The sequence below is a fragment of the Petromyzon marinus genome, chromosome 72 (assembly GCF_048934315.1).
Source record: "Petromyzon marinus isolate PM22_M1 ecotype Great Lakes invasive population chromosome 72, UKy_Petmar_22M1.pri1.0, whole genome shotgun sequence".
NCBI lineage: Eukaryota > Metazoa > Chordata > Hyperoartia > Petromyzontiformes > Petromyzontidae > Petromyzon > Petromyzon marinus.
In genome coordinates this window covers 5,019,361-5,147,923 of record NC_133738.1, presented here as the reverse complement: position 1 = coordinate 5,147,923, position 128,563 = coordinate 5,019,361, and the positions used below count along the sequence as shown (strand labels likewise).

The following is a 128,563-nucleotide window of genomic DNA, read 5'->3' as shown; positions in this document are numbered from 1 at the left end:
CATAGATTTCTTTTTCCTTTCTTTCGTGACAAACAATATAGATTTTTTTAATAATGAATAAAACCCGTAAGCCAGAAACACGAAAAACCAGATGTCGGTCATAAACAGACCATTAAAAAATAAAGAAATAATAAAACTCTCGAGGCGAGGATGTTAGCAGCTATCTGCGAAGATCTCCAGATGAACAAGAGTTTGATGTGCCCTAAGGGAGGTCACGCAGAGGGAAGCCCTCCGCAAGCCAGAAACGAGGACGCCCACGGGTTAAACCATATATATATTTTCCTCTGTCATTAAAACAACGGTTCAAAATTAAAATGCAATAACAAGAATAAGCTAAAGTTAGCGGTCCTCGCGCTCACTCCAATTAAGACCAGGCCACCAGATACATCAGTGAATTATTATCCAATAATTAATTCGCTATCAAATGATTTTCACCTTTAATACTTTTACTGTTAAAACAAAGCTTGGAGCAGGAATACCGAGTCACATCAAAGGTTATCGAGAAGGAATGAGACAACGAGCAAACTTGCGAAAGAGTTTAAACAATATTCCAAGCAACCCCGACCACCTTTGTCTCTCTCACAGCGCGGAGAAGCAGGAATTACACCTTATCACAAGGGGCCATCTGGAAAAGCCAGCCGGGTTTGATGAGGAGACACACCCACCCCACACACGGCAACCAGGCAAAGAAAGTTTTAAAGGAAATTGCAATATAATATTAATAATAACAACGTGTTAACCTTACACGACATTCCATTATAGAACCTTACAGAACCAAGGGATATGGATTCCAACAATCAAGAAATGGACCTCTTAAACTCAGGATGATAATTATTTTTCTTTTAATAATTCCATCATAACAATTCGAACCTCGGTAAAACCGAGAGGTGTCGGGAGGACGTAGTTACAAACACGAGTCTTGGCGAACATGGGACCAAATGGTATTTGAGAAATATAAGTCGAAAGAATAAAGAGGTGCTCCCGACCACCTTTGTCTCTCCCGAAGAGCGCGAGAGAGGAATTTCACGCCAGGGCAACCAGATCGTTATCGCGGGGACCATCTGCCACACACGGAACTTAGTAATAGCCCCCACCCCACCCTGCACACGGGCAGCAAAAGAGCGAGCGAGCTTTAAGTTAAACTGTCACACATTTATAAACGCACAAAGTGACGAAAATTAATAAACTAAGTAAGAGCCAAGGTAACGGGGTGGATTAGGCTGGTAGAATGTGGAGTCGAAATGATATTTGCAAAGTATAGAGAGATGGGAAGATCCCGACCACCTTTGTCTTTCCCTGCAGCACGTGATAAAATGCATATGCTCGGAAGAGCATCTTCACTTGGAAATAAATCAAATACTATGAATCACAAGCAGGATCATAACTGTGTATGATAAGATACCAACTGTGATGTGAAATGTTAAACTTAAAAAAAATCTTAACCATTTCTTTGTGCGTCGGAACGCGTACGGAAAAGGGGGGGGGGGGGGGGAACCCGCCCCTCTCTCTGGGTGGAGGGATTAGACAACCAGACGCCACCAAGATGAATCGAGGTGTCTGTTGTCTTGATGTTTATGGCTTGAGGAAAGACCCGAACAGGACCGTGTCATAAATGACACACACACAAACATACACATTGACACACGAACCCCCCCCACCACCGACACACGAACCCCCCCCCCACCGACATACGATCAGATCAAAGATAGCTCCGCCTCGTGAGGGGGAGCCGAGAAGGAGAGAGATTTTTGGCATAAAAAGGAGCCGTTTCAGCATTGAAATCAACTCATCAGCCCTCGGGGCCAACTCATCAGCCCTCGGGGCCAACTCATCAGCCCTCGGGGGCAGCTCAACAGAAGAAGACTCATCTCAACTCAGCTCAACAGAAGAAGACTCATCTCTACTCATCTCAGCAGAAGACCCGCTCAACTCATCTCAGCAGAAGACCAGCCATCACCGACGCCGGAGACGTCTCTACAACTCGCCGAATTGGCGAGTGTCGCCGATTGGCGACCCGCTGCCGCTGTTAGCGGCCAGCGCCACCACGAGCGAATCGTGAGCTGCAATCTACAACCGCCGACGACGGAGCACCAGCGCGCCGCTGCGGGCGTGCTTCTAACGCCGTCTACCAGACGGTCATCTCAGCTACAACAACGCATCTACTCGTTCACCAACGTCCGTCGAGTCCGAACCAACTACTGAAAGAAGAATCAACTGATACGTATGATACACTGCCCCCCACTACACGACAAACCAGACGTCTGCTTGACGCAAAGAATCGATTCCGAACATTGGCCTACTCTTTCACCACTCATACCATTCAACACACACACACACGGGTCATTAACAAAGCCTAAAAACCTCAAGGCATTGAACCATCCGTGATTGTGGAAACATCGCAACGACCGAGTGAATAATCCATCGTTTTTAAGAGTGTTCATAATTTTTCTCTGTAATATTGTGCTGGGGCTGTACTTCTAACCGCATAAATTACCAACTGACCCATTAACAAGGATTAATTCTTGACACCTCACCACGGAGCGCCGCTCGCGGGGATAGAGAGCGTGTTCAACCGGTTCCCTGTCAGGGGTCTGGCCACAATTAATTAAAAGATTGGCCCGAGATAAGGATATCAAAAGGAAACATCGCCACCCATTGAGTCGCGTTGAGAAGTTGATTAGAAATACTTGAGTCGTTCGTTAATATTTGTCTTTCTGCATAATCTTGCTGGTATCCACGAATGAAATAACGAATTGAAACGCATATTTGTGCCTTCGAGAATAATACTGGTTGGAGTGCCCTGTCAACGAGTAGCGTTGCATAATAATCAGTCATCCTATGGTGAACAACGTGACAATAATTGCATTAAGGGCCGCGCATGATCAATGACCGAATGCTGTGTTGTGTGACAACTCAAGTAACGAAGCATTGTGGCCATCGAGTGGTGTTGATAAGGCAATTCGAAGTATTTCAGTCGAACGCTTTAACTTCATAATCGTTATGAATCAATGAACGAACATCAACGTGGTACTGTGCTGACGATTTCAAGCATAATAACTTCGCATATCAGAATGTATTAAGGATTGGATACGAATCAAAGACCAAGTGCCGTGTTGTGTAACAATTCAAGCATACGAGTTTGCACATTATAAAGTTAAGGTTTGATAGAATAGTTCGCATGTTTTTAATCTCTCTCTCTCAACAACCGATCGATTGCGTTACGCGTCGGGAATTAACCACAGGTGCCGCTATCGAGGTGAAACAACGCAATCGTGATGGTATCATGTTAACGCTGTGTTGAAATTCCAAAATCCCGAGATTGAGTTTTCATATTATCCAAAAATTAAAGTTAGCTAGAAATAAAATTGATTAAAGCAGAAGGTTTGTGTGTGATTCTTCCTGAAATTCTGCATAATATTGTTCTGCGTATGAGATCTGAATCCTGGGGACCTATCATAAGCACACTATCACCACACATAATCCATAACACACATAATTCGTAATGTTCAATCGAGAGTAATCGTATCCTTATCGATAATACGGAATTAAAGAGCAGATTCGAATCGACTCTCTCTCATTCACGCTCACAACGCCTGCGTCACTGCATACGATTAATTGCGTTATTCCAATTCATAACACAATCCTCGTCACCGAGGCTCGACCTGATAATCCATAACGACCTGCATTATCATAACCACGCCCACTCGCATAAATTAATACGATTATCTCTCGAATCAGCATAATTTATGCGCATAATTAGACTGATTAACATAATTTCGGATAAATTATGCAAATCTCAAATTTCATTTAATTTTCATTATTTTCATCAATTTTCATAACACCTATATATACAACAACGCGACACAGAGACCCATAAACTCATCAAGCATAGACCCATAGACTCACCACACATAGTCCTATAGTCACACCACACAAAGACCCATAGACTCATCAAGCAGAGACCTATAGCCTCACCACACAGAGAACTGTAGACTCATCACACAGAGACTTTTCGACTCAATACGCAGATACCCATAGACTCATCACACACAGATCCATATACTCATCACACAGACCCCGGCTAATATTTAAGATCTGTTTCGAGAAGTGAGTTGGCGTGACATCGATGGGAGTGGCATAACTCTGATGGGAAGAGAAGTGAACTAATATAATACAGTGCCTGCGGGTTGGCTTTCAAAGGTTTGTGTGTATGTTTAACTTTTGCAACGTATGTACCTGTAATGGCCTCGAGGGTGTCACCATTGTGTAGCGACATTGCCGAGTGAGGAGTAGTACTCTAAGGGCGGAGCCCAGGTGTAACTGGGAGAGAGGTCGCGTGAGGAAGTGACCCCGAGGTGAACGCGAGACGTACGTGACCGAACGGGAGGGGCAGAGGGAGCCCCAGTTGGGGGTTAGAAGATCACGTGACGGAGACCCAGAGTCCCCACGAGGGTTCTGGAAGGGGGGCGTGGCCAAGGGCGGAGCCCGGCCATGCCAGAGCAGTTATAAGCGGGGTCCCGAGAGGGATCTCGGCGGTTCAACTCTGGGAATGAAGTCGCCCATAAACTCATCTTATAGAGACTTAATTGACTCATAGCCTTCAATGGCCTGAGCTTCACGTTTGCATTCCGGAACCACAGAAATAATTGATGCAATCGGCAAATGTATTTGGTGAAGGACCGGATGAAAACATTGACATCGTCTATGTATATTAGGCATGTAAACCATTGTAGGACTGCTCAGGCCAACTAAAGTTTGAGCTGGAACATTGCTGATGGAATCTGAAGGGCCATACAATGGCATACAGTGAAGGAAAAAATTATTTGATCCCCTATTGATATTGTACGTTTGCCCACTACAAAGAAATGATCAGTATATAATTTTAATGGTAGGTTTATTTGAACAGTGAGAGACAGAATAACAACAACAAAATCCAGAAAAACGCATGTCAAAAATGTTATAAATTGATTTGCATTTTAATGAGGGAAATAAGTATTTGACCCCTGTGCAAAACATGACTTAGTACTTGGTGGCAAAACCCTTGTTGGCAATCACAGAGGTCAGACGTTTCTTGTAGTTGGCCACCAGGTTTGCACACATCTCAGGAGGGATTTTGTCCCACTCCTCTTTGAAGATCTTCTCCAAGTCATTAATGTTTCGAGGCTGACGTTTGGCAACTCGAAACTTCAGCTTCCTCCACAGATTTCCTATTGGTTTAAGGTCCGGAGACTAGCTGGGCAACTCCAGGACCTTAATGTGCTTCTTCTTGAGCCACTCCTTTGTTGCCTTGACCGTGTGTTTTCGGTTATTGTCATGCTGGAATACCCATCTACGATCCATTTTCAATGCCCTGGCTGAGGGAAGCAGGTTCGCATGTCAAAAATGTTATAAATTGATTTGCATTTTAATGAGGGAAATAAGTATTTGACCCCCTCTCAATCAGAAAGATTTCTGGCTCCAAGGTGTCTTTTATACTGGTAACGAGCTGGGATTAGTAGCACACACTTAAAGGGAGTGCTCCTAATCTCAGCTTGTAACCTGTATAAAATACACCTGTCCACAGAAGCAATCAATCAGATTCCAAACTCTCCACCATGGCCAAGACCAAAGAGCTCTCCAAGGATGTCAGGGACAAGATTGTAGACCTACACAAGGCTGGAATGGGCTACAAGACCATTGCCAAGTAGCTTGGTGAGAAGGTGACAATAGTTGGTGCGATTATTCGCAAATGGAAGAAACACAAAATAACTGTCAATCTCCCTCGGCCTGGGGCTCCATTCAAGATCTCACCTCGTGGAGTTGCAATGAGCATGAGAACGGTGAGGAATCAGCCCAGAACTACACGGGATGATCTTGTCAATGATCTCAAGGCAGCTGGGACCATAGTCACCAAGAAAACAATTGGTAACACACTACGCCGTGAAGGACTGAAATCCTGCAGCGCCCACAAGGTCCCCCTGCTCAAGAAAGCACATATACATGCCCGTCTGAAGTTTGCCATTGAACATCTGAATGATTCAGAGGACAACTGGGTGAAAGTGTTGTGGTCATATGATAACTAAATGCAGCTCTTTGGCATCAACTCAACTCGGCGTGTTTGGAGGAGGAGGAATGCTGCCTATGACCCCAAGAACACCAACCCCACCGCCAAACATGGAGGTGGAAACATTATGCTTTGGGGGTGTTTTCTGCTAAGGGGACAGGACAACTTCACCGCATCAAAGGGACGATGGACGGGGTCATGTACCGTCAAATCTTGGGTGAGAACCTCCTTCCCTCAGCCAGGGCATTGAAAATGGGTCGTGGATGAGTATTCCAGCATGACAATGACCAAAAACACACGGCCAAGGCAACAAAGGAGTGGCTCAAGAAGAAGCACATTAAGGTCCTGGAGTGGCCTAGCCAGGCTCCAGACCATAATCCCATAGAAAAGCTGTGGAGGGAGCTGAAGGTTCAATTTGCCAAACGTCAGCCTCGAAACCTTAATGACTTGGAGAAGATCTTCAAAGAGGAGTGGGGCAAACTCCCTCCTGAGATGTGTGCAAACCTGGTGGCCAACTACAAGAAACATCTGACCTCTGTGATTGCCAACAAGGGTTTTGCCACCAAGTACTAAGTCATGTTTTGCAAAGGGGTCAAATACTTATTTCCCTCATTAAAATGCAAATCAATTTATAAAATTTTTAACATTCATTTTTCTGGATTTTGTTGTTGTTATTCTGTCTCTCACTGTTCAAATAAACTTACCGTTAAAGTTATAGACTGCTCATTTCTTTGTCAGTGGGCAAACGTACAAAATCAGCAGGGGATCAAATACTTTTTTCCCTCACTGTACATGACTAATATACCAGGCAATACATACCGCGTGCTGAAGAATCTTTCTCCCGCCAATGCATCAAGCTAGTAATCTTTACACTGTAGGGGAAGCGCGTCAGCAAGCGTAATGGTGCTGAGGCAGTGGAAGTCTACGCAGAATCTCAGTGACTCGTCTGACTTTTTTGACTAGGACCACCGGAACCTGCCATGGACTTGACGAAGGGGAAATGATGTCGGCCCTCAGCATCTCCTGCACCACTTGCTGCTTGTGCCCTTTTTCTATTGGGCTCATCCCATATTTGTTTTGGTGCAGGGGAGCGGCACCCCCCGTGCTGATGTTGTGCTGCAGCAGATGTGTGCGTCCCCGACTGAACACGTCGGAGAACTCGTGGACCAATGAGTGCAGCCAGTGGGCGGCAAATCTGGCCATGGCTCCGCCAGCTGGTCCATCCACGCGTCGTCCCCTCTGTCATCGGACTTGCCAACACTTCCCACGAGCTCTGGCCCTGTCCCGGGGACTCCCATTGACAAGGGACTGACGTGGGTCAGAACCGTTCCCGCCCGCATTGTCGGTTGCCCTGTCCGAGGTGTTCAGCGCTTGAATGAACAGATGCTGATACCCCTGGACAATCGTCTTGGCCCCCACCAGTGCTCTGGAGACACCAGGACGGGTGAGTCCGGCTGGGACCGTCACGATGGGGGACCGATATCGCAGCGGTCTCAGCATCTGGGCTGCCGTGGGAATGGAGACAGACTCACTGACCAGAGCCTTCAGGAAATGTAGATGCGTTCCCTGGACTTGCATCCGCACGTTGTCCAGATCGATCTTCATCGGCATTTGGCCCAGATAGTCCGTCGCCAACAGGCGTGGCACTGGCAGCGTTGTGGAGACAAGGATGGGTTCTGCTACCGACAACTGCCAAATCTGTATAGGGGCCTCAGCCTTGCCGAGGAAGCTCATACTCCCTTCGTTGGCCACGACGAATGTGGTCTTGGACCCCCCATTGTGATGTGAGTTGGGCCCCCCATTGTGTTGAAGGGTGGGCCTTCCATTGTAGTGCGGGTTGATCCCCCCATGTGTTGTGGGGTGGGCCCCCCATGTGGTGTGGTGTGGGCCCCCCATGTGGTGTGGTGTGGGCCCCTCATGTGACGAGGGGTGGGCCCCCTTAACGCAACCTCGTGATCCGACTCCACCCCGATCCCCGATGCCACCCGCAGCGATGGCTTCGACTCAGCTGGTGGAGGTCCTTCCTGAGCTGCTGCGTAGACAGCACGCAGGCGGCGGTTCAGGCCCGGCGGTTTGTATCGCTGGCCCTGGTAGCGCCGTGGTAATGGGCTGACTGCTCCCTCCCACGGTGCCCAGCACCTGGCCCACCGGTCGCGAACAACCCATGACCTGTTTACGGGCCTGCAGGATCCGGGCGGCCCACAGTGAGATGCCCTCGTCGGGCGTCACCACCGGCATAACAACGCCCGCACGGCAAGCGTAGGCTACGAGGTGCTCGACCACGAGGTTCTCGACCGCCTCGTCGGCCAGGCGAGGTAAGGCCCTCCTTGCCAACACCAGCAGCGCATCCCATGTAGGCTAGAGTTTAACTCTCTGGCCCCCCACTGGCGGGCCTGAAACCGCCTGAGTAGATTTCCCTCAAAGCCTGTAGCGTGGTCTTGCTGCACGCGAGAAGGGAGGTGTAAGTGGCGAGCACATCATCATCCAGAACGGATGGCAGCGCTCGAAGCGCCACTTCGTCCGACCATTCGAGGCAGTCGTTTTATTTGTATTTTTGTAAGTGATTTGTTTACCTTTTCTATACTTTGCACTCCTATTGTGTGCGTATTGTTTGTTGTTGTTGTTGTTGTAACGATCTGACCACCAATCCCCGATTGGATGTCTGTGAAAAACACATTTAACGCTCATCAAATATCCTCCTCCAAGCTAAATAAAGCATCTGATTCTGAGTGATTTCCATCAGAGGTTACAAGGGGCGTCATTGGCGAACTTTCGTCACACAATAGTTGTGAAAAAAACACGCAAAATTACCAACTCGAGCAAGATTAATTTAATTTTAAAAAGTACAAATACTTAAAAGTCGCCCGTCTTCCAAGCAACATACTGCATGCATTTTGTTTGACAATTGTGTGTTGAGTGAGAGATCATAGAACTACAGGTTTATACATTGTAATCAGGCACAGGCGATATCCCTCGATCCACGAACGTTTCGGTTTACGAAGTTTCGCGCGAACGCGATTTACAAATGACAGACGCTTTTTTTTTCCTGTAAAACTAAATCATCCATTTAATACAAGCTTTACTACCCGTCTTCGCCCGGGACTTGAATTTGTGTCTACGATTAATTTCATAGTCCCTTCTATTTCACTGATAAACCCTGAAAAAAGTTGATGTTTGCAAGAAAGAAAAAAAGCCGAAACAATTCAATTGAACTAAATCGGATGTTTTTCACTCGAGGAAATTCATCCTTAAGCCACTTATACGTAAGGTCGTTTTAGGCAACTCGGGGAATGATGTGGTGAGCTGAAAGTCGCGTTCCCTTTGACATTCCAGACAGCATGAGCTGTGCAAATTTCATGACGTCAGAGCTCAGCGTTCGAGACTTTTTGCTGCTTCAGACAAACAGATGCATTATCTGGGGGGGGGGGGCGGGGGGGGGGCGCGTGACGTCAGCAGGTACACTGCGTTGACGCTGCCGCATGCGGGTGACATCACAGATGTGACGTTAATGCTCACTTGCCTTGCAAAATATATCCATTATTGCGCCTCCCCCCCAAAAAAACCCAACACAAAAGTCTATTTTTTATACTTTTCAATTGTGTACATTCTGGAAGCTACCGACATGCGAAATTTTAAGTTTGTTGCACGTTGGGAAGTATGCTAAACATTTCGAACAGTCACATTCGCAAATTTCCCTTTAATAGAGATTTTAACCAGGTGTAAGTCACCACTAATGAGCTGGTGTAGCTCTTTCAGAAGCGATCTGGGCCATCACATACGATGGCAGCACAACCAAGTATCATGATATCATTATTATCGTCATCACGTAGAAATGTCTAGCAGCAGGCAAATAGCCCTGAATGCGTAGTGATGTTGATTCTAAATGTGAAGATGAAAAATCGGAGGAACACAGAGAGATTGACACGCAAACTACAAAGACAGCAGCACGCAATGTCAGGATGGGGATCGAACTCACGACCTCCTGTATACCAGGCGAGGAAGTTATCAGCTCCCTAGCCACTGTGGTACAATCAACTAAATCGAATTTCTGCGTAATAGAATTTCCTACGGCAGTCGCCCATCTAACGAGAATGCCACCGGGGAGACTACATCATCGAAAATCTGCGACAAAGAGCTTCGTAGGTCATCAGATTTCCTCCCCCTCCCGTCTAAATAAAGATTCCGATCCGCGACAGTATTATGGTGTCCCTATACAGTGCAACGGTAACATCTCCACATCACCCTCTCCAGTCATTCCAACATACATATTAGTTATTTCAAATGTATTATTATTCAATCGTTTTAATATTCACGTTCAATAATAATGTTATTACACGTTTTTTGCACCCTGAAAAGTGACAAAGGTGTGTTGAAAATGTTTTTTTCGAGTTGTAATGACTGTCCGATACGCTTCCCCGAAGTTTTAGTATTAAACCAAACGGGTAAAGCCGTTGCGAATGACAAATTTAGTTATGCTCGTGAGTCTGTTTTTTAGATGTTTGAGAAACGAATGCCATTCGGTAAATCGAGCAGTACCTTGTACATGCCATTGATAAGGGTCATGCAAATCTGCTACCCCACCCACCACCTCCACCCTTGAGTATAGGACTTCCTTTCACCCCCCAATCATCCGCAAACTCTCTGAACACCCTCCGTGACCTGTTCCAAATCAAGGTTAAAGACCTTTCCATTCTCTTCTGCCATGCAGGATCCACTGTCTGGCTCTCGATAAATGATGATATATCATTCACGACTTGGGTATCTGCGTAATGAGTCTATGGATCGCTATGTGGTGAGTCTGTAGGTTTCTGCGTGACGAGTCTACTTGTCTCTGTGTATGTTCACACGTACATTGAACTTCTTTAGCAGCGTAACGCAACAATCTTGACGATTTTAACGTTGCACAGCTCCACTGGTGCAAGCGTCGTGAGACGACCGAGTGGAAGGGCAAAAGCGATTGGACAGAACCCAGGCACATGTGGGTGGGGGTGGGGGGTGCGGCTGTGACGTCACGACCTACACCAGAGCCCTGCTGACCACGGCGCTGATGGCCACGCCCAGCAGGGCCAGGGTCACGTGAGCTGCGCCCACCGGGCGAGGGGCGGCGTTGAAATTGCAGCCGTTGGTCTGGCAGCACAAGATCGTCACGCGACCGTTGAAGTCGTATATATTTATGGCTTTGCATTCTTCAAAGTTCATGCACTTCTTGGTGAGGAGGTAGGCTGGACAGAAGAGAAAGCACGCCGGTCTCATTGTGAGTAAAAATATTTCATTACAAACACGTGAAAAATATTTTTTATTTGTTATTTTACCAGGTGCAAGCCCCACTGAGCTGCAATATAGCCCTTTTTCATAAGTGACCTGTATGTGTGTGTTGAAATTCTTACGTGACATATGTAGCCAACCGTGCTAATCTGTAGGTAGAGTCTCTGATTGGGATGCAGAAACCCATGAACTAATCACTTAAATAAACCCACTGACTCATCTTACACAGACCCCATAGACTAAAATTTGATTGAAAACTTTCGTGACTGCGGGAATTCATTTTCTTTGGTTCTTTCGGTAAAGTCACGTAGATATAAAACAACAAAATAAAAAAAATAAACTCACGACGTTTCGATCGCAACACAAGCGGTCGACATCACGCGGAGAGAAAAGTGGGGCAAGCCTCCAACTGCAACTGTTTATAAAGGCTTGAAATGGGCATAGCCCAAGTGGCAGAAGGAGTGGTGACAAGTGCTGCAGGGCAGCATGAATGGACCAGCTAAAGTTGTGCGTGGGCAGGGCACAAGAGTCATGGCGCAGCATGAACGAATGAGCTAGTGCTGAGCAGCTTGGCGCTCAGCAGCATGGGCAGGCCAGCCAATGCTAATTTTCTCTCCGCCTGATGATGACCGCTTGTGTTGCGATCGAAACGTTTGTAAGTTTTTAACTTTTTTTATTTTGTCGTTTTCTATCTACGTGATTTTACCGAAATAATGAAAGAATATGAACCCCATAGACTCATTACACACAGAGACCCATAGACTTATCACACACAAAGACCCATAGACACACTCTAAAGAGACCCATAAACTCACGACAAAGAGACCCATAGACTCACCACACAGAGACCCATAGACTCACCACACATAGACCCATAGACTCATCACACACAGAGACCCATAGACTCGCCACACACAGAGACCCCATAGACTCATCACACACAGAGAGACCCAAAGACTGGCCACACTAGAGACCCGATAGACTCAAAACACAGTGAGGGCAGACGCGCGTCTTGCGAGTGGATCATGCGCCTGGGAGTCACTGCTGAACGCAAGGGGTCCACCCCCAACCCGCGCTGTGCATGAATAAGCAATGCGCTTACTGGAGCCCTGTTGGATGGTTATTGTCGCGCAGGCATCATGCGAGTTTCCGGAACACTGAATGGCACCGCCCTCATTGCACACCGTATTGTTGATGTTCGTGCGGCATGAGTAGCATTTGATGCTGTGCCCTGTATATTCACAGACGCAAGACACAAGAACAATACCCATCATCATGATCATCATGGCAATCGACCATCATCCCGGCAGACAATCATCATTATCATCACGGCAGACGATCATCCTCATCATCATCATCAAGGCAGACCATCATCATCATCATGGTAGACCATCATCATCACCACGGCAAACAGTCATCATCGTAACAGCAGACGATCATCATCACGGCAGACGATCATCACGGCAAATCTTCATCATCACAGCAGACGATTATCATCAAGGCAGACAATCATCACCATCATCATAACGGCTGACGATCACCATCATTATCATCATCACGGCAGACGATTTTTATCATCATCACGGCAGACGATTTTTATCATCATCACGGCAGACGATCATCATCATAACGCTGCTGCACGACGAATCCGGGCGACCCGAGTTTGATTCCCGCTGCAAAGTATTATTTGTATTTTGATTTAATGTGCTGATCTCAAAGGTGCATTGAAAAATGTGATACTCCGACTGATGCTCCTGTTGTTTCTGGAGTGACTCATGCAGCCAGCTGTGGCTCCAGGGTTTGGTGTTACATGTTATTTATGTAGTTTATTGTCAAAAATTTGGTCACAGTTCCTATGATCACTGTTACATTGCATTTTTGGCTTTATTTTGGTGATTTCGAAAAGTTTTTTGGTTTGGCCATGTTTTTGTTTATATACTACGGAGTTAGACTGATGGCCTTAATCTAAGTTTTCTTGTTGTTGTTTGACTTGCATCCCACTGGGATTTTTGCACACAGCGTTGGTGTACGGTGCTATTTCAGGAATATTTTGATGTTTTTTCCTAGATTTTCTGTTTGCACATGCACAAAGTCACTTTAAGATGTTTTCTTCTTCATGTTTTTGTTTGTTGCGGTTGCACCCAATTCAAGAGCCGAATGGCTCACAGGGCTATACCAAATAAATGAAACTAAAACTATGAAACTAAACCACGGGTGGCGATCATCTGAAGCGGTACCCTGGGGCCTCCTCCCACGAGGTCTACTCGTCCTCAAATGGGTACCTAGTGCAGTGGTGGTGTGTAGTAAACATCGCCACTGGGGAGACAAAGGTGGCCGGGCGTGGTGTTGGCCACCCACCACCTCACTGAGCTACACACGTGTAGTGTTGTGAATACAGCCACAGTGCCGGAGGAGCGCCGGGTGCCCCGATTGGACGAGCAATAGGGCACGTTACCGGAAGCGGTGCATTTACTGGACGAACTCAGGTCACGTGACCGGAAGCAGTGTCCGATTGGGCGAGCTAAGGGCACGTGACCGGAAGCGGGCATCGATTGGAGGAGTCAAGGGCACGTGATCTGAAGCGGGTTTCTCGATTGGAAGAGTTAAGGGCACGTGGCCAGAAGCGGGGGGTGGGGGGGGGGGCGCCGTCCTTGATACTGCAAGGGGCGGGGCCGGAGCCAAGGGATAAAGGGGGCGTGCGTTCGGGGATTCGGGGCTCGTTCGGGGATCAAGCGAGTTAACAGAGACCCACGTAGTGAGCAGTCTAGAACAAGTTAGCCAACAGAACCCATAGTTCATTTCCATTTATTTCCATAGTTCCATTTACTTGGTATTGCCCTGTGAACCATTCGGCTCTTGAATCGAGTGCAACCGCAACAAACAAAAACAAAAACACGAACAAGAAAAACATCTTAAAGTGACTATGTGACTGTGAAAACAGAAAATCCAGGAAAAAAACATCAAAATATTCCTGAAAAAGCACCGTACACCAACGCTGTGTGCAAAAATCCCAGTGGGATGCAAGTCAAACAACAACAACCACAAGACAACAAAGATTAAGGCCATCAGTCTAACTCCGTACTACAATAAACAAAAACCCGGTGTACAGTTAATTGTTTAATAAACACGTTGCCTCCTTATAACGGTGTGTGTGCCTTAGTCAACGTACACGACACACGTAGCCTCAGTGGCGCCTTACCCCTGGCACAATTAAAGTAGTGAGTGAAGTGAGTTAGTTAATATGACAAAATGTAAAAATAAAAACGCACCGAGAAACCACGAAGTAGTCGAGACGGAACAATTGATGATTTTTTCAACGCTTCAACTTGCAGTCTTTAACGAAAAGAGAAGTCCTAAACTTAATTTCAAGAGGTAATGCGAGCGTGTATACGCAGAACCAAACAAGTCCAACACAGCGTGAACCGAAACTAAACACCCCGAAAAATGTAAACATCAAATAACTCTGTCGATATTGGAGATACTGCGGCAACGTCGATGTCAATTTTATGCGTTTGATTTACTATATAGTTGAAACTAATATTTATTGGGTACTTTCTGTTTCTGATATAATGACGAGTCCGGTCATGTACAGCAGTAGGCATCGTCAGGGTCCGGGATCGAACCCACGTACTCCTGTATACAAGTCAAAGTAGTTAACATCTCCACAGGGAGAGAGAGACACACACACAGAGACTCCAAATATAGCAGCAGGCATTGTCAGGGTCCGGGATCGAACCCACGTACTCCTGTATACAAGTCAAAGTAGTTAACATCTCCACAGGGAGAGAGAGAGACACACACACACAGACTCCAAATATAGCAGCAGGCATTGTCAGGGTCCGGGATCGAACCCATGCACATCCTGTACACCAGACGAGGTAGTTAACATCTCTATATATATCGCAGTATCGGCGTTGCTTTGGTGTCGTTGCAACAACAAACAACTCGCCACGCAGAAGTTGTCTCACCTTCGCTCACGAACAGCAACGCCACGAGGAGTAGACCCGGCAAGTGGGAAGTCATGGTTAGAGTCGTGGAGCCTGGCGTTGTGGCGCTTTTGGGATGGAAAGTCGGTGAGTTGAGAGAGACAGAGTTACAGAGTCATAGAGAGAGAGATACTGTATATCCCTGGAGCGGTGACTGCGTCTGCGTAGTTAACTGGGAGAATTTATAAGCGCCAGAGATTAATGAGATCGCGGAAGACACTCCTACAAACTCATTAGCATGCCACTTACAAACATTTGGAGGTGATATGCAAATATATATATGTCGGAGCTCGTTGCTCAATAGCCGCAAACTTGTCTGGCACACGAAGTGGGGTGTGGTGGGTGCGGTGGGTGGGTGGGTGGCCAGCGCCACCCGCTCACGGCCGCCTTTGTCTCTCCCCACTGCAATCATATACACCCACGAACACCTGCATGCACACACACCTGTACATATACACTCACACCTGCATGCAAACATACCTGTACATATACACAAACCTATAAATATACCCACACAACTGCATGTAAACACACACCTGCATTTGCACACACCTGTAAATACACACCTGCATATACACGCGAAACACACAAACATACATATACACACTTACACCTGCATGTACACACACCTGCATATACACTCACACATGCATGTTCATACACGTGTACACACATACAAACACACGCAAACACACTTGTACACACACACGTACATACACACAAGCACCTGTATGTACACACACCTGCATATTCTCACACTTGCATGTACGCACACACGTGCATATATGCACAATCATACCTGTACATATCCACACACAAAGACAAATACAAAGATGCCCCATAGCCTTAACATAATGGAGGAGAAAGTGCTGTTAGCGAGCACCTATGAATGCCGGGACGGTACACGAGGGGGTGGGTAGACAGCACCACGCCCGAGCGCCTTTATCTCCCCTGTCGCGAAGTTTACACACTCATTTGAGCCTGAGTCGTCCTAGGGGAGGCCCAGGACCGATTCAGATAATCGTCACTGGTGTTGGCCGTGAGCAGGAATCGAGCCCGGGTCGCCAGGTTCATAGCGCACACACTTATACCTGCATAGACACACACCTACGTATACACTTATACCTGAATAAACACACACGCCTGCACATACACACACAAACACATGCATATACCCACAAACACCTGCATATACAAACACACCTGCATGTACACACACCTGTTAATACACACGTACCTGCATATACACACTCACACTTACATGTACACACACACACACCTGCATATACACGCAAAACACACCTACGTATACAACAGCCGCCATTCGCCACTAAGTGGCGGTGATGTCACCAAGATGCTTGTGCCAGGCTATGTGCACTTTGAGACCACGTGAAGTGTCGAACGCCCGCTGGCAGGAGGTCACAGGGCAGACCCAGGTGCCACGGGTCGACTGACTGAGATGACTGGCTGATGCACCACCTGTGCCCCCTACTATGTCAACCTGCTGTGCTTTAGCCACCCGGCGCTCCGCTCGTTGTTGTGAGCGTCGATCCTCTGCACTCCGTTGTTGTTGGAGGGCGACTGCCTCCAACTGCCCTTAGCATCCTTCACGAGCGCCTCCACAGAGGCCATCTTGACACCGCTGGTACCAGTCATCGGCAAGTCCACTCAGTTCCACATCCTCCTGTACCACATCATTCCATCTCTTTTCTAGCCCATACCATGGCCGTTTAGCCCCCTCGATCCAGCCGAACAAAAGCTCTTTGGGCATGCGGTAATTGGGCATGCAGGCTACATGGCCCAGCCAACGCAGCCTTGCCTGCCGGACGAGCTCACCGATGGGACTTTGTCCAGGAGGAGTTTGAGGTTCTGCTACTGAAACTGGAGTGTGCCACTAAGAGTTGGGGCCTTGCCGTCAGCCCCACCAAAACGAAGCACCTTCCTGGGTATTTTGTACCATCGGGCACTCCACCCCACAACTCCCAATCGGTGATGGGGCATTTGTGGAGAGAGTGGAGAGTTTCCCATACCTGGGCAGTGTGCTCATGACCGGCTCCAGTTTAACAGCAGAGGTCTCACTTCGAATCAGTCGAGCGGCAATATCTTTTATTCGGTTGCGTAACGCTGCGTGAAAGTGTGGTGCCGTCACAGCGGAGCCGCTCCCTCGGAGCCGTGCCCACCGCCGTGACGCCGCCGTCGGGGAGTGACTGCGCCAACGCTGCGTGCCCCTTCACCGCCCCCCACATGAATGCACGCACACCCCACGTAGAGCCGGGAGGGAAACTCACCTGGCCGACAGGTTTTTATCCAGAAGCCCCTAATGGGATCAAGCTTCATGGTTTCCTGCGGCCGGGAAATTGGGCGATCTACCCCCGAGGCTGACATGCACCGCGGCGCCGTGACCTGATATTAAAGTCGCGTGGTCACGGCAGGGGCCGTTGAGCCACCGCGAGTGGAACCACACACACACAAACACGAGTCAGTGGGCTGATAGCGGGAAGAACGGAGAGCGGACGTCCAAGGAACCACCGCGGTGACGTCACCAGAGTAGGATCCGAGCATCAAAAGGGCGGGAAAATCCAGGCCTCTGATTGGACAGGAGGCCAAGGGGGTAAAACAACGGAATGCCTTTGTTATAGGTAGGATAAAAGGAGGTAGATTTCCGGTAGTAAGGTTAGAGTCTTTCAAGTCATCGAAGTCAGCGGAGTGTTGGAGCCGGCCGTTCGAATCATCCGTGTGACGAGCTTCAACGCAGCCAGGCACAATCCTCCACGGAGACGACCCACAGCATTGCCCTTTCTACAGCCTCCGGCGCCTCAGATTGGAAGTCAGCATAAGTAAGGGAGAGGTGAGTTTGGGTTAATTAATCAGAGGGTAGAAAGTGAAACGCTAGGCAGAATAAATTGAGTCCAGGATCCCCGAAGGATAGGCCAGTCAGGGTCTGCTGACTCACACAAACACACGTAGTTTAGCGGGTTATTCGCGGGGAATAAAACCATCAGTAGAGGATAAAAATGTGTCGTGTGGTCACTGTGAGTGTGGAAAGGGGGGTGGAGTGATTTATGTTCCTGTGCATACGCGGCTGTTTACGGCGAATAGGAGAGTGTAGCATCTGGTGTTTGCGCACACGCGTGGCTGTTTAAACACTCTTTAAATCGGGGCGGAGTGACTCCCTCCAATCAGTGGCGTGCGCACGGCGGACCCCCCTGCCCTCTAACCCCTAACCCCAAGTTCCTCGCGTGTGATTGGTGCACGGGAAGCGCCTAGTGTTCGCGTGCACGCGCGGCTGTTTAGACGGCCTTTAAATCGGCTCAGAGGCGTCCCCGCCAATCGGCGACGAACGCACGGTGGGCGCCCCTGCCCTCTGACCCCCTGACCCCAAGTCCCTCGCGTTGCGATTGGTGTACGGAGTCGGGCAGGTAGCGGCGTCGGTTTTGTTAGCGCCTGGGTACGTAGAGCGTGCGTACGAACGGATCCCGGGGGCCAAGCGCCGGCTGCGGAGTCACACGTCGGCGACGCTGTACCCTTCCGTTCGCGCACGGGGCGGAGTTTTTGCTTCGCCAGCGCGCCCACCGCAGCACGCCCACTACTATGCCCGCGTAGCGCGTCGTGAACGTAAAGCCATCGGCCCTACCGATTGAGACATGCCTACGCGGGCAGCAGCAAAGGCGGGAGCACAGGGGGGGGGGGGGGGCGAGGAGTTGGGAGTCGGTAGCCCGAACCCGACAGAGCAGTCGGGGAGTAGTAGTGAGAATGAAACAGAGGAGGCGAGGGGCAGCAGCCCCCGCAAAAGCTACCTGGTCTGTTGCTCCGCCACGAATCTTCGGGTCTTCTCGACCACAGTCATTCCCTCCCTAAATATACACACACACACACTCACACCTGCATGTACACACACCTGCATATACACACTTACATGTAAACACACCTGTACATAAACACGCACACACACATGTATATACACATACTTGTCGGCCTGAAGGGGTAATTGCGGTTATGGGCATGTTACGTAATGTCTAATTATGAGTTGGGCGTATCTGGGGTAAAGGTGAAAGGCGGAGTCAGTTCTGGAAGGGGCGTGGATGGAGGCGGGGCTTGGCCGCGCCGGGGCAGCATATAAGGGGCACCAAACCAGAGGTTGGGTGCTGCTCTTCGTCGTCCGGCCACTTGTCCGATCTTCTGCAATGGCTCTCATCATCCCCGTCACTGCGCCAGTCGGACAGCTGTGTAGTTGGACGCCGACGATGGGGTTGTGTAGAAGGGTCGGCTATGTGTAGCTACGTAGAAATATTACATGGATGTATCGCCCATTGTTGTGCTTAAAGTGTGAGAATAAATAAGATGCCTTTTACACGACGTGTCTCATAATGTCGCTTACTACACATATAAACACACACCTGCATATGCACACACTCACACCTGCATGTATACACACCTGTACATACACACACCTGTACATATCCACACATCTGCATTCACACAAACCTGCATACACACACTCACACCTGTATGTATACACATACCTATACATACACCTTTACATACACACCTGGACGTACACATACCTACATATACACACACCTGAATGTACACACACTCACACCTGCATGTACGTAAACCAGCATACACACACACTCACACCTGCATTTACACACCTGCATATATTCGCACCTGCATATACACACTCACACCTATATGAACATACATACATACAAAGATCAAAGATCCCCCATATAGCCTAAACAGACTGTAGGGGCAAGTGCTGTTAGCGAGCACCTATGAAGGCCGGAACGGTACACGAAGGGGTGGGTGGCCAGCACCACGCCCGACCGCCTTTGTCCCCTAGTGGCAATGTTTTTATCCACCGCACCAGGTACTCATTTGAGGCTGAGTCGACCTAGGGGCGGCCCGGGACCGGTTCAGATAATCGTCACTGGTGTTGGCCGTGAGCGGAATCGAACCCGGGTCGCCAGGTTCATAGCGCAGCGCGCTAACCGCTACACTACCGCTCCCCATGAGTGAGTGCCCGCCGTTGGATGAGGTTACTAAAGGCCGTGGCAATCTGGTTGACCCGGGAGGACACGTGACCAGTTACGTCTATAAAGAGGGCCTAAGTGGGGGTTAGGGTTGGTCACGTGGTTGAGATCCAGATCCTTCTCGAGAATTCTGGAAGGTGGTCGTGGCCAAGGGCGGAGCCAGTCACCCCGCAGAGAACATAAGCCGGGTCCCAAAGGGACCAGGGTTATTGTTCATCCTGGAAGAAACCTTCGTCTATATTCTCCGTTCAACGAGCTTCCAACACGTGGACCTGGACTCAAGCTGTGGTCCTGGTCCGTAGTAGCAGTTACGTTGTAATTAGTGTAGTTAGCCTGGTGGTCACCACCATAGGTTGTTATTCTCTTAAGGGGAAAATTACTCCGTGTGTTAGAGTTGAATAAATGTGTTGCCTCCAAGTCTACGTCTGCGACTATGTTTAACTCCCTACATATACACTCAGACCTGCACGTACACACACACCTGTACATACACACACACCTGCACATATACAAACATAAAGGCAATTACAAAGATCCCCATATAGCCTTGACCGACTCTAGGGGCAAGTGATGTTATCGAGCGCCTATGAAGGCTAGAACGGCATGCGAGAGGGTGGGTTGCCAAAACCACACCCGGCTGCCTTTGTCTCCCCAGTAGCAATGTTTATACATCGCTCCAGGTCCTCATTTGAGGCTGAGTCGACCTAGAGAAGACACAGTACCGGTTTAGATAATTCTCGCATGTGTTGGCCGTGAGAGGGAATCCAATCCAGGAAGCCTGGTTTGTAGCACAGTTTAGTGCTAACTATTGCTCAACCGCCACACACACACACAGACCCATAGACACCACACAGAGACCCATAATATCTCCACGGAGAGAGAGACACATACTCCAAATATACAGCAGGAATCGTCAGGGTCGGGATTGATTGAACCCACGACCTCCTGCATACCGGGCGAGGTAGTTAACATCTCCACGGGGAGAGAGACGCAGACTCCAAATATGCAGCAGGTGGAAGGGTCCGGGATCAAATCCACGAGCACCTGCTCTTACACCTCTCTTCCTGCTGCTACCTTAAAGACTTCTTCCCTAAGCTGTCTGAGGCAAAGGTAAAAGCTGATGTCTTTGTCGGACCACAGAAAAAGAAGATCCTGGAGTGCAATGAATTCCCCAAGTTCACTCGCAAGGAGAAAGTGGCTTGGAACAGCTTTGACGCAGTGGTTCGTGGCTTCCTGGGAAACCACAAGGTCGAAAACTACGTGAAGCTGGTTCTTCACTTTGGTGAAGAACTGCAGCACAATGGGCTGAAGGATGTCCTTCAAAGTCCATATCCTTGATGCTCATCTTGATAAATTCAAGGAGAACATGAAAGTGTACTTGGAGGAGTAAGGCGAGCGCTTCCACCAGGATATACTGGACTTTGAACGCCGATACAAAGGACAGGATAACGAGGACATGATGCGAAACTACATTTCAGGGCAGATTCGTGAAAGTGATTTACAGTATAATCGTAAATTTTGAAAAACTACTCACTTCTAAATCTTTTGTAGTCATTTGTGCATTACTTTACTATAAGTACATTTTGATTTTGATTCATATGTTGTTTTTGTTTGATTTTACGTGAATTAAATACACAAATTCGCCTGTTTTCTCATTGAAAATAGGTAAATTTCAAAATATCACTTTCCTGGTCACAAAAGCAAAGTTTGTGGGAAATAATAGCCATTTTCTATACTTTATAGACATAAGCCATTACGAAATAACACTTACTACCCAGGATTTTTTTTTTCATAGTGTCATCATCCAGAACGGATGGCGGCACTCGTAACGCCTCTTCGTCCGACCAATCGACTCAGTAGTTTTATTCGAATTATTGTAAGTGATTTGTTTACCTTTCCTATACTTTGCACTCATATCGCGTGTGTATTGTGTGTATTGTTGTTGTTGTTGTAAGGATCTGACCCCGGTGCCCCGACTGGACATCTGTGAAAAACACATTTGTAGCTCATCAAATTTCCTCCTTCAACCTTAATAAATAATCTGATTCTGACTGATTTCCACCACTGGTTTACAAGGGGCGTCGTTGGGGAATTTTCGTCACACACCACTGTGAAATGACAATGTTGCCAACCTGAGCAAGATTAATTTAATTTTAAAAAGTAAAAACAATTAAAAGTCGGCCATCTTCCAAGAAACACACTGCATGCATTTTGTTTAACAATTGTGTGTTGTGTGGGAGATCATAGAACGATAGGAATAAGCATTGTAATCAGGTACAGGCGATTTCCCTCGATTCAACGTTTCGGTTTATGCGAAGTTTCGCTTGAACGCGATTTACAAATGACAGACGCTTTTTTTGTTTTTCGTGTAAAAATAAACCATTCATTTAATACAAGCTTTACTACCCGTCTTCGCCCGGGACTTGAATTCTTGTCTAGGATTAATTTCATATTCCCTTCTATTTCACTGAAAAACCCTGAAAAAAGTTGATGCTTGCAAGAAAGAAAAAAAGCCAAAACAATTCAATTTAACTAAATCGGATGTTTTTCGAGTAAAACTAAACCATTTATTTATTGTAACCAGGTGTAAGGCCCCACGACTAAGCTGGTGTAGCTCTCTTTCAGAAGCGACCTTGGCCATCACAAACAATGACAGCTCAAACCACGTGGCAAGATGTCATCAACATCATCATCACGTGGAAATGTCTAGCAGCAGGCAAATAACCCTGAATGCGTGGTGACTTTGATTCTAAATGTGAAGATGAAACATCGGAGGACCACGGAGAGATAGAGACACGCAAACTCCAAATACAGCAGCAGGCATCATCAGGGTGGGGATCGAACTCGCGACCTCCTGTAGACCAGGCGAGGAAGTTATCAGCTCCCTAGCCACTGTGGCGCAATCAACCAAATCGAATTTCTGCGTAATCGAATTTCCTTCGGCACTCGCCCATCGAACGAGAAAGCCACCCGGAAGGCTACGTCATTGGACATCTGTGACAAAGAGCTTCGTATGTCATCAGATTTCCTCCGCCTCCTGTCTAAATACAGATTCCGATCCGCGACAGTATTATGGTGTCCCTATACAGTGCAACTGTAACGTCTCCACATCACCCTCTCCAGTCATTCCATCATGCAGCAATTTGTTTTTATAGTTCTTTCAAGTGTATTATTATTTATTCCGTTTAATATTCACGTTCTTCAATAATGTTATTACACTTTTTTTGCACCCTCAAATGTGACAAAGGTGTATTGCAATTTTCTTTTCGAGTTGGAATTATTTGTTTTTTGTCAACGTGACACTTTTTTTTTGCTGATTGGCCGTGTCGGGTGGTGGAGGGTTACGCCACATTTATAAATAAACGCGATCTAACCCAAAAACCTTTATTATGAATAATATTGGTCGCGGAAGCCTACGTGTTAAACTGAGTTGGAATAACTGTCCGATACACACCCCCGAATTTTTTATATTAAACCAAACGCGTAAAGCCATTGCGAATTACAAATTTAGTTTCACGCACGTGAGTCTGTTTTTAGATGTTAGAGAAACGCATCCCATTCGATAAATCGAGCGGTACCTTGAACATGCCATTGGTCAGGTTCACGCAAAACTGCTACCCCAAACACCACCCCACCCAATAGTAGATTACTTCCTTTCACCCCCCCCCCAATCATCTCCAAACTCTCTGAACACCCTCCGTGACCTGTTCCAACTCCAGGTTAAAGATCTTTCCATTATCTTCTGCCTTACGGGATCCACTGCCTGTTTCTCTATAAATGATGGAATATCATTCCTCACTTTGGTATCTGCGTGACGAGTCCATGGGTCTCTGTGTGATGAGTCTATGGGTCTCTATGTGGTGAGCCTATGGCTCTCTGTGTAACGAGTCTACTTGTCTCTATGTTATGGACATACGTACGTTGCATTTTTTTTAGCAGCGTAACACAACAATCAAGACGATTTCAGCGTTGCACAGCTCCACTGGTGGAAGCGTCGTGAGACAACCGAATTGAAGTTTAAAAGTGATTGGATCAACCCAGGCACGTGGGGGGGGGGGGGTGGAGTGCGGCTGTGACGTCACGACCTACACCAGAGCCCTGCTGACCACGACGCTGGTGGCCACGCCCAGCAGGGCCAGGGTCACGTGAGCTGCGCCCGGCGGTCGAGGAGGGGCGGCGTTGACGTTGCAGCCGTCGCCCTGGCAGCACGTGGTGCTCAGCGTGGCTCCGCTGTAGGTTGCGTCGAATGCTTTGAGGGTGTCGCAATAGACCTTGGTCATGCACTGCTTGGTGACGGCGTAGGCTGGGTGGAAGAGAAAGCACGCGGGTCTCATTGTAAGTAACAAAAACAAAAATTATTAAAAATACGTAAAAAAATATATATTTGTAATTGTTATTTTACCACGTGAAAGTCCCCGCTGAGCTGTCATGTAGCCCTTTTTCAGAAGTGACCTGTACGTAGTCTTGGTTCTTTCGGTAAAGTCACCACGTAGAAGGGAAACAATGAAATGATAATAATATAAAACAATACGATTCTCACGACGTTTTTTTTTCAAATTTTCTTGCTGCGTTTTTCCACACCTGATGACGATTGCTGCTTTGTGTTGCAGTCGAAACGTCGTGAGAATTTTATTGTTTTATATTTGTATTATTGTATTGTTTCCCTTCTACGTGACTTTACCGAAAGAACCAAGAATATGAATCCCTGCAGTCACGAAAGCTTTAAATCTAAATTTGACTCTTTACGTGTTTGTTGAACTTATTTCGTGCAGTATGCAGCCAACCGTGCTAAGCTGTGCGTGTCTATAAGTGTGTTATGGGTGATTGTGGGACTCTTTGTATGTATGTGTGTGTATGTTTAACTTCTTTTGCACCATACATAGCCCACCATCCTAATTTCAGGTGCGTGGGGAAGGAAAACAAACTAAAGCACAACAATCAATTTTAAGAAATGAGGATGTCAACCGAGATAATGATTTCAAAGTGCAAAGCTCCTCGTGGCTTCCTAATATTGGAAGGAAGAGCGTTCCAGACGGCCGCAGAAGCAGCGCATCCGAAAGCGCCGTGCGATGATGCAGTGGCCACCTTTGTTCGACAGCCAGTCAAAAATACGCTACCACAAACGGTGGCTGATATCGTCACCATTATCATCGCGTTAAAATATAAAGCAGCAGCAGAATGCTCCGAACGCCGTGACGTCAATTCAAAAATTTGAAAGGAGAAAAATCGGATGACCCCAGAGAAATATCAACACATTGGGGAAGAGTCTCCGATTGGGATGCAGAAACCCATTTACTCATCACGTAAATAAACCAATAGACTCATCACACACAGAGACCCATATAAGCATCATACACATAGACCAATAGTCTCACCACGCAGAGAACCCACAGACTCACCACACAGAGACCCATTGATTCCCCACTCATAGACCCCATAGACTCATCACACACAGAGACCCATAGACTCATAAAACACAGAGACACCTAGAATCATCACACACACATAGACCCATAGAAGCATCACACACATGGACCCATTGACTTATCACACGCAGAAACCCATAGACTCATCACACACAGAGAGACCCATATACGCATCATACACAGAGACCCATAGACTCCCCACACATAGACCCCATAGACTCATCGTGCACATAGATCCATAGACTCATTACTCACAGAGACCCATATAATCAACACACAAATACCCATAGACTCTTCACCGCACAGAGACCCCATAGACTCGCAACACTGAGACTCCATAAACTCAACACACAGAGACCCCATAGACTCATCACACACGGAGACCCATAGACTCGCCACACAGAGACTTCATAAACTCAACGCACAGAGACCCCATAGACTCATCACCACACAGAGACCCTATAGACTCATCACCACACAGAGACCCATAGACTCACCACACAGAGACCCCATAGACTCATAACACTGAGACTCCATAAACTCAACACACAGAGATCCATAGACTCACCACACAGAGACCCATAGACTCATCACCACACAGAGACCCCATAGACTCACCACACAGAGACTCCATAAACTCAACACACAGAGACCCCATAGACTCATCACCACACAGAGACCCAATAGACTCATCACCACACAGAGACCCCATAGACTCAAAACACAGTGAGGGCAGACGCTCGTCTGGTAGTCCCTGCTGAACGCCAGGGGTTCGCCCCCAACCCGCACTTTGCGAGAATAAGCGACGCGCTTACTGGAGCCTTTGTAGACGAGGATTGTCGCGCAGGTGTTGCTCAGTTCATCGGGACACGTGATGAGACACACAGAGAGACCCATATACGCATCATACACAGAGACCCATAGACTCCCCACACATAGACCCCATAGACTCATCGTGCACATAGATCCATAGACTCATTACTCACAGAGACCCATATAATCAACACACAAATACCCATAGACTCTTCACCGCACAGAGACCCCATAGACTCGCAACACTGAGACTCCATAAACTCAACACACAGAGACCCCATAGACTCATCACACACGGAGACCCATAGACTCGCCACACAGAGACTTCATAAACTCAACGCACAGAGACCCCATAGACTCATCACCACACAGAGACCCTATAGACTCATCACCACACAGAGACCCATAGACTCACCACACAGAGACCCCATAGACTCATAACACTGAGACTCCATAAACTCAACACACAGAGATCCATAGACTCACCACACAGAGACCCATAGACTCATCACCACACAGAGACCCCATAGACTCACCACACAGAGACTCCATAAACTCAACACACAGAGACCCCATAGACTCATCACCACACAGAGACCCAATAGACTCATCACCACACAGAGACCCCATAGACTCAAAACACAGTGAGGGCAGACGCTCGTCTGGTAGTCCCTGCTGAACGCCAGGGGTTCGCCCCCAACCCGCACTTTGCGAGAATAAGCGACGCGCTTACTGGAGCCTTTGTAGACGAGGATTGTCGCGCAGGTGTTGCTCAGTTCATCGGGACACGTGATGAGGCCGCCCTCGTTGCACTCCGTTTTGTTGATGGTCGGTGGGCAACTGTAGCATTTGAGGCTGTGCACTGTATATCCACAGAATCAAGACACAAGAACAACACCGATCATCATTGTCATCACAGCAGGCAATCAGCATCATCACGGCAGACGATCATCATCATCATCACGGCAGACTATCATCATCACGATAGACGATCACCATCATCATCATCACGACAGACGAACGCCATCATCATCACGGCAGACGAACACCATCATCATCATCACGGCAGACGATCACCATCATCGCCATCAGCACCACCACCACCATCATCATCATCACGCTGCTGCTGCACTACGAACGGGGCGACCCGAGTTTGATTCCCTCTCACGGCTACCAACACCACAGGTGGCGATCATCTGAAGCGGTACCCTGGGGCCTCCTCCCACGAGGTCCACTCGTCCTCAAATGGGTACCTGGTGCAGTGGTGGTGTGGAGGAAACATCGCCACTGGGAAGACAAAGGTGGCCGGGCGTGGTGCTGGCCACCAACCACCTCGTGTTTCTTTGCCGGCCTTCGTAGGCGCTGCTACTCGCTAATAGCGCTTGCCTCAACAGTCTGTTCAGGCTAAACGGGGAATGTTTGTCTTTGTACGGGGTGTGTGCAAGGTTTGTGTAGGAGGCTCGTGAAGGACGCCACCAATTTGGCAGATGGAGGCAGTCGCCCATCCAACAACAACGGAGGGCAGGTCGAGCGACTCTCACTACGACGAGCGGAGCGCCGGGCGGATAAAACGCAGCGAGTTGGCACAGTTGGGGGGAACAGGTGGTGCATCTGCACAGTCATCTCAGTCGGTCAACCCATGTCACCTGCGGGGTCTGTCCCGTGACCTCTCCCTGAACCTAGCCTTGCAAAGCATTCACCCCTCTGGCACCTGCAGGGTCTGTCCCCGTGACCTCCTCCTCATGCACCTAGCCTGGCACAGTAGTCAACCTATGGCTCCTGCAGGGGCCGTCCGTGACCTCCCCCTGCACCGAACCTGGCACAGTAGTCAACCAATGGCACCTGCAGGGTCTGTGCGGTGACATCCAGATGCACCTAGCCTGGCACAGAAGTCAAGCTATGGCACCTGCAGGGTCTGTCCTGTGACCTCCACTTGCACCTAGCCTGGCCCAGCAGTCAGCTCACGGCACCTGCTGGGTCTGACCCGAGACCTCCAGTCAGCGAGCCTTCGACACTTCACATGATAGCCTCAAAGTGCACCTAGCCTGGTACAGGCCGCCGTCACCGCCACTTAGTGGCATTTTCGAACACATTTTCGCAACTCGCCGCCTGATGAACCTGCTGATTGTTGTTGCTGTTGTAGTTGTGGCTGTTTTGGTTGTTGTGGTTGTTGGGGTGGTTAATAAAGACCGCTTGTGTTGCAATCGAAACGTCGTGTGTTTTTTTTGCTTTTATTATTTTCAATTTATTATTTATATTTTATTATTTTTACTTCATCTTTTTAATTATTATTTTTTTTCTTTCCGATCGATGTCACGCCAACTCACTTCTCGGAACAAACCTTAAATATCAGCCGGGGTCTGTGTGATGCGTATATAGGCCTCTGTGTGATGAGTATTTGGATCTGTGTGATGAGTCTACGTGTCTCTTTGTGGTGAGTCTATGAGTCTCTGTGTGATGAGTCCAAGGCCGTAGCCATGGCATCAACATTGGGGGGGGGGGGACCAAATCTTCCAGGAGCCCGAATCGTCGTGATTTATTTTATTTTATACCTACGTGACTTTTCCGAAAGAACCAAAGAGTATGAATTCCTGCAGTCACGAAAGTTTTAAGTGGAAAAGAAAAGCCAACTTAATTTAAAAAGGGAATGCGAGCGTGCAAACGCAGCACCAAACACGTCCAACACTCCGTATAGGGCTTTAACGATTTGCGGGAAAATATCTAATCGCGATTTTTCTGACAGGTGTATTGCGATTTGATTTGCGATGAAACATTTTTTAAGTCAAGCTTCAATGTTCACTGTGTAATAGATTTAAAACATGTGATGGAGCATTACCACATCATACCATCAAAATATGAACTGCTCTATTCATTCTAATGCAAGGATGAGAACGTAAAAGATATGAATTGCTTTCAACATGTTTTTAATTAAAACTAATTTGAAATAGAAAAATTTAACAGAGAACAACTGCTAAGTTAAATAAATAAAGTTATAATAATAAAAACTAAAAACTATTCCAATTAGAAAGTAATAGGACTTTTAAATCGCAAAAAAATCGCAGCCTTTGCGATTTGCTAATCGCATTGTTTCAAATTGCGATTTCGATTTGAAATCAATTAATCGTTCAGTCGGAGTACAGAAACTAAACACCCCAAAACATTAAAACGTCGAATAGCTGCGAGGCTATTGGAAATACTGCGGTAACATCGATGTAAATTATACGCGCTAGATTTGCTATGTAGTTGTTACTTGTTGTGGATATTTAATGGGTACTTTCTATTCTCTTTGGTTCTTTCGGTAAAGTCACGTAGGTATAAAATAAAATAAATCACGACGTTTCGGGCGCAACACAAGCGTCCGTCATCAGGTGGGAAAGCATGATCTGTTGCTGAGGCAGCTGCTGAGGCAGTCTCAGCAGCCTCAGCAGCCTCAGTCTGCCCCAGTAGCAGACCATGCTTTCCCACCTGATGAAGGAAGCTTGTGTTGCGCCCAAAATGTCGTGATTTATTTGATACCTACGTGACTTCACCGAAAGAACCAAAGAGTATAGCAAGTACCCAATAAATATCCACAATAAGTAACAACTGTAAGTAAATCTAACGCGTATTATTTATATCGATGTTACCTTAGTATTTCTAATAGCGACATAGCTATTCGACGCTTTAATGTTTTGGGGTGTTTAGTTTCGGTACTCGGGCTGAACGATTAACCGATTTCAAATCGAAATCGCAATTTGAAATGACTGCCTGTCATGTACAACAGCAGGCATCGTCAGGGTCCGGGATCGAACCCATGCCCTCCTGTATACCAGGCGAGGTAGTTAACATCTCTATATATCGCAGTATGCTTTGCTGTTGTTGCAACAACAAACAACCCGCCATGCAGAAGTTGTCTCACCTCCGCTCACGAACAGCAACGCCACGAGGAGCAGACCAGGCAGGTGGCAAGTCATGGTTAGAGTCGTGGAGCCAGGCGTTGTGGAGCTTTGGGATGGAAAGTCGGCGAGTGGAGATAGACAGATTAACAAGAGTCAGAGTGAGAGAGAGATATCGCTGGATTGGTGACTGCGTCTGCGTGGTGAACTGTGTGATTTTATAAGCCCCAGAGACCAATGAGATCGGGGTAGACACTCCTACAAACATATTTGCACATAACGTAAAAATCGTAGCGGGTGATGTGCAAATATATTTGTCGGAGGTCGTTGCTCAACATCAGCAAATGTGGCTGGCACGCTAACTGGGATGGGTTGCATGGTAACAAACGCATCTACATGTACACACACTCACACCTGAATGGACACAAACACCTGCATATATATACACACACAGACCTGCATAGACACACACTGAAACCTGCAAGAACACACACACCTGCATATACACACACCTGTACATACATACACACACCTCTTCATACACACAAACCTGAATATACACACACCTGAATATAAACACACACACACCTGCATGTACACACACACTTGCATAAACACTCACACCTGCATGTACACACACACACACCTGCATGTACCCACACACCTGCATGTACATACATAGACATCTGCATGAACACACACTTGCATATACTCTCACACTTGTAAGTACACACACCTGTACCTATACATTCAGACCTGTACATACGCACACACAAACCTCTACATATGCACACACCTGTACATATACACACACCCGTACATATACAATTATAAAGACAAATATGAAGATCCCCCGTATAGCCTTGACAGACTCTCGGGGCAAGTGACATTATCGAGGACCGATGAAGGCCGGAACGGCACGCAAGGGTTTGGTTGTCCAACACCACGCCCGGCTGCTTTTGTCTCCCCAGTGGCGATATTTATACATCGCTACTGGTCCTCATTTGAGGCTGAGTCGACCTAGGGGGTGCCCATTACCGGTTTAGATAATTGCCACTGGTGTTGGCCGTGAACGGGAAACCAAATCGGGAAGCCTGGTTCGTAGCACAGTGTAGTGCTAACTATTGCTCTATGGCTACACACATACAGACCCATAGACTCACCACGCAGACACCCATAACATCTCCACGGGGAGCATAATCCAAATGTACAGCAGGAATCGTCAGGGTCCGGGATCGAACCCCTACAGATTGTGAGCCGTGAGACACCGTTATGAGTACCATCGACAATCGAGCTGTGGATAGACCACGGCTGATTTCAAGTTCTTCTCTTCCCACCCAACTCCCTCTTAGGTGCCCCAAGTCTTCCAAGGCGATATTGGGGACTTTGATCTTTTTTTCTTTATCAGCCCGGTTTCTATTCCCTACACCGGCCTCCTATTCATGTCAAATTCCCTCTAATGCTATTTTTTAGAAACGTATTTTTTTCGTGCTCAGTTCTGTTCTCCTTCCACCCGCATCTGCGATTCGCATGGTTGGCTACTTATGGCGGCAAAGAAGTTCAGCATACGCACAAACATAGAGACCCGTAGACTCATCACACAGAGACCCGTAGGCTCACCACACAGAGACCTGTAGACTCATCACATAGAGACCCGCAGACTCATCACATAGAGACCTGTAGACTCGCACACAAATATATTTGTCAATGCTCGTTGCTCAACATCTGCAAATGTGGCTGGCACGCTAACTGGGGTGGGTTGCATGGTAACAAACGCATCTACATGTACACACACTCACACCTGAATGGACACAAACACCTGCACATACACACACCTGCATACACACACTCACACATACATGTAAACATATACCTGTACATTCACACACCTTTACATATACACACACACAAACCTGTACATACACATACCTACATATACTCACACCTAAATGTACACACACTGACACCTGCACGTAGGCACACCTCTATATAAACCCACACCTGCATTTACACACACACCTGCATATATATATACACACAGACCTGCATAAACACAAACTGAAACCACCTGCAAGAACACACACACCTGCACATACACACACACCTGTACATACATACACACACCTATTCATACACACAAACCTGAATATACACACACACCTGAATATAAACACACACACCTGCATGTACACACACACTTACATAAACACTCACACCTGCATGTACATACACACCTGCATATGCACACACTCACACCTGCATGTACACATACACACCTGCATGTACACACACACACACCTGCATGTACCCACAAACCTGCATGTACATACATAGACATCTGCATGAACACACACTTGCATATACTCTCACACTTGTAAGTACACACACCTGTACCTATACATTCAGACCTGTACATACACACACCCAAACCTCTACATATACACACACCTGTACATATACACACACCTGTACATACACACACACACACACCCATACATATACAATTATAAAGACAACTATAAAGATCCCCCGTATAGCTTTGACAGACTCTCGGGGCAAGTGACATTATCGAGAACCGATGAAGGCCGGAACGGCACGCAAGGGTTTGGTTGTCCAACACCACTCCCGGCTGCCTTTGTCTCCCCAGTGGCGATATTTATACATCGCTACTGGTCCTCATTTGAGGCTGAGTCGACCTAGGGGATGCCCATTACCGGTTTAGATAATTGCCACTGGTGTTGGCCGTGAGCGGGAATCCAAATCGGGACGCCTGGTTCGTAGCGCAGTGTAGCGCTAACTATTGATCTACGTCTACACACACACAGACCCATAGACTCACAAACGCAGACACCCATAACATCTCCACGGGGAGCATGATCCAAATGTACAGCAGGAAGCGTCAGGGTCCGGGATCGAACCCCTACAGATTGTGAGTCCTGAGAGACCGTGATGAGTACCATCGACAATCGAGCTGTGGATAGACCACGGCTGATTTCAAGTTCTTCTCTTCCCACCCAACTCCCTCTTAGGTGCCCCAAGTCTGCTAAGGCGATACCGGGGACGTTGATCTTTATTCTTTATCAGCCCGGTTTCTATTCCCTACACCGGCCTCCTATTCATGTCAAATTCCCTCTAATGCTATTTTTTAGAAACGTATTTTTTAGTGCTCAGTTCTGTTCTCCTTCCACCCGCATCTGCTATTCGCATGGTTGGCTACTTATGGCGGCAAAGAAGTTCAGCATACGCACATACATAGAGACCCGTAGACTCATCACACAGAGACCCGTAGGCTCACCACACAGAGACCTGTAGACTCATCACATAGAGACCCGCAGACTCATCACATAGAAACCTGTAGACTCGCACACAGAGACCCATAGCCTCATCACACAGAGACCCATAGGCTCATCACACAGAGACCTGTAGACTCATTACATAGAAACGCGTAGACTCATCACACAGAGACCTGTAGGCTCATCACACAAATACCCATAGACTCATCCAAAGCCCCGCCTCCAATATTCACATATGCTCAAAATGTCTTCCCCAATATATTGCTATAAAAATGTTTCTTAATCCTTATAATTGCTATGCTATGTAAATAAAAAGAACTATTTGATAAACCTTGGCCACAATATCTGGACTTGTCTTCGTATAACAATACATAGATTTCTGTTTATATGATTGTGGTTATAATCTTGATTTGAAGATGTCGTGACTGCAGGAATCCATACCCTTTTGTTCTTTCGGAAAAGTCACGTAGGTATAAAATAAAATAAATCACGACGATTCGGGCGCCTGGAAGATTTGGTCCCCCCCCCCAATGTTGACTCCATGGCTACGGCCTTGGACTCATCACACAGACACTCATAGACTCACCACAAAGAGCCACGTAGACTCATCACACAGATCCATATGCTCATCACACAGATGCCTATATACGCATCACACAGACCCCGGCTGATATTTAAGGTCTGTTCCGAGAAGTTAGTTGGCGTGACATCGATCGGAGTGGCATAGCTCTGATGGGAAGTAAAGTGAACTAATATGAAACCATGCCTGCGTGTTAGCTTTGTGACTTTGTGTGTAAGTTGAACTTTTGCAACGCGTATGTTGAACTTTCGCAAGGTCCCTAGTGTGTATGTATCTACCCATAAACTCACAACATAAAGACTCATAATGCAGAGACCAATTGACTCACCACACAGAGACCCATACCCTCAACACACAGAAACCCGTAGACTCACCACACCGAGACCCATAGACTCATCACACAGAGACACATAGACACGCTGTTGTATACGGCCCTTTTTCCGCAATTAATATCCATAAGAATATTTACGGATGCATACACATAGATTTCTTTTTCCTTTCTTTCGTGACAAACAATATATATATTTTTAATAATGAATAAAACCCGTAAGCCAGAAACACGAAAAACCAGATGTCGGTCATAAACAGACCATTAAAAAATAAAGAAATAATAAAACTCTCGAGGCGAGGATGTTAGCAGCTATCTGCGAAGATCTCCAGATGAACAAGAGTTTGATGTGCCCTAAGGGAGGTCACGCAGAGGGAAGCCCTCCGCAAGCCAGAAACGAGGACGCCCACGGGTTAAACCATATATATATTTTCCTCTGTCATTAAAACAACGGTTCAAAATTAAAATGCAATAACAAGAATAAGCTAAAGTTAGCGGTCCTCGCGCTCACTCCAATTAAGACCAGGCCACCAGATACATCAGTGAATTATTATCCAATAATTAATTCGCTATCAAATGATTTTCACCTTTAATACTTTTACTGTTAAAACAAAGCTTGGAGCAGGAATACCGAGTCACATCAAAGGTTATCGAGAAGGAATGAGACAACGAGCAAACTTGCGAAAGAGTTTAAACAATATTCCAAGCAACCCCGACCACCTTTGTCTCTCTCACAGCGCGGAGAAGCAGGAATTACACCTTATCACAAGGGGCCATCTGGAAAAGCCAGCCGGGTTTGATGAGGAGACACACCCACCCCACACACGGCAACCAGGCAAAGAAAGTTTTAAAGGAAATTGCAATATAATATTAATAATAACAACGTGTTAACCTTACACGACATTCCATTATAGAACCTTACAGAACCAAGGGATATGGATTCCAACAATCAAGAAATGGACCTCTTAAACTCAGGATGATAATTATTTTTCTTTTAATAATTCCATCATAACAATTCGAACCTCGGTAAAACCGAGAGGTGTCGGGAGGACGTAGTTACAAACACGAGTCTTGGCGAACATGGGACCAAATGGTATTTGAGAAATATAAGTCGAAAGAATAAAGAGGTGCTCCCGACCACCTTTGTCTCTCCCGAAGAGCGCGAGAGAGGAATTTCACGCCAGGGCAACCAGATCGTTATCGCGGGGACCATCTGCCACACACGGAACTTAGTAATAGCCCCCACCCCACCCTGCACACGGGCAGCAAAAGAGCGAGCGAGCTTTAAGTTAAACTGTCACACATTTATAAACGCACAAAGTGACGAAAATTAATAAACTAAGTAAGAGCCAAGGTAACGGGGTGGATTAGGCTGGTAGAATGTGGAGTCGAAATGATATTTGCAAAGTATAGAGAGATGGGAAGATCCCGACCACCTTTGTCTTTCCCTGCAGCACGTGATAAAATGCATACGCTCGGAAGAGCATCTTCACTTGGAAATAAATCAAATACTATGAATCACAAGCAGGATCATAACTGTGTATGATAAGATACCAACTGTGATGTGAAATGTTAAACTTAAAAAAAATCTTAACCATTTCTTTGTGCGTCGGAACGCGTACGGAAAAGGGGGGGGGGGGGGAACCCGCCCCTCTCTCTGGGTGGAGGGATTAGACAACCAGACGCCACCAAGATGAATCGAGATGTCTGTTGTCTTGATGTTTATGGCTTGAGGAAAGACCCGAACAGGACCGTGTCATAAATGACACACACACAAACATACACATTGACACACGAACCCCCCCCACCACCGACACACGAACCCCCCCCCACCGACATACGATCAGATCAAAGATAGCTCCGCCTCGTGAGGGGGAGCCGAGAAGGAGAGAGATTTTTGGCATAAAAAGGAGCCGTTTCAGCATTGAAATCAACTCATCAGCCCTCGGGGCCAACTCATCAGCCCTCGGGGCCAACTCATCAGCCCTCGGGGGCAGCTCAACAGAAGAAGACTCATCTCAACTCAGCTCAACAGAAGAAGACTCATCTCTACTCATCTCAGCAGAAGACCCGCTCAACTCATCTCAGCAGAAGACCAGCCATCACCGACGCCGGAGACGTCTCTACAACTCGCCGAATTGGCGAGTGTCGCCGATTGGCGACCCGCTGCCGCTGTTAGCGGCCAGCGCCACCACGAGCGAATCGTGAGCCTGCAATCTACAACCGCCGACGACGGAGCACCAGCGCGCCGCTGCGGGCGTGCTTCTAACGCCGTCTACCAGACGGTCATCTCAGCTACAACAACGCATCTACTCGTTCACCAACGTCCGTCGAGTCCGAACCAACTACTGAAAGAAGAATCAACTGATACGTATGATACACTGCCCCCCACTACACGACAAACCAGACGTCTGCTTGACGCAAAGAATCGATTCCGAACATTGGCCTACTCTTTCACCACTCATACCATTCAACACACACACACACGGGTCATTAACAAAGCCTAAAAACCTCAAGGCATTGAACCATCCGTGATTGTGGAAACATCGCAACGACCGAGTGAATAATCCATCGTTTTTAAGAGTGTTCATAATTTTTCTCTGTAATATTGTGCTGGGGCAGTACTTCTAACCGCATAAATTACCAACTGACCCATTAACAAGGATTAATTCTTGACACCTCACCACGGAGCGCCGCTCGCGGGGATAGAGAGCGTGTTCAACCGGTTCCCTGTCAGGGGTCTGGCCACAATTAATTAAAAGATTGGCCCGAGATAAGGATATCAAAAGGAAACATCGCCACCCATTGAGTCGCGTTGAGAAGTTGATTAGAAATACTTGAGTCGTTCGTTAATATTTGTCTTTCTGCATAATCTTGCTGGTATCCACGAATGAAATAACGAATTGAAACGCATATTTGTGCCTTCGAGAATAATACTGGTTGGAGTGCCCTGTCAACGAGTAGCGTTGCATAATAATCAGTCATCCTATGGTGAACAACGTGACAATAATTGCATTAAGGGCCGCGCATGATCAATGACCGAATGCTGTGTTGTGTGACAACTCAAGTAACGAAGCATTGTGGCCATCGAGTGGTGTTGATAAGGCAATTCGAAGTATTTCAGTCGAACGCTTTAACTTCATAATCGTTATGAATCAATGAACGAACATCAACGTGGTACTGTGCTGACGATTTCAAGCATAATAACTTCGCATATCAGAATGTATTAAGGATTGGATACGAATCAAAGACCAAGTGCCGTGTTGTGTAACAATTCAAGCATACGAGTTTGCACATTATAAAGTTAAGGTTTGATAGAATAGTTTGCATGTTTTTAATCTCTCTCTCTCAACAACCGATCGATTGCGTTACGCGTCGGGAATTAACCACAGGTGCCGCTATCGAGGTGAAACAACGCAATCGTGATGGTATCATGTTAACGCTGTGTTGAAATTCCAAAATCCCGAGATTGAGTTTTCATATTATCCAAAAATTAAAGTTAGCTAGAAATAAAATTGATTAAAGCAGAAGGTTTGTGTGTGATTCTTCCTGAAATTCTGCATAATATTGTTCTGCGTATGAGATCTGAATCCTGGGGACCTATCATAAGCACACTATCACCACACATAATCCATAACACACATAATTCGTAATGTTCAATCGAGAGTAATCGTATCCTTATCGATAATACGGAATTAAAGAGCAGATTCGAATCGACTCTCTCTCATTCACGCTCACAACGCCTGCGTCACTGCATACGATTAATTGCGTTATTCCAATTCATAGCACAATCCTCGTCACCGAGGCTCGACCTGATAATCCATAACGACCTGCATTATCATAACCACGCCCACTCGCATAAATTAATACGATTATCTCTCGAATCAGCATAATTTATGCGCATAATTAGACTGATTAACATAATTTCGGATAAATTATGCAAATCTCAAATTTCATTTAATTTTCATTATTTTCATCAATTTTCATAACACCTATATATACAACAACGCGACACAGAGACCCATAAACTCATCAAGCATAGACCCATAGACTCACCACACATAGTCCTATAGTCACACCACACAAAGACCCATAGACTCATCAAGCAGAGACCTATAGCCTCACCACACAGAGAACTGTAGACTCATCACACAGAGACTTTTCGACTCAATACGCAGATACCCATAGACTCATCACACACAGATCCATATACTCATCACACAGACCCCGGCTAATATTTAAGATCTGTTTCGAGAAGTGAGTTGGCGTGACATCGATGGGAGTGGCATAACTCTGATGGGAAGAGAAGTGAACTAATATAATACAGTGCCTGCGGGTTGGCTTTCAAAGGTTTGTGTGTATGTTTAACTTTTGCAACGTATGTACCTGTAATGGCCTCGAGGGTGTCACCATTGTGTAGCGACATTGCCGAGTGAGGAGTAGTACTCTAAGGGCGGAGCCCAGGTGTAACTGGGAGAGAGGTCGCGTGAGGAAGTGACCCCGAGGTGAACGCGAGACGTACGTGACCGAACGGGAGGGGCAGAGGGAGCCCCAGTTGGGGGTTAGAAGATCACGTGACGGAGACCCAGAGTCCCCACGAGGGTTCTGGAAGGGGGGCGTGGCCAAGGGCGGAGCCCGGCCATGCCAGAGCAGTTATAAGCGGGGTCCCGAGAGGGATCTCGGCGGTTCAACTCTGGGAATGAAGTCGCCCATAAACTCATCTTATAGAGACTTAATTGACTCATAGACTTCAATGGCCTGAGCTTCACGTTTGCATTCCGGAACCACAGAAATAATTGATGCAATCGGCAAATGTATTTGGTGAAGGACCGGATGAAAACATTGACATCGTCTATGTATATTAGGCATGTAAACCATTGTAGGACTGCTCAGGCCAACTAAAGTTTGAGCTGGAACATTGCTGATGGAATCTGAAGGGCCATACAATGGCATACAGTGAAGGAAAAAAGTATTTGATCCCCTATTGATATTGTACGTTTGCCCACTACAAAGAAATGATCAGTATATAATTTTAATGGTAGGTTTATTTGAACAGTGAGAGACAGAATAACAACAACAAAATCCAGAAAAACGCATGTCAAAAATGTTATAAATTGATTTGCATTTTAATGAGGGAAATAAGTATTTGACCCCTGTGCAAAACATGACTTAGTACTTGGTGGCAAAACCCTTGTTGGCAATCACAGAGGTCAGACGTTTCTTGTAGTTGGCCACCAGGTTTGCACACATCTCAGGAGGGATTTTGTCCCACTCCTCTTTGAAGATCTTCTCCAAGTCATTAATGTTTCGAGGCTGACGTTTGGCAACTCGAAACTTCAGCTTCCTCCACAGATTTCCTATTGGTTTAAGGTCCGGAGACTAGCTGGGCAACTCCAGGACCTTAATGTGCTTCTTCTTGAGCCACTCCTTTGTTGCCTTGACCGTGTGTTTTCGGTCATTGTCATGCTGGAATACCCATCTACGATCCATTTTCAATGCCCTGGCTGAGGGAAGCAGGTTCGCATGTCAAAAATGTTATAAATTGATTTGCATTTTAATGAGGGAAATAAGTATTTGACCCCCTCTCAATCAGAAAGATTTCTGGCTCCAAGGTGTCTTTTATACTGGTAACGAGCTGGGATTAGTAGCACACACTTAAAGGGAGTGCTCCTAATCTCAGCTTGTAACCTGTATAAAATACACCTGTCCACAGAAGCAATCAATCAGATTCCAAACTCTCCACCATGGCCAAGACCAAAGAGCTCTCCAAGGATGTCAGGGACAAGATTGTAGACCTACACAAGGCTGGAATGGGCTACAAGACCATTGCCAAGTAGCTTGGTGAGAAGGTGACAATAGTTGGTGCGATTATTCGCAAATGGAAGAAACACAAAATAACTGTCAATCTCCCTCGGCCTGGGGCTCCATTCAAGATCTCACCTCGTGGAGTTGCAATGAGCATGAGAACGGTGAGGAATCAGCCCAGAACTACACGGGATGATCTTGTCAATGATCTCAAGGCAGCTGGGACCATAGTCACCAAGAAAACAATTGGTAACACACTACGCCGTGAAGGACTGAAATCCTGCAGCGCCCACAAGGTCCCCCTGCTCAAGAAAGCACATATACATGCCCGTCTGAAGTTTGCCATTGAACATCTGAATGATTCAGAGGACAACTGGGTGAAAGTGTTGTGGTCATATGATAACTAAATGCAGCTCTTTGGCATCAACTCAACTCGGCGTGTTTGGAGGAGGAGGAATGCTGCCTATGACCCCAAGAACACCAACCCCACCGCCAAACATGGAGGTGGAAACATTATGCTTTGGGGGTGTTTTCTGCTAAGGGGACAGGACAACTTCACCGCATCAAAGGGACGATGGACGGGGTCATGTACCGTCAAATCTTGGGTGAGAACCTCCTTCCCTCAGCCAGGGCATTGAAAATGGGTCGTGGATGAGTATTCCAGCATGACAATGACCAAAAACACACGGCCAAGGCAACAAAGGAGTGGCTCAAGAAGAAGCACATTAAGGTCCTGGAGTGGCCTAGCCAGGCTCCAGACCATAATCCCATAGAAAAGCTGTGGAGGGAGCTGAAGGTTCAATTTGCCAAACGTCAGCCTCGAAACCTTAATGACTTGGAGAAGATCTTCAAAGAGGAGTGGGGCAAACTCCCTCCTGAGATGTGTGCAAACCTGGTGGCCAACTACAAGAAACATCTGACCTCTGTGATTGCCAACAAGGGTTTTGCCACCAAGTACTAAGTCATGTTTTGCAAAGGGGTCAAATACTTATTTCCCTCATTAAAATGCAAATCAATTTATAAAATTTTTAACATTCATTTTTCTGGATTTTGTTGTTGTTATTCTGTCTCTCACTGTTCAAATAAACTTACCGTTAAAGTTATAGACTGCTCATTTCTTTGTCAGTGGGCAAACGTACAAAATCAGCAGGGGATCAAATACTTTTTTCCCTCACTGTACATGACTAATATACCAGGCAATACATACCGCGTGCTGAAGAATCTTTCTCCCGCCAATGCATCAAGCTAGTAATCTTTACACTGTAGGGGAAGCGCGTCAGCAAGCGTAATGGTGCTGAGGCAGTGGAAGTCTACGCAGAATCTCAGTGACTCGTCTGACTTTTTTGACTAGGACCACCGGAACCTGCCATGGACTTGACGAAGGGGAAATGATGTCGGCCCTCAGCATCTCCTGCACCACTTGCTGCTTGTGCCCTTTTTCTATTGGGCTCATCCCATATTTGTTTTGGTGCAGGGGAGCGGCACCCCCCGTGCTGATGTTGTGCTGCAGCAGATGTGTGCGTCCCCGACTGAACACGTCGGAGAACTCGTGGACCAATGAGTGCAGCCAGTGGGCGGCAAATCTGGCCATGGCTCCGCCAGCTGGTCCATCCACGCGTCGTCCCCTCTGTCATCGGACTTGCCAACACTTCCCACGAGCTCTGGCCCTGTCCCGGGGACTCCCATTGACAAGGGACTGACGTGGGTCAGAACCGTTCCCGCCCGCATTGTCGGTTGCCCTGTCCGAGGTGTTCAGCGCTTGAATGAACAGATGCTGATACCCCTGGACAATCGTCTTGGCCCCCACCAGTGCTCTGGAGACACCAGGACGGGTGAGTCCGGCTGGGACCGTCACGATGGGGGACCGATATCGCAGCGGTCTCAGCATCTGGGCTGCCGTGGGAATGGAGACAGACTCACTGACCAGAGCCTTCAGGAAATGTAGATGCGTTCCCTGGACTTGCATCCGCACGTTGTCCAGATCGATCTTCATCGGCATTTGGCCCAGATAGTCCGTCGCCAACAGGCGTGGCACTGGCAGCGTTGTGGAGACAAGGATGGGTTCTGCTACCGACAACTGCCAAATCTGTATAGGGGCCTCAGCCTTGCCGAGGAAGCTCATACTCCCTTCGTTGGCCACGACGAATGTGGTCTTGGACCCCCCATTGTGATGTGAGTTGGGCCCCCCATTGTGTTGAAGGGTGGGCCTTCCATTGTAGTGCGGGTTGATCCCCCCATGTGTTGTGGGGTGGGCCCCCCATGTGGTGTGGTGTGGGCCCCCCATGTGGTGTGGTGTGGGCCCCTCATGTGACGTGGGGTGGGCCCCCTTAACGCAACCTCGTGATCCGACTCCACCCCGATCCCCGATGCCACCCGCAGCGATGGCTTCGACTCAGCTGGTGGAGGTCCTTCCTGAGCTGCTGCGTAGACAGCACGCAGGCGGCGGTTCAGGCCCGGCGGTTTGTATCGCTGGCCCTGGTAGCGCCGTGGTAATGGGCTGACTGCTCCCTCCCACGGTGCCCAGCACCTGGCCCACCGGTCGCGAACAACCCATGACCTGTTTACGGGCCTGCAGGATCCGGGCGGCCCACAGTGAGATGCCCTCGTCGGGCGTCACCACCGGCATAACAACGCCCGCACGGCAAGCGTAGGCTACGAGGTGCTCGACCACGAGGTTCTCGACCGCCTCGTCGGCCAGGCGAGGTAAGGCCCTCCTTGCCAACACCAGCAGCGCATCCCATGTAGGCTAGAGTTTAACTCTCTGGCCCCCCACTGGCGGGCCTGAAACCGTCTGAGTAGATTTCCCTCAAAGCCTGTAGCGTGGTCTTGCTGCACGCGAGAAGGGAGGTGTAAGTGGCGAGCACATCATCATCCAGAACGGATGGCAGCGCTCGAAGCGCCACTTCGTCCGACCATTCGAGTCAGTCGTTTTATTTGTATTTTTGTAAGTGATTTGTTTACCTTTTCTATACTTTGCACTCCTATTGTGTGCGTATTGTTTGTTGTTGTTGTTGTTGTAACGATCTGACCACCAATCCCCGATTGGATGTCTGTGAAAAACACATTTAACGCTCATCAAATATCCTCCTCCAAGCTAAATAAAGCATCTGATTCTGAGTGATTTCCATCAGAGGTTACAAGAGGCGTCATTGGCGAACTTTCGTCACACAATGGTTGTGAAAAAAACACGCAAAATTACCAACTCGAGCAAGATTAATTTAATTTTAAAAAGTACAAATACTTAAAAGTCGCCCGTCTTCCAAGCAACATACTGCATGCATTTTGTTTGACAATTGTGTGTTGAGTGAGAGATCATAGAACTACAGGTTTATACATTGTAATCAGGCACAGGCGATATCCCTCGATCCACGAACGTTTCGGTTTACGAAGTTTCGCGCGAACGCGATTTACAAATGACAGACCCTTTTTTTTTCCTGTAAAACTAAACCATCCATTTAATACAAGCTTTACTACCCGTCTTCGCCCGGGACTTGAATTTGTGTCTACGATTAATTTCATAGTCCCTTCTATTTCACTGATAAACCCTGAAAAAAGTTGATGCTTGCAAGAAAGAAAAAAAGCCGAAACAATTCAATTGAACTAAATCGGATGTTTTTCACTCGAGGAAATTCATCCTTAAGCCACTTATACGTAAGGTCGTTTTAGGCAACTCGGGGAATGATGTGGTGAGCTGAAAGTCGCGTTCCCTTTGACATTCCAGACAGCATGAGCTGTGCAAATTTCATGACGTCAGAGCTCAGCGTTCGAGACTTTTTGCTGCTTCAGACAAACAGATGCATTATCTGGGGGGGGGGGGGGGGGCGGGGGGGGGCGCGTGACGTCAGCAGGTACACTGCGTTGACGCTGCCGCATGCGGGTGACATCACAGATGTGACGTTAATGCTCACTTGCCTTGCAAAATATATCCATTATTGCGCCTCCCCCCCAAAAAAACCCAACACAAAAGTCTATTTTTTATACTTTTCAATTGTGTACATTCTGGAAGCTACCGACATGCGAAATTTTAAGTTTGTTGCACGTTGGGAAGTATGCTAAACATTTCGAACAGTCACATTCGCAAATTTCCCTTTAATAGAGATTTTAACCAGGTGTAAGTCACCACTAATGAGCTGGTGTAGCTCTTTCAGAAGCGATCTGGGCCATCACATACGATGGCAGCACAACCAAGTATCATGATATCATTATTATCGTCATCACGTAGAAATGTCTAGCAGCAGGCAAATAGCCCTGAATGCGTAGTGATGTTGATTCTAAATGTGAAGATGAAAAATCGGAGGAACACAGAGAGATTGACACGCAAACTACAAAGACAGCAGCACGCAATGTCAGGATGGGGATCGAACTCACGACCTCCTGTATACCAGGCGAGGAAGTTATCAGCTCCCTAGCCACTGTGGTACAATCAACTAAATCGAATTTCTGCGTAATAGAATTTCCTACGGCAGTCGCCCATCTAACGAGAAAGCCACCGGGGAGACTACATCATCGAAAATCTGCGACAAAGAGCTTCGTAGGTCATCAGATTTCCTCCCCCTCCCGTCTAAATAAAGATTCCGATCCGCGACAGTATTATGGTGTCCCTATACAGTGCAACGGTAACGTCTCCACATCACCCTCTCCAGTCATTCCAACATACATATTAGTTATTTCAAATGTATTATTATTCAATCGTTTTAATATTCACGTTCAATAAAAATGTTATTACACTTTTTTTGCACCCTGAAAAGTGACAAAGGTGTGTTGAAATTTTTTTTTCGAGTTGTAATGACTGTCCGATACGCTTCCCCGAAGTTTTAGTATTAAATCAAACGGGTAAAGATATTGCGAATTACAAATTAAGTTTAACGCTCGTGAGTCTGTTTTTTAGTTGTTCGAGAAACGCATCGCATTCGGTAAATCGAGCGGTACCTTGTATATGCCATTGGTAAGGGTCACGCAAATCTGCTACCCCACCCACCACCTCCACCCTTGAGTATAGGACTTCCTTTCACCCCCCAATCATCCGCAAACTCTCTGAACACCCTCCGTGACCTGTTCCAAATCAAGGTTAAAGACCTTTCCATTCTCTTCTGCCATGCAGGATCCACTGTCTGGCTCTCGATAAATGATGATATATCATTCACGACTTGGGTATCTGCGTAATGAGTCTATGGATCTCTATGTGGTGAGTCTGTAGGTTTCTGCGTGACGAGTCTACTTGTCTCTGTGTATGTTCACACGTACATTGAACTTCTTTAGCAGCGTAACGCAACAATCTTGACGATTTTAACGTTGCACAGCTCCACTGGTGCAAGCGTCGTGAGACGACCGAGTGGAAGGGCAAAAGCGATTGGACAGAACCCAGGCACGTGTGGGTGGGGGGGGTGCGGCTGTGACGTCACGACCTACACCAGAGCCCTGCTGACCACGGCGCTGATGGCCACGCCCAGCAGGGCCAGGGTCACGTGAGCTGCGCCCACCGGGCGAGGGGCGGCGTTGAAGTTGCAGCCGTTGGTCTGGCAGCACAAGATCGTCAGGCGACCGTTGAAGTCGTATATATTTATGGCTTTGCATTCTTCAAAGTTCATGCACTTCTTGGTGAGGAGGTAGGCTGGGCAGAAGAGAAAGCACGCCGGTCTCATTGTGAGTAAAAATATTTCATTACAAACACGTGAAAAATATTTTTTATTTTTTGTTTTACCAGGTGCAAGCCCCACTGAGCTGCAATATAGCCCTTTTTCATAAGTGACCTGTATGTGTGTGTTGAAATTCTTACGTGACGTATGTAGCCAACCGTGCTAATCTGTAGGTAGAGTCTCTGATTGGGATGCAGAAACCCATGAACTCATCACGTAAATAAACCCACAGACTCATCTTACACAGACCCCATAGACTAAAATTTGATTGAAAACTTTCGTGAATGCGGGAATTCATTTTCTTTGGTTCTTTCGGTAAAGTCACGTAGATATAAAACAACAAAATAAAAAAAATAAACTCACGACGTTTCGATCGCAACACAAGCGGTCGACATCACGCGGAGGGAAAAGTGGGGCAAGCCTCCAACTGCAACTGTTTATAAAGGCTTGAAATGGGCATAGCTCAAGTGTCAGAAGGAGTGGTGACAAGTGCTGCAGGGCAGCATGAATGGATCAGCTAAAGTTGTGCGTGGGCAGGGCACAAGAGTCACGGCACAGCATGAACGAATGAGCTAGTGCTGAGCAGCTTGGCGCTCATCAGCATGGGCAGGGCAGCCAATGCTAATTTTCTCTCCGCCTGATGATGACCGCTTGTGTTGCGATCGAAACGTTTGTAAGTTTTTAACTTTTTTTTATTTTGTCGTTTTCTATCTACGTGATTTTACCGAAATAATGAAAGAATATGAACCCCATAGACTCATTACACACAGAGACCCATAGACTTATCACACACAAAGACCCATAGACACACTCTAAAGAGACCCATAGACTCACGACAAAGAGACCCATAGACTCACCACACAGAGACCCATAGACTCACCACACATAGACCCATAGACTCATCACACACAGAGACCCATAGACTCGCCACACACAGAGACCCCATAGACTCATCACACACAGAGAGACCCATAGACTGGCCACACTAGAGACCCGATAGACTCAAAACACAGTGAGGGCGGACGCGCGTCTTGCGAGTGGATCATGCGCCTGGGAGTCACTGCTGAACGCAAGGGGTCCACCCCCAACCCGCGCTGTGCATGAATAAGCAATGCGCTTACTGGAGCCCTGTTGGATGGTTATTGTCGCGCAGGCATCATGCGAGTTTCCGGAACACTGAATGGCACCGCCCTCATTGCACACCGTATTGTTGATGTTCGTGCGGCATGAGTAGCATTTGATGCTGTGTCCTGTATATTCACAGACGCAAGACACAAGAACAATACCGATCATCATGATCATCATGGCAATCGACCATCATCCCGGCAGACAATCATCATTATCATCACGGCAGACGATCATCCTCATCATCATCATCAAGGCAGACCATCATCATCATCATGGTAGACCATCATCATCACCACGGCAAACAGTCATCATCGTAACAGCAGACGATCATCATCACGGCAGACGATCATCACGGCAAATCTTCATCATCACAGCAGACGATTATCATCAAGGCAGACAATCATCACCATCATCATAACGGCTGACGATCACCATCATCATCATCATCACGGCAGACGATTTTTATCATCATCACGGCAGACGATTTTTATCATCATCACGGCAGACGATCATCATCATAACGCTGCTGCACGACGAATCCGGGCGACCCGAGTTTGATTCCCGTTGCAAAGTATTATTTGTATTTTGATTTAATGTGCTGATCTCAAAGGTGCATTGAAAAATGTGATACTCCGACTGATGCCCCTGTTGTTTCTGGAGTGACTCATGCAGCCAGCTGTGGCTCTAGGGTTTGGTGTTACATGTTATTTATGTAGTTTATTGTCAAAAATTTGGTCACAATTCCTATGATCACTGTTACATTGCATTTTTGGCTTTATTTTGGTGATTTCTAAAAGTTTTTTGGTTTGGCCATGTTTTTGTTTATATACTACGGAGTTAGACTGATGGCCTTAATCTAAGTTTTCTTGTTGTTGTTTGACTTGCATCCCACTGGGATTTTTGCACACAGCGTTGGTGTACGGTGCTATTTCAGGAATATTTTGATGTTTTTTTCCTGGATTTTCTGTTTGCATATGCACAAAGTCACTTTAAGATGTTTTCTTGTTCATGTTTTTGGTTTTTTGTTTGTTGCGGTTGCACCCGATTCAAGAGCCGAATGGCTCACAGGGCTATACCAAATAAATGAAACTAAAAGTATGAAACTAAACCACGGGTGGCGATCATCTGAAGCGGTACCCTGGGGCCTCCTCCTACGAGGTCGACTCGTCCTCAAATGGGTACCTAGTGCAGTGGTGGTGTGTAGTAAACATCGCCACTGGAAAGACAAAGTTGGCCGGGCGTGGTGCTGGCCTCCCACCACCTCACTGAGCTACACACGTGTAGTGTTGTGAATACAGCCACAGTGCCGGAGGAGCGCCGGGTGCACCGATTGGACGAGCAAAAGGGCACGTTACCGGAAGCGGTGCATTTATTGGACGAACTCAGGTCACGTGACCAGAAGCGGTGTCCGATTGGGCGAGCTAAGGGCACGTGACCGGAAGCGGGCTTCGATTGGAGGAGTCAAGGGCACGTGATCTGAAGCGGGTTTCTCGATTGGAAGAGTTAAGGGCACGTGGCCAGAAGCGGGGGGGGGGGGGGCGCCGTCCTTGATACAGCAAGGGGCGGGGCCGGGGCCAAGGGATAAAGGGGGCGTGCGTTCGGGGATTCGGGGCTCGTTCGGGGATCAAGCGAGTTAACAGAGACCCAAGTAGTGAGCAGTCTAGAACAAGTTAGCCACACTCAGCAACAGAACCCATAGTTCATTTCCATTTATTTCCATAGTTCCATTTACTTGGTATTGCCCTGTGAACCATTCGGCTCTTGAATCGAGTGCAACCGCAACAAACAAAAACAAAAACACGAACAAGAAAAACATCTTAAAGTGACTATGTGACTGTGAAAACAGAAAATCCAGGAAAAAAACATCAAAATATTCCTGAAAAAGCACCGTACACCAACGCTGTGTGCAAAAATCCCAGTGGGATGCAAGTCAAACAACAACAACCACAAGACAACAAAGATTAAGGCCATCAGTCTAACTCCGTACTACAATAAACAAAAACCCGGTGTACAGTTAATTGTTTAATAAACACGTTGCCTCCTTATAACGGTGTGTGTGCCTTAGTCAACGTACACGACACACGTAGCCTCAGTGGCGCCTTACCCCTGGCACAATTAAAGTAGTGAGTGAAGTGAGTTAGTTAATATGACAAAATGTAAAAATAAAAACGCACCGAGAAACCACGAAGTAGTCGAGACGGAACAATTGATGATTTTTTCAACGCTTCAACTTGCAGTCTTTAACGAAAAGAGAAGTCCTAAACTTAATTTCAAGAGGTAATGCGAGCGTGTATACGCAGAACCAAACAAGTCCAACACAGCGTGAACCGAAACTAAACACCCCGAAAAATGTAAACATCAAATAACTCTGTCGATATTGGAGATACTGCGGCAACGTCGATGTCAATTTTATGCGTTTGATTTACTATATAGTTGAAACTAATATTTATTGGGTACTTTCTGTTTCTGATATAATGACGAGTCCGGTCATGTACAGCAGTAGGCATCGTCAGGGTCCGGGATCGAACCCACGTACTCCTGTATACAAGTCAAAGTAGTTAACATCTCCACAGGGAGAGAGAGACACACACACAGAGACTCCAAATATAGCAGCAGGCATTGTCAGGGTCCGGGATCGAACCCACGTACTCCTGTATACAAGTCAAAGTAGTTAACATCTCCACAGGGAGAGAGAGAGACACACACACACAGACTCCAAATATAGCAGCAGGCATTGTCAGGGTCCGGGATCGAACCCATGCACATCCTGTACACCAGACGAGGTAGTTAACATCTCTATATATATCGCAGTATCGGCGTTGCTTTGGTGTCGTTGCAACAACAAACAACTCGCCACGCAGAAGTTTTCACACCTTCGCTCACGAACAGCAACGCCACGAGGAGTAGACCCGGCAGGTGGGAAGTCATGGTTAGAGTCGTGGAGCCTGGCGTTGTGGCGCTTTTGGGATGGAAAGTCGGTGAGTTGAGAGAGACAGAGTTACAGAGTCATAGAGAGAGAGATACTATATATCCCTGGAGCGGTGACTGCGTCTGCGTAGTTAACTGGGAGAATTTATAAGCGCCAGAGATTAATGAGATCGCGGAAGACACTCCTACAAACTCATTAGCATGCCACTTACAAACATTTGGAGGTGATATGCAAATATATATGTCGGAGCTCGTTGCTCAATAGCCGCAAACTTGTCTGGCACACGAAGTGGGGTGTGGTGGGTGCGGTGGGTGGGTGGGTGGCCAGCGCCACCCGCTCACGGCCGCCTTTGTCTCTCCCCACTGCAATCATATACACCCACGAACACCTGCATGCACACACACCTGTACATATACACTCACACCTGCATGCAAACATACCTGTACATATACACAAACCTATAAATATACCCACACAACTGCATGTAAACACACACCTGCATTTGCACACACCTGTAAATACACACCTGCATATACACGCGAAACACACAAACATACATATACACACTTACACCTGCATGTACACACACCTGCATATACACTCACACATGCATGTTCATACACGTGTACACACATACAAACACATGCAAACACACTTGTACACACACACGTACATACACACAAGCACCTGTATGTATACACACCTGCATATTCTCACACTTGCATGTACGCACACAAACGCATATATGCACAATCATACCTGTACATATCCACACACAAAGACAAATACAAAGATGCCCCATAGCCTTAACATAATGGAGGAGAAAGTGCTGTTAGCGAGCACCTATGAATGCCGGGACGGTACACGAGGGGGTGGGTGGACAGCAACACGCCCGAGCGCCTTTGTCTCCCCTGTCGCGAAGTTTACACACTCATTTGAGCCTGAGTCGTCCTAGGGGAGGCCCAGGACCGATTCAGATAATCGTCACGGGTGTTGGCCGTGAGCGGGAATCGAGCCCGGGTCGCCAGGTTCATAGCGCACACTCATACCTGCATGGACACACACCTACGTATGCACTTATACCTGAATAAACACACACGCCTGCACATACACACACAAACCCCTGCATTTACCCACAAACACCTGCATATACAAACACACCTGCATGTACACACACCTGTTAATACACACGTACCTGCATATACCCACTCACACTTACATGTACACACACACACACCTGCATATACACGCAAAACACACCTACGTATACAACAGCCGCCATTCGCCACTAAGTGGCGGTGATGTCACCACGATGCTTGTGCCAGGCTATGTGCACTTTGAGACCACATGAAGTGTCGAACGCCCGCTGGCAGGAGGTCACAGGGCAGACCCAGGTGCCACGGGTCGACTGACTGAGATGACTGGCTGATGCACCACCTGTGCCCCCTACTGTGTCAACCTGCTGTGCTTTAGCCACCCGGCGTTCCGCTCGTTGTTGTGAGCGTCGATCCTCTGCACTCCGTTGTTGTTGGAGGGCGACTGCCTCCAACTGCCCTTAGCATCCTTCACAAGCCACCTCCACAGAGGCCATCTTGACACCGCTGGTACCGGTCATCGGCAAGTCCACTCAGTTCCACATCCTCCTGTACCACATCATTCCATCTCTTTTCTAGCCCATACCATGCCCGTTTAGCCCCATCGATCCAGCCGAACAAAAGCTCTTTGGGCATGCGGTAATTGGGCATGCAGGCTACATGGCCCAGCCAACGCAGCCTTGCCTGCCGGACGAGCTCACCGATGGGACTTTGTCCGGGAGGAGTTTGAGGCACTGCTGCTGAAACTGGAGTGTGCCAATAAGAGTTGGGGCCTTACCGTCAGCCCCACCAAAACGAAGCACCTTCCTGGGTATTTTGTACCATCGGGCACTCCACCCCACAACTCCCAATCGGTGATGGGGCAGTTGTGGAGAGAGTGGAGAGTTTCCCATACCTGGGCAGTGTGCTCATGACCGGCTCCGGTTTAACAGCACAGGTCTCGCTTCGAATCAGTCGAGCGGCATTTTCTTTTATTCGGTTGCGTAATGCTGTGTGAAAGTGTGGTGCCGTCACAGCGGAGCCGCTCCCTCGGAGCCGTGCCCACCGCCGTGACGCCGCCGCCGGGGAGTGACTGCGCCGACTCGCGCGCCTCTCACCGCCCCCCACATGAATGCACGCACACCCCACGTAGAGCCGGGAGGGAAGCTCACCTGGCCGACAGGTTTTTATCCAGAAGCCCCTAATGGGATCAAGCTTCATGGTTTCCTGCGGCCGGGAAATTGGGTGATCTACCCCCGAGGCTGACATGCACCGCGGCGCCGTGACCTGATATTAAAGTCGCGTGGTCACGGCAGGGGCCGTTGAGCCACCGCGAGTGGAACCACACACACACAAACACGAGTCAGTGGGCTGATAGCGGGAAGAACGGAGAGCGGACGTCCAAGAAATCACCGCGGTGACGTCACCAGAGTAGGATCCGAGCATCAAAAGGGTGGGAAAATCCAGGCCTCTGATTGGACAGGAGGCCAAGGGGGTAAAACAACGGAATGCCTTTGTTATAGGTAGGATAAAAGGAGGTAGATTTCCGGTAGTAAGGTTAGAGTCCTTCAAGTCATCGAAGTCAGCGGAGTGTTGGAGCCGGCCGTTCGAATCATCCGTGTGACGAGCTTCAACGCAGCCAGGCACAATCCTCCACGGAGACGACCCACAGCATTGCCCTTTCTACAGCCTCCGGCGCCTCAGATTGGAAGTCAGCATAAGTAAGGGAGAGGTGAGTTTGGGTTAATTAATCAGAGGGTAGAAAGTGAAACGCTAGGCAGAATAAATTGAGTCCAGGATCCCCGAAGGATAGGCCAGTCAGGGTCTGCTGACTCACACAAACACACGTAGTTTAGCGGGTTATTCGCGGGGAATAAAACCGTCAGTAGAGGATAAAAATGTGTCGTGTGGTCACTGTGAGTGTGGAAAGGGGGGTGGAGTGATTTATGTTCCTGTGCATACGCGGCTGTTTACGGCGAATAGGAGAGTGTAGCATCTGGTGTTTGCGCACACGCGTGGCTGTTTAAACACTCTTTAAATCGGGGCGGAGTGACTCCCTCCAATCAGTGGCGTGCGCACGGCGGACCCCCCTGCCCTCTAACCCCTAACCCCAAGTTCCTCGCGTGTGATTGGTGCACGGGAAGCGCCTAGTGTTCGCGTGCACGCGCGGCTGTTTAGACGGCCTTTAAATCGGCTCAGAGGCGTCCCCGCCAATCGGCGACGAACGCACGGTGGGCGCCCCTGCCCTCTGACCCCCTGACCCCAAGTCCCTCGCGTTGCGATTGGTGTACGGAGTCGGGCAGGTAGCGGCGTCGGTTTTGTTAGCGCCTGGGTACGTAGAGCGTGCGTACGAACGGATCCCGGGGGCCAAGCGCCGGCTGCGGAGTCACACGTCGGCGACGCTGTACCCTTCCGTTCGCGCACGGGGCGGAGTTTTTGCTTCGCCAGCGCGCCCACCGCAGCACGCCCACTACTATGCCCGCGTAGCGCGTCGTGAACGTAAAGCCATCGGCCCTACCGATTGAGACATGCCTACGCGGGCAGCAGCAAAGGCGGGAGCACAGGGGGGGGGGGGGCGAGGAGTTGGGAGTCGGTAGCCCGAACCCGACAGAGCAGTCGGGGAGTAGTAGTGAGAACGAAACAGAGGAGCTGGGGGGGGCAGCAGCCCCCGCAAAAGCTACCTGGTCTGTTGCTCCGCCACGAATCTTCGGGTCTTCTCGACCACAGTCATTCCCTCCCTAAATATACACACACACACACTCACACCTGCATGTACACACACCTGCATATACACACTTACATGTAAACACACCTGTACATAAACACGCACACACACATGTATATACACATACTTGTCGGCCTGAAGGGGTAATTGCGGTTATGGGCATGTTACGTAATGTCTAATTATGAGTTGGGCGTATCTGGGGTAAAGGTGAAAGGCGGAGTCAGTTCTGGAAGGGGCGTGGATGGAGGTGGGGCTTGGCCGGGGCAGCATATAAGGGGCACCAAACCAGAGGTTGGGTGCTGCTCTTCGTCATCCGGCCACTTGTCCGATCTTCTGCAATGGCTCTCATCATCCCCGTCACTGCGCCAGTCGGACAGCTGTGTAGTTGGACGCCGACGATGGGGTTGTGTAGAAGGGTCGGCTATGTGTAGCTACGTAGAAATATTACATGGATGTATCGCCCATTGTTGTGCTTAAAGTGTGAGAATAAATAAGATGCCTTTTACACGACGTGTCTCATAATGTCGCTTACTACACATATAAACACAAACCTGCATATGCACACACTCACACCTGCATGTACTCACACACACTTGCACACACATACACACCTGTACCTGTAAATACACACATAAACACCTGCATATACCAACACTCACACCTGCATGTATAAACACCTGTACATACACACACCTGTACATATCCACACATCTGCATTCACACAAACCTGCATACACACACTCACACCTGTATGTATACACATACCTATACATACACCTTTACATACACACCTGGACGTACACATACCTACATATACACACCTGAATGTACACACACTCACACCTGCATGTACGTAAACCAGCATACACACACACTCACACCTGCATTTACACACCTGCATATATTCGCACCTGCATATACACACTCACACCTATATGAACATACATACATACAAAGATCAAAGATCCCCCATATAGCCTAAACAGACTGTAGGGGCAAGTGCTGTTAGCGAGCACCTATGAAGGCCGGAACGGTACACGAAGGGGTGGGTGGCCAGCACCACGCCCGACCGCCTTTGTCCCCTAGTGGCAATGTTTTTATCCACCGCACCAGGTACTCATTTGAGGCTGAGTCGACCTAGGGGCGGCCCGGGACCGGTTCAGATAATCGTCACTGGTGTTGGCCGTGAGCGGAATCGAACCCGGGTCGCCAGGTTCATAGCGCAGCGCGCTAACCGCTACACTACCGCTCCCCATGAGTGAGTGCCCGCCGTTGGATGAGGTTACTAAAGGCCGTGGCAATCTGGTTGACCCGGGAGGACACGTGACCAGTTACGTCTATAAAGGGGGCCTAAGTGGGGGTTAGGGGTGGTCACGTGGTTGAGATCCAGATCCTTCTCGAGAATTCTGGAAGGTGGTCGTGGCCAAGGGCGGAGCCAGTCACCCCGCAGAGAACATAAGCCGGGTCCCAAAGGGACCAGGGTTATTGTTCATCCTGGAAGAAACCTTCGTCTATATTCTCCGTTCAACGAGCTTCCAACACGTGGACCTGGACTCAAGCTGTGGTCCTGGTCCGTAGTAGCAGTTACGTTGTAATTAGTGTAGTTAGCCTGGTGGTCACCACCATAGGTTGTTATTCTCTTAAGGGGAAAATTACTCCGTGTGTTAGAGTTGAATAAATGTGTTGCCTCCAAGTCTACGTCTGCGACTATGTTTAACTCCCTACATATACACTCAGACCTGCACGTACACACACACCTGTACATACACACACACCTGCACATATACAAACATAAAGGCAATTACAAAGATCCCCATATAGCCTTGACCGACTCTAGGGGCAAGTGATGTTATCGAGCGCCTATGAAGGCTAGAACGGCATGCGAGAGGGTGGGTTGCCAAAACCACACCCGGCTGCCTTTGTCTCCCCAGTAGCAATGTTTATACATCGCTCCAGGTCCTCATTTGAGGCTGAGTCGACCTAGAGAAGACACAGTACCGGTTTAGATAATTCTCGCATGTGTTGGCCGTGAGAGGGAATCCAATCCAGGAAGCCTGGTTTGTAGCACAGTTTAGTGCTAACTATTGCTCAACCGCCACACACACACACAGACCCATAGACACCACACAGAGACCCATAATATCTCCACGGAGAGAGAGACACATACTCCAAATATACAGCAGGAATCGTCAGGGTCGGGATTGATTGAACCCACGACCTCCTGCATACCGGGCGAGGTAGTTAACATCTCCACGGGGAGAGAGACGCAGACTCCAAATATGCAGCAGGTGGAAGGGTCCGGGATCAAATCCACGAGCACCTGCTCTTACACCTCTCTTCCTGCTGCTACCTTAAAGACTTCTTCCCTAAGCTGTCTGAGGCAAAGGTAAAAGCTGATGTCTTTGTCGGACCACAGAAAAAGAAGATCCTGGAGTGCAATGAATTCCCCAAGTTCACTCGCAAGGAGAAAGTGGCTTGGAACAGCTTTGACGCAGTGGTTCGTGGCTTCCTGGGAAACCACAAGGTCGAAAACTACGTGAAGCTGGTTCTTCACTTTGGTGAAGAACTGCAGCACAATGGGCTGAAGGATGTCCTTCAAAGTCCATATCCTTGATGCTCATCTTGATAAATTCAAGGAGAACATGAAAGTGTACTTGGAGGAGTAAGGCGAGCGCTTCCACCAGGATATACTGGACTTTGAACGCCGATACAAAGGACAGGATAACGAGGACATGATGCGAAACTACATTTCAGGGCAGATTCGTGAAAGTGATTTACAGTATAATCGTAAATTTTGAAAAACTACTCACTTATAAATCTTTTGTAGTCATTTGTGCATTACTTTACTATAAGTACATTTTGATTTTGATTCATATGTTGTTTTTGTTTGATTTTACGTGAATTAAATACACAAATTCGCCTGTTTTCTCATTGAAAATAGGTAAATTTCAAAATATCACTTTCCTGGTCACAAAAGCAAAGTTTGTGGGAAATAATAGCCATTTTCTATACTTTATAGACATAAGCCATTACGAAATAACACTTACTACCCAGGATTTTTTTTTTCATAGTGTCATCATCCAGAACGGATGGCGGCACTCGTAACGCCTCTTCGTCCGACCAATCGACTCAGTAGTTTTATTCGAATTATTGTAAGTGATTTGTTTACCTTTCCTATACTTTGCACTCATATCGCGTGTGTATTGTGTGTATTGTTGTTGTTGTTGTAAGGATCTGACCCCGGTGCCCCGACTGGACATCTGTGAAAAACACATTTGTAGCTCATCAAATTTCCTCCTTCAACCTTAATAAATAATCTGATTCTGACTGATTTCCACCACTGGTTTACAAGGGGCGTCGTTGGGGAATTTTCGTCACACACCACTGTGAAATGACAATGTTGCCAACCTGAGCAAGATTAATTTAATTTTAAAAAGTAAAAACAATTAAAAGTCGGCCATCTTCCAAGAAACACACTGCATGCATTTTGTTTAACAATTGTGTGTTGTGTGGGAGATCATAGAACGATAGGAATAAGCATTGTAATCAGGTACAGGCGATTTCCCTCGATTCAACGTTTCGGTTTATGCGAAGTTTCGCTTGAACGCGATTTACAAATGACAGACGCTTTTTTTGTTTTTCGTGTAAAAATAAACCATTCATTTAATACAAGCTTTACTACCCGTCTTCGCCCGGGACTTGAATTCTTGTCTAGGATTAATTTCATATTCCCTTCTATTTCACTGAAAAACCCTGAAAAAAGTTGATGCTTGCAAGAAAGAAAAAAAGCCAAAACAATTCAATTTAACTAAATCGGATGTTTTTCGAGTAAAACTAAACCATTTATTTATTGTAACCAGGTGTAAGGCCCCACGACTGAGCTGGTGTAGCTCTCTTTCAGAAGCGACCTTGGCCATCACAAACAATGACAGCTCAAACCACGTGGCAAGATGTCATCAACATCATCATCACGTGGAAATGTCTAGCAGCAGGCAAATAACCCTGAATGCGTGGTGACTTTGATTCTAAATGTGAAGATGAAACATCGGAGGACCACGGAGAGATAGAGACACGCAAACTCCAAATACAGCAGCAGGCATCATCAGGGTGGGGATCGAACTCGCGACCTCCTGTAGACCAGGCGAGGAAGTTATCAGCTCCCTAGCCACTGTGGCGCAATCAACCAAATCGAATTTCTGCGTAATCGAATTTCCTTCGGCACTCGCCCATCGAACGAGAAAGCCACCCGGAAGGCTACGTCATTGGACATCTGTGACAAAGAGCTTCGTATGTCATCAGATTTCCTCCGCCTCCTGTCTAAATACAGATTCCGATCCGCGACAGTATTATGGTGTCCCTATACAGTGCAACTGTAACGTCTCCACATCACCCTCTCCAGTCATTCCATCATGCAGCAATTTGTTTTTATAGTTCTTTCAAGTGTATTTTTATTTATTCCGTTTAATATTCACGTTCTTCAATAATGTCATTACACTTTTTTTGCACCCTCAAATGTGACAAAGGTGTATTGCAATTTTCTTTTCGAGTTGGAATTATTTGTCTTTTGTCAACGTGACACTTTTTTTTTGCTGATTGGCCGTGTCGGGTGGTGGAGGGTTACGCCACATTTATAAATAAACGCGATCTAACCCAAAAAACCTTTATTATGAATAATATTGGTCGCGGAAGCCTACGTGTTAACTGAGTTGGAATAACTGTCCGATACACACCCCCGAATTTTTTATATTAAACCAAACGCGTAAAGCCATTGCGAATTACAAATTTAGTTTCACGCACGTGAGTCTGTTTTTAGATGTTAGAGAAACGCATCCCATTCGATAAATCGAGCGGTACCTTGAACATGCCATTGGTCAGGTTCACGCAAAACTGCTACCCCAAACACCACCCCACCCAATAGTAGATTACTTCCTTTCACCCCCCCCCAATCATCTCCAAACTCTCTGAACACCCTCCGTGACCTGTTCCAACTCCAGGTTAAAGATCTTTCCATTATCTTCTGCCTTACGGGATCCACTGCCTGTTTCTCTATAAATGATGGAATATCATTCCTCACTTGGGTATCTGCGTGACGAGTCCATGGGTCTCTGTGTGATGAGTCTATGGGTCTCTATGTGGTGAGCCTATGGCTCTCTGTGTAACGAGTCTACTTGTCTCTATGTTATGGACATACGTACGTTGCATTTTTTTAGCAGCGTAACACAACAATCAAGACGATTTCAGCGTTGCACAGCTCCACTGGTGGAAGCGTCGTGAGACAACCGAATTGAAGTTTAAAAGTGATTGGATCAACCCAGGCACGTGGGGGGGGGGGGGGGGGGTGGAGTGCGGCTGTGACGTCACGACCTACACCAGAGCCCTGCTGACCACGACGCTGGTGGCCACGCCCAGCAGGGCCAGAGTCACGTGAGCTGCGCCCGGCGGTCGAGGAGGGGCGGCGTTGACGTTGCAGCCGTCGCCCTGGCAGCACGTGGTGCTCAGCGTGGCTCCGCTGTAGGTTGCGTCGAATGCTTTGAGGGTGTCGCAATAGACCTTGGGCATACATTGCTTGGTGACGGCGTAGGCTGGGTGGAAGAGAAAGCACGCGGGTCTCATTGTAAGTAACAAAAACAAAAATTATTAAAAATACGTAAAAAATATATATTTGTAATTGTTATTTTACCACGTGAAAGTCCCCGCTGAGCTGTCATGTAGCCCTTTTTCAGAAGTGACCTGTACGTAGTCTTGGTTCTTTCGGTAAAGTCACCACGTAGAAGGGAAACAATAAAATGATAATAATATAAAACAATACGATTCTCACGACGTTTTTTTTTCAAATTTTCTTGCTGCGTTTTTCCACACCTGATGATGATTGCTGCTTTGTGTTGCAGTCGAAACGTCGTGAGAATTTTATTGTTTTATATTTGTATTATTGTATTGTTTCCCTTCTACGTGACTTTACCGAAAGAACCAAGAATATGAATCCCTGCAGTCACGAAAGCTTTAAATCTAAATTTGACTCTTTACGTGTTTGTTGAACTTATTTCGTGCAGTATGCAGCCAACCGTGCTAAGCTGTGCGTGTCTATAAGTGTGTTATGGGTGATTGTGGGACTCTTTGTATGTATGTGTGTGTATGTTTAACTTCTTTTGCACCATACATAGCCCACCATCCTAATTTCAGGTGCGTGGGGAAGGAAAACAAACTAAAGCACAACAATCAATTTTAAGAAATGAGGATGTCAACCGAGATAATGATTTCAAAGTGCAAAGCTCCCCGTGGTTTCCTAATATTGGAAGGAAGAGCGTTCCAGACGGCCGCAGAAGCAGCGCATCCGAAAGCGCCGTGCGATGATGCAGTGGCCACCTTTGTTCGACAGCCAGTCAAAAATACGCTACCACAAACGGTGGCTGATATCGTCACCATTATCATCGCGTTAAAATATAAAGCAGCAGCAGAATGCTCCGAACGCCGTGACGTCAATTCAAAAATTTGAAAGGAGAAAAATCGGATGACCCCAGAGAAATATCAACACATTGGGGAAGAGTCTCCGATTGGGATGCAGAAACCCATTTACTCATCACGTAAATAAACCAATAGACTCATCACACACAGAGACCCATATAAGCATCATACACATAGACCAATAGTCTCACCACGCAGAGAACCCACAGACTCACCACACAGAGACCCATTGATTCCCCACTCATAGACCCCATAGACTCATCACACACAGAGACCCATAGACTCATAAAACACAGAGACACCTAGAATCATCACACACACATAGACCCATAGAAGCATCACACACATGGACCCATTGACTTATCACACGCAGAAACCCATAGACTCATCACACACAGAAAGACCCATATACGCATCATACACAGAGACCCATAGACTCCCCACACAGAGACCCCATAGACTCATCGTGCACATAGATCCATAGACTCATTACTCACAGAGACCCATATAATCAACACACAAATACCCATAGACTCTTCACCGCACAGAGACCCCATAGACTCGCAACACTGAGACTCCATAAACTCAACACACAGAGACCCCATAGACTCATCACACACGGAGACCCATAGACTCGCCACACAGAGACTTCATAAACTCAACGCACAGAGACCCCATAGACTCATCACCACACAGAGACCCTATAGACTCATCACCACACAGAGACCCATAGACTCACCACACAGAGACCCCATAGACTCATAACACTGAGACTCCATAAACTCAACACACAGAGACCCATAGACTCACCACACAGAGACCCATAGACTCATCACCACACAGAGACCCCATAGACTCACCACACAGAGACTCCATAAACTCAACACACAGAGACCCCATAGACTCATCACCACACAGAGACCCAATAGACTCATCACCACACAGAGACCCCATAGACTCAAAACACAGTGAGGGCAGACGCTCGTCTGGTAGTCCCTGCTGAACGCCAGGGGTTCGCCCCCAACCCGCACTTTGCGAGAATAAGCGACGCGCTTACTGGAGCCTTTGTAGACGAGGATTGTCGCGCAGGTGTTGCTCAGTTCATCGGGACACGTGATGAGGCCGCCCTCGTTGCACTCCGTTTTGTTGATGGTCGGTGGGCAACTGTAGCATTTGAGGCTGTGCACTGTATATCCACAGAATCAAGACACAAGAACAACACCGATCATCATTGTCATCACAGCAGGCAATCAGCATCATCACGGCAGACGATCATCATCATCATCATCACGGCAGACTATTATCATCACGATAGACGACCACCATCATCATCATCATCACGACAGACGAACGCCATCATCATCACGGCAGACGAACACCATCATCATCATCACGGCAGACGATCACCATCATCGCCATCAGCACCACCACCATCATCATCATCACGCTGCTGCTGCACTACGAACCGGGCCCCCCGAGTTTGATTCCCACTCACGGCCACCAACACCACAGGTGGCGATCATCTGAAGCGGTACCCTGGGGCCTCCTCCCACGAGGTCGACTCGTCCTCAATTGGGTTCCTGGTGGAGTTGTGGTGTGAAGGAAACATCGCCATTGGGGAGACAAAGGTGGCCGGGCGTGGTGCTGGCCACCAACCACCTCGTGTTTCCTTGCCGGCCTTCGTCGGCGCTGCTACTCGCTAATAGCGCTTGCCTCAACAGTCTGTTCAGGCTAAACGGGGGATGTTTGTCTTTGTACGGGGTGTGTGCAGGGTTTATATAGGAGGCTCGTGAAGGACGCTCCTACTTTGGCAGCTGGAGGCAGTCGCCCATCCAACAACAACGGAGGGCTGGTGGAGCGACTCTCACTACGATGAGCGGAGCACCGGGCGGATAAAACGCAGCGAGTTGGCGCAGTTGGGGGGCACAGGTGGTGCATCTGCACAATCATCTCAGTTGGTCAACCCATGTCACCTGCAGAGTCTCAGTCAGTCGAACTGTGGCACCTGGGTCTGCCCCGTGACCTCCTACCGACACTTCACGTGGACTCAAAGTGCACGTAGCCTGGCACAAGCGGTTGTTGTTGTTGTTGTTAGAGGTATTAACGACACACACTGAGCTACACACGTAGCTACACACGTAGCCTCAGTGGCCCCTTACCCCTGGTACAATTAAAAACTAAAATAGTGAGTGAAGTAAAGAGTTAGTTAAGAAGATAAAATGTTTAAAAACAAAAACGGAGCGAGAAACCGCGAACGATTCGAGACAAACACAATTGATGAATGTTTCAACGCTTGAACTTACAGTCTTTAACGAAAAGAGAAGTTCTAAACTTAATTTAAAAAGGGAATGCGAACATGCATACGCAGCACCAAACAAGTCCAAAACACAAGGTGTACAAAACCTCGAAAATTAAAACGTTAAATAACTCTGTCGATGTTGGAGATACTGCGCTAACGTCGATGTAAGTTATATGCAACGGATTTACTATATAGTTGAAACTAACATTTATTGGGTACTTTCTGATGCTGATATAATGACGAGTCCGGTCATGTAAAGCAGCAGGCATCGTCAGGGTCAGGGATCGAACGCATTATCCTCCTGTACACTTGGCGAGGTAGTTAACATCTCCACGGGGAGAGAGACACGCAGAATCCAAATATACAACAGCAAGCATGGTCAGGGTCCGGGATCAAACCCAGGACCTCCTGTATACCAGGCGAGGTAGTTAACATCTCTATATATCGCAGTATCGGCGTTGCTTTGGTGTCGTTGCAACAACAAACAACTCGCCACGCAGAAGTTGTCTCACCTTCGCTCACGAACAGCAACGCCACGAGGAGCAGACCCGGCAGGTGGGAAGTCATGGTTAGAGTCGTGGAGCCTGGCGTTGTGGCGCTTTTGGGATGGAAAGTCGGCGAGTTGAGAGAGACAGAGTTAAAGTGTCGGGGAGGGAGAGAGAGATATATATATATCCCTGGAGGGTTGACTGCAACTGCGTGGGGAACTGGGATACTTTATAAGCCCCAGAGATTAACGGGATTGGGGAAGACACTCCTACAATCATATTTGTATATCTGCTATACGCAGTTGGGGGTGGTTTGTAAATATATATTTATTTATCGGAGCTCTTTGCTCAACAGCAGCAAATGTGGCTGGCACACAAAGTGGGGTGTGGTCGGTGTGGTGGGTGGGGTGGGTGCGGTGGATGGCCAGCGCCACGCGCTCACGGCCGCCTTTGTCTCTCCCCACTGCAATCATATACACCCACGAACACCTGCATGCACACACACCTGTACATATACACTCACACATGCATGCAAACATACCTGTACATATACACAAACCTATAAATATACCCACACAACTGCATGTAAACACACACCTGCATTTGCACACACCTGTAAATACACACCTGCATATACACGCGAAACACACAAACATACATATACACACCTGCATGTACACACACCTGCATATACACTCACACGTGCATGTTCACACACGTATACATACATACAAGCACACCCACGCACACCTGCATGCACACAACAACAACAATAACCGCCATTCACCACTAAGTGGCGGTGACGTCACCACGATGCTTGTGCCAGGCTAGGTGCACGTTGAGGCCACGTGAAGTGCAAACGCCCGCTGGCAGGAGGTCACGGGACAGACCCAGATACCATGGGACAAATGACTGAGATGATTGGTAGATGCACCACCTGTGCCCCCTACTGTGCCAACTTTCTGTGCTTTAGCCACCCGGCGCTCCGCTCGTTGTTGTGAGCGTCACTACACCCCCGTCTGTTGTTGTTGGAGGGCGACTGCCTCCAACTGCCCAGTAGCATCATTCATGAGCCTCCTCCACAGAGGCCGATCTTGACACCGCTGTTACCAGTCATCAGCAAGTCCACTCAGCTCCACATCCTTCTGTATCACGTCACTCCATCTCTTCTCTAGCCCATGCCGCGCCCGTTTAGCCCCCTCGATCCGGCCGAATAAAAGCTGTTTATGCATGCGGTGACTGGGCATGCGGGCTACATGACCCAGTCAACGCAGGCTTGCCTACCGGAGGAGCTCACCGATGGGACTTTGTCCAGATCTTTCAAGGATTTGTGAGCTCCTCACACAATCCAGCCTGGTTAAACCCAGGATGGATCGTCGGCAGGCTAGCCTAAATGTTTCTAACCAGCGAAGATGATCCATTAGGGGGTTCCACGTTTCGCAAGCATAGAAAAGGGAGTGAATGACTGTGGCCGAGAAGACCTGAAGTTTCGTGTGGTGTGAGAGACCAGTGAGCTTCCACACAGCGTTACTTAACTGATGAAAAGATAATGTCGCTCGACTGATTCGGAGTGAGACCTCTGCTGTTAAACTGGAGCCAGTCATGAGCACACTGCTCAGGTATGGGGAAACTCTCCACTCTCCACAACTGCCCGATCACCAATTGGGAGTTGTGTGGATGGAGTGTCCAATGGTACAAAATACCCAGGCAGGTGCTTCGTTTTGGTGGGGCTGACGGTAAGGCCCCACCTCTTAATGGCAAGCGTCAAGTTCAGCAGCAGCGCCTCCAACTCCTCCTCTGAGCGAGCAGCAATTACCAGATCATCGGCATACATAACCTGGTTGAGCAATAGGGAGCCATCCCTTGACCGCACCCGGGCATCGATCAGCCTCCCATTGTATCTGTACCTGATGGAAATTCCTCCGCTACAGATATTGAAGGCTTCACAATTACGTGGTTGAAATAGATGTTAAATAATGTGGGAGCCAGAGGACATCCCTGTCGCACCCCAAGGTGTAGAGGGAATGGCTCAGACTCCCGGCCACGTAGTTTTACCCGGGCCTGCTCACCATCATGAAGGTCCTTAATGATCGTAAACAGAGTGTCAGGGACTCCGAAAGCAAGAAGAACAACCCAGAGCCCAGGCCTACAGATGGAATCATAGGTCTTGACCAGGTCAATAAAGCGGAAATGTAGGTCTTATTGGAATTCCATACACCTCTGCTTAAGCAGACGGACATAAAATATGGCATCTGTGCAGGACTGCCCTTTTCTGAAATTGCATTGGGGCTCCACAAGCCTCTCCTCAGTGTGCCTAGAAAGACGATGTTGAATGATCATTGCCAGGACCTTTCCCGGCACACTTGGGAGTGAGATGTGCCTGTAGTTGTTACAGTATGTGTGGTCCCCCTTCTCAAAGAGGGGAAACACCAGGGCATCCTTCCAATCCTGCAGAACCCATCCAGTGGTTCAGACTGTTGTTATGATGTCATGTAGGGCAGTCTGTGCACAAACGCCACCCTCCCTCAGCATTTGGCTTGGTCTCAGACTCCGGATCACCTTCAGTACTTCATCAACAGATGGCACCTCAGCCAGTCACTCACAAGGGGTGACTTCTTCTTCCAATATTTGAGGCACCGCAGCCTTGGCAGGGTCGTCCCCACTTTGTGCCACGTTGTTTTTCAGGCTGAGGGATTTCCACTCCCCAGGACCTCACAGTAATGCTCAGAAAATCTGCGAACCTGTTCCTGGGGGTCAGAGATTGGATCACCGTTCTTTCCCCTAATGATGGTAATTGGTGTAGTACTACAGGTTACTTTTTTGATGGAATTAAAGAGCGATTTGTGATCGCGGGCCATTGAGGCAGACTCCATCTCCTCAGGAACCCAAGAACACCACCCATATTTGCAGCGCCTCACGGCTCTCCGAACCTCCGAGCGAAGGCTGTCGTAAGCCTCCTCATTCTCTGACGTGGGACGCTGTAGCCGATGAGAGTGGGCCTGTTTCTTTTCTCAGCCAGCCTGAACACCACCTCTGTCAGCCAGGGTCTCTGGAGAGGTCTGGACCGTCTACCCGAATCAGACATTGCAACTGCATGAGCCACAATCCTAAACCTTGCCCATTTCCTCTCGAAATCAGGAGGAGTCGGGGACGATGCAAACCCCAGCTGCAAGCGATGATGAAATTCTCGCTTGCAACTTTCATCAGCTAGCTGAGACCATGCCACGATGGGTTTGAATGGAGTCCTGGGTGTACACCCACCACCGGAGTGGAAGAAGGGCAGGCGCATCTTACAGATGACAAGTCGATGGTCAGTGGGTCGATCAGCTCCACGGTAGGTTCTGATGTCAAGGAAACGGGCCCGCATTCGCTATTCCGTCACTATGTAGTCCAGCAGATGTTCTTGCTTGGACCCGAAATGCATCCATGATGTTGTGTGGATGCGCCGATGCTGGAACAGCGTGTTGGTAATTTAAAGCCTATAGGCTGCACAAAAAAATCAAGCAGCCTTCTACCATTGTTATTGAGCTGATCTGACCCATGCCTTCCAATCACTCCAGACCAGGTACCAGCATCATGACCAACTCGGGCATTGAAGTCACCCAACAGGGTAACTTCAATGCCAACTCGGGCCACTTTAGCAGGCACCTGTGACAGGAGGTCATAGAAGGCATCTGATTAATCGGCTTTGCCTGCATCCCTTCACCGATGTTTGGCTTCGGTGGGGGCATAAGTAACCACGACCACCACTCCTCGCGTCTGGTTGATGGAAAGGCGAGCCCAAAGTATCCTGGGGCTTACAGTTTCCCACAGCTCACCGCCACGCTCCCACGCCCCCTTCATTATTTTGTTCAGAAGAAGAGCCACATCCTGTTGTTGGCATTCTGCTGCCCCGAGCAGATGACTCTCCACCCCTCATAGTTGCAGGAGCCAGAGCCGATCCACTGGACCTCCTGAATACCACAGAGATACAGGCGGTACCGGTCCAATTCCCGACAGAGGAGTGGTAGCTTCTCCTCCGTAGTGAGCTTTCGAACATTCCACGTGGGCACACGTTGTGGCTTTTTGGTGTTTCTGGATGAGCCCCGAGGGTAAGTATTAAGTCTCCTGGCTCCGCCAAATTAGGGTTTGGCCAGGAGACGTCATAGACGCCTGTTCCCCCTGGGCCTTCAGCACAAGCTTAATAAAAAAAAATGTAACTCGTAGTTTTAGTGGTAATTAATTGAAGGTGGAGGGGCTATCAGCCCCTCGCACGCGTCCAGAGCCCCCATTTGGCCAGTGTGGTGCTTACAGACACCTTGAGGGGAATGGCCAATTTAAGTTGGCCCTCCCCCCACGGCACTGCACACCACAGCGTGCAAACACACACACACACACACCTGTACATACTGTATACACTCACACACACCTGTATATAAACACTCACACCTGTATGCACATATACCTGTATATATACACTCACACCTGCATGCACACACACCTGTATATATACACTCACACCTGCATGCACACACACACCTGTACATAAACACTCACACCTGCATGCACACACACCTGTACATATACACAGTCACATCTGCATGCACACACACCTGTATATAAACACTCACACCTACATGCACACACACACCTGTACATATACTGACACCTGCATGCACACACACCTGTACATAAACACTCACAGCTACATGCACACACAACTGTATATAAACACTCACACCTGCATGCACACACACCTGTATATATACACTCATACACACACACCTGTACATGTACATTCACACCTACATGCACACACACCTGTACGAATACACTCACACCTGCATGCACACACACCTTAATAAACACACACTCACACCTGCACGTACACACACCTGCATATCCACTGACACATGCGTGTACACACGTGTACATACATACAAACACACACAAGCACACCTGTACACACACATGTACATACACACAAGCACCTGGATGTACACACACCTGCATATGCTCACATTTGCCTGTACATACACACACCTGTATATACACAACTGTACGTATACAAACAAAAAGACAAGTGCAAAGATCCCCCGTATAGCCTTGAGAGACTCTAGGGGCAAGTGATGTTATCGAGCACCTATGAAAGCCAGAACGGCATGCGAGGGGGTGGGTTGCCAACAGCACACCCGGCTGCCTTTGTCTTCCCAGTAACGATGTTTATGCATTGCTCCAGGTCCTCATTTGATGGTGAGTCGACCTAGGGGAAGCCCAGTACCGGTTTTGATAATTGTCCCATGTGTTGGCCGTGGGCCGGAATTTTACTCCGGAAGCCTGGTTCGTAGCGCAGCGTAGCGCTATCTATTGCTCTACCGCTGCACACTCACAGAGCCATAGATTCACCATATAGAAACCCATAAGATCTCCGCAGAGAGAGAGACACAGACTCCAAATATACAGCAGGAATCGTCAGGGTTGGGATCGAACCCACGACCTCCTGCATACCAGGCGAGGTAGTTAACATGTCCACAAAGAGAGAGACACGGACTCCAAATATACAGAATGCGTCAGGGTCCGGGATCAAGTCCACAACCTCCTGCATACCAGACGAGCTAGTTAACATATTTACCGGGAGCATAATCCAAATGTACAGCAGGAATCGTCAGGGTCCGGGATCGAACCCTGCATACTGCGAGTCCTGAGACTCTGTGATGAATACCATCGACAATCGAGCAGTGGATAGACCACGGCTGACTTTCAAGAAATGGCGTTTTTCTTATCGCCGTCACGTGGCTAATGGGAGTGACGTGGCTCTGATGAGAAGTCAGGGGAAGTGTGACGTCACAACAGGAAGTGCGTGCGCGTATAGATAGCTTAGCGATTATCGCGATGCTCTGCGCTATGAACCAAGTTCGATTCCTGCTCCTGGCCCTCCTCGAGGTTGATGAAGTCTCAAATGAGTACCGGGTGCGATGTGTACACATCGCCACTGGGGGAGAGAAAAAGTCGTAGTGCTGACCACCTCCTCCCTCTTAGGTGCCCCAACAGTCTGTTAAGGCGATACGGGGGACGTTTATATTTTTTCTTTGTCAACGCAGTTTCGATTCCCCTGCACGGGCCTCCTATTCATGTCAAATTCCCTCTGAAGCTGTTTATTTTAGAAACGTATTCTGTCGTGCTTAGTTTTGTTGTCCTTCCACCTGCACCTCCGATTCGCGCGGTGGGCTACTTATGGTGGCAAGGAAGTTACGCACAAACATAGAGACCCGAAGACTCATCACACAGAGACCCATAGACTCATCACACAGAGCGCCATAGACTCACCACAGAGAGACCCGTAGACTCATCACACAGAGACCCATAGACTCATCACACAGAGCGCCATAGACTCACCACAGAGAGACCCAGAGACCCATCACACAGAAACCTGTAGACTCACCACACAGAGACACGTAGACTCAACACACAGAGACCTATATACCCATCACGCAGAGACCCATAGACTCAACACACAGATACCTATAGACTCATCACACAGAGACCCATAGACTCATCACACAGAGAGACCCATAGACTCAACACACAGAGACCTATAGACTCATCACACAGAGCGCCATAGACTCACCACAGAGAGACCCATAGACTCATCACACAGAGACCTGTAGACTCACCACACAGAGACCCGTAGACTCAACACACAGAGACCCGTAGACTCATCACACATAGCGCCATAGACTCACCACAGAGAGACCCAAAGACCTATCACACAGAGACCTGTAGACTCACCACACAGAGACCCGTAGACTCAACACACAGAGACCTATAGACTCATCACACAGAGACCTGTAGACTCACCACACAGAGACCTGTAGACTAGCACACAGAGACCCATAAACTCACCACACAGAGACCTATAGACTCATCAAATGAACACCCATAGACTCATCACAGAGACCCGTAGACTCATCACACAGAGCGCCATAGACTCACCACAGAGAGACCTATAGACTCATCACGCAGAGACCCGTAGACTAGCACACAGAGACCCATAAACTCACCACACAGAGACCTATAGACTCATCAAATGAACACCCATAGACTCATCATACATAGACCAATCGGCTCACCACACAGAAGCCTATAGACTCATCACACAGAGACCCGTAGACTCATCACACAGAGACCCGGAGACTCATCACACAGAGACCCGTAGACTCATCACACAGATATCCATAGACGCATTACACAGAGAGCCACAGACTCATCACACAGAGATCCATATACTCATAACACAGAGGCCCATACACTCATCACACAGACCCTGGCTGATATTAAGGTCTGTCCCAATAAGTGAGTTGGCGTAAACATCGATGGGTGTTGCATAACTCTGAAAGGACGAGAAATGAACTCATCTAAAACGGCTGTGTGTATGTTAAACTTTCGCAACTTCCTCAGGATGTATGTATATGCCCATTGACTCACCACAAAATACCCATAGATTTATGTTGCAGAGAGCCAGAGACTGACCACACCGAGACCTATAGTCTGATAATGCAGAGACCAATAGACTCACCACACAGAGACCCACAGACTCACCACATGAAGACCCATAGGCTCATCATGCAGAGACCCATAGACTCACCACATAGAGACCCATAGATACATCACACAAAGACACATAAACACAAAACATAGAGACACATATGCTCACTACACAGAGACCCATAGACTCATCATGCAGAAGACCCATAGACTCACCACATAGAGACCCATAGACACAGCAAACAGAGAGCCATAGACTCACCACATAGAGACCCATATGCTCACTACACAGAGACCCATAGACTCATGCAGAGACCCATAGACTCACCACATAGAGACCCATAGACACATCACACAAAGACACATATACACACCACATAGAGACCCATAGTCTGATAATGCAGAGACCAAAGGACTCACCACACAGAGACCCACAGACTCACCACGTGAAAACCCATCGACTCATCACACAGATAACCATAGCCTCACCACACAAAGACCCACAATCTAATAATTCAGAGACCAAAGGACTCACCACACGGAGACACACAGACTCACCACATGAAGACCCATATAATCATCACGTAGAGACCTATAAACTCATAATGCAGAGACTCATAGACTCACCACACAGAGGCCCATAGACTCATCACACAGATACACATAGACACACTACGCAGAGACACATATACTCATCACACAGAGATCCAGACACACCACACCATAATCTCATGATGCAGAGACCCACAGACACCATACAAAGACCCATACATTCACCACTCATACTCACCCTCACCCATTCACCACACACCCCACACCCACTCATCACTCACGGTTCACACTCACCAATCACACTCACCACTCACACCCTCACTCACTCACTACACACCCGCTCACACTCACCAATTACACTCACCACTCACCATTCCTTCACTCACACACTCACTCTCACCCACTCACCACACACCCACTCCATCACTCACGGCTCACACTCACCACTCACCAATCACACTGACCACTCATCCACTCACACCCTCATTCACTCTCCACACACCCACTCATTACTTACGGCTCAAACTCACCAATCACACTCACCACTCACACTAACCACTCATCCACTCACGCACTAACTTCACCCACTCACCACACACCCACTCCATCCCTCACGGCTCAAACTCACCACTCACACTCACCACTCATCCACTCACCCCCTCATCCACTCTCCCCACACCCACTCCATCACTCACGGCTCACACTCACCACTCACACTCACCACTCACACTCACCACTCATCCACTCACGCACTAACTTCACCCAAGTGAATTTTGGCTGTTTTTGCCAAATGTGAAACATATTTACGCCATTCTCAAATCTTCTCTTAGCTCAGAGACCCATTGAGACATGCTCGCTCGTAACTTCCATGCAGCCCTGGATAGGTCAGAAGCGCTCTCTAGCTCACACGATTCGACATGAGCTCAACTTTAGTCTATAGTTGCATCGCAATTCTGTGCCGCAATGGTGAGTGGGTGAGGAGTGGGTGAGTTGGCACAGTTGGGGGTAAAACTTGGTGCATCTACCTGTCATCTCAGTCAACCAGCCCATGGCACCAGCTGGGTCTGCCCCGAGACCTCTTGCACCTAGCCTGGCACAGTAAGGGGTTCAGCTGGTGCATCTACCGGTCATCTCAGTCAGCCAGCCCATGCCACCTGCTAGCTCTGTCCCGAGAACTTCTGTACCTAGCCTGGCACAGTAGGAGGGGGGGGGGGGGTTCAGCTGGCGGTGCATCTACTGGTCATCTCAGTCAGACAGCACATGGCACCTGCTGAGGTTTGTACCGAGACCTCCTGTCATCGAACCTTCGACACTTCACCTGGCTTCACATTGCACCTGGCCTGGCACATGCGCCGTGGTGACGTCACCATCACTGAGTGTCGAATAGCGGCTATTGGTATTGGTGAGAGGTGAGTTTGAGTGGGTGAGTGGTGAGTTTCAGTGGTGAAGGTGATTGGTGAGTGTGAGTCGTGAGTGCTGATTGGTGAGTGGTGAGTTTCAGTGGTGAAGGTGATTGGTGAGTGTGAGTGGTGAGTGATGAGTGGTGAGAGTGAGTCGGTAAGTGGTGAGTGAGTGATGAGTTTGAGTAGTGAAGGTGGTTTTTAAGTGGTGAGTAAGTATTGAGAGTGAGTGGGGAAGTGGAGAGTGAGTGGGTGAGTGGTGAAAGTGAGTGGGTGATTGACGAGTGGGTGAGTGGTGAGTGAGTGGCGAGTGTTAGTGGTGAGTGTGAATGGTGAGTGGGTGAGTGGTGACAGTGAGTGGGTGTGGGTGAGTGGCGATTGGTAAGTGTGAGTGGTGAGTGGTGATTGGTAAGTGTGAGTGGTGAGTGTGAATGTTGAGCGGTTAGGGTGAGTGGTGACAAAGAGTGGGTGAGTGTGAGTGGTGAGGGTGAGTGGTGAGTGTGAGCCGTGAGTGATGGAGTGTATGTGTGGTGAGTGGGTGAGGGTGTGAGTGAATGAGTGGTGAGTGGTGAGGGTGAGTGGTGAGTGTGAGCCGTGATCAATTGAGTGGATGTGTGGTGAGTGGGTAAGGGTGAGTGTGTGAGTGAATGAGTGGTGAGTGTGAGTGGTGAGGGGGGGTGGTGAGTGTGAGCCGTGAGTGATGGAGTGTATGTGTGGTGAGTGGGTGAGGGTGAGTGTGTGAGTGAATGAGTGGTGAGTGGTGAGGGTGAATGGTGAGTGTGAGCCGTGATCAATTGAGTGGATGTGTGGTGAGTAGGTAAGGGTGAGTGTGTGAGTGAATGAGTGGTGAGTGTGAGTGGTGAGGGGGGGTGGTGAGTGTGAGCCGTGAGTGATGGAGTGTATGTGTGGTGAGTGGGTGAGGGTGAGTGTGTGAGTGAATGAGTGGTGAGTGAGTAAGGGTGAGTGTGTGAGTGAATGAGTGGTGAGTGTGAGTGGTGAGTGTGATTGGTGAGTGTGAGCCGTGAGTATGAGTGGGTGTGTGGTGAGTGGGTGAGGGTGTGAGTGGATAAGTGGTGAGTGTGATTGGTGAGTGTGAACCGTGAGTGATGAGTGGGTGCGGGGTGTGTGGTGAGTGGCTGAGGGTGTGTGTGTGAGTGGATGAGTGGTGAGTGTGATTTAAAGTGGCTGCTTGCCTTGCCAGGGCAAGGTTATCCGCCATGTGTACACAAATTGGCGTGGCAATGGTTTGGATAGCAATGCAGTTAAACAATCGCTTTGCCATTCACAGCACCTCAATGACGTCCACTCTCTCGTCAAGGCGTAAAGTCACACGCAAGGACCCCTTTTCGACCCAGGCACTTAACCTTTCAACGGCGTGCGAGTTCAACCCCCCTCCCGCCCCCCTCCAATGATGCTTGGCGATCTTGAATGGATTTTCGAAAGGGAGCTCACAAACAAACACCGTCTCGATGTTGGGAAATACCCAACCTTAGAACATCCCTTGGGTTTGACTTGCCAAGAAGCTGCTCATTTTGCACCCCTTAAACCGCATCCAGTGCACAAAATCATGGCAGCAGCAGCTGATGCGGATTCCAGATGAGGCACGAATATAAAATGTTAAACTCTCTCCAGTAGTAGCGTGCTACTGTGGTCATCCAGAACAGGCCGCGCAATGTATAACGACGCAATTCCCCGATCCACAAATACGAAGAAGGAGACGTCACAGAGATGATGCTGCTGATGATGATGATACAACTATTTCTGCTACTGCTCCTGCTGATGCGGTTATCAGTGGCTTGACCACCTAAATTTGGAAATTGGTAGTCGTTGCTAGGTGACAAGAACATGCGACTCATAGATACCCATAAAGATCCAGAACTCACAGAGATGCAGAGAGACTCAGAGACCCATAGGAGCCCGCAGAGACTCGTAGGCATCCACAGAGACCCACAGAGACTCACAGAGATCCGTTTAGTCTCAGATCCAGGGACCCCTGTAGACCCAGGCTCAGATACTCGTTAATACCCATAGAGATCCGTAGACCCACAGAAACTCAGAGACTCGTAGGCACCCACAGAGATTCTCAGAGACTCAGAGACCAACAGAGACTCACAGAGACTCAGATAGCCAAAAGAGACGCGGGGAGCAATAGAGACGCATAGAAAATCATAGGCATCCACAGAGACACGCAGAGATCCACGGTGTCTCAGACCCAGAATTTTTTGTAGACCCAGCCTCAGAGACTCATAGAGACACATAGCCTTAACAGAGACCCGTAGGTTAATAGAGACATCACAGCAATGCATTCCACTGCTACTCCTGACACAGTCGTCTGGCTTGACCACCTGAATGTGAAATTGTAGTCGTTGTCTCTGCATCTACCAGATAGGAGCCCACAGAGCTTTGTAGCTGTTTTTTTTTTCAGATGCGACTTGGCCATCACAAATGATGGCAGATCAACAAAGAGGCTCATCACGTGGACATTTATAGCAGCCAAATACTAAACCATGTTTATTTTACCAGGTGTAAGGCCCCACTGAGCAGCTGTGTAGCTGTTTTTTTTTTTAGATGCGACCTGGCCATCACAAATGATAGCTTCGCGAAAGTGGCTGATTTAATCATCAAATTTATACCAGCAGCCAAATACTTAAAACGAGTGCACAGTTGGTACATCAATAAGTCGATTGGTGACTAACTCCTGGTCCATGCAGGTACATAGGTACACGGCTACAGAGTACACAGTTGATACATCAACAAGTCGATTGGTGTCTAACTCCTGGTCCATGCAGGTACACAGGTACTCGGCTACAAAGTACACAGATGATACATCAACAAGTCGATTGGTGTCTAACTCCTGGTCCATGCAGGTACACAGGTACTCGGCTACAGAGTACACAGTTGGTACATCAACAAGTCGAGTGGTGACTAACTCCTGGACCAGGTTCGACCCCTTGCTCTTGGGGGAAAACCGTGTTCTTCAGGTGTTTTTGGAAGACTTGAATCTTTTGTGACTGCAGGAATTCATATTATTGGGAAATTTTGGTAAATATGGGTTCAAAGTCTTCAAGAAAACGACCGCTTGTGTTGCCATCGAAACGTCGTAGTTTTTTTGTTATTTTTTTATTATTTTCTTTGAACCGATCTACGTGACTTTACCAAAAGACCCAAGAATGTGGTCGTGGAAGAGTTTAGCGCCCGGCCCCCGGCTTCGCTGCCCGAGATGGGTCGAAGTGCTGGGGTGGTGCCGCTCAGTGTTTGGTTTATTTATTTTTTTGCCGCAGAAGGTCACTTTCAGAAGTGTGTTTCGGCGCGCCGGTCGTCCTCAACAACGAAATGCGGTGACTGCTGTTGTTGTCTTGTGGGCATTTGGCTTGAGCCTCCAATTCTAGAAATATTCCCCACGGGTTTTTTTTCAGCACGCCACCGTGGCTATGGAGATGGTAACTACCCTGGCCTGGTATGCAGGAGGTCGTGGCTTGGATCCCGACCGTGATCCCTGCTGTATATTTTGAGTCTCTCTCCCCGTGGTCGCGTGGATTTCTCTCCGGGTCCTCCAGGTCTTTTTTTTCCCTCCACATTTTGAATCAACATCACCACGCGTTTCGAGTATTTGGCTGCTATAAATTTCCACATGATGATGATGATGATGATATCAGCCACTTCGTTGATCTGTCAACATGTTGTGAAAGCCAGAACGCTGCTTCTGATAAAGAGCAACCACGTTGCTCAGCGGGGCCGTAACACCTGGTAAAATTAATTTAAAAAAACATGTTTATAGTTTGTAAGGTCTTGCTTCAGAGTGGATTAATTGTCGTTGATAGTGGCTGCTCGCGTTGCCACGGCAAGGTCATCCGCCGTGTGTACACACATTTTGTGTGGCTCTGGTTTTAGTAAACGGTGCAGGGAAACAATCGCCTCGCCATTCACCAGCACCTCAGTGCCGTCCCCCCTCTCCCTTCGCCGTGGCTCGAAGTCGCACGCAAGGTCCCCTTGTGGGACCCAGGCACTTGAAGGGGTCGCGTGGCCAGCACCACGCCGGCACGGCCGCCTTTGTCTCTCGCAACGCCAGTGGCGATCTTTACTACCGCACACCGCCACCACTGCACCAGGTTACTCATTCGAGGCTGAATCGGCCTAGTTGGAGGAGGCACCCTGGGTACTTAAAGGTTCAGATATTCGTCACCGGTGCAGCTGGCCACCACCACCCTGAACCGTCACCTTTCCGCGTTGGAGGGGCTTTGCTTACGCCGATGAACTGCAGAGCAATAAAGTCGGGAGTTCCACACTCCCGGTAAGGGTCACCCACGACGAGCTGGTCTCAGGGGGGGGGGCAGGGGGAGGGCAGGGGGATTTCGGACCCAAGAATGGTTCACACAGACGAAGTCAAACGGCAAATCGCTTCTGTTGTAGTTGCCAAGAAAAAAAAAACCCACAATATTTCCGATCGGAAATGTGAGGATAACTTATTTGGGGCTGGACAGTGCCCCCCACACACCCCCCTCCCCCCCCCCACCGAGGCTAGAAAGCGTCATCCATATAACGACTGGGGTAGAACGAAGAGCTCTGAGAAGTATAGCTGCCTGTGATGACGCAACAACGGGAGAGCCAAAATGAACGCGCGGGTGCTGGAGTCTGTACCACCGAAAGTCGAGCCTCTTGTGTGTCTCAACGCACCTAACAATTTGGCACGGAGAGTGTCAGGAGCATGAACAGTGGCAATTTAACAAGCAGTAGGGCTTTCGTGACCAATATTATCGATAATAGAGGTTTTTTGTTGGGGTTAGATTGCGGAAATACAAATGTTGTGCCGTTAAACCCGCCACCACCCGACACAGCCAATTAGCAAGGGAATTGAAGTATAAACAGTGCATATCAATTCGTTTCTGGTACAGTTGTGCGTTTCAAAGCAAACCCACGATCCCATTGACAATTATAGTGTCGTGTATAGTGTAGTGTACAGTGTAGTGTGTAGTGTATAGTGTAATATATTAGTACACAACACCGGTTGTGTGTTGGAGAGTAAATCCACAACATTTGCAATCTGAGTACGACGTTTTGCAAGTAATTATAACCAGATGGGAGAGAACACACAGAGGCACTGCATGAGCTAAGATTGAAGCATTAACAAAAACATCGTTGCAGAAGAGTCAAAATGAGTGCGAAGCACGCAAAGCCCTGAAGGAGCTCGCTAACAACAAATGCTCCCCGTGGAGATTGTATACCCAATGAGCTCATCAACGCATCAGGAGATGGGGCTATCAAGTTGCTAACAGTTTTGAGTGCCAACAGGTTTGGTCGAGTGGCGAGTGGCCCAGAGACTGGACTCATTCATTTCGTATATATACACCGATACATACATACCTCAGATAATGCACTAACAACCCCCTACTTACGACGTCTCGACTTGCGACCCACCCCCCCCTGCTTTTACGACCTTTTTTACAATCAGTAAGACCCCTACAGTTTTGTATATTGATAGTAGTGCATAGTGTAGTGTATATTGGTGCAGTGTATATTAGATTAGTGTAGTGTATAGTGGTGCAGTCTTGAGTTATGTAGCCTGTATAAGTGTATTCTATAGTAGTGTAGTCTATGGTAGTGTAGTGTATTCGAAGTAAGACCCCCACAGTAACGAACAAAACTAATATCTATGACCACCTAACAACTGCTACCGACGCCGAGTCGATTGGCTTGCATTTTAAGAAGCCTCAGCCAGTCCAGGCCCACGCAGAAAAGTACTTAAGAATTTTCAAATGTAAGTTTTTGTTTTTACTTAATAAGTTTCGGTAAAGGTTACATTACGTTACAATAAATGTTCAATAGGGTTATTTTAATTCATTTTCGTGGTAAATTCTGGTATATTTATGGTACATAATGGGTTTCCAGGAACGGAACCCCAATGTATAATGTTGCATTCCTAAGGGAAACAAGAGGTTCGACTTACGAATGGCCTCGACTTGCGATCGTCTATCCAGGAACCTATTTGGTTGTAGGTACGGGGGTCGCCTACATAGCTCTCATATCCCGTACCAGCCAAGGTTTTTGCTGAAGATCATTCAATGTAGAAGGGAGAGCTGTGTGTGTGGAGAAGCTACCAGATGTAGTTCAAGCAAGTGTTGGGGTAAGTAGAGGAACCATTTTGCGAACATCAGACAGATAATTGTAAGATCAAACGAATGCCATCGACAGCTGTACCTCTGCTTCATTGGCTACAGCAAAGTTGTTGATCGTGTGGACATGTGAACCGATGTGGATCACAATGAAAAAAACGGGACTCCCAACACGCCTTGCAAATGCCTAATCACGTAATCTTTTTGCCGACCAAAAGAGCAACGGTTAGAACAGAGTACGGGGAAGACACAAGTGAAAATTACGCTGATGACTGTCTACTGGGAGCCTCTTTATTGTAAACACAGCAACAACACGAGGCTCTGGCTTCATTCTTAACCTGGAAGCTCGTCCCTTCCCTTGAACGTCCCCTCTCCTCGTGCTCTCCCCTTTCATCTGTCTCGAGCCCCCCTTTATCGAAATTTCTTCTCACTGCTTTTTACCGCAGTGCCAATCTCTCCAATGGTTCCCAACCATCGCCCCCGGGGTTCCGCTTCTGTTTCCTGCATTTTTTTCGTTTAGAATCCTTTCCTCCAGTCTGTTCAAACCCTCGCCTCCACGACCAATCATCGTGGACACCTCTTTCCGCCAATAGGGAGGCCTTGGTCTGCTGTTTCAATTACAGTTTGGCGGCACATTGGCTTGGGGTGAGTGTCTCTTACTTTCGATCATTACACAAGGATTAGAAATTGGAAAAGGAGTAAGACAGGGCTGTGCGTTGTCTCCTCGCCTGTTCAATTTGTGCAGCGAGGACATTATGTGAGAGGCGGGCCCGGGACTCCATTGGAGCAGGCAGTGAAGATCGGAGGCAGAGGAATCGACAACTCAAGAAATGCCGCTGAATAGGATGCCACCCGATGGGCAAATAACCTCGCTGAAATGACGAAGCCCCTTTGGTGGTAAATGTCAAAGGAGCTGGTGAAGAAGGCCAGGCTCTGCCTCTATCTCCAAAAGACGACGGCTGCTGAACACGGGGGAGCATAGCCACGAGGTCAGAAAGGCCGGCCAGATCTCGGCAGAATCAGCCACGTCAAATCCCAACAGGATATGGAGAGGCAAGGGCATTACCACGAACACGAAGGAGAGGCTCGTCAAAGAGCTCTGGCATTCCCCGTCGCCCGCATATGGATGCGAGTCATTGACACCGAGATTGAGCGAGCGAAAGAGGATTGGCGCATTTGAGATGTGGCACTGGAGGAGGGTTCTACGTCATCCCATCGGCAGCCAAAGTATCAAACATGTCCGTCCTGAGAGAGATCAGGGTAGAGGGGGTGGGGGGGGGTCCCACTCTTCCACCTCATTCGTGAAGTAGAAATCGACATATCTTGCATACGTTATGATGACCTCTGGACCTAGAGGAAACCGTCCTGATCGACAATGGAGAAGGTAGCCGCGGGGCAGAGGTCGACCACGGAAGGAGGTGGATGGACAATAACATGAACACCGCCGGCCTTGCCAACTACACTGACCCGTGCTACGAGAGGCAGCGAGAGACAGGCGATGCAGATGGTGGAGCCTGGTCGTGGATATCCCAAAGAGGTCGCACCTGCCCTGACGGTACAAGTCGACGAGGTTTGTAGTTGGTGGCCCTGAGCGGGAATCTAACTCGGGGCGCCGGGTTAATAGGACAGCCTGCTAACTACACTACCGCTTCCACACACGCAGAAACCCATAAACTCATCACGCAGAAACCCGCAACTCACCACACAGAGACCCATAGACTCATCACACAGGGACCCATCGACTCATCATATACGGAGACCCATAGACTCACCACGCGGAGACCAATGAACTCATCACACAAGGACCCATAGACTTACCACATACAGAGACCCATAGACCCACCATACAGAGGCCCCATAGACTCATCACATACAGAGACCCATAGGCTCATAACATACAGAGACCCATATAACATTCATGCAGGGACCCCGTGTGCAAACACCACGTAACTCACACGCACTCACTCACAGTGCACGGAAACAGGCCACTGACTCACTCAACATTTATTTTACGTAATAGCTGCCCAACCCCAGTTTGTGAAATGTCTCTCGCTCGCTGTGTATGTATGTTTGTGGTCATAAAGGTGGGGAGCGGTTGTGAAGCTGTCAGCGCTACGGTGCGCTACGAACTTGATGTCCCCGAGTTTGATTCCCGCTCACGGCCAACACCAGTGACGATTATATTAAACGATCCAGGGCCTCCCCTAGGTCGACTCAGCCTCAAATGAGTAACTGGTGTGGTGCGTAAAACATCGCCAATGGGGAGACAAAGGCGGCCGGACGTGGGGCTGGCCACCCAACCCCTCGTGTGCCGTTACTACCCATCATAGGTGCTTGCGAACAGCAATTGCCCCAACAGCCTTTTTAAGGCTATACGGGGGATCTTTGGCTTTGTTTGCAATCAAAAAGGTGGCAATAGCAAAAGCACAATCACTGAACCGGGACACAAACGCTGTTGAGCGTTCATTGAACTTCTTCCACAGCATTAAGTACCGCTCGTAGCTCGTCAGAGGTACGGGAGGGGGGGGAAAGACGACAAACTAACACCCACAAAACAAGCACTTCTGAAGAATGAGTTTTAAATCTAAAATCTATGCCAGACTATGGGTCTCTGTGTGTTGGGTCTATGGGTCTCTGTGCAGTGAGTCTCTGGGTCTCTGTGTGGTAAGTCTATGGGTATCTGTGTGGTGAGTCTATGGGTCTTTGTGTGGTGAGTCTATGGGTCTTGTTTCTGCTTGATGAGTCTCTGGGTCTCTTTGTGGTGAGTCTATGGTAATCTGTGTGGTAAGTCTATGGGTCTCTGTGTGGTGAGTCTATGGGTCTTTGTGTGGTGAGTCTATGGTAATCTGTGTGGTGAGTCTATGGGTCTCTTCGTTTTGGTTCTATGAGTCTCTGCTTGATGATTCTGTGGGTATCTGTGTGGTGATTCTATGGGTATCTGTGTCATGAGTCTATGGGTCTCTGTGTGTTGGTTCTATGGTTCTCTGCGGGGTGATTCTATACACCTCTGTATGTGATGAGTCTATGGGTCTCTGTGTGATGAGTCTATAGGTCTCTGTGTGATGATGCTATGCGTCTCCATGTATGTATTCAGTTCTAAAGAAATTAGTAAATACCTGCAAAATGTATGTTTGGTCTCAAAATGAAAGAAAAAAAAGTAACGTTTCGGGCAATGCCCCATCTTAATAGCACATAGGATACACCAGCCTCTGCGTCACGTTAAGAATGACGGAGAGAGTGAAACACTATTTTTATTTATTTCACCAGGTTTATCACAAATGGTATGCAACTGAACCAAGTGGCTGATATCATCATTATCACGTGAACATTTATAGCAGCGAAATACTCTAAAACACACGTTTCTATAGACTCATAGAGACCTACGGAGACCCATAGAGACCCATATACCCATGAAGATCCATACTTACCCACAGAAATGCACACTCATATATAGCCATAGAGACCCACATAAACACCGAATTACACGTAGATCCACAGAAACCCACATAGACCCACAGAAACCCACAGAGACCCACAAAGACCTACAGAGACTCATACTGATTGAAAACCATGTAAAAACTGATTTTTTTTTAATCTTACCAGGTGTAAGGCCTCCTGAGCTATATAGCTAATTTTCAGACAAGCGACCTGGCTATCACAAGTAATAGCTCGACCAAGTGGCTTATCGTCATGAGAACATTTAAAGCAGCCAACTACTCTAAATGTGGAGGGGAAAGCCGAAAGACGCGAAGAACAATCCTCGAGGCCAGTCTGTTGCCATACAGTAGCACCCAGGCTGATGACGATTGGTTCTGTGTCCCATAGGCAGATTTGACTCGTGCCCCAGAATCACATAGAACCACAGATAGCCACAGAGATCTACAGAATCCTACAGAGACAAACAGAAACCCACAGAGACCCCAAATTCAAACAGAAAGAACCACATAAACCCACAGATACCCACAGAGACCCACAGGAACCCAGAAAAAAACAGAGAAAATCATATAGAGCAAAAAAAAAACCCACAAAGGCCCACATTAATCTCAGAAGCACAAATAGACATATATAGAGACCCACAGAGACCTATATAGACCAACAAACACTGCAGAGACACACAAAACCCCACAGAGATCAACAGGAACACATAGAGGCCCATAGAGACCCACAGCAACCCACATAAACCCAGATAAACACAGAGAGATCCGAAGAAACCCACTGAGATCCAAAGAAACCTACAGAGACCACAGAAACCCACAGAGACCCACATAGACCCACGAAAACCACAGAGACCCACTGAAAACCACAGAGACCCAAATAAACACAGAAAAATCCACAGGAACCCGCAGAGAAGCACAGAAAACCCACAGAGACCTATATAAATCCACACAAACCCACAAAGACCCACTTAACCCCACATAGACCCACAGAACCCCACAGAGACCCACCAAAACCCACAGAAACCCAAAGATACCAAAAAAACTCACATAGACCACAGTCACCCACAGAGACCCACGGAAACTGACGGTGACCTACAGAGACCCACATTGACCCACAGTAACACACAGAGACCCACATAAACCGACATAAAGCCACATAAACACATTGAGACCGACAAAAAACAATGTAGACCCACAGAAATCAATATAGACCCACATAAACCATCATAGACCCACAGAGACCATGCGGATCAAGACCCATATTAAAACTGAACAATATATTTTGTATTTCACCGGGTGTGTTAGACCCCACTGAGCTACTTAGCTTTTCTTCAGAAGCGACCTTGGCTATGACGAATAACAGCAACTCAAGGAAGTAGCTGATGTCATCATCATCATCGCGTGGAAATTTATAACAGCAGCAAAATACTCTATAAATGCGTGATCTTGATTCTAAAGGTGAAATTTGTTGTCCTTCCCCCACACCTCCAATTAGCACGGTTGGCTTCGTACGGTGCAAAAGAAGTTCAATATACACACACATACACAGAGACTCACAGACACCCATAGACACCTGCAGAAACCCAAAGATTGGCGCGGTTGGCTACGTACGGTGCAAAATATGTCCAACATACACACACATACACAGAGACCCACTGACACCCATAGAGCCATGCATAGACTCACAGATTATCACGGTTGACTACAAACGGTGCGAAAGAAGTTAGCATACACACATATACATGCACACAGACCCACAGAGATCCATAGAGACCCAGAGAGACCCACAGATGAGCGCGGTTGGCTACGTACGGTGCAACAAAAGTTAAACGTACACACATACATACACAAAGACCCACAGAGACCAATAGAGACCTGCAGACACCCGCAGATTAGCGTGGTTCGCTGTGTACGTTGCGAAAGAAGTTCAACGCACACACATACATACAGTACACAAAGACCCATAGAGACCCATAGAGATCTGCAGTGACCCACGGATTAGTTCAGTTGGTTACATACGGTGCAAAATAAGTTCAATGCACACACATGCATACACAGAGACCCACAGACACCCATCAAGACCTAAAGGGACCCACAAATTAGCACGGTTGCTATGTATGGTGCGAAAGAAGTTCAACGTTCACACATACGTCCGGCTTGTTCTGGATGACCACAGTCACGCTGAACAAACCAGAGTGTTGTTTCTATTATTTTTAATTTTACAGTGGTGTCTAATCAGGTATCGGCATCTGCTGCCGCTGCTTCCCCTGCTGCTGCTGCCCTGGATTGTGCACTCGATATGGTTTAAGGGTTGGACCATGAGCAGTTTTGTGACAAGTCACACCCCAGGGACTTTTTGAGTTTGGGACATTCCCAACATTGAGACGGCATTTGTTTGTGAGTTCCTTTTCAAACTCCAATCAAGATCGCCAAGCGTCGTTGGAGGGGGGAGGGGGGGGGGGTTGAACTCGCACGCCATTGATGGGTTAAGTGCCTGGGTTGAAAAGGGGGCCTTGCGTGTGACTTCACGCCTTGACGAGGAAGTGGATGCTATTGATGTGCTGGTGAAAGGCAATGCGTTTGTTTTCCTATATTCTTCACCAAACCAGGACCTCGATAATTTGCTTGTGAACATGGCGGATGACCTTGCCCTGGCAACGCTAGCAGCCACTTTCAACGACAATCAATCCACTCTGAACCAATACCTTATGAACTATAAACATTTGTTATATTTATTTTACCACGTGTCAAGGCCCCGCTGAGCTATGCAGTAGCTCTTTATCAGAAACGTTTTGGCTTTCACAAATGACAGCAGATCAACGAAGTGGCTGATATCATCATCATCATGTGGAAATTTATAGCAGCCAAATACTCGAAAGGTGTGGTAATGTTGATTCTAAATGTGGAGGGGAAAATAGCTAAATACTTTCAAACCCAAGTTTTTTTCAGACTCATAGAGATCTGCAGAGACCCAAAGATACCCATATACTCATAGAGATCCATGGAAATTCACAGAGATTCAGAGACTCATGTAGAACCATAGAGACCACATAGTCCCACAGAAACCCGCATAGAGCCACAGAAACCCACAGAGACCCAGAGAAATCCACAATAACCCACAGATACGTACAGAGACCCATACTGATCGAGACCCATAGCAAAACTGAACTTCCTTTTTCATTTTTACTTTACCAGGTGTAAGGCCCCCACTGAGCTGTGTAGCTTCTATTTTTAGAAGCGACCCTGACATCACAAATGAGAGCTCTAGAAAGTGGCTGATTTCATCATCAAATTCAAATCAGCAGCCAAATACTCCAAACGAGTGGCGATGTTGATTCTAAATGTCGAGTGAATAAAACGGAGGATCCCGGAGGAAAATTTCAAGTGACCACGGGGAGAGAGAGAGATGCATGCCACCCTCAAGCATGCAACAGACGTCGCCAGGGTTGGAATTGAACGCACGACCTCCTGTATACGAGGCAAGGTAGTTGTGGCACATTAGGAATGGACCACTCTTTTAATTATTTCCTAGTGCAGCAATGGAGTAAAGTGTGGTTTTGTGAAGATCCATACGTGCTGTGCAATACATCAATGCACGTGCGTACACAAGCATCCAATACTGAGTCAGGCCTGTAGGTGGCTGGCAGGGTTATTGAGTAACCTGATTCGAACACCAGTCACGTGGTTAAATGCGACTCAAGTGTCAAGTTTAATTTATTGATGTGTGAGTGAGTCAGTGTATGATGTGTGAGTGAGTCAGTGCATGATGTGTAAGTGAGTCAGTGTATGATGTGTGAGTGAGTCAGTGTATGATGTGTGAGTGAGTCAGTGCATGGTGTGAGTGAGTCAGTGCATGGTGTGAGTGAGTCAGTGTATGATGTGTGAGCGAGTCAGTGCATGATGTGTGAGTGAGTCAGTGCATGGTGTGTGAGTGAGTCAGTGTATGATGTGTGAGTGAGTCAGTGCATGATGTGTGAGTGAGTCAGTGTATGATGTGTGAGTGAGTCAGTGTATGATGTGTGAGTGAGTCAGTGTATGATGTGTGAGTGAGTCAGTGTATGATGTGTGAGTGAGTCAGTGTATGATGTGTGAGTGAGTCAGTGTATGATGTGTGAGTGAGTCAGTGTATGATGTGTGAGTGAGTCAGTGCATGATGTGTGAGTGAGTCAGTGTATGATGTGTGAGTCAGTGCATGATGTGTGAGTGAGTCAGTGTATGATGTGTGAGTGAGTCAGTGTATGATGTGTGAGTGAGTCAGTGCATGATGTGTGAGTGAGTCAGTGTATGATGTGTGAGTGAGTCAGTGTATGATGTGTGAGTGAGTCAGTGTATGATGTGTGAGTGAGTCAGTGTATGATGTGTGGGTGAGTCAGTGTCGGCTCCCTCTGCTTGCGCCATTGCCCCCCCCCCCCCGGCTCTGTCGCCCCCCCCCCAGCTTCGTCGGCCCCCCGCGGCTCCGTCGGCTCCCTCGGCCCCCTCACAAACGGCCCCAGCCAGCCGCTGCTGGGATCGCGGCCCGGTAGCGCGGCGCGCCTCAGGCGGCCATCTTGCTAAGTGCGTGAGATGGAACCCCGCGGCCTCATTCAATCCGTGTGACTTGGAATCGAACTCTTGAGACGATCCAGAAAGTTGCCCCCCTCGTGTGCGTCTTAAGATTACAACTTTTTTAGCCCCCCCCCCCCCGCCAGCCGCTGCTGTGAGTGCGCTGGTAGCGTGCGCGCCTCAGGCGGCTGTGTGTAACACACGTGCTGTTGCATTTTACAGGTAAAGAACACAAATGTTGTTTTTTTGATAGTTACAGAAATGTTATTGTCTTTAAGATCGTCTTGGAATTGGCAGTTTGTGATGTATTCAAAAGGAGGGGGTTTAGCACTGTACGCTGTAAAAGGATGACGTACTAGAGTTAATACTGGTAATTATCTAACCCTAATAATGTTTATTTTATCACCATGGCCATGCACCCAGGATATGACTCGGTTGAGGATTGCTGTGTGTGACGCAAGTGCTGTTACTTTTTACAGATTACCACAATAAATGTACTTGCCCTTGACTTGGGGCACCTGCCCACATTCTTCATTTCGATTGAGCAACATATTTAACATATACTAGCACCGCTGCTGCTGGGTAGAAGCTACCTCACCGGTCGTTACATGCCCTGTCACACGGGCAGCCAGCTAGAGTGTTGCGGGTCAACTTCAGGGTTCAAGTGATCCATACATGTACACAGGTACTTGGCTACAGAGTACACAGTTGGTACATCAACAAGTCGATTGGTGATAGTAATAGGTTTTACCCTTTTAATTGGCACAAAATCTGACACCTTTATTCAAGGCATCATGTTTGCAATAACCACAACACAAGCAGTCAAAATGCAAATAAAAGAGACAACTCTGATAATAATAATATGCACTGTCCTTGAATTTGATTGGTCCACACCCGAGACGGCTTTTCTTAGAGCCTAGTCTCCACTGGTGTTCGACCAGATGACGCCAAAAGTCGATTGGTGACTAACGCCTGGTCCATGCAGGTACACAGGTACTCGGCAACAAAGTACACAGTTGATACATCAACAAGTCGATTGGTTTCTAACTCCTGGTCCATGCAGGTACACAGGTACTCGGCTGCAGAGTACACAGTTGATACATCAACAAGTTGATTGGTGACAAACTCTTGGTCCATGCAGGTACACAGGTACTCGGCTGCAGAGTACACAGTTGATACATCAACAAGTCGATTGGTGACTAACGCCTGGTCCATGCAGGTACACAGGCACTCGGCTATAGTACACAGTTGATACATCAACAAGTCGATTGGTGACTAACTCTTAATCCATGCATGTACACAGGTACTCGGCTATAGTACGCAGTTGATATATCAACAAGTCGATTGGTTTCTAACCCCTGGTACATGCAGGTACACAGGTACTCGGCTATAGAGTACACAGTTGATACATCAACAAGTCGATTGGTGACTAACTCTTAATCCATGCAGGTACACAGGTACTCGGCTACAGAGTACACAGTTGATACATCAACAAGTCGATTGGTTTCTAACTCCTGGTCCATGCAGGTACACAGGTACTCGGCTATAGAGTACACAGTTGATACATCAACAAGTCGATTGGTGACTAACTCTTAATCCATGCAGGTACACAGGTACTCGGCTACAGAGTACACAGTTGATACATCAACAAGTCGATTGGTTTCTAACTCCTGGTCCATGCAGGTACACAGGTACTCGGCTATAGAGTACACAGTTGATACATCAACAAGTCGATTGGTGACTAACTCTTAATCCATGCAGGTACACAGGTTCTCGACTACAGAGTACACAGTTGGTACATCAACAAGTTGATTGGTGACTAACTCCTGGTCCATGCAGGTACACAGGTACTCGACTACAGAGTACACAGTTGGTACATTAACAAGTCGATTGGTGACTAACTCTTAATCCATGCAGGTACACAGGTACTCGGCTACAGAGTGCACAGTTGATACATCAACAATTCGATTGGTGACTAACGCCTGGTCCATGCAGGTACACAGGTACTCGGCTACAGTACACAGTTGATATATCAACAAGTCGATTGGTTTCTAACTCCTGGTCCATGCAGGTACACAGATACTCGGCTACAGAGTACACAGTTGCTACATCAACAAGTCGATTGGTGACTAACTCCTGGTCCATGCAGGTACACAGGTACTCGGCTACAGAGTACACAGTTGGTACATTAAGAAGTCGATTGGTGACTAACTCTTAATCCATGCAGGTACACAGGTACTCGGCTACAGAGTACACAGATGATGCATCAACAAATCGATTGGTGACTAACTCCTGGTCCATGCAGGTACACAGGTACTCGGCTACAGAGTACACAGTTGCTACATTAACAAGTCGATTGGTTTCTAACTCCTGGTACATGCAGGTACACAGGTACTCGACTACAGAGTACACAGTTGGTACGTTAACAAGTCGATTGGTGACTAACTCTTAATCCATGCAGGTACACAGTTACTCGGCTACAGAGTGCACAGTTGATACATCAACAATTCGATTGGTGACTAACTCCTGCTACATGCAGGTACACAGGTACTCGACTACAGAGTACACAGTTGATACATCAACAAGTCGATTGGTTTCTAACTCCTGGTCCATGCAGGTACACAGGTACTCGGCTACAGAGTACACAGTTGGTACATTAACAAGTCGATTGGTGACTAACTCTTAATCCATGCAGGTACACAGGTACTCGGCTACAGAGTACACAGTTGGTACATTAAGAAGTCGATTGGTGACTAACTCTTAATCCATGCAGGTACACAGGTACTCGGCTACAGAGTACACAGATGATGCATCAACAAATCGATTGGTGACTAACTCCTGGTCCATGCAGGTACACAGGTACTCGGCTACAGAGTACACAGTTGATACATCAACAAGTCGATTGGTTTCTAACTCCTGGTCCATGCAGGTGCACAGGTACTCGACTACAGAGTACACAGATGACACATCAACAAATCGATTGGTGACTAACGCCTGGTCCATGCAGGTACACAGGTACTCGACTACAGAGTACACAGTTGATACATCAACAAGTCGATTGGTTTCTAACTCCTGGTCCATGCAGGTACACAGGTACTCGGCTACGGAGTACACAGTTGCTACATCAACAAGTCGATTGGTGACTAACGCCTGGTCCATGAAGGTGCACAGGTACTCGGCTACAGATTACACTGTTGATACATCAACAAGTCGATTGGTGACTAACTCCTGGTCCATGCAGGTACACAGGTACTAGACTACAGAGTACACAGTTGCTACATTAACAAGTCGATTGGTGACTAACTCTTAATACATGCATGTACACAGGTACTCGGCTATAGTACGCAGTTGATATATCAACAAGTCGATTGGTTTCTAACTCCTGGTCCATGCAGGTACACAGGTACTCGGCTACAGAGTACACAGTTGATACATCAACAAGTCGATTGGTGTCTAACTCCTGGTCCATGCAGGTACACAGGTACTCGGCTGCAGAGTACACAGTTGGTACATTAACAAGTCGATTGGTTTCTAACTCCTGGTCCATGCAGGTGCACAGGTACTCGGCTACAGAGTACACAGTTGCTACATCAACAAGTCGATTGGTGACTAACTCCTGGTCCATGCAGGTACACAGGTACTAGACTACAGAGTACACAGTTGCTACATTAACAAGTCGATTGGTGACTAACTCCTGGTCCATGCAGGTACACAGGTACTCGGCTGCAGAGTACACAGTTGATACATCAACAAGTCGATTGGTGACTAACTCTTAATCCATGCAGGTACACAGGTTCTCGACTACAGAGTACACAGTTGGTACATCAACAAGTCGATTGGTGACTAACTCCTGGTCCATGTAGGTACACAGGTACTCGGCTACAAAGTACACAGATGATACATCAACAAGTCGATTGGTGTCTAACTCCTGGTCCATGCAGGTACACAGGTACTCGGCTATAGAGTACACAGTTGATATATCAACAAGTCGATTGGTGACTAACGTCTGGTCCATGCAGGTACACAGGTACTCGGCTACAGAGTACACAGTTGATACATCAACAAGTCGATTGGTGACTAACTCTTAATCCATGCAGGTACACAGGTACTCGGCTACAGAGTACACAGTTGCTACATCAACAAGTCGATTGGTGACTAACGCCTGGTCCATGCAGGTACACAGGTACTCGACTACAGAGTACACAGATGACACATCAACAAATCGATTGGTGACTAACGCCTGGTCCATGAAGGTACACAGGTACTCCGCTGCAGAGTACACAGTTGATACATCAACAAGTCGATTGGTGACTAACTCCTGGTCCATGCAGGTACACAGGTACTCGACTACAGAGTACACAGATGACACATCAACAAGTCGATTGGTTTCTAACTCCAGGTACATGCAGGTACACAGGTACTCGGCTACAGAGTACACAGATGATACATCAACAAGTCGATTGGTGACTAACGCCTGGTCCATGCAGGTACACAGGTACTCGGCAACATATTACACAGATGATACATCAACAAGTCGATTGGTGACTAACGCCTGGTCCATGCAGGTACACAGGTACTCGGCTACAGAGTACACAGTTGATACATCAACAAGTCGATTGGTGACTAACTCTTAATCCATGCAGGTACACAGGTACTCGGCTACAGAGTACACAGTTGATACATCAAAAAGTCGATTGGTTTCTAACTCCTGGTCCATGCAGGTACACAGGTACTCGGCTATAGAGTACACAGTTGGTACATCAACAAGTCGATTGGTGTCTAACTCCTGGTCCATGCAGGTACACAGGTACTCGGCTACAGAGTGCACAGTTGATACATCAACAATTCGATTGGTGACTAACGCCTGGTCCATGCAGGTACACAGGTACTCGGCTACAGTACACAGTTGATATATCAACAAGTCGATTGGTTTCTAACTCCTGGTCCATGCATGTACACAGGTACTCGGCTACAGAGTACACAGATGACACATCAACAATTCGATTGGTTTCTAATTCCTGGCACATGCAGGTACACAGGTACACGGCTACAGAGTACACAGTTGCTACATCAACAATTCGATTGGTGACTAACACCTGGTCCATGCAGGTACACAGGTACTCGGCTACAGTACACAGTTGATATATCAACAAGTCGATTGGTTTCTAACTCCTGGTCCATGCAGGTACACAGTTACTCGGATGCAGAGTACACAGTTGGTACATTAACAAGTCGATTGGTTTCTAACTCCTGGTCCATGCAGGTACACAGGTGCTCGGATGCAGAGTACACAGTTGATACATCAACAAGTCGATTGGTGACTAACTCTTAATCCATGCAGGTACACAGGTTATCGACTACTGAGTACACAGTTGGACATCAACAAGTCGATTGGTGACTAACTCCTGGTCCTTGCAGGTACACAGGTACATGGCTACAGAGTACACAGTTGATACATCAACAAATCGATTGGTGACTAACTCCTGGTCCATGCAGGTACACAGGTACTCGGCTATAGTACACACTTGGTACATCAACCAGTCGATTGGTGACTAACTCCTGGTCCATGCAGGTACACAGGTACACGGCTACAGAGTACACAGATGATACATCAACTAGTCGATTGGTGACTAACGCCTAGTCCATGAAGGTACACAGGTACTCGGCTATAGAGTACACAGTTGGTACATTAACAAGTCGATTGGTGACTAACTCCTGGTCCATGCAGGTACACAGGTACTCGGCTACAGTGTACACTGTTGGTACATCAACATGTCGATTGGTGACTAACGCCTGGTCAATGAAGGTACACAGGTACTCGGCTACAGAGTACGCAGTTGATATATCAACAAGTCGATTGGTTTCTAACTCCTGGTCCATGCAGGTACACAGGTACTCGGCTACAGTGTACACTGTTGGTACATCAACATGTCGATTGGTGACTAACGCCTGGTCCATGCAGGTACACAGGTTCTCGACTACAGAGTACACAGTTGATACATCAACAAGTCGATTGGTTTCTAACTCCTGGTCCATGCAGGTACACAGGTACTCGGCTACAGAGTACACAGTTGGTACATCAACAAGTCGATTGGTGACTAACTCCTGGTCCATGCAGGTACACAGGTACTCGGCTACAGAGTACACAGTTGATATATCAACAAGTCGATTGGTTTCCAACTCTTGGTCCATGCAGGTACACAGGTACTCGGCTGCAGAGTACACAGTTGCTACATCAACAAGTCGATTGGTGACTAACGCCTGGTCCATGCAGGTACACAGGTACTCGGCTACAGTATACACAGTTGATGCATCAACAATAGAGTGGTGTCTAACTCCTGGTCCATGCAGGTACACGGCAGTGACGTACGGTGAGGTCAATGGCTGGGGAGGCACTGGCTAGAATCAGAGCCAGATCGACACACACATGAACCCGATAGAGGCAGCTTAAATTCGCTATTACATTGTCGGTTTGCACAATGACTATTGGTTAGGCGACCGTATATTTCATATTTAAAATCAGCATTCTTTACAGCGTACGTATGCGGGTGTAGTATTGACAAAGGAGGCAGAGACTTCTTCGTTGGCAACACTGTTTATTTACTCTAACATCAGAGAACGTTCCATACACAGAGAGGTAACGGCCTCTCCCATCCGATAGCCTAGAGGATGATACGTCCTCATACTTAGTGTGCCCTCACACACTATGCTCTGCTTAACGGGTACCGCCACTGGGCCGTTCGGACCTGGCACTGACAAGTGCCGGAAGGTCGGAAGTCCCAGGGCACTGTCTAGACGTCTTGAGTCTTGTGGTGAGTGCGGACTGACTCACCCTGGGAGAGCTGCTGCCCTTCCTCTCCCAAGCGTCCTGTCTCTCGAGAGGGTCTGGGTCCAACCATTGTCCCCTCCCCCCCAGCCCCCTCCCTCAGTGGGCTCTGGCCCCCTCACCCCTGGTCAACGGTTATTGTAGCCGTGACTCATACAATACTGCTACGCAGGTAAGTATACATGTTGCGCGTAACAATGCCGCTACATCGCGAAGGCACGTATTCGATTCACGTTTCATAGGCGAACGCAGTCCCACTATTCAAACTCGTTCAACACAAATGAATATATATTGCATGGTCTTACCTTCACTTGTAAATTAAGTCCATTCGCCTATCCTTCTGAACAAATATGTCAGTGACTTTGTTGTCGAAGTCCTCTTGATTTTATTTTTAATTTTAAACGTCTCTCCGTCTCAATAGAGATGAATGCCAAGGGTGAAAGTCGTCCTTGGTCAGTCCGATTCCAACTCTATGTTTTGAGTTGTTGCAAAGCAGAGAACGATCTATCAACGGACGCTGTTGTAGCAGGTATAGTGAGCACCAGCTGGGGTAACTTTGTCACTTCGGGAACCATCTGCATCAGATCACTCTGGGCCAAAAAACTGAGGAGCTGTCCGAGTGATTTGAATTCGATCTTCACCATTTGTGAAGTGTACAATCCGATAAGATCAGCCTTTAGTCTAACAAAGTCAAAATACCTTGCATATTTTGATAGGCTTTCCAGTTTTTGTGTCATCGACATTTTGTGACGTTTCATAAAATTTCGTGCAATCGACCAAACCATGGAAAGTTAGCTCACCGAATTATGACACCTCGCTTTCATTTGAACACTGATATTGTCCAGAATGTTGTAAAACATGATGTTCCTCTCATCTCTGATGGGCTGTTAACTTCTGGCATTGTTTGTTAGGCCAGGTGTGACGCATTTCTGTTCGAATTGATCATCGAAACTGTCAAACTCTTGTCCCTGTCGTTCCACAACTCCCATTGTGTCGCGGATTCGCGCACAGCAGAATCCAATGTCCATTACTTTATTCTGCAGCACGCGAAAAAGTGCATTGGTTTCATTGAAAATGACCTCATATGCCATTATGAAGAAGCAGGTTGATGCTTTTGACAGCCAGAGATTTATATTGGCGGCCATCATCAGGGTGGCATTGGCCCAACCATCTGAATTTTCGCTCATAATCCGGAACACAGCACGCATATCAGATTGGCACATGCTGATCGTCTGCACTCGTCTCGAATTTGAACTCCATCTCGTGGGCGATGCTCTTGGTAAACGTCGCTTCACAACATCGTCCAGTAGCTGGGTAAACTTGGTCGACTAATTGAAAAACGTCACAGGTCCCTCAACTGTTTAAAACAAAAAAACTTTTTACACTCAGGCATATATTTTGCTGAATGCGAGAGAACCAGGTTAAATTTGTGTGCACATCAATGGGTAAACGTGGCTTCAGGTGACTTTTCTTTAATCTTAGCATCCACCCCACTAAGATCTGATGCCATCACAGAGGCTCCGTCATAAGTCTGAGCTACCAGCTTTTCAACGCAATTGTATTTCCCCAACACTCCCAAAACATAATCAGCAATAGCCGGTGCTTGTCTGTCATCACTCACATCATCAAATCCCAAGAACGCCTCCCTCACCTTACAAGTCACCTCACTTTTAGCCACATAACGCAAAATTACAGAGACGTGGACTTTGTTTGTGACATCCGTTGACTCGTCTACGTCGACTGCAACAAAATGGGTGTGCATCAATATCCTCTTTGATATAATTTATAATTACATCATCAACTGTTTCGATTCAATCGTTCTGTATTCTGTTTGATAGGCCAGAAAACACAGTGGATGTCTCCTAATGTCTACCTATCTTTTCATCTTTCTCAGCAAAAGCATGTAATAGCTCCACATAGTTGCCACGATTATAAGAGCTTGCACTCTCATCGTTACCACGAAATGCAAATTCCTGTTTGGCTAGGAAGCAGGTCGCATTAATTAAGGTCGTTTAAAATCTCACGGTTTTCCTTTACCTTAGCATCGTGGATGCTGATATTTAATCTCCCCCCCGTTCATTCGAAGCCATATTTATCCTTGAAGTTCCAAAAGTTTTTAAAGCAATTTGTCTTTGAATGGGAGTTGTCGATTTTCATGTTTGTTGAGGCTCCTTGGTAGATTTTTCAAGTCACAAAATCTTCGTAGCACAGCCAACACAGTCAGTCCTTTCGTTGGTACCACTCCATTTCAAACGACCGTGTTAATTTCCGTCCCTTCGTTTGAAGTTAGGTCCTCAAGCTCAGGCATTGGTCTTCCATTGTTTGTCACTCCCTGCTTTTAATGAACATCTAATTTTGTGAAACATTTTAAGGTTAGATATAACGTTTTCCATTTTTGCAGCCGCTGGAAAATTTTTGCTCAAGCTGGCTAACGTGGAGGGAGAGAGAGCGTCAATTACGTGGGTTCAATACCGCCCCCGCCTCCCCCCCCCCCCCTCAGTGAGGCAGATGTGATAGCTGCCTCCCCTGGTGCTTTTTCATTGCATTTTTATAAGTTGCCTCGACTGTGTAAGGCGAGGACATGTAATGAAGGGGTCTACAAACATTACATTGGTGACATACAGAGAAATAGTAACAGGCACGCACTTATTGCCCATGCTCTATCCAGGTTTTTTTATTGGAATCGTGCAGAAATAACATTTATAACACAGATCAGTGGGAAAAAAAAATCTAAAACAAAAATGTGGTGGCAGCCATTTTTTATTGGAGTATGACAGGTGGTGATCTGCCTCCCCTGCCTCCACCTGACAGCAAGTGTCAGGTGCACGTGACTTAAACTTGGTAAAATAAAAAAAGATATATATTTTTTTAAAAATAGTTTATCACACAGGGCTTGCCCACAATACCTCGCTGCACTCGTCCAGGAGCATACACCATCAATCAAAACTCCGGTCATCCTCGTGGCCGATGTTGGCGAAGACAGTCCCCGTGTAAAGTGCGGTCGGATGCGCTTCTGCTTCGGCGGCCGTCTGGAACGCTCTCTTGCTTTCGATATTAGGAAGCCGATGGGAGGTTTTCCGCTTTTAAATCATCAAAATGTCTTTAATAACTGCTCTGTGTTCTTCAGTCTGTTGTCCTTACCCCACGCATCACCGAATTGGCGCGGTGAGCGAAGTACGGTGCGAAAGAAGGTCAACGTGCATGCATCCTGCCCATAGACTCAGCACTGTCCATAGACTCAGAACTGCCGGTAGACTCAACACTGCCCATAGATTTTGATTTAAAGCTTTCGTGACTGCAGGGATTCATATTATTGGTTCTTTCGGGAGAGTAACATAGAAGGGAAACAATACAATGATAAAAATATAAAACAATACAATTCTCACGACGTTAAAATAACCGCCACTTTCATCAAATTTTCTTCTCGTGGTTTTCACGCCTGATGATGATTGCTTGTGTTGCAGTCGAAACGTCGTGAGAATTTTATTGTTTCATATTTTTATTAATTTATTGTTTCCCTTCTACGTGACTTTACCGAAAGAACCAAGAATATACTGCACATAGACTCGACACTGCCCATAGATTCAACACTGCACATAGACTCAGCGCTGCCCATAGACTCAACACTGCCCATAGACTCGACACTGCCCATCGAGTCAACACTGCACCATAGACTCAGCACTGCCCATAGACTCAGCACTACCCGTAGACTCAACACTACCCATAGATTCATCTTCTTGGTTATTTCGGTAAAGTCACGTATTATGTTTAATTTGTATTATTTTATTTCCATTCTACGTGACTTTACCGAAAGAACTAAGAAGATGAATCCCTGCAGTCACGAAAGCTTTAAATCGAAATTACCCATAGACTCACACTGCACCATAGACTCAGCACTGCCCATAGACTCAACACAACCCATAGACACGACACTGCCCATAGACTCAACTCAGACCATAGACTCACAATGCCCATATACACAACAGCCCATAGACTCAACACTGCCCATAGACACAACAATGTCCATAGACACAACACAGACCATAGACTCAACACTGCCCATAGACACAACAATGCCCATATACACAACACTACCCATAGACTCAGCACTGCCCATAGACTCAACACTGCCCATAGACTCAACACAGTCCATAAACTTACACTGCCCATATACACAACAGCCCATAGACTCAACACTGCCCATAGACACAACAATGCCCATAGACACAACACTACCCATAGACTCAACACTACCCATAGACATAACAATGCCCATAGACTCAGCACTGCCCAAGACTCAGCACTGCCCGTAGACTCAGCACTGCCCATAGACTCAACACTGCCCATAGACTCAACACTACCCATAGACATAACAATGTCCATAGACTCAGCACTTCCCCCAGACTCAGCACTGCCCATAGACACAACACAGCCCATAGACTCAACACTACCCATAGACACAACACTGCACCATAGACTCAACACTGCACCATAGACTCAACACTGCCCATATATTCAACACTGCCTATAGACTCAACACTGCCCATAGACTCAACATTGCCCACAGACTCAGCACTGCCCACATACTCAGCACTGCCCGTAGACTCAACACTGCCCATAGACACAACACTGCCCATAGACTCAACACTGCCCATAGACTCAACACTACCCATAGACATAACAATGCCCATAGACTCAGCACTGCCCCCAGACTCAGCACTGCCCGTAGACTCAGCACTGCCCATAGACTCAACACTGCCCATAGACTCAACACTACCCATAGACATAACAATGCCCATAGACTCAGCACTGCCCCCAGACTGAGCACTGCCTATAGACTCAACACTGCCCACAGACTCAGCACTGCCCACATACTCAGCACTGCCCGTAGACTCAACACTGCCCATAGACTCGACTAAAAATAGGCATGGCATATATCGTGACCTGTGAGTTCAGGCTCTTACATTCCGCCTGATTTTCAAGCACAGGCTGAGTGACATTTGATATTCGTATGGTGCCCACTCTCCAGGAACAAGGGTGGGGTTCAGTTTGGTCTTAAAGTTCGATAATACTTCTTATTTGATGTCTTTATTATAATATTATTTCTACTATTTACGTGGTTAACCAGGGTGACGTGTGAGAGAGAGAGAGAGACAGCAGTCGTACGGAGTACACCCCCGCATCTTTAGCCAGTAGTTGAAATGTTAACTATATAGCTCGAGTAGAATTTGAAAAGCTTTAAGGTCATATTATTTGGTGTACGATACACACACACACACGGATATATATATATATCCGTGTGTGTGTGTACATACATCCGTGTTTGTGTGTGTTTGTGGGTTCCTTAATGCCTTTTAATCGATGTACAATCGATACGAAGCTGTAGTGCAGTATGTATGTGTGTTGAACTTCTATTATATATTTTAAAATATATAAATATAAAATTATACATTTAATATATTTTGTTATCATATATGTTTTATTAATATAATGCATATTATTTTATATCTCAATATACAAATACTATTTTTTTAAAAGTATATCCATTATATATTGCATAAATATAAACATATATAATACGTGTATTTTATCAAATAACAATTCCTCCTATCATTTACACGGTTAACCAGGGCGACGTGCGAGAGACAGAGAGAGAGAGAGAGCAGTTTGCACGGAATACAGCCCGGAGTTTGTTTGAGCCACGAGTTGGCACTGCCACTCGGTCACGCCCGAAGAGTGACAGAACCGACGTGCCTTCCTCGCAGCTAACACAAACAAACACACGGCGCACACACACACACGCAGATCAAATATCTACGTTTTTTTTCCCAGGGTGGAAGCTATTGAGCTCAACCTCACCCATGAAGAAGGGGATTGGTGGGGTTAGTCGAGTGGGATACCTGTCATGGGTGATGTGTGCGGGCAGAGGGGAATGCGTTCGTGTGATGCCGAAACTCGTTTTTGTTCACGGCCCATAATTGCCCAGATTAAATAATGCGGCATGCCAGGGCTGCTGACTGCTTACACAACCCTTGAAGGATCCCACCGCGCTCCCATCACCCCATTTCGCTGGGCTCCGTGTTCGTACCCCGGTGTTGATTTTAAGATTCTCTCGCTGGTATTCATTATTTTCTTATTCTTCTTCTTCTTCTATAATAGAAGGGTTTTTTTCGGGTTAGATCGCGTAACTATAGAAAAGTGTCATTAAGACCCGCAAACACCCGACACGGACAACTAGTAAGGGTTGTCACGTAAACAGAAAATGTCAATTCGTCACTAGTACAGCACTAGTGTATAGTAGTGCACAGTGTAGTGTATAGTGTAGTGTATAATAGTGTAGTGTATAGTGTCGTGTATAGTGTAGTATACTAGTACAGCACACCGATGTGTTGGAGAGCCAATCCACAACATTTACAATCTGTGTGCGACGTTTTGCCAGTAATTGCAACCGGCTTCATCAGGCGACAGCCAGATTTGTGGAGAAGTCCACCTCTTTTGTTCCTTATATAGAGGCGTAGAGATGTGGTGACCACACACTACTGCCCTCTTGCGTACATTAAGCATGCACGTTATGCGAGCCCTTTGATCTTGCCCTTCCTGTCCATTGTGTGTACTAAAATATCCGTAACCAACGGTACGGCGATTTAAACAATTTAGTATTTGATGATTCGCTTCCACGCAGCACTTAGTCGGTAGCTATCCGACCGCTTAAAATAATTTTTACTTTAGCTATTTCAATGAGCCATTTCAATGCTAAATTCTATGCTAATTCCTTTGTCAAGGCACTTGGCCTTTTTCTTCTCACACAGCTTAAAGGTCGTGATCTAAGCGTGGCTTCTTCCACTCCAGCGCTAATTCCTTTGTCAAGGGGTACCTCTGCGGATGTGTATACTTTAACTTAGCTATTTCAATGAGCCATTTCAATGCTAAATTATATGCTAATTTCTTTGTCAAGGCGCGTGGTCTTTTTCTTCTCACACAGCTTAAAGGTCGTGATCTAAGCGTGGCTTCTTCCACTCCAGCGCTGTCCTCCAGACAGTCTCGTCCCTTCACCTGATGAAGGCCGCTTGTGTTGTGGCCGAAACGTCGTGAGAATTTTGTTATTTTATTTTCACCTACGTGACTTTACCCAATAGAACCAAAGAGGCTTGGGCAGTAGTTGCTAGTTTTGCATAGAACTTCAACGTTATCAAAATAAATCGAGTGCCCTTGTGGGCGCGCGCCTTCTGCTACTGCTGACAGTTGTATTTGGGAGTGTTTAACGTCTCTCTGATGTTCTTTTAGCCTCGTGCTGATCATTCGTCATGTTTGCCCACGATGAATGATCAGCACGTGACCCTCTTTCCATCTTCCAAAGTGCTCGCTCGTGGGCGTGGCGTGTGCGATTACCACCAACCACGTGACTTTTGTGTGTGTGTGTTGCGAGCGGCGCGTTCATTCGCCACAGCGCCTGTGTTGTTTATTGTGTTGTTTGTTGCTGGTGACTTTGTGTATTTCGTATCGAAATCGCCTCCAGTGCTGTTGCTGCTGGCCGTAATGAAAGTTGTTTAAAAGTCCGTGTGTGTGTCTCTCTCTCTGGCCCTCTCTGTCTCTATCTCTCTCTCTCTGTGCATGCTGGGAAGTGGGTGTGTGTGTCTCTCTCTCTGGCCCTCTCTGTCTCTATCTATCTCTCTCTGTGCATGCTGGGAAGTGGGTGGGTCTCTCTCTCTCTCTCTCTGGTCCTCTCTGTCTCTATCTATCTCTCTCTGTGCATGCTGGGAAGTGGGTGTGTGTCTCTCTCTCTGGCCCTCTCTGTCTCTATCTATCTCTCTCTGTGCATGCTGGGAAGTGGGTGGGTCTCTCTCTCTCTCTCTGGTCCTCTCTGTCTCTATCTATCTCTCTCTGTGCATGCTGGGAAGTGGGTGTGTGTCTCTCTCTGGCCCTCTCTGTCTCTATCTATATCTCTCTGTGCATGCTGGGAAGTGGGTGTGTCCTGCCGTATCTCTCCGCTCTCTGTGTGCACAGGGGCCTGGATTTCTTCTCCATCCCGATCCTCGCCTGAGAGTGTTAACACCTTTGGTGGACATTATCTCTCGGTTTTCTTCATTTATAAAATCTGATTGTGTCAAACAACCATCTCCCCTTAGCTGTGAGTATTTGTTACTTCACGCGGTGTTGACTATGTTCTGCTTTTCTGGTGGTTCTTCTTTGTCTCAACAACACTCACCACCACCACCACGACCATGCCCCAGGTCTGCTTGGTTTAGCAGCCTGGGGCCTCTGCCTCTCTATGTTCCACTACAGCACTCCTTCTTTCTCTCTTCCTCTGTTTCTGTTGTCTTCTTCATCCTTCTTTCCTCTTCTTCTTCTTCTTCTCTCTTTTAAAGGACATTTGTCGTCGACTTTTCTTATCACTCCTGTTGTGCTGCTACTGCTGCTGCTGTTCATTATGGCACAGTACCAAAAATACGAGTCGCCCTCTCTGAGGAATGCAGTCATTTGCTTTCCTCCACCCGAGATTGCCATCGAGGCCATCATCGACGCGGTGGTCGGGCGCGTCGGCCTGGAAGGCATCCTCATTTCCCAGCGACAGAATCGCGTTTTTTTTTACATGACCAAGGAGAGAGTTTGGCGGCGTGCCTCGTGGAGATGGGACTCGACATCAAGGGGGAACTGTTCGTGCAGTGCACCCCTCTCTCTTGACCCGCTGTCAGAAGTGCTGATCTACAACGTGCCACCCTTCCTCAAAAGCACCAAACTGCAGCGAGATCTACAGCGGTTCGGCGCGATAGTCCCCCGCATCATCACGCTGCCTTTGAGGACGTGGGACCCGAAGCTGGCACACATCACGTCGCTCCAGCGGCAAACCTTCACGATCTTGGAGGGCAGTGACACGGACCTCAACGTGACCTTCAAGCACACAATCGAGGGCTACCTCCACACCGTGTATGCTTCCACAGCCGTGCCGCGATGTTTTGGGTGTGGTGGTGTCGGCCAAGCCCGGAAAAAAAAAAAACTGCCTGGCCAAGGAAAAGGAAAATACTGCTCTGCCTGCACCAACACACACAGTGCAGCGGAAGCCGCCGCAACTGGGCTTCTTGAAAGCCGCACAGAAAATATATCGCGAACCACAAAAGTTTACGCTCACCCCACAGAAAACTTTCCTGCAGGAAACACACCTTGATGCCACTCTTCAGGCCCAACATCAGCACCTCATAGGCAGCCAGGCCTTCTTCAGCAATGCTGAAGACAAACCTCGCTGGAGTCGCGATCGTGTTCGGTCCGCGGTTTGTTCCTGAGGGCATGGTCTTTAAAGGGATTGTGAAAGGACATTTTGATCTCAGTGGACTTTGTGTTCAACGACACGTGGCTGCGGTGCTTTAACTTGTACGCGCCGAGCGGGAGCTGTGAGAGGAACCTCTTCTTCTCCGGCACGCCACGGGACACCCTGGAGGCAGACGGTGCGGACGACGTGCTCACGGTCGTCGAGGGAGACTTCAACTGCACCCTCGACCCGGATCTCGACCGTAACAGCGCTGAGCCTCACCTGGGATCTGCACGGGCGTTAGCCGACATAGCGCAGAGACACTGGATCTGCTCGACACGTGGCGCAACTGCAACATCCGGCCCAGCGGCAGTACTCTTTGTGCCAACTCTACGTCAACGCTGGCAGTGCAAATCTGCTCGGGTGACAGCAAAATTGTCCCGTCCGGGTTCTCCGATCATCATCTGGTTTTAATGCGCATGCAACTCCCCATTTTTTGAGCAACGCAGTCCCCCTACTGGCGATTCAATCTGCAACTCTTAGAAAATGAGGACTTCCAGAGGGCCTTCAGAGCCTTCTGGAAGGTTTGGGCAGCATGCAAAAGCACTTTCAGCTCTCTCCAGCAATGGTGGGATAATGGGAATGAGCAGATCGGGACACTCTGCAGGCAATTCCTGAGCCAGCATGCCGCAGCTCGGAGAGAACGGGTAGAGCAGCCGCAGAATGAACTGCTGGTGCTAGAGGCAGAGCTTGGCTCACCCCAAAATGACAAAAGCTATAACTCGCTCCTGGAAAAACAACGGTTAATAAGATCGGTGTCTGACCAAGAAGCCTACAAGGCTTTTGTCAATCAAAGGATGCAGTTTCTGTTGCAGATGGATGGACGCACCAACTAAATATGTCTTTGGACAGAAAAAACAGCCAGTGACTAAGAAACTCATACCCAGTCTACAGGCCCCAAATGGTGTAACCCACACAAGCGATGAAAACATCACGAAGATAGTGAGGGGTTTTTACACAAAACTGTTCACCGTGGAAAGCATCCGGAGAGAAGCTCTTGGGGAATTGTTGGACGGTGTACCTACACTGAGCACCTCTGAGATGCTTGAAGGGCAGATTACCCTCCAAGAACTGGAGACTGTGGTAAGGGGGCTTGCTGCTGGAAAGGTGCCAGGGATTGACGGCCTCCCAGCCGAGTTCTTTAAAGCCTTTTGGGATGAGCTCGGCCCTTCCCTATTGGAAGTGCTAAACGAGAGTCTGCCAAGGGGTGAGTTGCCACAGAGTTGCAGGAGAGCCGTGGTTACTCTGTTGCCTAAAAAGGGGGACTTGCACCTCATTACGAACTGGTGAACGGTGTCCATGCTATGCACGGACTTCAAGATCATCACTAAAGCTTTGGTGAACCACTTGAAAGGTGCGGCTGGGAAACTCATCCAGCCAGAGCAGTCCTATTGTATTCCTGGGCGGTCATTACACAACAATATCAGTGTGGTCAGGGACATGGTCGACCTGGCTGCCACCCATGGACTGGACTCTGGCCTCCTCTTCCTCAAACCAGTAGGAAGCGTTCGACTGGGTCAGCCATGACTACCTGTATGCGATGCTAAAATCCTTTGGGTTTGGCCAGGGGTTCATCGCCTACGTAAAACTCCTCTACACGAATGCGTCCAGTCTCCTGAAGATAAATAACCGACTCCGTGCCCCTCTTACAGTCACGAGAGGTGTCGGGCAGGGATGTCCACTCTCGGGGCTGCTCTATGCATTGTGCACTGAGCCGCTCATACTAAAGCTAAAACGGACTCTGTCTCGTTTCCAGGTCCATGGGCCTGAAAAATGCAATTGTCAGGGTCTCAGCATATGCCGACGATGTTTGTTTCGTCATTAATAACGGCACTACACAGAGCGGTCAGCCTGCAAGGGAGCGCTTCCTCTGCAAAGGTGAACTGGGCAAAGTGCGAGGCGCTCTGTCTGGGACCACAGTGTGCAGTGCGCACCTTAAAGCTCCCGGGGGCGGGGGGGTGACGTGGAAAACTGAGGGTACCAAGTACCTGGGCATATCCCTGAGGAACCCGGCCACTGTAGAAAAAAATTGGGCTGAAGTGGCGGAAAAAATCGCAAGAAAATGACAGGCGTGAGCCCTTTTTGCTCCCCAGATGTCTTACAGGGGACGGGTCCTCATTGTCAACAACCTGGCAGCGTCTATGCTGTGGTATAAGGCAAAAGTTCTCCACCCCCCAGACTGGTTGTTCGCAAAGGTGCAGAAGGCTTTCACCCACTTCCTCTGGCACGGAAAACACTGGCAGAGGCCTGGTGTTCTCTGCTTGCCAGTGGAGGATGGAGGCCAGGGCCTGGTGAGCATCTCCAGCAAAGTGATGTTTTTCAGGCTCCTGGAAATAAAGCAACCTACTGTATGAGCTGGAGGAGCTGCCCTGGAAGTCGCTGGCCCTCGGGTTGCTGAGACAGGCCGTGGGACTGGGTTTTGGGCGCAAGCTCTTCCCGAGAAATCTGGGGCTTGGTCGACCAGTCGACGCTGCCAATGTACTATCGCAGCTTATTGGATGTGTGGCGTAGTTTTGAGTGGTAGAGGGCGCCTGCACACTATAACCCAAAACTTTTACTAAAGGAACCGCTGTTTGCAAACAACCTCTTTCAAGGCCTAAAGAGAGAAAACACCCTGGCCTTACGGTTTGTTGCCGCGGGAGTGAGTCTCCGAAGAGGCAGGACTTCGAGCGCCGGGAAGCCCTGAGGAAGCTGAAGAAACTGGGATTGAAGCTGGAGATGCCGGAGGGCAGCGGAGGATGCTCCTTCCCCCAAATGACTTTCTCCTGCGGCAGTGCATTCTTCCAATTTTGAATGCCAGTCTTGACAAAAAGCTGAATCTGCTTTTGACGCAAGCTTAGACTTTCGTGTTGCAAAGTATTTAGCACAATAGAAACAGAGGACCCCTTCTAAGGAGGGGCTGTCATGGAGCCAAGTATAATCTTTAAACCATTTCTCCTGAAAGTAGAGTGTCCTATTTGATAGGGTTTGACTAGGTATGACATTAACATTTGGCTGATTTGGGCGAGGTCCAAACTCCTCCCCTCCCTCTCCTGCACCTTCATCTTCGATTACCTGTCTGCTTTCTCTCTCTCTCTGCCTGTCATTGTCTCAAACTCACTCTCCCTCCTTGATTGTATTATCTGAAGTACACATGATAATCCGTACTTAGAGGAATATATCAGCTTAAATTAACATTAGGATTAGACTGTTGTGATGTCATTATTCGGTTTTAACCATCAATATTTGCTCCTTTTCCAACTCGCCTCCATATCATCTGCTCTCCCGACCCTGTCGGCTTCCTCATGCTCTTTCTCCAGCACCGCAGGACTCCGCTCCACGCTCGCTGGGGAGAAGCTGCTGCGGGACACGCTCCGTGCCATGAAGGAGCTGCGCCTGAAGCTGGAGGCGCCGGGGGATGGTGGCGGCCCTCCCCTCCTCCTTCTCCTTCCCGTAGTTGCGCTTCTCCTGCGCGCAGCCCCCTGGCCACAGCGACTCCGGCAAGCTACTGAAGCTCCGAGGCTGCAGGAACGTGCCCCTGAAGAGTGCCCCGAACACAGCGTTCTACACGTGGCTGTGTCAAGGCCCTGCATTCCCGGGACCTGGCCGACCTACCGGACACAAAATGGAGAGACCATTTCTCTCCCCTCATTGCGGCCGCCCCTCAGTGGAAACAAATTTACAAGTCTCCCGTAGCCAAACGCTGCGGTGACCTCCAGTGGAGATTGGCACACTGCATGTTGCCATCGGCCGTGTGGCCCAGCCGAATCTCACCAGGGGTAACAGACTTGTGCTTTTCCTGTGGTGCCAGAGAGGATCTGCCCCACCAGTCCTGACGCTGCCAGCGGCTCAAACCAATGTTCTGCCTTTTGGGGGACATCTTCAGGAAACTGGGGGTGCCCTTCTACAACCGCAGCTTCGTGTATGGGGTGCCTTACCTAGCTAACAAGCGCCATGACCTCGCCAACTTCGCCTGTGCTCAGGCGAAGATGGAGGTGTACAGAACGAGGAAAAAGATGCTGGAAGGTGACACTGACGGCTGCCTTATGCTTCCAGTGTTCAGGGGCCTGCTTAAGGCGCGGCTCCGGCTTGAGCACGCGTACCACAAACATGTTGGTGATGTGCACGTCTTCTTCGAACGCTGGGGAGCCGGAAAAGCCCTCTGTACTAGCGTGGACGGCACCCTCATGTACACATTCTGAAGCGCTCGCTCGTCAACGTGGCGTGCGCGAATGACCACCACAACCACGTGACTTTTCTTTCATGTTGTGCTCGTTGCTTTTTAGCGCCACAGCGCGTGGAATTGTAACGTTTATTTTCATTTGTTTGCTGGGGACTTTGTGTATTTCATATCGAAATCGCCCCCAGTGCTTTTGCTGCTGGCGGCAATAAAAGTTGTTTAAAAGTAAAAGTCTCTCCTCGTTTTCTCTCTTATGTCTCCTCACCTGCTCCTCCCACTTCCACTGTCACCGTCTCACTGTCCCCCTTCCCTTTGGTGGGAATCCTTCCCCTAACATCCCTCACATATGTACATGTGCAGTGTAACTACCTGCTCAATCCCCGATCTCTAAGACGCGTCGCCGCTGGCACTTGCAGCGAATCGCCTTTTTTCTTTTTTGGGGGGCCGTAACCTTTTGGGGCGGGGAACGGTGTGGGCCCCCCGATCGAGTTTTAAATGACACCGTCATCTTCGCTGCTGCAATGCATTTGCACGCGGTGACGACGACGACGGTGGTGGTGATATCAGCCAAATGGCTGAAGCTGCTGTCATTTGTGAGGACCCAGGTGACGTGGCAGATCAGTGGGTAACGTAAACGCCGTTGAGCCTTTTGGCTGCTGCTATAAATTCCCACAATGATGGCGATGATATCAGCCACTTTGTTGATCTGCGATAATTTGTGACGCCCAGTGGGTAAAATGAGCATCGTTTAGTAATTGGCTGCTATACATTTCCATGTGATAAGCCACTTTGTTGATCTGCTATAATTTGTGATGGCCAGGTCGCTTCTGACAAATAGTGCCTTACACCTGGTAAAATAAAAAGTTAGTTCATTTTTAATATGGGTCTCGATCAGTACGGGTCACTGTAGGTATCTGTGGGTCTCCGTGGGTTTCTGTGGCTCTATGCGGGTTTCTGTGGGTCTATGTGGGTCTCTATGGTTCTACATGAGTCTCTGGATCTCTGTGCATTTCCATGGATCTCTATGAGTATATGGGTATCGTTGTAGGTCTCTATGAGTCTGTAGAAACGTGTGTTTTAAATAATTTGGCTGCAATAATTCCCCACGTGATTATGATGATGGCATCAGCCACCTTTCATGGCCAGGTCGCTTCTGACAAAATAGTTACATGGTAACTCTGTGGGCAAAACTGCCACCCATAGACTCAGTACTGAGACCAATAGACTCAGCACTGAGACCCACAGACTCAACACTGCCAACCATAGTCTTAGCACTGCCACCCATAGACCCAGTACTGAGACCCATAGACTCAGCAGTGCCACCCATAGACTCGGCACTGAGACCCATAGACTCCACAGTGCCAACCATAGCGCCATAGATGGAACGGTCTCGCAGCCCCACCCCTCAATGGGCAAAGGGCATAAAAGGGGACCTCCCCAGCCGATCTGGGACCAGTTGAAGACAGAAGCCGAAGACCAGCAGCTAGGTGGGACCCTGGACTCCCTCGCCCCGCTGTCCTTGTCAGGGCCGGGACGCTGTGCAGGCCGGTGGTGGGACTCTGGGACTCCCGGCCCCACGCCCTTGTAAGGACGTGGTCGCTGTGCGGGCCAGTGGTGGGACTCTGGGACTCCCGGCCCCACGCCCTTGTAAGGACGTGGTCGCTGTGCGGGCCAGTGGTGGGACTCTGGGACAGTGGTGGGACTCTGGTACTCCCGGCCCCACGCCCTTGTAAGGGCGAGGTCCGAGGAAGCCAGAGTCTCGGCCCGCACCTTGGCTGGGTCGGGTCAGGGTAGCCTCCCCTAGGGTAATTATAGCGGAGGAGCCCAGAGCGTAGCCAGTGTCACGGCACGCTAGGAGTAGGCCGTGTCCCTAGGCTGTGACAGTGTATGAGGAGGACTGTTGGAGTGCTGTATTGTAATAAAGAAGTTACCTATACGAAGTGTCTCCGGGAACCCATTAGATTAGCATTGCCACCCATAGGCTCAGCACTGAGACCCATAGACTCAGCAGTGCCACCCATAGACTCAGCACTGTCACCCATAGACTCAGCACTGCCACCCATAGACTCAGCACTGTCACACATAGACTCAGCACTGCCACCCATAGACTCAGCACTGCCACATATAGACTCAGCAGTACCACCCATAGACTCAGCACTGTCACCCATAGACTCAGCACTGCCACATATAGACTCAGCACTGTCATACGCTTTGTTTTTTTCGGTAAAGTCACGTAGGTAAAATAAAATAAATGAAAACAACTTAATTAAATCACGACGTTTCGGAGGCCACACAAGCTTCCGTCTTCAGGTGGAACAGTCACAAGCAAAATAGCTGTATCAAGTGAAAAGCTCTGAGACACCCGAGATCATATACAGGTTAAGGGGGGGGGGGGAGGAGCCAGGAAGGGACGTGGGTGGGGGGAGGGCTAAGTTAAGCCGCCTTTTGTAATGCTGCAGGGTACAACCCACTGGCAGAAATGGAAATGGCTGTACAATTATAAGGCAGCTAAAGTTTGACTTGGTTCATGACATCTTTCCAATGGTTGCTCAATTTGAAGCCATCCTCTCTGTTGAAGTTGTGTCTATGTTTGTATATCTGGATGGCTTCATGGACAAATCTTTGGTAATAACTGGGAGGTTTGCAGAGAACTTTGGTATCAGAGTAAACAATGTCATGAGAACCCGCTGTGTTGAAACAATGATCAGCCACGGCCGAAGAATTCATTCTGCCGTGTTTCAAATCTGATTTGTGCTCGCGAATTCGGTCAGAAATATGTCATTTCGTCTCGCCGATATAGGAGTCACTACAGGTACAACTCAATTTGCAAACACCGGGGTACTGTAAGTCAGGAATGACATCCTTTATAGATGGGATCAGATCACAGATTTTGTGTACTGTATTGAACCGGATCTGGATCTTGTGTTTGTTTAGAATTTTGGAAATCTTTTTGGTAACGCCTGCTAAGTATGGCAGTGTGATGATTTTGATTGGAGTATCAGGTGGTTGTTTCTGTACTGTGGGAGAAACAGCTTGGCGGATAGTACAGTCAGAGTATCCGTTCATCTTGAGGGCCAGATGTACATGTTTTAAATCCATAATAAAGGTTTTTGGGTTAGATCGCGTTTATTTATAAATGTGTCGTAACCCTCCACCACCCGACACGGCCAATCAGCAAAAAAAGTGTCACGTTGACAAAAGACAAATAATTCACTATTTGTCTTTTGTCAACGTGACACTTTTTTTGCTGATTGGCCGTGTCGGGTGGTGGAGGGTTACGACACATTTATAAATAAACGCGATCTAACCCAAAAACCTTTATTATGAATAATATTGGTCGCGAAAGCCTACGTGTTAAACTGATGTTTTAAATCACTGTTCAGGTGGTGTTGGTCAGAAGTGCAATGAGCCCTATGGTATAATGTTTTGATGAGATAATTATTTTGGGCCGGGTGGTGGTGGGAATCAGGCTTCAAGTAGGAATCTGTGTGGGTGGACTTCCTGTAAACAGAATGTTCCAGAGAGCCATCAGTCCTCCTCTCAAACAGAACATCCAAGAATGGCAGCTTGCCATCTTTCTCCACTTCCATGGTAAATTTGATGGATGGGTGTCTAGAACTGCCACCCATAGGCTCAGTACTGAGACCCATAGACTCAGCACTGCAACCCGTAGACTCAGCACAGAGACCCATAGACTTAACACTGCCACCATAGACTCAACACTGCCACCCATAGACTCAGCACCGAGACCCATAGACTCAGCACTGTCACCCATAGACTCGGCACCGAGACCCATAGACTCAGCACTGTCACCCATAGACTCGGCATCGAGACCCATAGACCCATCACTTTTTCCACCATGGATGCGTGTGCACGTCTGCGCGTTTGTGTTGCGTGTGTGCGTGTGTGTGTGCGTGTGTGTGTGTGCCTGTGTGTGTGCCTATGTGTGTGTGCCTATGTGTGTGCCTGTGTGTGTGCCTATGTGTGTCGTGCAAGGCGCATGCTCGTGGGTGATGCATCTGACGGCTTGAGCTCTGGCACAGTGGCCGTTCGGTTCAATCTTCGATTCTCCATTCGTAATGAGAATAATTTACCTTAATTAGCAAGGAGCCCTACACTAATGAGAGAGACATACACAGAGAGAGAGATAGATAGAGACACAGAGAGAGATATATCGAGAGAGACACAGAGAGAGAAACCGAGAGAGATAGAGACTTTTGACTTTTTAAAATAAATTGTATTGCTTCTAGGAAACGTCAATGCCAGAAACCAGTGACAGTAGACTCGTACGAAGCATCAATGTCAACAACAACAAAATGGCGTCCATCACGCATGACCACGCATCATTTCAGAGAGTGGGGGGGGGGGGGGGGGGGTAGTGGGAATCAGAACGCGTCGTGAAGTGAATTATTTACAATTGTGCATAGGGCATTCCCGACGCCCCCTCCCTCCCCTCCCCCCCATTTCTTTAAAAAGACACCCTCCTCCCTGGTATGACCGTAGTATGCGTGTTCCAGCTGTATCCGTGCTTTCATAAGGGCCTCCAGCATTGCCAGTGCCCCACAGTCACGACCATCGCCTTCCAGCCTTTGCGCCCTGGTTTTATAGATCGCCAGTTTTGCCTGGGGGCACGCAAAGTTAGCGACTTCGCGCCTGTTGCCGCTCGTCACGGCCACTCAAACACACGAATGCGCTCTCGTAGAAAGGAACTGCCCGGCCTCTCTGAAGATTTGTGCGAAGAAGCGGAACAGTGGAACAGGCCATTTGAATTTGAGGTATTGGTGGGCGAGATCCTCTCTCAGTCCGCAAAACACACCAGGTGTCCGGAGGCCCCGGTGAGGCTCGCCTGACCCACACAGCTGAGGGCACACGTGCCACGCCACTGGAAGCCAGCATCCATCAATGGGGAGAAATATTCTCTCCATTTTGTCTACCGAAAATGCGGCACTTTTACACAGTGAGTGTACAGCTCTTTTTTATGTGAGCCTCCCATAAACGAGACGTCTCTGCATCTCTCCATTTTCAAGAGCTTTCCCCTGTCCTCGCGATCGGAAATTTCGCGCGCATAAAGACAGCCAGTGTCACAAATTAGCTGTGATGACGCGGATTCAGGAGACAGAATCTGTTAATGTGCAACTTTCACGAAAGCCTGAAAGACAGCAGCAACAAGCGAGGATACATCTTATGAAGACTAGGTTGTTGGGGGGCCCCGAACAACCACAGCCTGCGGCACCCCCCAACAGCCACAGCGTGCGGCGGCCCCCAACAGACTGGTCAAGTAAATCCTTACGATGCACTCGCACAGCGTGCGGTGGGCCTTCATCCAGCAGTGGATTTAATCACCAAAAAAAAACTCGAGTAGTAATGTAATGGACAGAGCACGGCTCTCCCTCAGGGCAGCAGCGGAGAGCACAGGGGTCGCTCAGGACAGCAGTGGACGGAGCACGGCTTTGCCTCACCCTCACTCACCCTTCTGCTCACTGTCACTCACCCTTCTCCTTACTGTCACTCACCCATCTCCTCACTCTCACTCACCCTTCTCCTCATTGTCACTTGCCCTTCTCCTTACTGTCACTCAGCCTTCTCCTCACTCTCACTCACATACCGTTCCTAAAACTTTCACTCTACATACCTTTACTAAAACTTTAACTCTACATACCCTTCCTGAAACGTTCACTCTACATACCTTTACTAAAATTTTCACTCTACATACCTTTCCTGAAACTTTAACTCTACATACCTTTCAAAGACTTTAACTCTACATACCTTTCCTGAAACTTTAGCTCTACATACCTTTCCTAAAGCTTTCACTCTACATACCTTTACTAAAACGTTCACTCTACATACCTTACCTGAAACTTTCACTCTACATACCTTTCCTGAAACGTTCACTCTACATACCTTTCCTGAAACTTTCACTCTACATACCTTTCCTGAAACGTTCACTCTACATACCTTTCCTGAAACGTTCACTCTACATACCTTTCTGAAACGTTCACTCTACATACCTTTAATAAAGCTTTCACTCTACATACCTTTCCTGAAACTTTCACTCTACATACCTTTCCTGAAACGTTCACTCTACATACCTTTAATAAAGCTTTCACTCTACATACCTTTCCTGAAACTTTCACTCTACATACCTTTACTAAAATTTTCACTCTACATACCTTTCCTGAAACTGTCACTCTACATACCTTTCCTGAAACGTTCACTCTGCATACCTTTCCTGAAACGTTCACTCTACATACCTTTCCTAAGACTTTAACTCTACATACCTTTCCTGAAACGTTCACTCTACATACCTTTCCTGAAACGTTCACTCTACATACCTTTCCTGAAACGTTCACTCTACATACCTTACCTGAAACTTTCACTCTACATACCTTTCCTGAAACGTTCACTCTGCATACCTTTCCTGAAACTTTCACTCTGCATACCTTTCTCAAAACTTTCACTCTACATACCTTTTCTGAAACTTTCACTCTACATACCTTTCATAAAACTTTCACTCTACATACCTTTGCTGAAACGTTCACTCTACATACCTTTCTTAAAACTTTCACTCTACATACCTTTAATAAAGCTTTCACTCTACATACCCTTCCTGAAACGTTCACTCTACATACCTTTAATAAAGCTTTAACTCTACATAAATTTCCTAAAACTTTAACTCTACATTCCTTAACTAAAGCTTTAACTCTACATACCTTTCCTGAAACGTTCACTCTACATAAATTTCCTAAAACTTTCACTCTACATACCTTTTTGGAGGATCCCACGATGAAACTGTAATGTGAATAAATTAAAATGTCTTTAAACTTTACTCGTGATATTCACATTGGCTTCTGAGAGCTATGACTTATTATTCAGTTGAAATAACTCGTAGGATTATTTGGAAGCTCTTAAAGGGTCTTAAGTTTCGAGTTTAATTCATTAGGTATAGCCCTGTGAGCCGTGCGGCTCTTGAGTCGGGTATAACCGCAGCACGTGAAGTTTATGAACACAGAACATCTGAAAGCGACGGAGCGCACCCCGGGAGCGCGAGCCTTAGGCGGCCATCAGTGGAGAGCACGGGGCTCCATCAGGGCAGCAGTGGACGGAGCACGGCTCTGCCTCAGGGCAGCAGCAGACTGAGCACGGCTCTGCCTCAGGGCAGCAGCGGAGCGAGCACGGCTCTCCCTCGGGGCAGTAGTGAACGGAGCACGGCTCTGCCTCACTCTGACTCACCCGTCTCCACTGAGCTGCATGCAATTGTGTGTGAGTTTGAGTAAGCTGTGTGTATGAGTGAGCCGTGTGTGAGTCAGCTTTCAGTGGCTGCATCTCCGGCGCTGAACATAAAGTGGGCAGCTCGCGGTCACGTGACGCACTTCAACCAATCCGTGCCGCGTTAATCACAGTCACAGAATGACAGAATGACAGATCTGGGCTACTATATATGGGTATTATTGGGGGTGTGAAGTACTTGGCACGGCAAGGTCTGGCTTTTCAATGCGTTAATAAGGAAAGTGGGAATTTCAGCCAGCTTCTAAAGTACGAGGCAGGGGGCGATGCAGAGTTGACCACCTGGCTGAAAGTTCACTTTGATTTCACCAGTCGCCAAATGCAAATCGAAAAGAAATTGTGTCGGAAATAACATCAATGGCAGTGGTCCAGTTCGCTCTTATCATTGATGGCACCCAGCATATATCAGGAGTTGAGCACGAGTCAATATGTTTTGAATCAGAATCAGAAAGGGTTTTTATTCGCCATGAAAGTTCGCACAGACAAGGAATTTACTTTGGCAGGAAGGTGCATACATTCAACATATAGGAATTATAAATCTTAAATAAGTGGTATGCAAGTCTAACTATACTAAAGGTACAGAGTCTAACTCACACTAAGGGGCTAAAGTATGTAAAATTTTGAACAAATATTGAATATAAAGTAGCTATAAGATGCAATCTAAAAATAAAAAAATACAAATAGGGCAACATAGTGTAAATATGGCAAGGTGTCATTTTGTAGATAAAATGTTAAAGTCAGAGTAAGCCCTTGGCCTTGTTGAAGAGGCCAGCAGCGGATGGGAAGAAACTGTTTTTGTGGCGTGAGGTTTTGGCCCTGACGGACCGCAGCCTTCTGCCGGAGGAGAGTAACTGGAACAGAGAGTGTCCAGGGTGGGAGGAATCGGCCACAATCTTCCTCGCTCGCCTCATGGTCCTCGAGGTGTGCTGGTCCTCGATGGTTGGTTGATTGCAGGCAATCACCTTCTCAACAGTGTGGATGATAACGCTGCAGTCTGCTCTTGTCCTTGGCAGTGGCAGCAGCGTACCAGACGGTTATGGAGGAGGTGAGGATGGATTCTATGATTGCTGTATAGAAGTCCACCATCATTGTCTTTGGCAGGTCGAATTTCTTTGTTTGATGCAGATCTACAACCAAAGGAAGAATTACTGGGACTCTACGAAGTGTCATCAACGACAGGGCAAAATATATTTTGCCAAGATGGCATGTGATGTGATGACGCGTCTCGGCCTTCCTCTGCACCAACTTCGAGAACAAACCTATGACGGTGCAGCAAATATGTCTGGACGATTGCAGGGGGTGCAATCCATTTTAAGGAAAGAACAACCGCTAGCTATGCATTGTCACTGTGGTCCACACTCCGTGAACTTAGTTACTCAGGCTGCCCTGTGTAGCCTCTCCACTAGTAGGATGATCAATGGGTCTAGTGCGTGAATTGGAGGGCTATCTTTAATCAATCTGGCAAGTTTAAGGTGATTTTCCAGGAAATCGCAAAATCAGAGCACGGTTTCACCTCGTTAAAACCTCTCTGTCCCACCAGGTGGACTGTTTGCACCCCTGCCATCCGCTCAGTTCTCAGCCAGTATTAGTCAGTGCTGACAGCCCTTGAAGAAATGGCAACATGCAGCTGATCTGACACTTCAACTAAGGCCAATGGTATTCATGGAACATTTCTAAAAGGGTTCGCTGTCCTCGTCCTTGTAATGGCTGAAGACCTGATGGGGGATTTGGAGTGCCTGGACACCTCCCTGCAGCTTAGGAAACAGACTGGTTCAGTGATGTTGGAGGCTGTGGGCCATGTCAAAACAAGCATGCAGGACAAGCGAACGGAGGAGCACTTTGATGTCTTGTTCGCAAAAGCAACTGCTACAGTATGGCAACAAAGTTGGACCTACGACCTATTCAGATGCCTCATATCTGCAAACCTACAAAGCTATACACCGTATCAGACCGCAGCCCATATCCATCCGGATGCCCAGTCTTTGTACATATATCGATTCTACAACGCCTTGGACACAGTGAATACTCAATTCATAGAGAGGTTTGATGAAGCTGGATTCCAAAAGCTGCAGCAGCTTGAACATGTGCTGCTATGTGGAGACACGGACTAGGTGGTAGACGAACATCCTGAATTTAATTCAAGACTACTGCAGATGCAGCTGGCCATGTTCGGGGCTAATTACACATATCAAATTAGCTCAGATGTTGCTCGCATTATTAGGGAAATGGTGCCAGAGGTGAGAGGTTTCTTCAGTCAGGTGGAGGCTTTAGTAAGGCTTCTGCTGGTCGTCCATGCCTCCTCTGTAGAAGCTGAGGGGAGTTTTAGTGCCCTGAGGAGGCTTAAGACATGGCTTAGGTCGTCGATGAGTCAAACAAGGCTGAATAATGTGGCCATGTGTCACTTGCACCAGGGAGAAACTGGACCGGCTGGACCTTGAAGGAATATGCCATTTTTTATCGGTGTCAACGATAAGCGCAAAGAAGGGCCTTTGGATCCTTTGCTTGACGAATGGCAAGTCAAATCACTTGTCATTGGCTTTGAGAGGTGATGAGAGGATAGGAGACGAGAGCAGAGGAAAGGAGCAGAAATGACTGCAGAGCAGGGGAGAGGAAAAGAGATGACTGGAGAAGAGAGGAGAATGCAGGACCAGAGGAGAGGAGGAGAGGATGGGGGGGCTGGAGAGGAGGAGCTAGGAGAGGAAATCAGAGCAAGTTTCAAGTTGCATTTATTAGGTATAGCCCTGTGAGCCACAACAACAAACTAAATTTGAACACGGAACATGCCAAAGCGACGACGCGCAACAGGAACGTCCTGGAATAAACCAGCAAATATTCCACACGCAACAAAAACTTATTAAAACGCTGTGCGCGCAAAAAATCACAATGTGGTGCAAGCCAACAACAACAACAACAACCATAAGACAAACGCCCCTGCTGGCCACGCAAGTTTACTTGTAAATATGTAGATAAAAACAACAATTTGCTCAAACCTTGGCCACAATATCTGGACTTGTCTTCGTATATCAATGCATAGATTTATGTCCATATGATTGTGGTTATGGTTGTACTATATTAATTCCTAATCTCTGCCATTACATACAATGAAACAAGAAAAGGTATTTTTTTTTTTAAAACAGAGCAATGTAATCCAGTACACTATGAGACATTATTGTAAAAAAAAAATCAATAAAAGTTCATCCCATGTTGTTAGTTACATTTTTAATATTTTAGGCAGGAAATGGCACGAAATTAGTTTTCAAATTTAGATTTATTTTTTTCTGGCGGCGGACCCCCAGACCCCCTGGAAGATTTGGTCCCAACCAATGTTGACTCTATGACTACGGCCTTGATACCAGGCGAGGTAGTTAACATCTCCTAGCCACCTTGACACACACACAGAGACCCAGAGACTCACGCAGAAACCCACAGACTCACGCAGAGACCCATAGACTCACGCAGAGACCCATAGATTCTCACAGAGACTCACAGACTCACACACGGGGGGGGGGGGGGGGGGGGAGGGAGAGCGAGAGAGAGACGCAGACACCCAACATACACCAGCAGGCATTGTGCGGGTTACGGGATCGAACCCGCGACCTCCTTTATACCACGCGAGGTAGTTAACATCTCCTCGCCACCTTGACACACACAGAGACCCATCGAGTCGCACAGAGACCCGCAGACTCAGGCAGAGACCCACAGATTATCTTGCTGCCTGAATGGCAACGATGGAAACGTGACCGGCTTTGTGGACACCCTTGCTGACAACGAACACAGAAAAGGGGCTGTCCATAAATGACGTCACGCGATTTTGGACTATTTCCCCCCCCACAAAAAAATATATAAAACATGCTTCAAATCGCTTTAAACTATTGTCATTGTAGTGCGCATTTAATGTGGCGCTGCACTTTGATGTTGTAGGAGAAAACATTTATCAAAAGGTCTATTTAATTAAGTAGAACGTGTTGTCTATATTTATTTAAAGTTGCGCATTTTGATGTGACGTCACATTTCTCAACTCCCCCCCACCCTCCCTCGCCACACATCGTCACAAATGTCTGACCCCCCAACCCCGCCCGCCCCTAGGTGTGTGACGTCATTTATAGACGTCCCCTAAGATGTCCCAAACAACCACGTAGACACGTACGCAAAGGCGAAGACCTCCCGTGTAAGCCTGTAACAGACTGTTTGGGGCAAGTGCTAATAGGCCGGCACGGTACACCAGTGGGTGGCTGGCCAGCACCACGACCCAGCCGCCTTTGTCTCTCCACCCCCCCCCCCCCCCGTGTGCTGGCGATGTTTACTACAACAGCGCCACCGCTTACACCAGGTGACTCATGTTGAGGCTGAGTTGACCTCGGGGAGGCCCAGGTTCAGATTAATTGTCGCTGATGTTGGCCGTGAGCGGGGAATCGAACCCGGGTCTCTGCCCGGGTTCTCAGTGCAGCAGCGTAGCGTGCTAACAGCTGCGCCACTGCTCACAAAGACAAAGAATCCCCGTATAGTCTGAACAGACTGTAGGGGGCAAGTGTTGTTAGCGAGCACCTATGAAGGCCGGCACGGCGCACGAAGGGGTGGGTGGCCAAGCACCACGCCCGGCCGCCTTTGTCTCCCACAGTGGCGATGTTTACACATCGCACCAGGTACTCATTTGAGGCTGAGTCGACCTAGGGGAGGCCCAGGTACCGGTTCAGATTAATCGTCGCCAGTATTGGCCGTGAGCGGGAATCGAACCCTGGGTAGCCAGGTTCGTAAGCGCAGCGTAGCGCTTAACTGCTACGCTACCGCTCCCCACACAGAAATTCACACACAGACACTCACACACAGACACACACAGAGACACAGACACACACAGACACACACAGAGACAGAGACACAAACACACACAAACACACACACAGACACACACACACAGACACACACTCACACACAGACCTTACACACAGACACTACAGACACAGACACTCACACACAGACACTCACATACAGCCACACACAGAAACACACACACACAGACACACACACACAGAAACACAGACACACACACAGACACTCACACACTGACACAACAACAACAACCGCCATTCGCCACTAAGTGGCGGTGACGTCACCACGACGCTTGTGCCAGGACATGTGCACCTTGAGGCCACGTGGAGTGTCAAACGCCCGCTGGCAGGAGGTCACGGGGCAGACCCAGGTGCCACGGGTCGACTGACTGAGATGACTGGCTGATGCACCACCTGTGCCCCCTACTGTGCCAATCTGCTGTGCTTTAGCCACCCGGCGCTCCGCTCGTTGTTATGAGCGTCGCTCCTCCGCCCTCCGTTGTTGTTGGAGGGCGACTACCTCCAACTGCCCAGTAGCGTCCTTCACGAGCCTCCTCCACAGAGGCCGATTTGACACCGCTGGTACCAGTCATCGGCAAATCCACTCAGCTCCACGTCCTCCTGTACCACATCACTCCATCTCTTCTCTAGCCCGTGCCGCGCCCGTTTAGCCGAAAGAAAGCTGTTTAGGCATGCGGTGGCTGAGCATGCGGGCTACATGACCCAGCCATCGCAGCCTTGCCCGCCGGAGGAGCTCACCGATGGGACCTTGCCCAGATCTTTCAAGGATTTGTGAGCTCCTCACACAATCCAGTCTGGTTAAACCCAGGATGGATCGTAGGCAGGTCAGCCTAAATGTTTCTAACCGGCGAAGATGTTCAATTAGGGGGGTCCACGTTTCGCAAGCGTAGAGAAGGGAGGGAATGACCGTGGCCGAGAAGACCTGAAGCTAAATGCGGAGCGACAGACCAGGTAGCATCCACACAGCGTTATGCAACCGATGAAAAGATGTTGCCGCTCGACTGATTCAGAGTGAGACCTCTGCTGTTAAACTGGAGCCAGTCATAAGCACACTTCCCAGGTATGGGAAACTCTCCACTCTCTCCACAACAGCCCCATCACCGATTGGGAGTTGTGTGGATGGAGTGTCCAATGGTACAAAATACCCAGGCAGGTGCTTCGTTTTGGTGGGGCTGATGGTAAGGCCCCACCTCTTAATAGCACGCTCCAGTCTCAGCAGCAGCGTCTCCAACGCCTCCTCTGAATGAGCAGCTATTACTAAATAATCGGCATACATAACGTGGTTGAGCAATTTGACCGCACCCGGGCATCGATCAGCCTCCCATTATATCTGTACCATATGGAGATTCCCCCGGTACAGCTATTGAAGGCTTCACGAACTACGTGGTCAAAATAGATGTTAAGTAATGTGGGAGCCAGAGGACATCCCTGTCGCACCCCAAGGTGTACAGGGAATGGCTCTGACTCCTGGCCACATAGTTTTACCCGGGCCCGCTCACCATCATGAAGGTCCTTAATGATCGTGAGCAGAGGGTCAGGTACTCCAAAAGCACGAAGAACAACCCAGAGCCCAGGCTTACTGATGGTATCATAGGCCTTTAACAAGTCAATAAAGCACAGATGTAGGTCTTGCTGGAATTCCCTACACCTCTGCTGTAGCAGACGGACAGAAAATATGGCATCTGTGCAGGACCACCCTTTCCTGAAACCGCATTGGGGCTCCGCAAGCTTCTCCTCAGCGTGGCAAGGCAATGTTAAATAATCCTTTCCAGGACCTTTCCTGGCGCACTGAGGAGTGAGATGCCTCTGTAGTTGTTACAGTCTGTGCGGTCCCCCTTCTTAAAGACACAGACATTCACACAGACACTCACACAGACACTCACACAGACACTCACACAGACACTCACACAGACACTCACACAGACACTCACACAGACACTCACACAGACACTCACACAGACACTCACACAGACACTCACACAGACACTCACACAGACACTCACACAGACACTCACACAGACACTCACACAGATAAAGATTCCCCCATATAGCCTTAACAGACTGTAGGGGCAAGTGCTGTTAGCGAGCACCTATGAAGGCTGGTAACGGTACACGAGGGGGTGGGTGGCCAGCACCACGCCCGACCGCCTTTGTCTCCCTAGTGGCATTTGAGGCTGAGTCGACCTAGGGGAGGCCCGGGACCGGTTAAGATAATCGTCACAGGTGTTGGCCGTCAGCGGGAATCGAACCCGGGTCGCCAGGTTCATAGCGCAGTGCGCTAACCGCTACACTACACACACACAGACACACACACAGACACTCACACACTGACACACACACACTGACACACACACAGACACACACACACAGACACACACACTGACACACACAGACACTCACACACTGACACACACACTGACACATACACTGACACACACATAGACAGTAACACACAGACAAAGATAACAAAGACAAAGATCCCCCATATAGCCTGTAACAGACACACAGACACTCAACAACAACCGCCATTCGCCACTAAGTGGCGGTGACGTCACCACGACGCTTGTGCCAGGCTATGTGCACCTTGAGGCCACGTGAAGTGTCACACACACTGACACACACACTCTCACACAGACACTCACACACAGACACACACACAGAAACACAGACACACAGACACATACAGACACTCACACACTGACACACACACACTGACACACACATAGACAGTCACACACAGACACACACACAGACACTCACACACACACACTGACACACACTGACACACACACAGGCACACACAGGCACACACACACAACAGACACACACAGACACACACATAGACAGTCACACACAGACACACACACAGACACTCACACACACACTGACACACACATAGACAGTCACACACAGACACACACACAGACACACACACACAGACACACACAGACACACACAGACACTCACACACACACACACTGACACACACACTGACACACTCACAGACACACACACAGACACACACACACTGACACACACAACAGACACACACACAGACACACACATAGACAGTCACACACAGACACACACGCAGACACACACACAGGGACACACACAGACACACACACACAGACACACACACAGACACACACACAACAGACACACACAGACACACACACAGACACACACATAGACAGTCACACAGACACACACAGACACTCTCACACACACAACAGACACACACACACTGACACACACAGACACACACATAGACAGACACACACAGACACACACAGACACTCACACACAACAGACACACACACACTGACACACACTGACACACACACACACTGACACACACAGACACACACACACTGACACACAGTGACACACACACACACACAGTCACACACAGACACTCACACACACACACAGACACACACAGACACTCACACACAACAGACACACACACAGACACTCACACACACACAGACACACACAGACACTCACACACACACAACAGACACACACACACAGTCACACACAGACACACACACAACAGACACACACACACAGTCACACACAGACACACACAGACACACACACACGTGCGCACCACGCACCGCGCCCATCGCAGGGAGGGTCATTATCAAGTACGCGCTAAGTACACATCACGGGGATTGCGGTTACGCGAACAAATACGCTTCGGTTAATCTCCGACATCATCCTCAACGATCGAATTTGGCCTCTAGCAGCAGAGACCATGGCGTCATTTTACAGCGTTTTTTTATCGACCCGGCCTGCTTTAGACGCAGCATCATCTCGCTTCTACCGAGTTACATAATGCAACTTTAAACGCGTCCCCACACCATCGCCAAACAACACAACAGGGTGACGCGATACCCAAAGGTTAAACAAACGTCGCCAACATTGTAATTAACCACATCGCCCTGCCCGAGTTATTTTTTTTTGCGATCGAGTAATAAATTATGCGACTTGTTGTAAAACTTATTATTTTTTTTCCGAAAAAAAATATATAAAGGTTTTTTTTCGATTTTTTTCTTTCTTTTAAAACGTTTTTTTTTAATTTCCCAAAAAAAATTGTTTTTAAAGTTAGTTTTCAACCGACGTTCTCTGCCTCTCTCTCTGTGTGTGTGTGCGTGTAGTGTCGCGTGGGGTACATTTGACATTGACCCCCCCCCCCCCCCCATGTCGCTTCAGCGATCGACGAGTTCGATGAGCATGTATAGTGTAGTGTATAGTGTAGTGTATGGTAGTGTAGCGTATAGTGTAGTGTATAGTAGTGTAGTGTATGGTAGTGTAGTGTATAGTGTAGTGTATAGTAGTGTAGTGTATAGTGTAGTGTATAGTGTAGTGTATGGTAGTGTAGTGTATAGTGTAGTGTATAGTGTAGTGTATGGTAGTGTAGTGTATAGTAGTGTAGTGTATAGTGCTGTGTATAGTGTAGTGTATGGTAGTGTAGTGTATAGTAGTGTAGTGTATGGTGTAGTGTATAGTAGTGTAGTGTATAGTGTAGTGTATGGTAGTGCAGTGTATAGTGTAGTGTATAGTGTGGTGTATAGTGTGGTGTATAGTGTAGTGTGTTGTGTGGTATATAGCGTAGTGTATACTGGTGTAGTGTATAGTGGTGTAGTGTATAGTGTAGTGTATAGTAGTGTAGTGTATGGTGTATTGTATAGTGTATAGTGTAGTGTATAGTAGTGTAGTGTATAGTGTAGTGTATAGTAGTGTAGTGTATAGTGTAGTGTATAGTGTGGTGTATAGTAGTGTAGTGTATAGTGTAGTGTATAGTGTGGTGTATAGTAGTGTAGTGATAGTGTAGTGTATAGTGTAGTGTATAGTAGTGTAGTGTATAGTGTACTGTATAGTGTGATGTATAGTGTAGTGTATAGTGTAATGTATAGTGTGGTATATAGTGTAGTGTATAGTGTAGTGTATAGTAGTGCAGTGTATAGTGTGGTATATATTGTAGTGTATAGTGGAGTGTATAGTAGTGTAGTGTATAGATTAATGTATAGTGTAGTGTGTAGTGTAGTGTATAGTGAGGTATATAGTGTAGTGTATACTGGTGTAGTGTATAGTAGTGTAGTGTATAGTGTGGTATATAGTTTAGTGTAGAGTTTAATGTATAGTGTAGTGTATAGTGTAGTGTAGAGTGTGTTATATTGTGTAGTGTATACTAGAGTAATATATAGCAGTGTAATGTATAGTGTGGTATATAGTGTCGTGTACAGTTTAGTGTATACTGTAGTGTATAGTGCAGTGTATAGTGTAGTGTATAGTCTTCTTTGGTTCTTTCGGTAAAGTCACGTAGAATGAGAATAAAATAATAAATTATTGTGTAGTGAATTGTGTGGTGTATAATGTAGAATGAATAATAAATTATTGTGTAGTGTATTGTGTGGTGTATAATATTGTGTAGTTTATTATGTGGTGTATAATGTAGTGTAAAGTCTAATGAATAGTAGTGCAGTGTATAGTAGTGTCCTTAACAGTAGTGTATAGTGTAATGTATAGTGTTGTATATGTAGTGTAGTGTATAGTGTACTATAGTGTATCGTGTAGTGCACAGTATTCGTACATAGAGACTGGTAGAAAGTAGTCGAAGGTTTGCCCAATCCGACCCAGCCTGCAATTTTTTAAAATTAACTAACTACTGCCCTCTGCTGCACACACTAATTTCAGACACGTTCATTTGTTTTACTGTGTGAGTCGATGTGGGATTCTGTGCGTGTCTATGGGTCTTTGTGAGATTATGGATCTCTGTGTGAGTCTGTGGGTCTCTGTGTGAGTCTATGGGTCTATATGTGATGAGTCTATGGGTCTCTGTATGAGTCTGTGATTCTGCGTGAGTCTATCGGTCTCTGTGTGAGTCTACGGGTCTCTGTGTGAGTCTATGGTATATGATGGAGTCCATGAGTATATGTGTGAATCTCTGGGTCTCTGTCAAAGTCTTTGGGCCTCTGTGTGAGTCACGGTGGTTGGATATGTTAACTACCTCGCCTGGTATACAGGAGGTTCTAGATTCTATCCTGACGACTGCTGTATATTTAGAGTTTGCATGCCTCTCTCTCTCTCTCTCCCCGTGGTGGCGTGGATTTTTCTCCGGGTCCTCCGATTTTTCTCTCCACATTTAAAATCAATACCACGCATTGAGAGTATCTGGCTGATGTGCACATGCTGATGATATCAGCCACGTGGTTGGGCTATAATTTGTGATGGCCAGGTCGCTTCTGAGAAAGAGCTACATAGCTCAGTGGGGTTTACACCTGGTAAAATAAAAACAATCGTTGAGTTTTAGAGACTGACCGAAAATTGAGATAAGGTTTGTCCAATGCTATCCAGCCGTACTCTTTGGTTATATTCGATAAAGTCACGTAGGTATAAAATAAATCAAATAAAATCACGTGACGTTTCGGGCGCAACACAAGCGTCCGTCATCAGGTGGGACAACCACAGTGAGAAACAATTGCTGATGACGGACGCCTGTGCTGCACCCGAAACGTCGTGATTTCATTTATTTTATACCTACGTGACTTTACCGAAAGAACCAAAGAGTATGGATCACTGCAGTCACGAAAACTCCAAATCTCGATTGATAGCCATCCGGCTACATTTTTTAAAATAAACTAACTACTGCCCTCTGCTGCACACACTAAGTTAAGACACGTCGGTTTTGTTGAAACGGGAGAGAACTGTGTGAGCCTATGGGTCTCTGTGTGAGCCTGTGGATCTATGTGTGAGTCTATGGGTCTCTGTGTGAGTCTATGGGTCTCTGTGTGAGCCTGTGGATCTCTGTGTGAGCCTATGAGTCTCTTTGTGAGTCCGTGGGTCTCTGTGTGAGTATATGGGTCTCTGTGTGAGCCTATGGGTCTCTGTGTGAGCCTGTGGATCTCTGTGTGAGCCTATGAGTCTCTGTGTGAGTCTGTGGGTCTCTGTGTGAGCCTATGAGTCTCTTTGTGAGACCGTGGGTCTCTGTGTGAGTATATGGGTCTCTGTGTGAGTCTATGGGTCTCTGTGTGAGCCTATGGGTCTCTATGTGAGTCTGTGGATCTCTGTGTGAGCCTATGGGTCTCTATGTGAGTTTGTGGGTCTCTGTGTGAGTCTATGGATCTCTGTGTGAGCCTATGGGTCTCTGTGTGCGTCTGTGGGTCTCTGTGCGAGCCTATGGGTCTCTGTGTGAGTCTGTGGATCTCTGTGTGAGCCTATGGGTCTCTATGTGAGTCTGTGGGTCTCTGTGTGAGTCTATGGGTCTCTGTGTGTGTCTATGGGTCTCTGTGTAAGTCTATGGATCTCTGTGTGAGTCTGTGGGTCTCTGTGTGAGTCTATGGATCTCTGTGTTAGTCAATGGGTCTCTATGTGAGCCTGTGGATCTCTGTGTGAGCCTATGAGTCTCTTTGTGAGTCCGTGGGTCTCTGTGTGAGTATATGGGTCTCTGTGTGAGTCTATGGGTCTCTGTGTGAGTCTATGGGTCTCTGTGTGAGTCTATGGGTCTCTGTGTGAGTCTATGGGTCTCTGTGTGAGCCTGTGGATCTCTGTGTGAGCCTATGAGTCTCTTTGTGAGTCCGTGGGTCTCTGTGTGAGTATATGGGTCTCTGTGTGAGTCTATGGGTCTCTGTGTGAGCCTGTGGATCTCTGTGTGAGCCTATGCGTCTCTTTGTGAGTCCGTGGGTCTCTGTGTGAGTATATGGGTCTCTGTGTGAGCCTATGGGTCTCTGTGTGAGCCTGTGGATCTCTGTGTGAGCCTATGAGTCTCTGTGTGAGTCTGTGGGTCTCTGTGTGAGCCTATGAGTCTCTTTGTGAGACCGTGGGTCTCTGTGTGAGTATATGGGTCTCTGTGTGAGTCTATGGGTCTCTGTGTGAGCCTATGGGTCTCTATGTGAGTCTGTGGATCTCTGTGTGAGCCTATGGGTCTCTATGTGAGTTTGTGGGTCTCTGTGTGAGTCTATGGATCTCTGTGTGAGCCTATGGGTCTCTGTGTGCGTCTGTGGGTCTCTGTGCGAGCCTATGGGTCTCTGTGTGAGTCTGTGGATCTCTGTGTGAGCCTATGGGTCTCTATGTGAGTATGTGGGTCTCTGTGTGAGTCTATGGGTCTCTGTGTGTGTCTATGGGTCTCTGTGTAAGTCTATGGATCTCTGTGTGAGTCTGTGGGTCTCTGTGTGAGTCTATGGATCTCTGTGTTAGTCAATGGGTCTCTATGTGAGTCTGTGGGTCTCTGTGTGAGTCTATGGGTCTCTGTGTGAGTCTATGGGTCTCTGTGTGAGTCTATGGGTCTCTGTGTGAGCCTGTGGATCTCTGTGTGAGCCTATGAGTCTCTTTGTGAGTCCGTGGGTCTCTGTGTGAGTATATGGGTCTCTGTGTGAGCCTATGGGTCTCTGTGTGAGCCTGTGGATCTCTGTGTGAGCCTATGAGTCTCTGTGTGAGTCTGTGGGTCTCTGTGTGAGCCTATGAGTCTCTTTGTGAGTCCGTGGGTCTCTGTGTGAGTATATGGGTCTCTGTGTGAGTCTTTGGGTCTCTGTGTGAGCCTATGGGTCTCTATGTGAGTCTGTGGATCTCTGTGTGAGCCTATGGGTCTCTATGTGAGTGTGTGGGTCTCTGTGTGAGTCTATGGATCTCTGTGTGAGCCTATGGGTCTCTGTGTGCGTCTGTGGGTCTCTGTGCGAGCCTATGGGTCTCTGTGTGAGTCTGTGGATCTCTGTGTGAGCCTATGGGTCTCTATGTGAGTCTGTGGGTCTCTGTGTGAGTCTATGGGTCTCTGTGTGTGTCTATGGGTCTCTGTGTAAGTCTATGGATCTCTGTGTGAGTCTGTGGGTCTCTGTGTGAGTCTATGGATCTCTGTGTTAGTCAATGGGTCTCTATGTGAGTCTGTGGGTCTCTGTGTGAGTCTATGGGTCTCTGTGTGAGTCTGTGGGTCTCTGTGTGAGTCTGTGGGTCTCTGCGTGAGTCTATGGGTCTCTATGTGAGTCTGTGGGTCTCTGTGTGAGTCTATGGGTCTCTGTGGTCTATTGGCCTTTGTGCGAATCTAGGTCTCTGTGTGAGTCTATGGGTCTCTCTGTCAGTTTATGTGTCTCTGTGTGAGCCTATAAGCCTCTGTGTGAGTCTGTGGGTCTCTGTCTGAGGCGATGGGTATCTGCGTGTTTAGTATATGGGTCTCTGCGTGATGAGTCTCTGTGTAATGAGTTTATGGGTCTCGGTGTAATGAGTCTATAGGTCTCTGTGTGATTAATCTATGGGTGTTTGCGTGATGAGTTTATAGGTTTCTGCGTGATGAGTCTATGGGTCTCTGCGTGATGAGTCTATAGGTCTCTGCGTGATGAGTCTATGGGTCTCTGCGTGATGAGTCTATGGGTCTCTGTGTGAGTCTATG

General features: G+C 47.8%; 3 protein-coding genes and 1 long non-coding RNA gene across 4 annotated transcripts; all 4 read right to left on the bottom strand.

The window, feature by feature from the left end:
• Positions 1-8,858: 8,858 nt before the first annotated feature.
• Positions 8,859-15,582, bottom strand: LOC116957352 (prostate and testis expressed protein 3-like). Its single transcript, XM_032979460.2, has 3 exons — positions 15,277-15,582; positions 12,411-12,539; positions 8,859-11,265 (listed from the first exon to the last, which is right to left on the bottom strand). The coding sequence occupies exons 1-3, from the start codon at positions 15,329-15,331 to the stop codon at positions 11,060-11,062; spliced, it is 390 nt and encodes a 129-aa protein (XP_032835351.1). The 5' UTR covers positions 15,332-15,582; the 3' UTR covers positions 8,859-11,059.
• A 6,881-nt stretch (positions 15,583-22,463) lies between these two features.
• Positions 22,464-31,201, bottom strand: LOC116957327 (uncharacterized). The gene is made up of 3 exons (XR_004405149.2): positions 30,468-31,201; positions 26,572-27,431; positions 22,464-24,633 (listed from the first exon to the last, which is right to left on the bottom strand). It is a non-coding gene; the product is annotated as an uncharacterized LOC116957327 (long non-coding RNA).
• A 12,452-nt stretch (positions 31,202-43,653) lies between these two features.
• On the bottom strand, positions 43,654-50,289 carry LOC116957325 (prostate and testis expressed protein 3-like). The gene is made up of 3 exons (XM_032979406.2): positions 50,088-50,289; positions 47,208-47,336; positions 43,654-46,061 (listed from the first exon to the last, which is right to left on the bottom strand). The coding sequence occupies exons 1-3, from the start codon at positions 50,140-50,142 to the stop codon at positions 45,856-45,858; spliced, it is 390 nt and encodes a 129-aa protein (XP_032835297.1). The 5' UTR covers positions 50,143-50,289; the 3' UTR covers positions 43,654-45,855.
• A 7,061-nt stretch (positions 50,290-57,350) lies between these two features.
• LOC116957324 (ly6/PLAUR domain-containing protein 6-like) lies at positions 57,351-63,414 on the bottom strand. The gene is made up of 3 exons (XM_032979405.2): positions 63,215-63,414; positions 61,461-61,589; positions 57,351-59,523 (listed from the first exon to the last, which is right to left on the bottom strand). The coding sequence occupies exons 1-3, from the start codon at positions 63,267-63,269 to the stop codon at positions 59,306-59,308; spliced, it is 402 nt and encodes a 133-aa protein (XP_032835296.1). The 5' UTR covers positions 63,270-63,414; the 3' UTR covers positions 57,351-59,305.
• Positions 63,415-128,563: the final 65,149 nt, after the last annotated feature.

What these genes read in the sequence shown, in the direction of transcription:
- LOC116957352 (XM_032979460.2), bottom strand. Translation starts at nt 15,331, where the DNA reads ATGACTTCCCACTTGCCGGGTCTACTCCTCGTGGCGTTGCTGTTCGTG. An exon ending in GTTGCTGTTCGTGAGCGAAG is followed by an intron (nt 12,540 to 15,276) that starts GTGAGACAACTT and finishes GTGAATATACAG; the next exon opens with GGCACAGCATCAAATGCTAC. An exon ending in AACCATCCAACAGGGCTCCA is followed by an intron (nt 11,266 to 12,410) that starts GTAAGCGCATTG and finishes TCTTCTGTCCAG; the next exon opens with CCTACCTCCTCACCAAGAAG.
- LOC116957325 (XM_032979406.2), bottom strand. Translation starts at nt 50,142, where the DNA reads ATGACTTCCCACCTGCCGGGTCTACTCCTCGTGGCGTTGCTGTTCGTG. An exon ending in GTTGCTGTTCGTGAGCGAAG is followed by an intron (nt 47,337 to 50,087) that starts GTGTGAAAACTT and finishes GTGAATATACAG; the next exon opens with GACACAGCATCAAATGCTAC. An exon ending in AACCATCCAACAGGGCTCCA is followed by an intron (nt 46,062 to 47,207) that starts GTAAGCGCATTG and finishes TCTTCTGCCCAG; the next exon opens with CCTACCTCCTCACCAAGAAG.
- LOC116957324 (XM_032979405.2), bottom strand. Translation starts at nt 63,269, where the DNA reads ATGACTTCCCACCTGCCGGGTCTGCTCCTCGTGGCGTTGCTGTTCGTG. An exon ending in GTTGCTGTTCGTGAGCGAAG is followed by an intron (nt 61,590 to 63,214) that starts GTGAGACAACTT and finishes GTGGATATACAG; the next exon opens with TGCACAGCCTCAAATGCTAC. An exon ending in CCTCGTCTACAAAGGCTCCA is followed by an intron (nt 59,524 to 61,460) that starts GTAAGCGCGTCG and finishes TCTTCCACCCAG; the next exon opens with CCTACGCCGTCACCAAGCAA.